Source organism: Melopsittacus undulatus, chromosome Z (assembly GCF_012275295.1).
Source record: "Melopsittacus undulatus isolate bMelUnd1 chromosome Z, bMelUnd1.mat.Z, whole genome shotgun sequence".
Classification (NCBI taxonomy): Eukaryota; Metazoa; Chordata; class Aves; order Psittaciformes; family Psittaculidae; genus Melopsittacus; species Melopsittacus undulatus.
In genome coordinates this window covers 52,237,183-52,381,361 of record NC_047557.1, presented here as the reverse complement: position 1 = coordinate 52,381,361, position 144,179 = coordinate 52,237,183, and the positions used below count along the sequence as shown (strand labels likewise).

The window sequence follows — 144,179 nt, the reverse complement described above, 5'->3', positions numbered from 1 at the left end:
TGCACAAGCAGCAGTAAACTGGTACCTAGAAGCATCATGTTCACCAGAGATTCGTCCCTACGTCTCATGCTTGTTGTTCAGGTGAGAACACAGTGGCTGTGGTTCTCACTTACTCAGTTTGACTCTCAGCATCAGAGCACTCAGCCCCGTGCATGCTTATTCTGTTATGTAATTAAGTTTTTCCCTTCTATTTTAATATGTTGGAATATCACAGGTCTAGTTGTATTTCCTTCTATTTCTTCACAGCAACAGATTGGGTAACAGAAAGCTGCATTAATACTGCAGTGCTTCATAATGCTCTGACCTCACTTTTTGCAGAGCAGAATTGTCTGGGTTATCACGCTAATGTAATATAATGCAGGGACATTAGAAATGCTCCAAAGATAGAAACTGGTGGCCAGTCTAGTGCAGGGACTGCCTACAGCAGTGGCTAGCAACCAAATGTTCTGGGGGAAGCAATAAAATGTGCGTAATATTCCTTTCATTGTAAGACTCTAAGGCACAGGGAACTCCTGTCCGAAACCCAGCTGCAGATCAGTTTATTCTCCAAATAACAAAGTGAAGTACCCCACAGAAGTGTTATCCCAAGCAGTGTGATTATAAATGCAGATTGTCTCTATGTGAGACATCTAATCCCTTTTTGGAAGTCTTACTGACAAGTCTGCTTCTCTGCATGGCAGCCCAAATTTAATTAGGCTTTGTGCAAAGGGAATTCCCTATCAGCCTATGGCTGCCTACCTGTCAATTCCACCACCTGCCCTCCTCTCCCAGGGTGCACAGGAAAATACCCAGGGATGCATGGCTTGTTGTCTCCCTTGCAAGATGAGGCTCCAGGATTTCATCCTGGGGCTGCACTCTTACTACCCATTCCCTATAGGACCTGTGTCTCAAGATGCTATACAGCACCTCTTTCAAACTGCCCATCATGCCTTTCCATAGTTCCAGAACACAGACTGTTCAGAGATCACTTGCCTTCTCCTGCACCAGGGCCAACTTTCCTGGGCATTTCCTTGTCACTTAGGTCTTTCCCTGACTTTATTACTGAAAAAAACAGTTCCTTACTGAGAAAAACAAACATGGAATGGGCCCTTAGCAGGAACTGAGGAGATGCCTGTCACAGAAGTCTCAAGGAGACTTTTCTTCCTTGAAGGAAGTCACCCAGTGGCACAAATGTGGAGCATGGCTGAGCTGGGCTGCTGATGTGGCAAGCTGTGCTGGAAAAGCAAGCTGCCCAGGATCTGGATCATTCTAAAGGCAGGCAACATGAAAGCATAAAGTATTTTTGATGAGCCTTGCTTTTGACATTTCCTTGCAAAGGCGACCCTCCCCTGCACAATCACCCTGCTTCAAAATTAATTTTGAAAATATAATAAAATAATTGTATCAAAATGCAGCATCTCAGTAAAGGCTGCAGTTCTCCATTTCAGCATTATCATTTTGCCCATCATAATGCCATGTAAGTGTGCCAAATACATCATACCAAAAGCTCCAGCTTGGCAGAAATAAAACTCTTCGATAATTTTCATCAAAACTGGCATTTTCCTTTGGAATGTTTCAATCTAATCAAAAGGGCATTTTCTGTCAGACAGCTGTTCAGTCAGAACATTTTCAACCAGCTCTAATCAGACCTTTAGCTAGTAGTTTCCAAATACACCCAAGAGACTTTGGCACTTGAAGTCCAGTGCAAAGTTGAGTTTCTTGCTTCTAGAACACTTGATGATTGTTTGTGTTGTCACATTTCTTCCTCTTAACGTTCAGTAAGACCAATAGGTGACAACAGAGAAGCAGAAAGCAATCCAGAGTTTGAGGGAAAGGGTCTAAATATTACCAAGGACCAAAGACGGGGTGGAGCTCCACATGAAGCAGAACTGGCTGCTGTAACAAATAGAATTGTGCCCAAAGGGGCACAAAGGCAGAAAATGAAACTCTAGAGAGAGCAGTGAGTTGAAGAGGGGTTGTAGGTACTGGTAGTCAGACAGCCCAGGGAAGTCCCACCACACTGAGATGTTTTGCTGGCCAGGGAACTTCACAAAAATGTGTTAGAATGAGAAAACCACCCCCAGCTGCCAAGACTTTGCCAATAGCTTGTGATATCAAGCAATCTAATTCTTTACTGATATCTTCAGTGCCATGGACCCATAGCAAGGAACCTGAGATTATGCAGCTCGGGCAGTTTAAAGCATTTCTTCTCATCTTGCTCTGTTCCTGTACTCTTGCTATCTTATTTCTTTTTCCTTTTCCCCATCTTGAAGATTGTGACTTACAAAACTGAGAACTAAATGCATTCAAAACCACATAGGTAATTACCTATGAGACCTTTGACAGCTTTAATCAACATATTGAATTTAAATATATACTGCCATTCCCCTGTGGATTAGTAACACTTTTAAAACTGCCTTGAAATCAATATTTTGCATCAGTGACTAAAGAAAATTAGCAGTGGGCTGGGGCTGAAATTGAAACCTGAAGCTCTCCTCATCGTGTCTGCACAGCTCCATCCCTCTAGGAGATTGTGCCATGTGCTATGTTGTGATCAGGACACAAAATTGAGTTGAGGAGCTTTTGGGGCTAGAAGCTCTTCAGTTCAGGCTTTTACCAAGATTAGGAACAGACCTTACACTTCAATAATTGCTGTGAAGTGTAAGTACTAAACTTTCATGCAAGCTCTTTCCCACATCAGAGCTGCTCAGAGGGTTTGCACACTCTCCTGGATTTCACCTCTCCAAAATGAAGTTTTGCCACTTAAGGTGAATTATTTGTGGTGGCTGCTAAGGTGACCTGAAACTAACACCAGAAATAAGCTTCTCCAATGTGACCTTTCTGTAGGACACTGGTCACAGAGTCCAGGCTCCCAAAGCCTCTTAATTCTCAGTCAGTTAAATGCTGTGCATATCCCTGGCATGCCTGCACCCTCTATGATCTACTGCAAGCCATGTGTAGCTGGCAGGTTAGTGCACACTGCTCTTCAGGAAGTTGCATTGCTTTCAGTGAAAAGAGAATCCACCACTTAGCTTCCAGCAATTACTCTATCTGCTGAACATTTCCACCCTGTTTTTAATTTGCAGCTCCTGAATTTAGGATTATATTTTTCTTACTATTCTCTGTGTAGTACCTTATCTTCCTGTTGTTTTGTTATTTGCAAATCACTTCTTATAAGACTAAAATTTACATATTCCTGAGCACCTTCCCATGCAAAAGCTGATTCCAGTCCAGTAAATTTTAAGCTTCCAACTGTTCTTAGCTCTCCTGCATGGTCCCTTGTCACTGTGTTAGCAACAACAGGATGAAAACCACTGCTTTTAGAATGATCAATCTCCCATTCTCTTCTTCTCAAGGTGCTTGAAGCCTATTTTTTCAAGGCAGCATTTTCAGACTTTGTACCACTTACATATCTGTTTTCTGAGCTCTCCACCTTTGCCGTTTTATGCTACCTCTCTTTGTCTCTCCAGCATCCTCTCCACATCAGTGGCATCAGCCTGAACAGAACTTGGGCATGGTGTCAACACAGCTATAGCCATCAGTCCACAACTTCTGGTCCCTGCTTCTTGTTCACAGGAGCAGATTAATACAGGAGGACTGTATTAACCCTTTCAGCTGTAGCCTCTCACTCAGAATTCACATGAAGTTACCCTGCCAGAGGCACTGCTTTCCAGAACTGTCTCCCCATCACCATAACAGACTGCTTCTGACTAATTTCTACTGTTAGTTAAGTACAAAGGCACACAGAGTAGATAATACACAGTTTAGCAAATCGCATTTCCTTGAGGAACCTTTCTTTAACCATTCATTATTCTATACATTCCTGTTTCAGCTGAAAATTTTATCAGCAATGATTTTCACATTTCCTTCTAGATTATTGATTAAAATATTGAACAGCCGTTGGACTGAAATCCATCCTCAGGGATGCAACTAAAATCATTTGCATTCACAGACTGGTCCAGTTGAACAATTACGTTTTGAGATCTATTTTTTTGGTCCATTTTTAATCCATTTAACCGTATTGATTCTTAAGCTATGCTTATTTTAAGGAAAGGGTACTTTAGAACACAATGGAAAGCTTATTCATTTGAGCAAGTGCATTCATTCTGGTGCTTGCAGCCTAGGGAATTGATGCCAATTTCGGCCCTTACAACACAGAATTTATTTGTATTTTTCTACTATTTCCTACCACAGTTTCTTGCTGTCCAAGCAATAAGAAGTATAAAAACTACTAATGTTATTTCAGAGATGCTGTGCATTACGGTCTTCCTCACCACCCTTTTTGACGTAAGGACGTCTTAGCGGTAGTAGTTGCTAATTACCGCTAGGGGGCAGCGTTTTATACCTGGTGTCCAGAGTTACTGCCTGAAAGTTTCAGGACTATTCCCAAACAACACTTGGTTTTAAAAAGAAGCAGGAAGGAAAATCTGTTACTCCCCAGCTTAATGTGTTAGAGATCATCCAGGCTTCCGTTACTGGCGGAATCATTATGAATGCCAAGTATGAAAGAAAAGCTCCCCCACTTTGACATTATGGAAATGGACGGCTGGTGGACTCACTACAAACAAATCGTTTGTCTTTAGCTGCACCTAAATCTATGTATGCTGTTCATGCAGGCAGAATCTACTTTGCTGTGTTGTGGAAAAGTCCTTTTCAGATACATGGCTACTGAAACTGATCCTTTCAAGTATGCTGAGGACACAGGGATATCTTCCAGTCAAGAGTTTAACTACCCAGTTCTGAAGAAATGTTGTCTGAAGAAGCTTTTAAGACTCCATGTACACAGAGTCTATGTGTGTAGGTTTTGTAGTGCTCATAGCAAGATAAACCCGAACACTGAGCAAGCAGTATAATGGAGGGTCTGTCCTGACTCCCACAGAGAAACCAAACCCACATGGAAGCCCACTAGCCTGCCTAAGCTGAAGAATAAAATAATGCAATCACCCAAACCAATAGTAACAGGGGAATTTCTTTCTTCTCTCCAGGAAAGTCTGCAAGGCACAGAAGCACAGGAGATGTTCCTGTTCATGGCACATTTGTCAGGTGAGTGGATCACTGCTCAGCTACCATGCACAGACCACTTACTGCAGAGACCAATCTGTAAAAACTCAGTGAGAAAGAGGAGTTTATCATGACGTTTCTTGGACACTGCAGAGCAGTCCAATTCAGCTTTAGCAGTGCAGTGCAGCTGAGAAAAGGATAAATCTAATAGCCAGCTAACCAAAAAAGTGAGAAATGAACCCCACATGCCTTGCATGAAGGGTAATAAGGTATCCCAACAGAAAGGAAGATGAAGGCTATCACAGTGCCTGCATATAAATAGCATGTGTATAAATATCTGCTTAGGATACTGGAGAAGACTACATGGAGACTTGCTTGGCAGATGCTGTAAATGCAGTAAATCCCTCCATGTGTCTAGACAGGCTCTTAGGAAGTGCTGGAAAGAGGTGATAGTAATAGATAATCAGTTCTGTTTGTAAAAGGGAAGGGTAAAAAGGAAGATTGTATACAAAATTTATGGTTTTAGACAATACCGTCTTTGGAAGTCCTTCCAGAAGCATGTTCAGGGCCAGCCAGAGATCTGGAAAACCAAGGCCTTAATGTATAGCGGAGTAAACATAGTGAAGGTGCAAAGGGGAATGTTCAGTTTCATCAAGAACCCTCAATGGACTGATTTCTGGAGTGGAAGGGCTTCAGGTAATCCAGTAGGCTTCAGGTAATGGAAGCAGGCTGCATCTAAAACAGTCAAATGGCGACTTAGCAAATAAAAAAGAAAAAAAGAAACCCAGAACAATGAGGTACAGCAAAACACACTGGAAGGATGGCTCTGTAAGGGTGAATTGAGAGAAACTACACCCTCAAAAAAAGGGTACAGTCACCCATGAAAAAGGGAAGGAACAGAGCAATTTGAAGATACAATAATTCTCATTTAAGCAGAGCACAGACAATGGGAAAATAGATTATAATCTTACATACAAACATATATACATAAAGATATAGATACATCCTGGCATATATTGGACATCTTAGAAATAATATGTGGGAACCAATGACATAGTTTTAAATGAAATTACTAGCAAACTTGCTGTAGCAAAAACTTGGTGGAAGAGTGATAATTAATAGAGCACTGAAATATCACATCAGGTGACTTCTTGGCCCTGAGCAATGTGCCAGACCTGGTTCAAAAGAGAAAAGGTGACCTGATTAAACAGCAAGGTAAAATATGCTACCAGGAGGAGGAAAACAAGTTCCAAGTGGTAACAGATTATGACAATAATTATCTTTCTGGTTTGTCACAGTTATAAACAGGCAGGTCAAAAAAACATGGAGAGACAACTTGCCAAGGGTATATCTTTCTTCCCCCTTCACCAGGAGCACGATGCTCTTCACACGCTTTGTAAAAGGTGTGGGTGGTCGCAGAGGTCAAGGTGAAAAGATAAAACCATAGCAGAAAACTAAATACATTCCTCACATCTGTGTTCACTTGAAAGGATCTAAGGCTCACAGTTCACTTCCTCTTGGGATATGCAGGAGGATCTGTGTCTGAATAAACCTACAGAGCAACTTTATAAACCAAAGAGTAGAAAAGTCACCATGAACAATGATATTAATCAAAAATTTCAAAAGGAACCCAAGTATAAAATTTCCATGTCAGTTACTCTGGTGTGAGAGCTATCACTTAGAACAACCCCATTGCAGGAACAGTGAGTGGCCAACAGCATTATCAGTTTTGAAAGAACTATGGAGAGGGGTGTTATGGGCAGTGAGGGTCAGTAATTCTGATACCCACACTGAGAAACACAAGATAGAACTTACAGGTGAAACAAATACAATCAGTAAGAGTTACAAACTCATAGAATGGTTTGGGTTGGAAGGAATCTTCAACATCAACCATCCCCTACCCCCCCACCCATGGGAAAAGACACCTTCCACTAGACCAGGCTGCTCAAACCCCCTTCCAACCCAGCCATGAACAATGCCAGGGATAGGGCAGCCATGGCTTCTCTGGGCAACCTGTGCCAGTGTCTCACCACCCACACAGGAAAAAAACCTTCTTCCTAGTATCTCATCTAAGTGTCCCTACATAGTGAGTTGACAAGTTACACCCATTCTGGAAGAGATGGTGGAGTCCTCAGGTTTTGCAGAAGGAAGTCATGTTTCACCAGTCTATGAAGGTCATTTTTAAGGAGCCATGGAACATGTTTGTGAGGAAGATCGTTGTTAGGTACTATGTGAATTTCTGAAAAGCCTTTTGAAAAGATGATTCCCTAAGGATTTTTGAGAAGCTAAGCTCCAATGGGCTAAAAGAGAAAGGCATTCCATAGGTAAAGAACAGGTTAAAATAAAGGAAGTAGTGAGTGAATGAAAAGTCAGATTTTGCAACGAAGACAGGCTTCTAAGGGTTCTATACAGAAGTGTATGTTGCATAGCTTGTTAAGGAATGATTGGTAGAAATGGTAGTTGCCTAATGAGAAAACCTATTTTGGCAAGGAAACAAAGTTGGGGTAGTAGAAAACCCTCAAGATGCAATATAACATAAGAAAAGGTTCTAAATAAAACTCTGTCCTATTTTATACAAAGCAATCCCAGTGTGGAAACAGCAGTGTGAACACTGCATACAAATTGTGAATTCCACATTCTCACTAAAACCTACATTTTTGTATTACTGTGGGTTGATGTGAAAAACCATCAGTTTAGTGAACAGAAAAAATTCAAATAGTAAGTAATATTAAAAATTAATAGCTGGGAAGACAACAGAACAGACTGTATTAATATGTTAATCTATACATGCCTAGGATATCCACATCTGGAATACCAGGTCCAATCCATTTGTCACAGAAAAATTTTGTGCAGACAGAGGAGCTCCATGGGGATGTCTGGTGTGTGGAGAGACTGCAGCAGTCTTCAGAGTGATTAAATGTAAGTGGGACACTTCTTCCTGAGAAGAGGTGGATGGGGAGAAATATGCTAGAGTTCATGCAATCAATGAAGTGTGATATCCAAACCCCAGGGAACCTGATTTGTGGTGCTGCAACAGTGGGAATGGGCCATATGACATGGAAATGCATCTGGGATTTCTTAGCTGCTGGAAATCACTTTGAATTTGAAGTCTGTATTTCTTGTTGCTGCAGAAGTTTAAGTTGTTTGGCTCTATGTGGAGAACAGGGATGAGGGTGAAGAAAGATGAGTTAAAGAGGTTTCTGAGGGACCTGTCTCCAGCTGCTGAGGATACACTGTTCTGTGAAGGCCAACACGCACCATTGTAGGGACACACTTATTCTTCAGAAAACACACTTCTGAGACTGACACAGTCTTCAGCAATTTTCTTATAGATTTCTATTTCTTCTAACTGAGAACCAGGACAGGCACATAAAAGCCTTGAACAGGGTGTGCTGAACTGGCAGATATCACACTCAGTATCTTCTGTGTACCAGCATCTGGAAATGGCTCCTCCCTGTGCCAGATGGTGTACAAACATGGAAGAGAAAGGCAGTCTTCTATTGTTCTACAGCAACTTTTTATTCTTGTGGCTATTCAGCAGGCCAGCTGGAGGCCAAGGTGCTAAGCATGAGGTTGATATTAAGGAAGGGAACAGTGGGTAGTGAAGGAAACCATTTTCCATCTGAAAATCACAGGGGGTTTAGTTTAACAAATATTTAACAATAAGGGATGCTAATGCAGACCACTTTTTTTTGTTTTCCTTTAAATTTATTCTTCTACACCTTTTCTATTCTTTGTGAATAGTCCAGGACAACCAACTGATCATCAAGTCCAACCATTACCCCAGGAGTGCCAAGGCCACCACCAGATCATGTCACTGAGGGCCTCATCTACATGGTTTTTGAACACTTCCAGGGACAGTGATTCCACCACTCCCCCAGGCAGTCCTGTTCCAATGCCTGAGTGCCCTTTCAGTGAAGAAATTTTTCCTAATATCCCCTGGCATAGCTTGAATCTGTTATCTCTTGTCCTACCTCTTGTTACCTGGGACAAGAGACCAGCCACCAAAAAACACTTCAGCATATTACCTCTGGATGTTCCATCTTAGCTCTTCTCAGTTTCTAATTTCTTTAACCAGACCTCTTCATCTCTGCAATCCTTTTCCATCACAAAAACACCACACTGAGTATATGAATCAATTCAGCTTTTGAAGGTTGAAGCAGCATTTCTCTCTGTGATTTAATGCGTGTGTGAAAAATACACAACATGAAATAGGAAGGCTCTTCTTTCTCATAATGTGAGCAAAAAACATTAGTGCAAAGGTCAGGACAGAAAGAAGCTGCAAGAGAGTAGGGTATTCTTTAAAATTCTGAAGTTCTGGAATAGAACCCCTAAACATGAAATCCACCAACTTGCTCAAAACAGCTTTGTTCTAGTACAGGTTGGGGCTAGTGATGTTTGTGTGGCTGGTTTCATTGCAGGGCATGGAAAAGAGGCCTTTCTGAGCCTTGTATAAACCTGGAAGGCTGTCATTGCTAGGTTGGAGCTGATCTGAATTTATAACAGATGATAATTTTTAGTAAGTTGACCATGATCACTGAAAGACTTGGTCTGGCTTGAAATAGTTGAGCCTTGTACTTTGCTCACTCTACAAAATGAAGGGAGGCAGTACACAAACTGTGCCAGGGAAGGTTTAATCTGCAAGACAATCTCAGCAAACTGGAGATGCTGTTCAGCGTAGAGAAGTCCAAGGTACTGCATGGGAGTACTGCACAAAGAGAGGATGGGCAAATCCTCCCTCAAGATCAGCTCTGCAGAAGAGATCTGTAGCTAAAGGCAGGTTGTGCTGCAAAGATGGACACCCTAGTAAACATTAATTCACTTTAAAAATGAGTCTTCAAGACTGGAGGTCTTAGAAGATTGGACTGCTTAGGTTGGCACTTGGTAAGGTACACACGACTACAGCTACCCTTGCTCTGGGATATCTGGTGACCTTGCTGGGTGGGCCTACAGTATGATAATAGTCTCTGAGGGCCCAGACTTACTGATAAGATAAATTCTTAGAGTACGATCATAATTCCTAAGGCTCAGGATGAAAATGGACGGAAAACTCATTTGGAGCCTTGGGCTTCTGTTTTCTGAGTGTTTACATACTGAAGGTGGTATAATGACTAAGGACTAGGCTGGAATTAATACTGTTTCGCTTCTCCCCATCCATAAACAGACTGAAATAAAGAAGGTATCAGAGGAAACCCAAAGAGATAAGAACTATTTTCCTTGGACTCTAGTTGTTTTCATCAGGCCATGTAAAACTAGCTATGCAGTGTGGGTGTTTTTCTCTGAACTTTGCTCCTCTTCTGAGCTGTGACCCCTGCAAAAACAGGAGCTCACTTTCCCTCTCTTGAAAGCCAAAATTGTAATTCATCTCTTGGGATCACAATGCCCAACATCTTCAGTGTCCCCACACTCCTATGTTTATAGGCAGCACCCCATCCAGCCTGTGATCTGTGCTGTAGGTTGAGAAAGAGTTTGGGAGGCAGAGGTTTCCAAGAAAGGTGAAGCAAAATTATGGGATCAAGTATGTGATGCTCTGCAGAAGAGAAAAAAGAGGGAAGGCATAGGACAGAGTAAGTTTTCTCACTGTGCTTTTCTTCACTGTTGAACATCTGGGATTGGCCATGTCCCTTGTAAACAAGATACGCAAAGTTAGAGCTCAAATTTCTGAGAAACCTGTTCTCATAAATGACTTTCAGGCATTTTATTTAGTAGATACCACAAAATTCAGGGATTCTGGATCTTCAGTTTTCCGGACAGACTGAGGGAGTAAACTGTTATCTAGTAACAAATACACTAGATAAATACGAATGTTACCACCTTCTGTGATAACTTACATTGCACTTGCCATGTTTCTGGAATCAAGGAAGAATCTAATTTCACCCATGCAAGGACAGGTTGATTCTGTGCAAGCTGGAACTAGCAACTAAAATAGCTTCCTAATATTTTTAACTGGGGATACAGGTATGGATGAGAGTCTCCAAGCATTCTGATGGAAGCTGCAGCACAGTATGATCCATTTTTGTTTTCCTAACAACCCACAGATTGGCTATCTCAGATCACAGACTGGCTTGAGAAAACTCCTGAGTATGGGTAGAGTTTCAGATCATTGCTGGCTATAGACAAATTCCATCAGAGAGCGAAGAGAAGGCATCTCAGCTTGACAGGCAATGCAGCAAAGTGTCATACACAACAGATCAATTGTGGTTCAATTTCAGCTTTGATGGAGAGCAGGACTCAAATTTCACATAATTGAACTCCTGTAGAGGTCTAGATGACTTAGCTGCTCTTCAATGACACTCTGAGAGCAGCCAGAGCAAAAAAAAGTTGTGTGCCCTGAAGATTCATGTCTTTAGCATGTTATTGCTCAAATTCCCAAGAGGAAAATGAAGCACAGACTATGATATCAGTAGTACTTCATAATTCCTTTCTGGGCTGAAATATGGGTTTTTTTGGCTGTTGTCCCAAATGCCTGCTTCAAGGTGACACCTCCACTGCTTGCTGAGAGAGCTGCAGATGCCTCTTTGGTCTTGGGACCCCGAAGGCAGAAGAAAACAGTTGGATTTTTGCATTTGTTTTCTCAGAGGAGTAATGAGTTAGAGGAAAATGAGATTTTTCCACTTGCTTTACTCATTTCAGAGCAGTGAATAAAGAGAGGTGAGCATTTAATTTGTCTCAGAAAATTTATTAAACTAGCAGAAGCATTAATGAAGACAATTTTTTCATAACTCCAGCTCATTCTCCAGAGATTTTACAGAGTTTACTGTAAGCAGCACTGCTGTTGTTTCCCACTTCGTCCCATTCACTGTTTTGACTCTTCCACTGGTTCTTAACCTCTGGCTGGACAGCAGTCATAAGTTAATAAAACAGCCCACAGGCCAAAGAAAATGCCTGGTGAACTCAAATAATGGTTCCTTTTATAGTGGGTCTCCTACCCAAGTTTCAGCTTCCACAAAATTTGTGGAAATTTAATCCTCTGAGATACTGGTGAATGCCTTCAATGACTATTATAGGACAGAGGGACTGATGGCAAGCAGACAGCGTATTTATATATCCTGATTCCTGGTGAAAATCAGACCAGGTTTTTTCATTGAGAAGGAAGTTCTTTCCTGAAAGATCAATTTTCTGATATTTACAGATTTTGACAAATTAAAGTATTTAAGAAAAAGGAAATGAGCAAAACTAAATTTTAGTGCCCTCAAAGGGCTCACATCCACATTCTAACCAAAACCCTGAGTATGGATGGTGAATGCAAAAATTTCTAAGGGTTTCTATTTTTATTCTCACCCACATTACATTACGGTTGGAACAAATCAATTTTCTGACCCACTCTACAAATAACCTCTCTTGTCTGCTGTCATCTTCTTTTGCATTCCAAGGTACAAAACTAGCGAGAAGTCTGAAGAGTTCCCAGCAGCAAGAATGGATTACTTCTTAGTACTTGAATATTGCAGTGGTGAGCTGAATAGAAAGAGCTCTCCTCCAGGTGACATTTGTCATTGTCAGCTCCTTACAGGCACAGAGCATTGAAAAGAGGACAGCCAGCTGGCTCCTGATGGGAATAGGCTCCCTGATGCTCCTGGGGTCCACTCAAGATGTCAGTTCTTCATGGGTGATGGCTCCCTTACCACATATTCACTTGTAATTTAGGAAAGCTGATAATGGATGGGCAGAACGATATGCTAGAAAACCTCTCGCAATTACAGACAACAGAGCTCCTTTCCAGAGGAAATGGTTTTCTCTAGCACCACCTGAGCTCCTTAGATGACTCCAAGGCATTAATAACCTGCAAACCCCAGAGCACACCTTTTACTTTGCAAATGGATCTATACCCCACACTCTTGCAATATCCATGCTCCTAAAACAAGGCAGGGAAGTCTGCCTGCCCAAGGCACTGAGTTATTGCTCTTTGCTTTTCTCCCTGAGAAAGTTGTAGACCTGTACCTATCTGGGTACGTTGCTTTTAATAATATTTCACCTGGGGACTGAAATCTAACCCTGAAAAGAGCATGTACACTGCCATTTCTGATAGCAAATGTCAAACCACTCCGTGTTTCATTTGTAATACCCTCTAGGGTGGAAGTGGGTTTTTAACAGAGATGGCAAATGCATTTCACACCTTAATTTCAGGACTGTCATTCAGACAGACAAGCAACAGACAGGAAATGAGAAGAAAGCTTCCCTTTCATATTCCCAATGGGCACACTGTTCTGCATAGCATGCTTCTGTGCTTGCTAAAAGAGCAGTGCCAGGTAGTTTATGCTGCAGGCTTGAACTGGTACTGTGCAACAGCTCAGGCTTTTGCTCTGGTGTAAGGAAATCAGTGATCTCATGGTGTAATACTGATGAACATCACAAATTCAGACTGAAGGGCTATGACAGCAGACGAGGCATGAGGAAGACGGTAACAGGGCTTATACTCTTTAACAGAGAGGCAGCTGGACAGTATATCTCTTCCGTTATGTGATCCCCACCTGATGTTTTAAGAAGTTTTTCTGGGACCTTGATGAGTCAAAGGAGTACCAGTCTCCATTAACTTTGGCACCTTACTAGTATGCCCAAGAAGTAACGAGTAAAAACAGTTGCTCACCAAACAAATTCTTCATGTGCCAAGGTTTAAAATGTGTTACAACACCTCTCAGTTTCCTCTCATCCCCACTGCAAACTGCTGAATCAACAGTCAGTGGTTCCTGGCATAGGACGTGAAGAAGATGTAATAGTAAAACTCCAATAGTAAGACAGCAGCACCTGCAGAGGGTAGCTGCATCTGCAGATGTACACTGGAATGGTGGAAGCCTTTTCTCATTTTCCCTGAGTTTCTACCAGCATGTTCAGTCTCCAGTTTGGAAGTGCAGTGTGGTGTACCAGAGAAAGCTTCCCCATGACTGCAGAGCATCAGATGCAGAAGGCCATCAGGACCAAAATGTCTGTGGATATTGGTTTTGTTCCAAACACATCTGAATTCCATGTAACACTCATTGCCATGTTCCTGGCCAGAGCCAGATCTCTGTCACACTTGGCTGTCCAAAGAGTTCTTAGGGCACCAGATATAAAGCATGGCTTCCTCTAGCTGCTGAAATGGCAACACAACTCCTGTGCAGCTCCTTGTGCCAGTCCTCTAAAGCACATCCGGCAACAAGTGAGCTCATATAACTTGAAAATCAGGATGAAATACCTCATCAATTTGAAATCCATTCTTCTAAGGTGCTTGTCTGGATTTTTTTTTAACTTTGTTTTTTTAAATGATTGACCTCAGACAAACCAGTGGATAAATTATATTTTTTCCTATGTCAACTGTTTGTTATCAGAGGAAATGTCCTCACAGTCAGGACTTGCTGTTTTTTGTGTTTTATCTGTGCAGAAAATTCCATTAAGTGAAATTTAATGCCAAAGCTCTAAGATCTGCATTCCTGGGGAATGACTGTTTGGGGGGCATTGTCTTTGAATCGGGAGCAAACACAAGCTGATAAAACACTTGTTGGATTATTTAGTCATGCCATCTTTTGCTGGATAGCTAACACACACATACAAATCACTACAGGCAAAAATATTTCCTAAGTGGAACATTGATGATTCCTGAAAGATACAGCAATGGTCTTAGGCAAGTAAGCAACCCTACTAGTGATTAAGCTGTTCCTGACATACACAGCAGCCTGAACAAGATCTCCCTCTGCCCCCTCAGAGTGACAAATCTTGTTTGTATCTATCCGGCCACGTTGTGCAGCAACGCACACAGGGAAAGAAAACATCACCCTATTTCATCTTCTTAAAAACATAACAGTTCTTCATTGCTTTGCAGCATGTAATTTAATAGCAGCTAGAGGAAGCATAAGTGTCTTCTCATCTGTAGAAAGAGGGGCAGAGCAAGCAGGGCCAGGGGTCTGACAACTTGTCAAGGCTTGTAAGAAGACTGCCATGTTATTATGGAGGTACTGCATTGCTTGTCCCCCTCAGCTGTGATAGTCTGTGGTACTTCTCCAACTGGAGACACATCTATGACACACCAGTGACCAGAGATGAAGGACTTGTCTCTTTCCCCACTTCCCTCTTCTGTATCCTGTTATTTTCATGATATAAGAGATAGTATTAAGTATAAGATGTAGTACTAAGTATCAAAATTCCCACTAAACTGGTAGTGAGTCCCTGTCAAGACCCTCTTACAGCACTGCTGCTCTTAACAGATATGAAGGCTTTGTTGAAACTCCTTTAACTTAAGGTTGATGTGCTTATGAAAATCATTATCTAAATCTGCTAGGTTGCAGAGTACATTATGTACATGGAACAGAAGCTGAAGGATGAATAATACCCAAATAACAAGAAGTGCTGGGTTTATTCAGACCCATGTATGAGGCCACTGTGGTTTTTGGAGAAAGATGATAAGTGGATGCAAGGTGCAATGCTGTCTAATAATTGTCAAAACACTAAAGCAGCACAGCGGATGATCCCAGACCTAATTGTATTCAGGTTGCCTGAGGGATACATGGTCTAGATACAATTTTGAGACCATGAGCAAGCTGTTGGTTAAATTGAACTAGCCATTAATCAATTAACTAAACTCTGTGCACAGCAGCAACAGGAAGACTTCTTCCAGACTGGGGATAAACCGCGTTGTTTCTCAATTCAAGTCAAGCTAAGCACAGTTTTCTCCCATAGTCTCCCTCAATCAGGTACATGTGATCACAGTCAGCCAGAGCAAACTGCCCTTTGGTTTCTTTTACAAAGAATTCATACTTTCACAGACTGCCTTCTCAGAGCTGACAATGCTAAAACTGATTTATGTGGGACAGAAAACTACAGGTTACAGCAACATGTTAGTCTGCAATGTCACTAATGGACTACTCTTTCCTGATGGCCCCAGGTTTCATTGAACAACAGCTCAAGTGTTATCACTGGCTAAGGACATCTTTGCATGGTGGAGTGACTGCTTAGCTCTGCAGAAACAACTGAGGAGTATGCTTCTGACTCTCCTTTTCTTCAGACCAGATGCAGAGACTTTTCAAAGTAATGCATAGGGAATTTTTAGGGCCTAGAAAAGAGGATGAGCCTACACCCATCTAAGCCTGACACAAGCAAGCTGCAGAGGACTAGAGCAGAGTAGGAAGAGCTCACCTCTCTCAGGATCCCCAGTATAAATGCTTCTCCAACTCCTAAAGAGTGTGCTCCCACCTCTGTCTTCTCCTGCCTCTGAGTACAGCCCTGCACAGAGCAGCCACAACCACATGGTAGTGATCAGATCATCTGCTGGAGTGCTCTCCCTTTGTTTTTTTGTTGCTGTTCTCAAAGTCTTGCACCTGTGACTCTGTCAGTGCTGTTCCGATGGGCTCCCATGGGAAGTGACTGCCAGAAGCTCTGCCTGCTTTCCACCTCTTTCCTGCCATTGGTTGCTTTGGGCTGTACTTGAGAGCCTATTATATCCATGCATATAGGTTAACATCCAGCATCCTGGGTTCATCAGCAGTGGTTATTTTTCTCCCTAGTAGCTGGTGCAGTGCTGTGTTTTTGACTTTAGTCTGAGAACAGTGCTGATAACACCGATGGTTTTAGTTGTTGCTCAGTAATGTTTACTCCGATCAAGGACTTTTCAGTTTCATGCTCTGCCAGTGAGGAGGGGTACAGGAAGCTGGGTGGAAGCAGAGACAGGACATCTGGCCCAAACTAGCCAAAGGGGTATTCCATACCACAGCACATCATGCCCAGTACATAAACTGGGGGCAGTTACCCAGAAGGCCCAGATCACTACTTGGGTCGAGCTGGGTATTTGTCAGTGGGTGGTGAGCAATTGTACTGTGCGTCACTGGTGTTTATTGTCAAAGCCTACAGCACCCAAGATTCCCAGGCAGTCCTCCATCCAAGTGCTAACCAAGAAGCAAAAGGTGTGTTAGTGTGTACAGCGTGTGCAGCATCTCATAAGCAGGGAGAAACAGGAGGGAGTCTGTGGGCCTAATGAAAAACTTCGATTGTTATGGGAAGTATTGTGGAGGATCTTCTGCAACCATGGAGATGAAATAAAAAAAAGACACTTGTCTCCTTTGCAATGGACATGTGTCCATTGCTTTTCTCCCCACTTGCTACCAGAGTTCTTTTCCTTTCTCTTTTCTCTTTCTCTCATTTAATTCTTATATTTCCCCAAAAGTATCTCCATAGAATCATAGAATGGGATCATAGAATAATTAGGATTGGAAAAGACCTTATGATAATCTAGTTTTAACCCCCCTGTTCCGCTAGTTCCACCATTACAGTCAATGCATGCCGACAGCTATAGACTCTGCTGATAAATGATTGTGCATCTGTCTCAATATGCTTTGTGCAGCATGTTCCATTTTGTATAAATGACAAAGCCAGAGAAATAATAGTCCTTGGGTAAGGCTTTATCCAGAATCCCCTGCACCCATCGATTAGGATAGCAATGGGTTCAGCTTCAGCTCCTGGATTCCTCTGCACTGCCTGCAGGGGAGCAGGTGTAGTCTGGGAGACAGCTCAGGACTACACTGAGGCCCCCTCTGGGGCTTCCACTTTGCAAAGAGTCACTGATGGAAACCTCAGTGTGCAGATCAGGTAGATTTGTGTGCCTGAACGTCTTCAGGAAGTTGTAGTGTGTAACAGTCCTAACTGAGTGTACTCGGCTGATGGAGTACCGGGCTGATGGCCACAACGCTGAGCAGCACCCTCATGCCCATGATGTAGCAGTAACTTGTGTGGGCTGCTACTGTAAATTCACTAACACAAATCAGCTGTAATTGCTTTTCAACCATGACCAGTTACATTTGCTTGAAAAGTCACTGATCAACCTGACAAAGAACATTAACAGGGATATGTCCACAAAACTCTGCTTTTCCCCCTGCTGTGTAGGGACATCAGTTGCCCCCCTGTAAGGAACATCCACAATGGGATGTTTTTGGAAATGTGAGTTTCCAGCTGGAAAAAGTGAGAGCTGCTGGGCAACAGCTATTTCGCCTGATTGAAAGAATGCAACTGTTTTGTTGAGCTCTGTTTCCATTGTTACTATGATTATGAATTCAGTTGTTCACATTTTGTCATAGACAATTTCCATGGATTAGGCATAGTGTTTCCACACTTCCATTAAAACCATGCTCTAGCTACAGGACACTCCGTTCGTCTGCTGACTTGTTGGCTTGCTAATGCTACATGGTTAACGTGTTTGAAAGGACATGATAATGGAAAAATTAAGCAGCTCATTCTGAAGCGGGTAGGAACCATCCAATGCTTTGTAGGTCTCCGGTAAACATAGCAAACAGATGTCAACAGCTCTGTGGTAATAAGACAAAAGGGCTTATGTGTGGTAAGAAGTGCTCAGGGTCAGCTTCTGACACCCTCTGACTCTCCTGACTGTCTTACCTGTGCATATGTGGCTCTAGAGAAGACACTGGCAGTGTCTGCACCAGTGATTCATACTGCCAGTGAGATACTGGCAGTATCTCCTCCACTGGGGAGGGAGTGGAATGACCTGGGCCCTACTGCTGCTAAAGTGCTAATGCTCCAGAAAACCCAGGAGCCAGCATTGCCTAAAGGATTAGTACAGTAATTAACAGGCTCCCTAAACACCAGGTTCCAGAAGTTCAGCTTTAATGACCTCACCTCAAAGGTTGAAGTATCCTGGCTAGAGTAGAGCCAGGAAGGGTTATTTGAACTTTATGCAGTTCAGCTACAGGGTAGAACGATTTCAAAAATAGTTTTCCCCATTGGGGCATTACAGCACAGGATATGTCTCTGTGTGTTCCCGTGAATCTGCACTTTGTTACTGAGATCAAGCTGGATTTCCAAGGATCCAGAAAAGCACCCGGTTAGCTCCAGGAGTCCAGTTATACAGGCACTGCCACTGGGACACACAGCTGGACATCTGAAAGTCGCTGGTTTCAATGCGATGTGCAACTGTGGCTTTCCCAGCCCACACAGGTCTTGCCTCTTTCCTCCGCAACACACCTCCCCTGGCATCAGGGTAGGTCAGGGACCCATTGCAGGGGGGAACTTTTATCCCTCTCCCTGCAAAATGCCCAAGCAGCAGAGTGGCAAGGAGGCCATCTCAGGGTTACTGCAGGGTGACCACAGCTCTCCTTGATAAGGTGGTGGATGCCAGCTGAAGCATGGCCTTTGGCCAAGACTTCCTGAAGCCTGCTGTTGAACCTTCTTTGGTAGCTCCCTATGGCAGGCAGCAGGTGGGCTGTCACTGTCCTGGGCTCTCCTGCCTGTTCCAAGGCGCACAACAACCCACAGTAGCATTGCCAGCTAGCCCTTCTCAGGCAGAAAACTACACAATCACAGGTTAGACACCTTGGTTTTGGGTCTTAGACTAAAGGTGTTGCCCCTGTGCTGAGCAGGACAGATAGCACAGCTAATGCTCTGGCAAGGCATGGGGTTGGCTCCCAGCCTGAGGGAGTCCTACAAGCCTTTTCAGGAGTGGTCCCTCTCCCACTGCTGCTCCCCTACTCTTTCTTTGGTGGTTGTTTATCCCAGATCGTACTAGACAGGCAAGTCCTATTCTCTGTTTTTCCCTTCCTGGTTTTATTTCTGTACCCTCCCTGGCTGGGTTGCATAGAATCATAGAATAGTTAGGGTTGGAAAGGACCTTAAGATCATCTAGTTCCAACCCCCCCTGCCATGGGCAGGGACACCTCACACTAAACCATATCACCCAAGGCTTCATCCAAACTGGCCTTGAACACTGCCAGGGATGGAGCATTCACAACCTCCCTGGGCAACCCATTCCAGTACCTCACCACCCTAACAGTAAAGAATATCTTCCTTATATCAAGTCTAAACCTCCCCTGTTTAGGTTTCAACCCATTACCCCTTGTCCTATCACTAAAGTCCCTAATGAAGAGTCCCTCCCCAGCATCCCTGTAGGCCCCCTTCAGATACTGGAAGGCTGCTATGAGGTCTCCACGCAGCCTTCTCTTCTCCAGGCTGAACAGCCCCAACTTTCTCAGCCTGTCTTCATACAGGAGGTGCTCCAGTCCCTGATCATCCTTGTGGCCTCCTCTGGACTTGTTCCAACAGTTCCATGTCCTTTTTATGTTGAGGACACCAGAACTGCACACAATGCTCCAAGGAAGGTCTCACAAGAGCAGAGTAGAGGGGCAGGATCACCTCCTTTGCCCTGCTGGTCACGCTCCTCTTGATGTAGCCCAGGATACGGTTGGCTTTCTGGGCTGTGAGCGCACACTGAAGCCGGCTCATGTTCATTTTCTCATTGACCAACACCCCCAAGTCCTTCTTTGCAGGGCTGCTCTGAATCTCTTCTCTGCCCAATCTGTAGCTGTGCCTGGGATTGCTCTGACCCAGGTGTAGGACCTTGCACTTGGCATGGTTAAACTTCATGAGGTTGGCATCAGCCCACCACACAAGTGTGTCAAGGTCCCTCTGAATGGCATTCCTTCCCTCCAGGGTATCAACAGAACCACATAGCTTGGTGTCATCGGCAAACTTGTTGAGGGCACACTCAATCCCACTGTCCATGTCACTGACAAAGATGTTGAACAAGACTGGTCCCAACACCGATCCCTGAGGGACACCACTCGTTACTGGTCTCCAGCTGGACATTGAGCCATTGACCACAACTCTTTGCATGCGGCCATCCAGCCAGTTCTTTATCCACCGAGTGGTCCACCTATCAAATTGACGTCTCTCCAATCTAGAGACAAGGATGTCATGTGGGACAGTGTCGAATGCTTTGCACAGGACCAGGTAGATGACATCAGCTGCTCCACCCCTGTCCATCAGTTCTGTAGCCCCATCATAGAAGGCCACCAAATAGGTCAGGCAGGATTTCCCCCTTAGTGAAGCCATGCTGGCTGTCACCAAGCACCTTGTTGTTTTTCATGTGCATGCCTTCCAGGAGAATCTGCTCCCAGATTTTTCCAGGCACAGAGGTGAGACTGACTGGTCTGTAATTCCCTGGGTCATCCATTTTCCCCTTCTTGAAAATGGGGGTTATATTTCCCTTTTTCCAGTTGTTGGGAACTTTACCTGACTGCCATGGTTTTTCAAATATGATGGACAAATAATTGCGTCAAGCAATGTGCACAGCAGCACTCAGACCTGGGGCAACAGCAGAGCTGAGCCCAGATCAGCTTTCTGGGCTTTTCCTCCTCACCCAACTCCTCAGCCTTCTCCTCCATGTTATTTCCTGTCTCTGGTCCCCTGCCTTACCCCAGCTCGCTTCTCCAGGAGGCTCTGCCCCTGTGTTCCACACTGGGGCAGGCTGAAGAATCCTCTAGGGAGAGGTAAGAAGCCTGCCAGCTTCTCCAGGTGCTGCCCTTCTGTCCCGCTGCTGGGCGCTGCCAGAAGGACAGCTGGTACCCTCAGCCGTACAAAACAGAACAAGATACTTAGCACAGCGTCTGTCATCTTGTGCTTGAGGGTGAACGTGAGGAGGGCGGAGGGGAGGGAATACCTCTCTTCACTGTGTGCTGCTTAGAGAGAAACATGGTTTGTTATGATGCCAGAGCATCAACCATGTTATTTCTTAATTTGCCTTGTGTGCCTCTTGCATGGCTTACATCATAGCATTTCAGCTCAGACCCATATGTTATCAGCTGCTAAAAGGATTACTCTGAAAAATATCTGACACTGTATGTAACTCTTCTAGCTGCTGAAATAGTTTAAACAGGTAACGTTGTGCTTCTGTTAGCACTCCCTTATACACCCATAAGAATGCTAGTCACGTAAATACCCCTGAAACCAAAGATAATTTTGGGACAGATTCATACTGTCCTAAAGGAATAAAAAAAAATAGGTTTGTTGACAAGTAAGAACAAAATTTTCCTTTCTTATTCTAGTTCAAATATGTCTTCCTCACCTACCTGTTCATGCACTCCATCTGATACTCTGGGCTGCACAAAATAGCCAATGTGATGCTCTGTGTGCAAACACGGGTACAACCCTTCAGTGTGCAAGGTATTCATGAGTAATACCAAAGCAGGCAGATAGAAACTGTCTGGATTTTTGTGACCCATTCAGCCACCATTCCCACTGAGCCTGATGTTGTGGGGAACAAAATGTCTGCATCTTTCCTGTTTCTTTGCCTTTCTGGTTTGTCAACATCACAAGAAACCTTTTGGTCTTTGTTCATGGATTTGTGTCTTCTATGCGGGCTCAACACCTGCCTTTTCACTTCCTTACTGTACATTCTCCATCCCAGAGCCCCATTTGGGTGGTGCCACCATGTTTTCCTGCTATATGTGTATCCCAGGCATCAGCTCTGGGCACTATTCTGATTCATCCAAAGGGTGAGCTTGAATTTAGCCCTCTGAGGTCCTGCATACAATATGTCAGCCTGGCAGCCAGGTGACAGCGCTGTCACCTATAAACCCATGTCCCTGTTCTGGAGCGGGAGAGAAGTGTAGCTAGGCACTGTGAGTCTGCCTTGGATAGACCGGGATCTGTTCAAGTCTGGAAGGGAATTTTCCCATCCCCTTCAAATGTCTTATCCTGAAGTCCCTCACATGGGAAACAAGTGTGGGCAGATGCGGAACAGCACAATCAAGGGGCTATAGCCACTTAATTGCCCTAAGGGCCAACTGAAACTATACCCTGATTTTCCTTTTATTTTGTCCACAACTTCTGGTAACTTTTCCTATTGCATTCATTTAGCTTTCAATGCTCTTAAAATGAAATTGGCTTTGGCTGCCCCCTACCAGGGCTTTTTTAATGCACAAATTTCAGTGAATAGGATAGATGAACATTAAAGCAAGACCAGAAATCTGATCAAATTTCTGGCTTACTCTTGTTGCTTACAGCAACACAGCCTACACATCTGGAAAATAATTTTCTGAGGGGCTGCACTTCAATGCACAAATTGACTCAAAAGTGAATTAATTAACCTTCTTGATTTTACCTTGCTTAGGCTATTTCCAACTTCCACAAGTGTCTTTTATTTCTTTTCCAATTGCATAGAAACCAGAATGTAACTCAGGACTATAAAAAAGAAGCCAGATGATGCATTTCAACGCAATTAAGCCTTTTATGTTTTCTTTTTTTAAGAGCAGTTTCAAGTGACAAACTGTAAGTATTGCAGGTATGTTTATAAGAGGTGTTTTTAGTCAAAAAGTTGTAACAGGGAACAAGGGACTTTCAGCATAATTTGGTGCAAACTAAGGGAGGGAGGCAATAGAATGAAAATGCTGTAGGGTAGTGTCCCCCAGGTTGTGACCTTCTGTGGGTCAGATTGCTAATGGAGATGCAGTTTTTAGTAACTATAGCTACAACAGCTAGTATCAGACATAAATGCTGCTGGGAACCTTTTTGTGAGAAGGGACTGTACATGGCAAGACAGGAAACGTACACTTTACTGTGAAAACAACAGGGACAGCCACTGTGTAAGGTAGGCCACTTAAGAATATATCTGCCTTGGTCCATCTTCACCTTTCATAGTGCCTGTCCCTAAAAAACACAGGTCCTGCTCAGGTGGAGCACTCTTTTCCTTGTGGCTAGCTTAGAGGGCTTCTCTGGTAGCATATAGCAGAATTGCTGCAGTGAGATGACAGTCCACAAGAGCCTTGCTGAGCCTCTGGGCTGAGGCATGGCACATCCTATGGACTGTGGCAACTGAAGAAGCAGCAGAACTGGCAGTGCCAAAGTGCAGCCTGGTAATTAGCAGCAATTCTTGCAGGAAGTCCACAGCACACCTCAGAGACACCGACCTGACCAATCGCCACTGTCCTGTGGGGCAGCAGGAAAATGCTGCCTGCTCTGCTGCTAACCCTTCTGCAGAAACTGAATTCCCAGCCCTCTGCAAGTGAAAAGCTGTGTCAGCTGGGTGAAGCGTGACAAGACCGGAACAATGTCATTATAGGATGGTACCATGGCTGCAACCACCCAGGAGTTAAACTGTAATCTCGGAAAAAAAGAATTAGATGGGCAAAAGACCAAAAGGCAAAACCTTGTTTCTATTTGGGTGTAAGAAACAAGAGTTTTGTTTTCTAGCAGTTTGTATTTTTCTTCTCTGGGAGCAGGGTGGAATTAGACACACAGTAACTAGGACAAACATCAGACTGAGGATTAGGCTCAGTACTTTTGTGCTGTTTTGGAACACGGGTGTATTTCTACTGAGAAGTGTGGAAATGTCAATGCAGCAAGGATACAAGAATGCTCTAATGAGTGTAATTCAGTCATCATACAGGCCTGCTAACTGGCATAGAGCCAGGGATTTGTTGGTGGATGACCATATAAACATGCCCCAGCCAATCAGTTAAGTCACTGTTCCTCCATTCTTAAATGAGGAAAGGCTTCAGTTTCTGGAAGCATACTACTGGTAACTGCAGAAATCCATTGCCATTTTGTTTCTGCCAGGGAGTGTCTCAGCTTGCCAAGAGGCAAGCAGACCTCTCCCAGCCATCCAGCAGACTCCCTTCTGACTGAAAGCACTTTTTTGTTCACATTTATTTTCCTCCAGTCTGTTTGTACAGGGGTAACTTCCAGTGGGTTCTTTCTAGCCACTGTGCAGTCATTTGCAATGGAGATGTAAGTACTGTCTGCTTCTTCAACAACCTGTGACCTTCTGGAGTAGGATAATTCAGCAGTCCCAGTGGTTTGTATCCTGGTCTTGGGGTTCTTTCTTTGCTCTTGAAGACCAGGCAGGTGTTCTTGTTAACTTACTAGACAAGAAGGTTGACTGCTGTGCACAGTGTCTCATCAATCAGCTTTCTGCGAACTAACCAAAGATCTTGTCCTGTCTCTGGCCATTGCACTCCAGAAGCAGCATATAGGTGTGAGGGGAATGGGGACCACACATAAGCTCAAAACAGAGCTGCAGCTGACAGCTATTCAACCCAAAGGCCTGCGGTGCTGTCCCTAAGAGGGGTGGGCATTCCTAAGTGTTACAGCTGTGCTGAATTCTTACTCCCTTTCATTATCCAGAAATATATGCCACTAATTTCTAGTTATGCCTTCTGAACTGTCCCATCTTTCCTTCTCTAAAGGTCAACATCTTGCCCTGTTCCACATGAAGATGTTCAAGCAGGTTTACAAGGCAGTTCATAGGAAATGGGAGCAGCAGAGAGATGGTTTTTGCTTTGAAGCTGGTCATGACCCAACTTGCATGCACTCTAAAAGTAATCTTCTGAGCACCAGCCATCATGGAACAAGACCAAATATTATTACTGAGCACTGCAGACAGCTTTGTTGTATTTCAACTGCCGGCAGGGGCCTTGAGACATTTTTGTCTCACTTTCTGTTAACAGGGTACAAGGCTCAAGTATGTTTTTGTTTCAGAGCCCATCCAAGAGCTAGGGCATTGTATGGGATTGGTATTTCATACTCTAAACATGCCATTTGCAGCTGAAATGCTCTGCAAATTAATTGAGAGAGAACCCAAAAGTATGTTGGTGGTAAGAAACTTCATTTATAACAAGGTTATGTACTGTAGAGCACTGTGACATTATCACTACCACTTACACTAATAGCATTAACAATCTTATTTTTAATCCCAGTTGTTGCATTAGCAATGCTGATTGTTATTAGCAAAGCAAATATTCATGACATTTCCAAACAGTTGCAGCTTTGTGAATGAAGGCAGGAGCATTTGTCATCTTTTGAGAAGCTGCAGAATGCTCATCTGCACAATGAAACTATGGTGGTACTGAAGCTAATCAGGTCATGCAGATGAGAGCTAAAATTGCTGTAGAAGGTTTTGTCCTCCAGGGCAAGTCATTACTTTTCAAAGACCAAGAAAACCATCAAAGTTTCTCCTGGGGAGGTGAGGGGTGAAGACTCCATGCATTAAACCCAGTTATCTTCATTTCTATATAAAAGACATGTAACATTTTTCTGTGGGGATGCATAAAAGCATTAATGATATTTTTAAATTTAAATTAATTTACAAATTTAAATTAATTTACAAGTCAATGATTTGTAAGTAGTATTCTCTTTCCCCAGCTACTTTAGAGCTTTTGCTCTTCCCCATGTCTCTGCTACAGAATCTAACCTCGCAGATTTCTACTTCCACTTTTGTATTTTCTTCTTTTTGTAATTGCATTTTAATGGAAAAGTGGAAAAGGCTGTTCCAAGTGGAAGGATTCGGCATGCTTGATGTGGGTCATTTTGTACTTGGACTGCATGAGTCAGCTATCTTGAGGAGAGTGATGGGGGATTAGTTTTTAGTCTGAATACAAGAGCAGGAGATAGGACCACCATGTTTAGCTATAGAGAGAGCTCGGCAATTCCTAGAAATATCAGTTGTTGAAAACCTTCCTATTGTTCACACAGGTATAGCCAAGCTAGTTTATCAGTGTTGATTACCCCAGCAGAAATCTTGCAAAGTCTTGTGGACTCTCAAAGACAGGTCAGACCTTTAGAGTTACTAATTGAATCCGCTGTGAGAGTGTACATTTGGATGATTGCAGTTATGTAATTCAGGCAAAATAAGCATCTTGTGTGGGCAGTGGGTAACATCCAATAAGTTCTTACCACATAGGTACAATCCCTATTTATAGGTGGATGGGACAGCTGGTTACAGAACTACAGTCACTGGATGCTAGTGTCACTGCTTGCATGTACGAGGATGGTTGTGACATTTTTGTCTCAACCTCAGCCACCAAGCAATTGCAACACTAGAAGCACGCATCATCTTCTGAAAAGCCTGCAGTGCCTTTGCCACCAGGAGCAAGCTGAGGCACCATGTTTGTAGTGGATGAGAACATCTGCTGTTGAAGTGCTGTTTGTGCCCCCAGGCTTTGGAGGACTCTTACCCAGCCTACAGGCTGAAAGTTTCCATTGCACTTCATCATCTTAGTTCCCACCCACCACCCCTCCAAGAAATCAGGGAAAACATTTGCTTTTTGGTGCAAGAGATTGTTTGGCTTATAGGTCACGGGATGCCTCTGCTCTGAAGTAATTTTCACTACCATAGCTGTCATAGCAGTGTATTGACACAGTGTTTGGTTTCAGGCCAACATACAGAAAGTCAAGCTGTGTATTTGTTTTCGCCTTGTTCAGGCTGGAATAAACACTGTTGAGGTCTTGGTCTCCTCACTGGCTTCAGGAAGAAAGTCCTGGATAAGCGTCTTCAAGCCAAAAGGCTTCCCTGCCAGTCTGGGAGCACTTAACACCCCTGAAAGCAAGTTGTAGCCAAGAATGCTGACCTTTGAAACCTCCACACATGCCTAGGGCACAGCACACTGCAGTGCACTCAGATGGCTGCCTTTTTAGAGCAATGCTCTGAATACTTTTGGAGCTCCCAAGTCAGCCAGCTCTGTGGCTTCTTAACTGCAGGGGATTTTGAACCACTGCTCTGCAGTTCAGCAATATCATATTCCACAGGCAGAATGGCACATTTCCAATCACCTTAGTTTATAGTATCCCCTTTGTTCTGCTCTCCCTCAAAAGATCTTTTCATTTTCTTAAATCTGAAAGACATGGTGCATGCATGCTGGAAGGTGTTGGGAAACTGACAAACTCAGCCCATTTAGATCTTCAACCAAAAATCTTCTTAATAAACATCTTGGAGCTATGTGCTGATATTGGGTGATGTGACTCTGCTCAAAAAAGGAGCAGATGCACTGTTCTTCTGCAGCTGAGAACCTACTGCAGTCACCTACAGACAAAGCTGAGAGGTGTTTTGCTGCTGAGCCAGTAGAGCTCTTCATGCAAATGAAATTGCAAGGCAGCAAGTGAAGTTTACTAAAAACACCATGATTGCCACATCTGAAGTCCTAGAATGGACTAATTAACTAATTATGTTAGGCTCAGGAACATTCAGGTAGGCTCTGGACTATATCAGGCATCCAAAACAAGGAAAGTGAAGACAATGCTTTCATCTGGACTTACAGTAACCTGGACTTCTAATCTGTTACCTGGACTTCAGTATTCACTATTTCCTATTTGGATTTGGTAAAGCTGTTTGTAGCAGGACATGTAAGTTCTGTTTGAAGTTGGTACTGGGAAATGAAAATAATAGGGGTAAAGTAGAAGAGTTCCTTTCATTGATAAAACCCAGACTGTGTGATTTAGTAATATGACAGCTGAGCTGCTGATTATAAAACAGACACAAGGTAGCTGTGGTCTGCCAGTTATATGGAGTTTTATTATTTTAAGTTTTATTTTATAATCATTAGCCATCAGATAAATATTGCATGGTTTAGCTGAATATGGTAAGATGGTGTGTGCAGATGCTGAGACATCAGAATCACAGGGTTTTGAAAGTTATTATGAAAATGGTTCATGTATCACTAGGGTGATATTATTTTGTTTTCTGGAACTTTTACTAGGGAATGGTTTTAAAACTGCATATTGAATTGCAAGTTCCTGCATTTATACTGTGGCATTCATGTAAGTGGCCTTTATTTCCTATAGCTTTGTATTACTGTTTTCACAGCCCTCTTAATTCACATTGCTTTATCCAGGAATGATGCTGTAAGTGCAGGTATCTGAGTCTCCTCATATATATTTAGCAGATTACTGTCTGTTTCTGTGGAGTTCTGACTCACCTCACCCTCAGCTTTGGGGCCTTTAGGGTGCAAAGGTGGAGCAAAGAGGTGGGAACCTGCCAAGAGTCAGAATTTGGGATTAAGAATCTTTTTGGAGATTCTGTCTCTCTGTGACATATAAGGAGCCCAGGACCTGCATCACTTGGGTCACTTCAATGACACTCTTATAGCTAAATATTTCATGGCTAGGGTTGTTTCCACGAAATGAGAGACATACCACCACGCTTGACCCTTGAGTCCCTCAGTCCTTGCCAGTCCCTTCTCAGCTGTGGCACCATGAAGGCTCCTTTGCAAGCTGTGGTCCAGCCTTCCAATTGGGAAAGCAAGAAGCATTTGCTTTCCATCTCTTCACAGACGCACAGGTCAAATACTACCCTCATTTTTTGACTCTCTGTGGTGCAAAAGGTGTTTCTTCCTGGATACAGGCAATTTTGCAGCTGCTGAATGATCTTGTTGAATCATTTTACCTTTCCTGTCGCTGAGTATGCACTGAACATCAGGAAATCATTACAATGAATTGGGAGACTCTGTGTGTCTGTACACGTAGCAAACACATCACCCAATCGTCTGCTGTAATGTGCAGGGTAAGTTAAAATACCTCCCACACAATATCTGGCTTCTGAAGTTTGGTTCCAAATTGGCCGTCACCAGAGTAATGACTGTACTCCCTACCAACTGATGAACATGTAACCTTGCAAATACTCCCCTGCCACTTTCTCTGTTGCTGTCATCAGAAGAGCTGGCCTTATTTCATATGGTTTCTATGCAGTGGTGCCAGGGTTCCTCTCTTCTGAGTTCACAGAGCGGAGCATTCAGTGCAGGGAAATCTCTTGCTGTCCCCAAGGAGAAGAAACAAAATGGAAACCTGAGCAGCTGCCATTTATGTTGGAAGTCCAGCTTCCAACCAAAGTTGGTGTTAGGTTACCTCCTGAACCTAGAGCCTCAGAGAATGAAATCTAGCTTTCAAGGGGAATTCATTCTGTTCATGCTGATATTTTTTTCTCAAGCTCAGGCAATCTGCGCAACATCTAGGAAGTGCAGAGTTCTAAATACCTGCTGGTGAAAAGAGCCATACTGTCCTCAACTCCATTAACATGGCAGCTTTCCTAGATGTGCATGGGCCTGATCATGTTCCACCTCTTCTTCACTGTGAGATGTGGAACTTTCCCTAAGTCCTTGTCTTGATGGGTGAAAATGTGGGCATCAAGAACATACCAGTGATTTGTGACATTTGTACTGCTGCACTTGGTCAGGACAATAAATTTGCAATCAGTAGGGCTTTTCCAATGAGGGCTACTTTGCAATAATTCCATACCATCAGGTCATAGCATCAGGTAGAAGGAGTGCTCTGGGTTCAGAAATCTCCAAGGCTCTGTGTTTGCTTTCTGAGTGATGAGATTTAGCCCTGAAGGGCTCTCAGTGCACTTATTAAGAGTCTGTTACTACTAAAGAAGAGTTATCCAGCTCATAACCTGAGCAGGGTCCATATTGCTTTACTTGGGCTGCACAGGTTAATCACCAGTGACTAGCTGCAACTTGCAGCATTTGGTACTGTTTTCTCCCCATCAGCTGTAGCTGAGACAGAGAGAACTAACTTGGGGAATGCGTCATCCAAATAATGCACTCATAACAGTGGAGTTGGCATGCTAAGAGCATACCCAGCTGTGGACTGCAGAAATGAGAAGGGTTGCTTGTTTTTCCTGCAGTGTTCCCTGAGACCATCTGTTTCTATACCTTGTGGAGAAGTGCAGAGGCAGGAGCTGGGCAGAGAGACAATAGGATAAAGACAGCATGGAGTGACAAACAATGTTCTTGCATGCACAGCCATTTCGGACACTGAAGGATGTGTTCCCTAAAGCGCTCTGGTTTGTGTCAAATGTGATGTGAGGTCCTTAGCTCTGTTGGCTCTGAGTGGTTCTTCTGGTGCTTAATTGCTGTGGAAGCCTTCTACCTTCCTCTCCCACCCAAGAAAGGCCAGTGGGGTTGTCTGAGAAGGAGCCTGGCTTCTCAGAGCAACCCTGAGATCTGACTGGCCCACCAGGTCTTCACTCTGTGTTGAAATGGTGGAGGAGAAGGTGACAGAAAACCCACGCTTATCCCTCTGTCCTTTTTTTCCTCCCTTCCTCCTTCTCTCTCTCCATCCCTCCATTCCTGCCTCCCTCCATTTTTTATCCTTCCATCCCTCCATAGCTCCATTCTCCATCCTTCCTTGGTTTGTCATCTCATTCATTACCTGTATGTAGGTGGGAAGCATCTGACCTACATATCATGTTTCCACCAGATCCAGGAACAAATGGGTGTGAAACACATTCAGGACACTTTTGCTGCATTCCTCTCTCATTTGCTCACTTCTGGCTTTCCTCTTCTTTTCCACATTAGTATATTGTATATATTACAATGTAAGGACAGCAAGATCAGATATTTGCCATGCCCTCTCTGCAAGAGTGACAAATAGATGGAAAAGTTTAAGAGCAGGGCAAGTATACACAATATTTCCATGTTATACAACCTCCACATCTGATGTGGTTTCCATGGATTGAAGAATTCTCATTGGGTTCTGTTTAAGAAGTGGCCCCTGCTTGAATCTATGGAAACTTTTACAATTCACAAGCTCTTTCAGCAAGTAGGTCTCCAAGCTCACTACACCTCACATGAAGAGCCATATGTTTCTGAATATGGTGCTCAGTGATTTTGACAGAGAACTCAGTTTCTTATGTTGGAAGACATAATGAACAGCCAGTCCTTTCCTACCCTCTACAAGGCAATTATGCGTCCAAAGACCTTTGTGATATCACCCCTCAGCTGTCCTTTCTTCCAAACAAACAAGACCCAACTTAGTGACCCATGTTGTTCTCCAAGCCCTCTCCAATTATACTTTTTTTAGTTTGAGACAAGAAGACCAGAACCACTCATTGTATTTAAGATCTGCACAAATCATGAATTTATACAGTGACATGGTGATGTCATCTAGTAATTCCTAGTATCTGATTTGCTTTATTGACTGTAAATGAGCAGTGAGGTGACATTTTTGTAGTACAGGCTCTCACAGCCTCAAGACTGTGTCATTTCTGTGTCCCCCCTTTCCCCTCCACTTTGAGTAGTAATAGTCAGGGTAAAGGTAATAATTCTAATTTAAGAAACTAAGAATGTTGTACCTGCCAGGGACCTTCACAGGGATGAGAAAACTCAGGGAACAGTGGCCCACAAAGACAGAACAAGATCTTTACAACAACACTGGGATCCAGGAGGATGGTGGCTAGTGACCTGACTCAGCCTGATGAGCAGCTGGGCCAGTAGAACACATAAACAATTTAATCCAGCACCTCTTTTACTGAAAATGAATAACAAAAACTTAATAAATCAACAATTACTTATTGCTGTATTTGGGATAATAAATTCTTTAGTTTATCAGTAGCTTGTGGCTTCCATAGCATGTTCTTTGAACAGTTTGCCTTTCAGTTACATCCCCTTTCTCTCCTGAACAATAAATTAGCATTCATTTTTCTTTTAAAGGAAAAGAGGGGAAAAAGAGGATATATTACAATTTTTTTTTTCAAAGCAAAAAGAAAAATGCAACATATTTTTGACATATATCTTAAAATAATATGAGGATAACTTTCTCCGCGTGTTAGATGCCTATGCATAAATAATAAAGTACGTTATGTTATTTACAGTGTTACACAATAAACTAAGAGAGTCTCATTTAACACACAGTTCATAAAGACAGTAAGTGATGAAAACATCCAAGTATGTACAAGATGTATTTACAATAGGATAGAGAATTACAAATGATGATAATTGGCCATGTTCTTTGTCTGCCCTTCTCTGCAGCATGTCATAGGTGCTTTTTTTGTTTCTTACTAGAAGTAAGTCCCAGCTGATGTTAAGTAGCCACACTGCAGGGCCAGGAAGTACTCAACAGGCTGAGAAGTGTGTCCTCTGAGGGGACACAAATTTACTATCCTGGATGCTCAGGAACTTCTTGCAATGTGTGTGAGAAGCAGGGAGATGCAGTGTTGTTGTTTTGGAGGATTAGAAAGAGAAAGAGCTTTCCTGTTTCCCTGATAAAGGCAGTGATTGATCTCTTAAATCTGCGGGGCCTTGGGGATGGCTCAAGTGAGAAGGGAATAGCTGGGCCAAGAGGAGAGAGCGGTTTTTTCTTGGTTACATAAGAACCTCTGAGGAGCTGTGATGATTTACACCAGCTGAATAGGCAGGCTGTACCAGGTAGTGCACAACATATTCCAGCTATACACCCTGAAAGAAACCTTTTATTCTGGAATAAGTCTTGCATATAAACACATAAGCAAGAAAAACTCACAGCTCAAGTTAAATGGAAAGAAATCAGGACAATCTGAACAACTCTACCCTCACTGGAATATTTTCCCCCCTCTTCAATGTCTCCTTCAAAATATCTCCTTGCCATGACTTTCAGACAGAAGTTGGCAAGGGTTACATAGGGGTAATGGCTCAGGGGTGTTGGGACTGCCTAGCTCAGAGGTCTGGATAGTGAAGCAAATACCCCCAAAAGGGGAGCTGGCCCTTCCTGTAGGCACTTGCTGGCTCTGTTCCATGCTGCTGCATCTTCCAGCCCCTTGTCAAGCAGGAGCTGACTGCAGTCTGCCAGCTGAACCTCTGGCCATGTAGACTTGCTAACTCTGGGATATGGACTTGACTGACACAGAGCACCCTCACAGTATGCTAAAAGCAAGTCCAGAGGTGAGGGGCTGCACCCTGCTTCTACTTCTGTGAGTGCCAGGCCAGGGCAACTCCCATAATTCACTGTTGCATGAATTGTGCTGTAAGGCTGGGCTCTCCCCAAAGACCTAAGGGCTTAGGCAGCCATATCCCCAATTGTATTTTCTTGTTCTTAGGTCCATGTGAAGTCCCCAGCCTAATTTCATGCTTATCTGATATCTGATAACACACTACTATATGTACTTGGGGAGAAGGAGCAAGGACTGCATGCCATTTTGACTTTGAGGCACTGCAACACACAAGAGGTGTAACATTATTCTCTAGACCTACAATGAATAAATTTCACATGTACAACTCCCAAGCATGCAATTGCTCCTTCATTTTATACTGGCCCTCCATAATTATATGGTGTTGGTAGTCAAATAATTTACTCCATTTCAAGACATGTTCACTTTCCATCCTGATTAATCTGTCTGGGCTATCAGACACTTTAATGAGAGCTGGCCTTATGGGTTATCTATACTGGAGGAGATTGCAAAAGACCTGTGTTATAATCTCTGTTCTGCCACTAAAATGGGTGATTTTTGGGGCAAATCTCTTGTTCCTCCACTATCTTTTTTTCTGTCTTGTCTGTCCTGAAAGAGTGTTGCAGTGTCAGAGACCTTACTTAAAGGAAAGATTTTCAAGTGCGTCTCTGGAAACTCAACAGTGCAAATCCTTTGAAAACTTGTCTGCATCAGGAAAGCCCACCTGGCCCTCTGTACTGCTAAATCGCTGGGGAGGTGGATGTTCTGCTGTATGGGATTGAAGATAGCCATGACTAAAGGGATGAAAATGACTGTGTGGTATCTAGAATTCATGGAGACCTTTTATCTGCAAAGGCAAAATGTGTTTAAGTACATGCCAGATAGGGAAAAAAAAAGACAAAGGGGATTTAAATCCAGACCGTATGTATTTGATAAACTTCGCCATCTACCATAGACTTCTTAAATAAGTGGTTGTGGTATTTCAGCCACCATGTAGCCCAAGGCTATGCTAGTTTCCCAGCCTTTTGCTTTTATCACCAGCATTCTAGTGTACAACTTTGTCATTATGTTCTTCCTATACCAAGGGTTTTTTGTTCTCTTTCTGCTGAATCAGGTGGTCAGACACACTCACCCATTACTGATGTAATGTGGTTTATTCAGACAGTGACCAACTCACTGATTTTCATCATCCAGATAAACAGCTCCATTTACTAGACTTTGCTTCTAGGTCTCAAATCAGTAGGTCACTTTGTTGAGCAAACCTCTTAAGCACATGCTTAACTTTATGCATGCACTGGATACATCAATGGGAGTCTAACACATGCTGAAGGTAACTTTTACTGGGATTAGCATAAGCATATGCTTGAACAGTTTACTGAGTTGGGACTTAAATTCCTTGGGTTTACATCTCACAAAATTTTCTTGATTTATTTCTCTTCATTTAACTGGGACCAGGATGTGGCCCAAAGGATGAGTGTAGTTTGACTGAAATTATTTTTCTCTTGACATGGCTCTTATTTAGAGTCCAACAATACCTGTAAAACATATGTTCTCATTTTCAGAATCCCTGGAGTCTAGGAAAAGCATTTGTTTTCCACATCAGTCCTGAGTCTATGCTGTGCCAACTGAATACACAACAAAATTCAAAAGAAGAGAGGAGGCAGAGTGACACTGACTAAACTGATAGGAATTCACTGCAAAAGAGGCCATTTACTTCTGAATGAATGCAACCACTCCAGCACTGACAGCATCTTTGTTCATTACTAGTCAAAGCCTTCAAGACCACCACTGGCTATGTAAACACTTATATCAAATAGCCACGCACACTACGGCTGTAACCTACATAGTGTGTTTGCCTTCATAAACAGGCTTTCCATCAGCCTTGCCTCTCTCACCCCAAATAATGGAGCCAATAAAGGCAAGTAGAAATTAAGTTCATGCTTCTGCTATGTCCTTCCTACTTGCCTGTAACCCTTACTATTCAGCAAATAATTTCTTCCCTGAAAGTAATTTCTCTGTCCAAAAGTAACCCTTACTCCAGCAGAAACTCTAACAAGGTATTGCTAGAAGCTTGTCAGGGCTCAATTTGAGAAGAAAGGAGAGATTATTAAGGGAAAACAAAAAGATAAATCTCCTATTAGAAATCAACATTAAAAAAAGAGGTGAAAACTGATTGCACTTTTATTAGTGGCATTTGTTTTCCAGCTAAATGTCTTCCTTGCTTGGTTACAGATAACTGCTATTATATTTGCCCCATTAACTTAAACTAATATTTTTTCTTTTTTTTTCTTGTTTTTTCTTTTTTTAAATAGAGTATTGGGTTCAAAGCCTCAGCTAACCTAAGCCCATTTTCTAAGGGATAACTAGAACAATTAATATCTGTAAAATAATGAAATGGCAGCTCCTAGTGATTACAAGCTGACCTCTGATTAATAATATATTTGGTTTAAAATCACAGCATTACTTTCGTTCTATAAGTAACATTATTTAATGCAGGTTGGCGCTTTTTTTTTTTGTTATCCTGCTGTAATTAATAGTAGCATGCTGTTGGATCTACTATTATTCCAGTGCTCAAAGAAGCAAACCTTTTGGCTGGCAGAGAGCAGACAAAACTCATCTCATATACGGAAAGCAAATAAAACTTCTTATAGAAGAAAATATTTTTTTTGTTATTTTTCTCAGCTTTTTTTTTCCTGTTTTTTTTTCTTCTTTTTTTTTTTTCCTTTTTTTCTCCCGTGTGTATGTGTATTTTTCTGGTGGGGTGGGTAAGGTGGTAGTGCCATCACAGGGCTTTTTGATCTGGGGATTCTACAGCAAGCGACCAGAGGGACTTCTGCGACTCTTGCAAATCATACACCAGTTATTATAATGCAGTGCACAAAAAAGCCAGGACAACTGAGGGCTAGAAGGTTTTGCAAAATACTATGGGACAGCCATCATTGTAACTGTACAAAACTTGCTCTTAACGTAACATAACATAAAGGCACCATTGATATCTTCCCCATTTTTGAAATACTGTAAAAAATTGCTACATATGGCACATAACACATTTGTACATAGGTATATTTAATTTATAAAAGTTTTTTTCCCTCTCCTGTTTTCTATCAGCGGAATTGCTAAAATAAAATAAATTGTTTAATTTAAAGGTGGAATACTTCATTATATAAAATAAAGTTTTACATGTGAATCTATGTGGTTTATGTTTTATACAGCAATAGGGTCTTGGTTAGCTATCACACTGGACAACCTTGTTTGCAACTCTTCTGGTGTGGAGAAGCGGTTCGCTGGGTTAGTCCTGCTTTCAGCCATCCGGTAGGCAGCAGTTGGCTCCAGACTGGTTGCCACGGCATTCGGTATGCTCAGAAACGGTGTATCCTCGCCTATTCTTTCATCTTCGGTTTCAGTCTCGGAGCTGCTGCTGTCAGAGCTTGTGTCGGAGTCTGCTTCCACCCTGCTGGAAATGTGGCCATTTGGCTTTGTTCTTTTGATCCTTCGGCTGTTGGCGAGTTTCTTTGGAGGCTCCTGTGCTGGTTCATACTCCTGTGTGGTCTCGTATTCCTCGTCTTCCACTATCTGCAGAGGACTTGGTGGCAGGCTGTTGCTCTCATGAGCAGCATTGTGGTGGAAGGAATTAAACTGCTGAAGGTGTTGGTCATACTTCTCATGTAGCTGCAGTGGGGTCACCAGGAGCAACGGTCGCTCCTCTTCTATGAAGGGACTCACTGCCACTGAAGGGATGGACACGGTCAAGCTGGAAGCCAGTGGTGACATTTTGGAGGGGCGTGACTTGGGAGAAGTTGGAGTGTGGAATTCGATGGGTGACATGCGAGCTGGTGTGGTCATAGCTGAGACATACCTGAAGAAAAGAGATGGGGAAAGGTTGCGAGCATGGGAGTGGTGGTGGCATGTGAACACACCTGCTCACATGGTCTGGGAAGGAAAAGGCAGGGTTCCTTTAAGATCCCTAGCATCCTCACACAGGGGTACCAGGGAAACAGTCCTGTTGCTATTAATCCTATAAAACTGATGACTACTGGGACTGTAGGCAAAGACCTTTGAGAGCAGGAGGAGCACAGCAAAGCTCCTGCTCCTGCTCCTGCTCCTGCTCTTCTGTTCTGTTTGCCTCAGAAGAGCCAAGGAGATGCTATAAATTATTTGCCAGAATAATTTCCTGGAGTGAATCCAGGAATAGGATTCAGATACTGGGGGGCTGCCAGAAACAAAATGCACTTGCAAGTATTTTCTCAAAAGGAGAATGGCTGAAGTACTTCTGGCAGGATTTGACCAGAACCTAGGGTGCACACAAACAGAAAGGAGGAGAGAAAGGGAGAGAACTGAGCGACAGCCCTCCTGCGGGTTCACCCTCTCCTGGCAACAAGACTGTCTCAGGCTAAGGAGGGGAGGAAAGTCTAGGCAAAATCTACAGACAGATTCTGCTGATTTTAATTACTAAGGGTAGCTGGAGTAGGATCTGCAGCACTGTCCCAGCAGCTTTGTGCTGCTCTACTCCTTAGATGCTAGTTACGCTGGCTGGTAGGTCTATCTGCAAAGAAACGTGGAGGGCTATTTGTCCTCATGTGGCAATAACTGCTGACAGAGAGGACAGTTTAGCCTATATTTCATGACTGCTCTGCAAAATTTGCTCCTCTTCCTTCATTGTTTCTGTGGGAGGGGTAGTGTTCAAAGCTGGGTTCTGAAAACAAAGCTTAGGTGCCAGTACAGAGCTTGTACTCTGGAGGACGAGGACAAAAAATGTAAGACTCTCATCTGGTTTGAATCAGCAGAGCTCCATGAAATGCTATGAGGCTGTGTGGATTCACGCCAGATGAGGATCTGCCTTAAATCTCTCAATCAAAAGCACACTGCCCAGCATGACATTTTGTATAGTTTAGCTTTGCTTTTATTATTATCCTAAGTTCACCTGCCTGAATTTCATCTGTGTCCAAATTTAAAGTCTTTATAAGCTCTATCTCCTACACAGGCCCACTGAGACAAGTAATATGGCTTTGATTGATAGCTATTTAGCTTTTCATCAGTGATTTATTAATCTGAGCCTGAAATTACAAAAATGAATCTAAATCCAACTTTCTTATCCAATCTATTACTTAGTTGCACATATTACAGTTGATGAAAACTGAGTTATTGGATGAAAGAGCAACAGGGATGAATCCTGAACTACAGTGTAGTAGACTAAATTGGGTTCAGTTAAGGCACACTGATTTACATCAACTGAGGAACAGGAGAAACTGGAGTTATGCATGGGAATTAATCAAGTTGGTTGCTAGTGAGAACAGAGAGCAATTAATATGTCTGTGCATTGGAGGAATTATGTCATTCTGTATCCTCCTTCCATGAGTGAGCTTATCATCCCTTTCACTTTTTTAGGCACTGTCTGAAAAACTGAGGCCTCCCTGCTTCCCCAGCTGGTGCAGTGTGGGATGTACATCTTCTTGTCACACAGGATTTTAGCTGTACTCATTCAGTTAATGAACTAAGTTAGTTAAATGTGTCCAGCATACTGCATAGTTCCACCAGTGTCAAGTTGATTATACTGAGGTATGGGTGATCCTTGCTCAGAAACTAGGACCCTACATTCACATATTTCTGGTGTATTCCCCCACACCATAATGGAGCAGTGTAACAAGCTGTTGTCTGCAGGCTGAGGCACAGAAGGCAAACACATGCAGCTGTAGGCCATCCAGAAAGGAAGGTTAAAAGGTGATAGATTTATCCACCTTCACGGCCAACAAGAGGTAAACCATGCTGGCTCAGCAAAAGGGGATCGGAGTGTATCCCTGGCTAGCCAACAGGCATTATCTAGTTGAATGCTGCCAACTACATCATATAGTTCAGCCTTTCATGCAGAGGATGGTGGGTTTTGATCTTCTCTCCTGTAAATAGCTAAGGACTTTCTAAAATGTAGGTGCTTGGGTTCTCTGCTTGTCTAAGCAGGTGTCAGTGCATAGGATCCAACAACTGGACAGGGTAATGCAAAGGAACACCTTGTAATGTCTCTTCTATTTTATTTTAAAATTATGAAGTCTCTGGAGGACTGGGGGGTGAAGGGAGCACACCTTTGGTATACCAATTCACAGCACAACAACATTTGATGGCTTCAGGACACAACTTGTCTGCTCGTACATTTGTTTATGTTTCAGAATGATTTTTAGTTGCAAATAACTCTAATTTTCCCCTTTATATACACACGCATACATGCAATCCATCTCAGAAATAACCTGCTGTGTATTTCCTGCTTGCTAGAAATAGATGAGGCCTAATTTAATGCCCATGAAATTATCTTCTGCCTTCCAAATTCATGGTCATTTTAGGCACATTTCAGGCTAGGAAATCAATGACTAGTGAATTATCACAGAAATGTTGCTCTTCTTCACTTGTAGCATAATCTTCAAGAAACATTGTCATTGATGAAATGCCTTCTTTCTTCCCATCAAAATGGAAAAGCATATGCTTCTTTTCCTATCCTGAAGTCTAAACAGCTCATATCAGAATGACGCTTTGGCTGTCCTAGGCAATGCGGAAAGACAGAACGAGTGATCTTCACTTCTCATACAGAGACACCCAAACATAATAAGCTGTAATACTCACTGCATATACATGATAATATACACACTGTGGCATGTGGCCGTGAATCCTGTACAGTTCCCAGATGGGACACAGTGCGGTATTTACTGTTATAGGTCCTGATCTGGCAAAGCACTTAAGCACATGCTGAGAGCTCTACCCATGTGAGTAATCTTGCTCACTTCAGTGGGGTTACTTGCATGATTTAAAGTCAATCTTGTTCAAGTGTTCTACTGGATTGGGGCCACGTCTGTTTGTATCATGTGAGCCACATATCTTGAAATTAAATTCCATGATAAATAACAAAAAAGTCTGTTATAAGGAGAGAGCTAACTTACTGTCCTTAGTGGTCCTGCAGGCCTTATTCAGAGAGCCCTCAGCCAGTGACTTATCCAGCTTCAAAGCAGTTGTCTGTAGCAGCAGAGGGAGCATCACAGAAATGGCTTTTGCTGTACTTGTACATTATTTCTTCTGGAAACACAATTTGTCTCCTACACAACTTGGTCTCCCTGGGGATTACCTGGATTCATTTTTGACACCATGAACATCCCATGAGACCAAATCCTTTGTGATTTCACAATGCTCAGAGAACTGGTTTAATAAACCTTTATTTTCCTTTGCTTCTGTCTCTGATTGCTGGGAAAAAAAGCTATTTTTGAATGTCTTGTTTCTTCCCAGTTTCTTCTTTTACTACTCTGGGACCATCTTGTACTCTTGAGATAAAATCCTAGCCCAGAGCTGAGAAGACTTTTTCAGTAAAACTCTTCTTGAGACTGATGCACTTCAAGGCAGACCATAGGTCCTGATGAAACAGCCTTTTCAGATCGAAAATTACTTTGTTGGAAAATTCCTGGCCTGTTTTATTTCTAACTACCCTGATTTAATAACAACCTAGGCTCTCCTGGCTTGCACTTTGCTTTGTGTGCTTTTATTTACTAAAGTGTCAAGGGGAATTTTTGAAGGAGATAACAGGTATAGCAGCTGGAATCCTCCAGAAAGCAGGTGGTGGCAGAATTCTCATATTACTTAGGTGTCCTTAATGCTCTTCTTCTATGGATCAATACATTGCTTTCTCCCCACTTTTTGTGTCACAAGATCTCACAGTTTTCTGACTTGCTTCTTCAAAGAAACTGTTTATTAAGCAAAGCTCTGTTTCTACTTTATAATGGAAATTTCTGCCAAATGACTTCAGTGGAGCTTTTCCAAATGTGAACTGCTGGCTGTTAAGAGTAAACCCAGCAAAAACAAGAAGGGAAGAAATGTTTTTGGTAGACTTAAATGACTACCAAGATCTCCACCTTCATGAATGAGAAGGTACGTGCCCTACATGAACATCTTCACTGCTGGGTTTCCTCCTGTGCTCCCAAGCTTTGTAACCATCTGGGAACACTGACCTTGCCAGCTGAAAGCAATGAAGTGGTGTGTCATACCTTTCACTGTGAGGAGAATCTCGGTAGGAGTCAGGGGTCTCTCTTGCATGCCGGAGGAAGCTGTTTCCTTCCCGTGGCCCGCCAATGCCACTGAGGCGGCCCCGGGGTCCTGATGGGCTGGCATGCCTACTGTTTTCCATGGATGAGCTGACGAGCACAGAGTGGCTTTCAGAGAGGATGCTTTCGGTGTGGCCATTGCTCCAGCTGGAGAGCAGCAACCAGGAAAGAACAAGAAAGGAGGGGAGCGTGAGAGGTACTTTGGTGGCAAATTTGGATAAACAAAAATTTAAGCAGGGGAAGGAAAGGGCTCTGTTGGGATGTGCAGCATGACCTTTGGGTTGGTAACCGGGACTGCAGAGTTTTATGAATTGTACAAATCCATATGCATAAACATGACTTTGAACATGCGGATAAAAGAAGAGGGAAAGAGGGCTTTCCAGTCACCAGGTCTGTCATTGATTTGGCAAATTCACTAAATTGCCTAAATTCTTTAGTGAATTCTAAATTCACTAAATTGCTAAAATTCACTGTATCTGTATTGGAATGCCATTTTGTCAATAAAATTGTCTGTAAATTCATGGAGATGTACTTAGTTAGGTGACATGACATTAAATATTGTTAGTCTTATATTGAAAATACTGTAAAGGGAGCATGGATTTTTCTGTGTGGTTGTTTTGTTTTGTTCTGTTTTGGTTTGGTTTGTTACTTTTTTCCCCCCCAACATCTTTTCTGTTTTGCAATAGAAACAGATCAGTTACTACAGTTGCTGTTTGCCTTCCCCCTTCAGTACCTGTGGCTGGATGTCTGGGTGACTGTCACGGAGTGATGTGTTGTTGAGGTGTAGTGGCTCGTAGAAAATGAGGTCTCTGTTTCTCGTTCGATGACCTGCTCGCTGGAGATTACATTTTTTGAAACGTACTGCTGAAAAAAACCCAAACAAACCTCAGGTTTACAAACTGTAATTCACAGCACATTTGCAGACATAATTTCCAATCCCTCCCCCAGAAATCACAGTTTTTCACATGTGCCAAAGCAGAAACTTTGTCACTTATATACAGGCAGAAACCACACTGACACATTTGAGCACATTCATGCACACCTCTGCATACATGCCTCATCTAAACCCAGAGTAGAAGGAAATAAATGAGGAAATCAGCAACGGTCTGCATCCCAATCTGGCTATAAACAACATATGTGTTTAGCAAAGGAATTAGAAGTCCTCGTGGATAAAGACCTTTACAACCAGACACAACAAACATACTTTTCCCTGATGGAGAAGACAGCAGTAGTTAGCATTAGCAATTGTTCATTTCAGGATAAGAATCTTTGCAGGAAATTACTATTTCCAATGTCCATGGATGCAGCATGACAGACCCATTCTCATCAGCGGATGATCTGCAGAAAGGGCCAAAGCCTCCTAAAATGGAGCTGGATATGTGCAGTGCCCAGCCAGTACTATCACTGGTAGGACTTTATTTTCATCAGTGGGGAATCCTCATTTTCCCATTGTTAATAATCTGACTATAGATTTAGGTCTTTTGAAGGGAAATATTGGAAGCCCAGCTCTTCTGAAAAGGTATTTTGGTCTTAACCAAAGTCAGTCGGAGTGCTGCCACTGACTCAGCAGAGCCAGGGCTCATCCCTGCAATATCATGAATGTGTACAGTGATGAAGTGAAGCACAAGAGTAGGGTGGCAGGAAGCCTTCATTCCCTCTAGGCACCAGCATTCCCTGGGAAAAGAAGGAGAGGAGGCAGCAGCTACAAGTGGCATGAACCCTGGCCTCTAAGGCCAAGGGTCTTGGCTAACACTTTAGTTGAAGGATAACCCTCTGCTATGCTCTGATAAATGGCTGAAGAATGCTGGTGGAGTAACTGCCCCAGCCCCATCTCCCCAGCCACTGCTACTGTCCAGGTGAAGTCTTCATTCAGACTTTTACCCCTGAAATCATAATGTCACATTCCTGATGGAAGGGGGCTCTTCCTACCCACCAACCATCAGGCCAAGGAGGAGCAAGACACGTGTGTTTGAAGAAATAGATGTCTGCAGCACTTAGCCCTGCTGTAGAGAGGTTAATGTTTTTTTCTGAGGTGTTTTACTTGCTTTTGGTGTCCTAGATCTACATGCACAGCTGCAGCACTGCAGCATGCCCCAGGAAACCAGCCACCTGCAAAAATGTGTCTCATTTTACTGAACACTTTTTTCAAAGTCCCCAGTTGCTTCTGGATGGAGAAAGCCAAGAGAATTCAGCCACCAGCCTGCAGCAGGTAGGCATTTAAAGGCTGCTAGGTGAGCTTTGCTGTGTCCCTGGCAGCCTGGGCTGGAAGGCGGGCAGTAAAACCTACATTCACTAGCTGGACGTTATCCGGTGGAGGGTTGGGGCGGTGCGGCCCGTTGGCCATGTTTGTCACATTGTTCCTTTCGGAGCGCAGGCTCTGCCGAAGGCGGTCGTGCAACTTTTTCCTCTGCTTCCTGTACATGAAACACGGAAATGAATTTAATAGGCAAAGGGAAAGCAGCTGCACCTTTCAGCATGTTGATGATGATGATAATAATATAACATCACTGTTTTTGCCAGTACTTTCCCCACCGCTGCAAGACCTCCACATCAGGTTTGAGACTGCAGGCCTAATTGCAGCTGGAGCTGTGGGGACCTGTAGAGGGGAAGGATGTGTGGGAACCCTTCCAGGAGTCGGCAGGCCACAGAGGGACGGGAAAAAGTGCGAGGAAGAGGGAAGCCATTTCTAAGCCACACTCAATGTCAGGAAGAGCTCTTTTCTGCACTCAGATGGGAGGGAGGCGGGATTTCAACCTATCCACCATGGCACCCTCACTGCAGCCACCGCCAGGTTTCTAACAGCCCACTGGGTTATGCTTCTCCATTCATCACAGGCAGCTGAGGTGGCCTTGCCTCAGAGCTTGCTTCCAGCCACCGGAAAATGTGGTGCATGCCACCATGTTTGTGATGTGGGAGCTATATGTTGTTTTGTGGGATTTGTCCCCTATCTTATCACTGCACTCCAAATACATACATCTGTTAAAGAAGTGAAGGATGCAGAGGAAGCCTCCCCAGAAAACCGAAGTGAGTGAGTGTGTGAGGTGTGCCTGAGCCTGCAGCCATCCTGGCATCTTTGGAAGGTTCTGTTATAGCAACATCAGATTAACTCTGGGACCTAATGATTACCAGATGGATGTCAGGACGCTAATGCATACAATAAAACTAGTCATCAATAACATGTACTAATGGCATAGTCCCTGGCTGACTTGGATGCTTCTACTGTGCCCCGTCCTCAGCTGCTCCTTCCCAAGTTGCTAATCCTTCCAGCTCTCCTCAAGAGAACTTTTCAGGACATCATTACAAGCTGTCAGTAACAAAACTTGCAGCACAGTAAAACCTGGCACTGTGAAGGACATGCAGAGCACACTAAATATAAAACCAAAATAAATAACTGGAGAAAGAGCTACTCAATTTCAGACTTAATTAATCAGTATTCCCCAACTTTGTCTGATTATACTGGAGACCTTCCACTATCCTGCCACAGAATCCAGGCAAATGAAGGGAGGATGCAGGCTCCAGCACACTGCAGAGTGCATATGACCTTGGCTGTGGGAAGAGCTAAAACACACACAATTCCCTAAGCCATATGAAGTGCAGATATTTTTGGCAGGGTTTTACAATGTAAGATACAACCATTTTCAATCCCATTTTGAACTCAAGGGGACAATTCCAAGCTTTAAAAAAAGGAGGGATGAGGGAAAACAATAAATATGTTGAAGTTTATAGCTAGGGAAGCTGAAAGACAAAGAAAACATGACTTGATGCAGTGTTTTTTACATATTTTCTCTGTATGTGTGTGCTTGGTTAGTGGGAGACATTTAATTTATGTCACTCCACATGAATGGTTTAAGCAGACATACCTGCCTTGGACTCAGCAGGACCCAGTCCCTGGTCCATGGAGGCTTTATGTTTGGAGGATAAGCAGGTATAATCTTACGGCACACAGGTGGTTAAAGCAGATGCAGAGTGCAGTGCCAGGAGGTATCTGAGCAGATACCCAAAGACCTGCCTGCTCTGAGAAGCAACACAGACAAGGTTTTAACTCGATTTCACATCACCCCTTCATGAGCCGTTGGGAGTTGAAGACAGACAGAGTTCCCTGATGTGGTAGAGGAAGTGAGTTCTAGAGGGAATCTGAGCTCATCATCTATGGATCTGAGATCTTGGCATGTATTGCCCAGGAAACTATACCTAGGAAACCACATTACTTCCCACTTTCACTGATCAATGTATTTGCATTTTGCTCGCCTCCATGTATGCTGGTTCTCCTTTAGTGAAAGGACATTAACAAAAAAAAGAAACTTCAGGAAGCTATGAAGAAAGAATAATGGGAAAACTAATGTTCACTTCACTTATTTTGAGAAGCCTTCCCCTTAATGTAGATGACTTGCAAATAAAGAGCTTCTGAATTGAGACTCGGTCACAAGATGTTGCCTTAGCATTTGACCAGCAGTATCTCTTACAAGAAGACTAACAATATCTAAGCCATTACACTTTATTTAGTGTGTTGTCCTAACACCATTCCAGGATTTCCCTGTTCTGTGTGTTTTCCCCTATTTGGCAGAAAAAGCATATGGGGAACATCTCACAGAGAGCAGTCTGGCATCACTGCTGCATTTGAAAGGCCATGAACTGGCAGCTCACTTTCACTCTCATCAACTGTATTGAAAAACATTTCACTTTTGGCTGGCAGTGATCACTGATGTCTGGGACAAACCATGACACAGTTTCCAGACCCCTGATAGATCTGGCTTTTTATATAGAAAATATATAGCTCTTTATTTATAGATCTTTATATAGAAAACCATACTTCAGAAATCTGACTAAATGTTTGTTGAAGTTTATGGGGATGTTTTAGCTGATTTTGGTGATCTTTGGACCAGGGAAGATATTCTTTAGCTGCTTTGACTTGTCAGTTGTCATTTCTGAAAGCAGTAATTGATATAATTCTATTGTTCTATTAATGCTGTTTCAGTTGTTCCCTGCACAGGGTTGTGGGTCAGAGCAGCGACTGTGTGTGGCTGGGCTCACCAAACAGGGCAAATGACTCCATTCCTCCCCCGCTTTTAGCACATCCATTATTGGTAGGGCTTACAAAGAAAATCAAAAACCCAACTGCCAATCAGGCCCTGCAACAGTAAATCAGGTTTGTACAAATGTGGAAGATTTATGATAAGGGTTTTTTTGTGTTTTGGTGGGGAGATTTATACGAGCAGCCAGAAGTTTTGGCAGCACAAATCCTGCTGATGTTCAGTATAATTTATGGTCCAGAGTGCCTCATGCATGTTTGAGAGTCACCCTCAGTAATTTACAGAGACTCACAGAATGCATTAAAATGCCTACTTTTGCATCGGGAGCACTTTTGAGTTCAGTTCTTTGGCCTTTGGTGTTTAGTAACTTTTAGCACCGTTAATCTTGCCTCAAGTACAAACAAACTAGGCTGATACATAAAATTTACTGCTGGAGACCAACATGATTCCAGTGTTGTTAGGGTTTGTTCCTTTCCATTTGGGGAAACCAGCTGGAATGGGTGACAGACAAAGAAGTGCAAGTCAGTGAAATTGCTTGAGTCACATTTGAAGGCTGAGAAACCTTTCAGATACCTGTCTTATATTTGCACTGATGTTGGACATGTAGACTGGCTTGGACCAGAGTACCCTGGCTACAGGTTTGTCTTCAGATCAGCTCTGGAGAAACCCAGATAGAACTTTATGCTCAGAAGAGCCAAAGCTACAGTCAGCTGGGAAGGCCCTGATCAACAATCACCCATATAAAAAAGAAGAGAAAAGTTTACTTGGTTTTGCAGTAGGCCACCACACACATGATGCCAACTACTAGAAGAGCAATGCAAATGCCAGTTATGGTCAGCACCCGTTTCTGGTACAGTTCCTCAGCTTCTAGAAAGGGACAAAAACAGAGAAGGTCACAGAATGGAAGATGGCTAAGCAGGAGCACACAGTTAACAGCTGGCATGCTACAAACCACTTCACAGAGTCACACAGCCACCACACTTCAGGCAAACTCATTATTAATGGCAAGGAGAACAGGACCACACCATAAACTCTTAACACAATATGGGAATAAGTGATCATAAAATTACAGTCAAAAGTAAACTCTTTTTCATGTCAACAAGAATAATATCTATGAAACAATTTCATAATTAACAAACACTCAGCATTTGCTGGAAATAAAAATGCAATGCACTAAGGTAATAACATGAATTTGCAAATGCTTCAGAAGTTTAACTCTGCAAAGACAGCTGGAATGAAGGACTATTTAATGTCTTTAAGAGAAATCTTTTCTCTTATTAATTTTTTTTGAATTGTTTTCATATCCAATGTCCCTCTGCCCCATGTCAATTTATATCTCAGTTGTCTTTACAGGAGATTTCAAAATATCCTTTACATTTTAGACATGAGCTTGGCTTGTAATTGTATCATCAATGGAAATGAAGACAGGTTCTGAGGTCTGGACATAAAATTCAGACTCCTTGAGCAATGATTCTCAAAAAACACATCAGTATCAACAACCTGCAGTTCCTTGTATCAGAGAAATGCCAGGTTTCTACTTGCATCTCTTTGTGTCCAACAAAGGAACTGCTCTATCTAGAGTGGCAGCTTGCTCAGTGATGACAACTTGTTACCAGTCTAATTCAGCAGATATATTTCACTATTATAAAGATGTTAGTAGCACTGGTAATGTTTGGGTTGGAGCTACCCATGCATTCCAGCCTTGCTCATGCTTGGCAGAGAGCATTGCTGCGTGCTGTGCTAGGGAAACGTTACATAAGGAGCACTGAGACAGAGGTGCATTCTGTGTTGATGTTTTACAGATGCTTTTAGGACAAAAATAGGTGTCTAGATTTTATCAAGGCTTATTTTTGATTAAGCAGACAGTCTAGAAAGTTTGCCCTGGAGAATCCAGACTGGAGGATGGCCTTAGGTCAGACTGCAATATTGACCAAGTCAGAATACCAGGAGGTGATTAAAAATAAATGAATGAATAAAAGCTGCATGGCTCTGCACTACCTTTGGGATAAATGCCAGGATTATTCCCAGTGGAAGGGACTTACATGAACATAGAAGGTCTGTGGGGCAATTCATTAGGAAGTACAGAGATGCACAATACTCCCTCACATGTGCCATGAGTCTCTGGCCAAGCTCAGGCACTTAAATGTTTTTCTGTCACAGATGTTACACCAGTGCAGGAGAAAATGCTCCTTACTGAAGAGGGAGCAGTCATTCCTCCCGTGTGTTTTGGAGGCTTACCTAGTTTGCTTTTGAAGTTGCTGTGGACAAATGGCAAATATTCCATGCAACAAGTCACAAAGCAAAAGAAATCTTAATTTCTCTGATACAATGAACCTGATAATGGAATGAGTTTGTTCTACAAGCCAAACCCACTGTAAACCGAAACACCAACAAACAGATCATGAGCACTGTCAGACAAAATTAATAGCACTGATTATTAAAAAGGCTGGGGGGGTGGGAGGGGGGATGGGGAGAAGGGAAGAAGTGAGTTTGGTAAAACTAGTATGCTGCAAAAATGTATTAAAGAAAACAAAAATGTAACTCCGAGAACAGAGAGTCAACAAAGGAAGTAAAGAAAGGGCTGAAATGCCAACCAAACCAGGACAAAAAGAGGAAAGTGAAATATAGGGAAAGACAAGGTTAAAGGGTTGAGAAGTCGACTGTAGGCCTGGCACAGCATGCTTGATACTGGAAAAAACAGAGTGAAGAAATGCTTAGGGACAAAAGAAAAAAGGCTGAAGCACAGTGTGAAGGGATTTCTCATACAGCATAACTCCTCACCTAGGCTAGTTAGTGGCAATTGATCCCCTTCCCATTTTGCCCCTTCTGAAAGCGCTTATTAGTTAGCCATGGAGATGGTGTATTATGAGGATGTCAAAGGAAACAGGAGAATTGTGCTAAGCAACATAGGGGCAAATTTGAAATGCTTTGAATTATTATATATTTTATTTTATTTTTGTCATGCTGTCAGATGTTAGCTTGTGAAAGCAAAATGAATAAGGACATATCAACCCATTTTTCTTGGAGGGGAAGGGAGAGGACGAGGAAGATTAGCTAACAGTGGAAATCTTGGTTGACTGCACTGATTCTGTGAGGTTTACTCTAAACAGAGGCTGTGCAAATGAGCCAGGCTGCTGGCTGGTGATGGCTTTACTAAGGCTGCCGGGGGGCTCAGGCTTGTGCTTGTGTGTTGGATGCTCCTGGGCTCTCACACACTGCAGGGAGGGGAGGTGCAGGGAGAGAGCAGGGAGTATAAGTCTTCAGTGGCATGGAGGGGTAAACCCCTGGGTCTGCTTTCATTGCCTTAACTCCTAGCAACCTTTGAAAGGATCCCCATAGGATCTTTTGACATCATCTTGACATGTTGTGCATGAATGGAGTCACCATCATGGACTTCCTCAAGCTGTGTGTTGAATGGCTGCCTGGGAAGGGTATGTCTTCCCCAGCAAAGCAGCAAGTTCCCATGTAAACCTGGCCATGCTCCTCTTAGTTGACAAGGTCTCCCTTCCTGGGACAGCAGTATCCAAGGGTGAAGTATCTCTCTAGGATGAGACTTGGCCACCCTGTTTAGGGTCAGGAGAGTTTTGTGAAGCAGGGACTGAGCTCTCAAAGGGCACTTGAGGTTATACAGGTCTCGCCCTAAAACTGCCTGACCGGTGTTAACATTTACAGAGCCAGTTAATGATGCTCAGCCAAACAACATGTGCTGTGTTTGCAGTGCTCATTAAACTGCCTTGAAAACAAGTAATAGCAGCTTTGGGGAAAAGTCCATAGAGACATGTATGTGCAGTGAGAATTCAGAAAAGGTTTTAGCCTGTTAAGAGTTAAAAATCACTTGAATGCATTTTTTTCCCCATGCAGAATGCTAGAGAAGCAAACTGACATGAGATTTAAGTCAAGATATTAAATCGCTCTATGTGCAGCCTTTTGAACACGCACATTATGGAATTAATTTCACATTCCCTTAATTCATACATAATTGATGATATATATGTTCTTAAATTTGCTCTGGTTTAAAGTTTTTTTCTTGTAGGTCTCTAGGGATTTTTAAAAGAATTTCATTCTGAGAGGTGGCTCCACTGATGTAATTTCATGTACAAAACAGAACCGGCAAGTCATTTCTTTGAACAATTTTAATTTAATTCCTCAAGTATTAATGTATCCATATATCTTCTACTGCAGTTTAGCACTTATGGGTGAGAAATAATGAGCTTGTGATTACAACAATAACAACAACAATAATAATGATAATAATAATAATAGTCTGAGTTGTGAGAGATTTCTTAAATTTGGACTGTTAATGGATTTTCCACAGTTCACAGCTTAAGCTAATGACATTCTGTGTGGACATTTTTAACAAGAACATGAAACAAAACTGTCTGAAAAGCACCGCTTGCTGGTTCATTTCATTTGTCAACAATTTTAGGAGATTCCAAACTAAAACTGACTCAAAAGATGCTTTATGTGTACATCTGATTACTGAATGTTAGTCAGATAAGTACTGTCTATTCATGAGGAGAATTTATAAGATCTATTTCTATTATAATTAAGATGAGGTGTAAAAATAGTACCTGCTGCCAGTGTTCTTGGGTGCAATATGAGTTTGGTATTAGAAATATTGATTGTATTTGCTGACTTGAGAGTCTGAAGTATAGCTGTAAACCTCTACTTACATTCCTAAATAACATTCAGATCACTTCTACTTTCAGACCTAGAAATGAATGTATATGTGCATATCATTAACACATATGTAAATGCATCTAATTTACATACCTAGCTGTGGGTTTAGACATAGAATTTTGCTTGGAAACCAGAGCTCAAAACTAAATTTGCAGATTTTTAAGTGGCTATAACAGCTTATCCATTTTTATAGACTAGTTAGTCATTTTACTTCATGTTTACAGTGTTTCCAAAATCCAGTAACCCTAGAAGAACTTAGCAAAAGCAAATGTCAAAACTAGCCAAAATTACACAGCAGAAAAATGAATGTGCACTATGTTATGGTTACTTTTGTAATTCCTAGAACTCCTTAAGTTTGGAGTATCTTATCACTATAACTGCTGACCTCCGCTAACATTTTGACAAGGGTTGTTGTTATAGCTGTATGATCCCTTCTCAAGCATAAAGAAATTGGTTAGAAATTGAAAAGGGGAGGTGAAGAAAAAAAAATGAAAAGGGATTTATCTCTCAGGCTCTAAAATCTGCAGGCTAAAAGGAATGATTGGTCCATACCCATAAATTCAATCCCAAGGTGCTCTGCCAATGCAGAAAGTTGACAAAAAAAAGAAAGAAAAAGGAAAAAGTTTCAGAAAAGAGCAACATACTGTACTCAAAAAATAAATCACATATAAGAATTACAGCTATTCTGTGTCTGTGCATGAAACAGGTCAAAGGGGCATGTGGGTACATTAGTAGTGCTGAAATGTGCCTCTGCAAGCTACATGATCAGACCTTCTGCAAGGGTCACACACCAAAATACGTACAGGGGATCTGAACATTCACAATGCAGGGAAGCAGCAAGAACCATTAACCCTTAAAGATCTTACTGAGGTAAGTGGGCTATGACCTGAGGACGCCATGTGAAATGGCTGTTTTTTTTCAGAGCCCAGGGTTGCTCTACAAGGGGAAGCATCTCCCTGCAAACGGCTCTTGCATTGGGCTCCTTTCCCCCGTATTCCTGTCCCCTCTATGCGGTTCCCTGTTCCTATAGGTTGCAACCTGGAGGTGTCTGGGACTGTTTGCTCAGAAGTGTGAGTTCTGCAAACTGAGTGTAGCAGGGCTCTCATTTTTGGAAAAGGAGCCAAGTCCTGTGCCCTTGCCTCTGGGCTGTGCTGCTCTGGGCTGGCCAGCTGGGGTTAAGGGGCTGATGCGGTTTACATGAATCCCATGCCTAAATCATCATCCCTAGCAGAGAGGGCTGAGAAGGAACACAGGTTTCCACCTGGCAGGTACCCTAGGAGACCCTTCTGATGGAGCCAACACCATAACTGTGGTGGCTTTCACTTTCTTTGTACTTGTGTGCTGTGAATTTTAAATCCAGTATTAATTTTGTGACCAAATTCAGTAGTTTGTACACAGAGGGAATGCCAATTCTTTTTTTGCCAATCAGTAACATTTTAAGGGTTAAGTAAGCTGGAATCTATCCAGGTCTCTTCCTAAAGAGTCAGTATCAGATGCCTACATGAACACTGCTAACGATACACATTAGTTGCATAGAAAGCTTGGTTAAGTCTTCAGTAAAATGAATGACATGCCCATGCATCTATATTGCTGTATTTATGCTTGCTAACAGGTAAAATTCCTAGTCTGGGTGTGATTTAATTTTAGGGGAAGTCACTCATATCATGCAGTTTCTATTTCAAGTAATTCAATGGGAAGCTGGTACTTAAAATTGGAATATATTCTGGCTAAAAGCCCTAACAAGAAAACATGCTGAAGAAACATGCATTGCTTATTCAAACCTAAGTGTCACGTAGCTCTCATTTTTCTTTGGTATTCCTAGCTACATTCCCTAGATCTGTTTAAAAGAAAGCAGAATATCCTGATGCTTCTCATTTTATAAACAGGTTATTATTTTTGATCTTTTAATATTTAAACCAATATTGTTGCATATTTTTTTTACTAGCAATGTGGTTTCTATTGAATATTTGTCCAGGTGCTCTAAGAAGAAATGCAAATAATTATTTTTAACAACTCAATTCTCATTCTGGATGTGATTTTTGTGGGCATGGTATTGGAAGAAAAATTGCTTGGGAAGCATTTTGGGATTTTTTTTTCCCAGAAAGTAACAGCTGCAGCTCATGGTAGCATGTTGGGGTCCAGGACCCACAGAAGAGTATGATGCCTGAAAATGCTGGAACAGGTCCTCCAGGACTGCATGCTCTGCTCAGGAAGTGATGTGCCACAGCTGCTAGGCACCCAAGATTTTGGTGTGGTTACTCTATAGGGCTGGGTGGGTGGCCTGAGGACATGGTGCTGTCCAGCGATGGGTGAGCAGACCTGCAGGCTTGTCTGGAGACCTTGCACCTGACAAGGCAAGGGCCCATTTGGATCAACTGCAGCAGCACAGAGGTCCAGGGAGACCAATTTCACCTCTAATGTATCAAGGTGCCATGTTTCTTGCAAGTCATTGTTTAATTTACTCACTAAATGTGTTTTGTGGGTAACAACAAATCCTAAAAAAGTTCCTTTTTTTTCCTGTAAATTTAATTAAAACTAAGTCCTCCAAACTATCACAGAGCAAAACTGAATGTCTCAAAATTCTGCTTGAGTAGCTGGGATGCTGTGTCTCTTCCTGAGGCTTAGTATCCATTTTGCGTCCTAAGTCTTGGATCATTTCAGTGGTACTTAGGCTGCAAAATCAATTTTGAGCTGTTAAAGGATGTTAAGTCCTATAGCTCCTGTAAAAATGTTTTTGTATAACTGATTTGAGTCTCAGAAGCATAAAAAACATCCTTTCTTAATTAGAGTATTCTACCATAGCATTTTTAGCATTTAGTGAGCATTAATTGAGCTGTTTATAGTGAAATACTGCCATCTTTAACCTTGAGCAGAAGATGGACAATGATATCTTTCAACTCTATCATTTAGGAGTCTTGGTCTTAACATATAAAGACTACAATTAAGGGTGTTGAAAGTCTTTAGAAAATGAAAATTTCAGATAAGATTCATTAATTCAATTCATGCCCCAGATAGCTCCCAGCATGCCCTGTGAGTTGTTCTATGTTCACAATATGTATATAACTGTTAACTAGTGAGGTATGCAAGTCAGTTGGCCCTTTGGGTGTGATCCTTGGCTGATCTGGGGCATTTAGGAGGACAAAGACTTTACCTATAATTATGCTCTAGAGAAGCGTCATCAACTTTCTATCAATCCAAGGCTCCACCAATGTTTCTTATCTCAAAGACCATTCTGCAGTACTGCCATAAGAGTTCTCAATGCATAGCTACATAAAAATTAGCGAATACATGAACATTCAATTATAGCTAGTATATCTGCAGGGAATAGTTGTATTTTTGCAACACTTTTGGGGACCACCTTCTGGTGTATTATGAACCAGTGGTGGACAGTGAGCCTCAAAGTCAAAACCGCTGCAGCAAAGACAGGGTATAGGAGAAAATACTTTAAAGTAACACCTTTTGAAAGCAAGCAAAATGAGATAGCGCTGTATGCACACTTTTGGTTCCTATTGGCACTTAGGCTCTTTAACATCCCAATTTTCTCTGAACTTTGCAAAAACTGCATCTGCAGAGCTAAGTTAATTACCCGCACCACTTGGAGCAAAATATGAGCTTGGCTTTAAGCCCCAAATTCAGTATTTGTCTGAAGATAACTCTCATTCTGAGTCCCCTTCTTAACTGTATGCTCTGGTTGGTGTTGGCTACTGTAATAAAAAGTCATATAAATGGTTCCTTAATGATTATTTTTTATTTATATCTATCCTCACTGGACCCTTTACAAAAGTGTCACTTTAGATTTGTTGCAGTTTAAGACATCTATTATACTGCAGACACAGGCTAGGCAGAAGTGCCAGAGTCTCACAGCCATTGTTGGGGCTCTCAGAGTAGCCTAGGGCAGGTAGTGGTGTGCTCTCCTTGCGTTTCAAGGAGAACAGTACTGGACTAACTTAAGGACTTGCAGATGAGCATAACTTGCAGTGAGGCAAAGGCATTTGTGTCTTTTCCATGGATGCAACTTCACAAAATACCTACTGCCCAAAAATTTCGTTAAAAATCCCAACCAGAGTTAGGAAAGTGAAAAACTAATAAGGGAAACCCCACCTAAACATCTTTTTCTGTTTTCATGGGTAGGAAAATGAATTTATAGTCAACATAGAATTCTTCCACAGTTTTCAGGGCAAACTCAACAATAAACAATGGATTTTGTGTTTTTACATGACCTCCTTTTAAATGATGCTTCTAAGAATAGCTTAACTGTACTTTTTACTGCAATACCCAGAAAAGGCCATTTAAATCTAATGTATGGTAAACTTAAACACTGTAATAGTGTAAAATTTTTCAAATCCATAGTTACCAGAGGCATTTTAAAAATAACTCACACCAATAAAGCTTTTAAAACAGGGCATAAAATACACACTTGAATGCTGGAAGGTCTGGTCTCTAGTCAGCACCCTTGAGATTTACATGGGTAGCTTCCATGATGGGCAGTATGAATTATGTATGGACATTTTTCATCCATCAGTATAAGAGAAAACCTATGCATATCTTCAGGCTCCAAAATGTCCAGCACATGCTAAACTGCTTTTTGTCCTATATACTAATGGAAATTAAATTAAGCTAGCCTATAGTCTCTGAAATGTGTGATGGCAAGTAATCAATCAAAAAACCAGTTCCTATAATATTGTTTTTAGATCATAGTACATTCAGATGCCAGAGACAATTAATTATGAATAGTACACATGCATTAAAATGTAAGATCTAAGCAATTTTCTTGTATGTTACCTCTGACTTTGCTATAGCCAATAAGACAAAATAAATATTCGGTGTACTTTCTGCTTTCTCCCTGACAAGTAATAATAATTAACCCATCCCTCTGTGCTTATGAGACATGTGACTGCAGTGCTGATTCTACCAGAAGTCTAACATAGTGTCCTCTGTGTTGGATGTGAGTCTGTGTTTATGTGTGTCTGCCTAGTAAATTTCCTTAGCCAATTAACCTGGCTCTGAAATACTTGATCTCTTGTACCTGTTAGCCACAAATAAGTATGTCAGACCCCATCATTTATGCCATCTCTCCCCCTTTTCTTTTTCTTTCTGTGTCTTTTTGCCCTGAAAATTGGACAATGATGAGGATGAATATTTAGATCCTGTTTGGCATGTGCTCATTAGAAGCAATCTAAGCGCATCAATTACCTGTAACTTGTAGGTCTGAATGCAAATCTCATATGCAAGCAGATGATTAGCTACCTTTCCCTTTGCTGGGGGAGTTCTACCCTCTACAAAGATGCATAAGCTTTTTTGTGGTAAATAGAACATGAGACTTTCAAAGCATCTTTTTTGCATTTTACTGCTTGATGTCAGTGGGGAGTCCGTATCACACCATTCAGTGTTACTTTTACAATGTTCCTAAGTCTCTAATTTCCCCATAACCTCAATGTCAAACAATCCAGGAGAATATTGCAATTGCTTTTTGTTATCAATTTCATGCAACAGGCAGAGACAATAAATATTAGGCCTTAGGCAACAAATCTAGTTATTGATTAAAAATAAATAATTGGAGGAAAGATGCAGCGACAAGAAAGCAGCACCGACTGAGCATGCTTCTACTGCGGCACAGACAGAAAGGTAGTGGACGTACTGTAGAAGCTGGCCATTACGTAGTTTTGGCAGCGATCACCAGTAAATTCATTTGGGCACCTGAGAGGAAAAACAAACAAAAAAAATGGTACAGAAAAAAACAGAGAAAAGAGAAGAGGTGAATATATGCTAAGAAAGAAGCTCCGTCAGAGTGAACTGATATGACTTGGTGAGTTCACTTTCAGAAACTGAATCTCGGTTTAGCATGTCAAAATGGCTCAAGATGCTGAGAGCAACTCATTTGCTCTGTGGAAATGAAAAGAAATCCGCCCCCCCCGAAAAGCCAGCCAAACCAAACCAATCCAGATCAAAGTGTGTTTCAAGATGTTTCGAGGCAGAAATTCACCATTCCAAATTCCCAAATTGCTTTTAGGATGCACTTTCCACAAGGCAGCGAGGACACATCACTCATCTCCGTGAGTTTGCTCTTTTAGGGTTGCACTTTACAGCAGTCTCCCAAACAAGAAAGCTGCTGGTGTGTGCAATGCAAATGCATCTGTGAACGGATGGAGAGATCAAAAATCACACAAATGAGAAACATTTTGGAGGTCAATAATGCCATGGTGTACAGATTTCACTTTAGAGAATCGGGTCATAAATTAGTGCGTAAAGAGGCCGGTTCCAGCTGAACTGTGAAAACACCAAGTACTATTGATTTTGTTGCTGTAGTTGGGGAAGAAAGCAAAGTTCAGATTATTTTAACATACTTTCTTGGTTTTGGATTTTCATGGGCAGAGTTTCAGTACATCTTGCTCCAGTGAATCCAGGTTGGCACCTAAAGGGCAAAAACGTGATAAGCAAAAGTACACCAAAACCACTGCACTAACAGACTCACATCTGCTGGCCTATGGAGATGGGAGCGCACTAAGTGACCTCCTGGTTAGGTGTTAGAAAAAAATTATCAGAAAAGGGGCAAGAAAGTGTAAACTTTCCAGAACACAACACTTTGCAAAATTTACAGTAAAATCCACCAGAGGAAAAAAAAATAATCAAAATCTAAAAATTCTTTTTGCTTGTCTGTTTTGAAAAAATAGAGAAGAAAAAGAAGAATCAAGACTAGCAAAAATGTATATCAGCTCATGGCTTATTCCACCTGATGAAGGCACCAGAGTAAGTTTTTTCTAAATTTGCAAAGCAGTGTAAAACAGCGATTTACACCATTGCTTTCACCAGTCACATAGAATCTATGAAAATACCATGATGTTCCTACTTCTGTAATAACAGGTTGCATCTTCCAGTAATTTCCTTTGAAGTGGAATAGTTAAAGCAGCAATCACAGAAAACAAAAAATAATCAGAAAATGAGAAGATAAACTCAGATTCCAAGGCAGGAAGTACATGGCTGACATGAAAAAACAGTCATTCTGGTCAATAAGGAAGATCAGAAGGCAGAGGTGGTCTCTAAATCTGAAGCCCCATTGCTGTCCACCCTTGCAGTTCATAAGCAATTCTGCAGCAAACTTTGGTGCAGCTTCCCCTTTGGTCACAGTGAAGGAATTTCTTTTCTGTGCTTTGCCTGTCTTTTCTGCTTGTGGGTGGCAATTCTTCCTGCACCTTTATTCTCCATTTTGGTGCAGAGCTCAGGCTCCCAAAAGATCACTATAGCAATGCAGGCTCCTGTAGTTCAAATGTAAGTGTGAATTACTGTCCACCACACTGAACACCTATAGATTTCAATCTTCTTTCCTTCTCCTTCTTCTATCCTCTCTTTTTCCTCAATACATCTCACTTGCATTGTGTGTCTTACTCACACTCTCCATGAGTCTGTCATGGTGCAAGAATCATCTCCTCTTTTTCTCCTGATGCCAATCTGGTGCTAGTTTCCTTTTCAAATTGCTTCATTGTTTACTTGCCAGGGGCCAAAGATCCTTCTTACTTGCAAATGCATGCTGCTCAGAATAATCTTCCACCTCTCCTGTCCATCCAAGTTTCATGTGCACTGAAAGCTGTCCTGATTTTTCAAATTCCACCATTGTTTCTAGTCCTAAGGTGAGGGATGCTGCCCTTGTACAAATGGGATTTCCAGAAAATCACTTTGACAGAGGACTAGTGTCAGACATAAACACTAGTATCTTGTTCAAGTAAAACATGCAGGAATTATTTTTGTAAAAACGAGGTCTATTTTGAGGTTCTGCAGATGATTCTTTGGAGCTGATCTGCTGTAATATATTTGTTTACAAAGGAAGGGAGTTTATGTTCTTCAGAGACAAGGTCACATCTTTTGGTAAGTACCCTAGAGAGATCCTAGTCTCCACAGATATATTCAGTTGAGAAAAACGCAACAGATAACTCTGTCATGAAAGGTGATATTGCTAGACATGATAAAAGACCTTTCACCTCTCTAAGAGAAGGCAAAATGCCTTTGATAAGAAGACATTTTGTCTTGTGGTACTAAATAAGAGTAAAAATGTTCTACCCCTGTGATTCCAGTTTTATTTTGCACTATGGTAATGTTGTTTAATACCCATCCCTGGCAAGACAGCATTTACAGCTGTGTTGGCTTTCACTTCACTGGGACCTCTACATCTTGTTTGTCAGGCTGAACCCTACACAATCCCAATGAACATGCTGTTGATTAAAAGCCTCAGGCTTTGCTCCTGTCACAGGCCAGTGGTGGTTGCTTGCTCTGTCTGTGCTTGTTTTCAGATGTTGGTTGCAGCTGTGGAGGTGATGAAAACAACTTGAACACTGGTGTAGACAACGATGAAATCTCTTCCAGACTGAGCAGGGTCAGCCCTGTGGAGATGGTGCTGAAAACAGTTCAGGTGCATTTATTCTTGCTCTGAAACCATTGTCAGCAAATGGACTACAGCACCTGCCACTGAGAACGGTTCAGGATGAGCCAGCCAAGACAACAGCCGAGATTATGCCTGTCTGCTTATGATTATGTGTGAATGCTGAAGACATGTTCTTGCTCAGATACACAGTGCAACACTGTTTCCAGTGCTGTTTGGTGGATTGTTTACTGTAGACTGTGCTTTTACAAACAGCTTGCAACAGTATGGTTTTCAAAAACCTCAGCTTACTCAGAGTTTCCAGATGTTATTTCTTGAGTCTGTCCTTCCTAGTTCATTACCCATGCATCATTTTCTTTTATGACGCTATCAAAATTTGGAGTGAAGTAACTCGGGCAGCGATAGACATTTGTGCTGTGAAAGCCTTATCATTTCCTTTCTGCCTAAAAAGGATTCCTTGGACTATTTATTTATTGCATTGACTGGATGAAACCACAATACTAAAACACATATACTAATATAATTGCTTTTCCCTCTACACACAGTAGTTGCAAAGAGCAGTATTTGCACTGAATGCATGTCATCATACTGGGTTTTGGCAGGAGAGGAATGGTTGAATGGATGAGGACCTCACATTTCCATTTGCTCCACTGCTTATAAGCATATACATTATGGGAGAATGTTTTTCTCCATGGGAAGCACAGTGTACTCCCATATTTAGCAACCCATTTCATAGCCTAAGTAAGTCAGAACTATTATTTCCATCCAGCTTGTTGAATGAATCTCTGGAACTTTTGCTAGTATTATGGAAACAAATGTCCTCTTTTTGCTGCTTTTAAGAATGTTCCATCAATTTCTATTCCACCAAGGCCTTTACGTGATGATGGATATAGAAAATGGCTATATTGTTAAAAAGTCTGTGATTCACTCCTTTGCTATTAAGAAAAGCAGCATCATCTTTCTGTTAGAGAGAAGCATTATTTCCATGCAGTGAAATTCGGATGTAAAATCATTTCTTCAGTAACACTGAAAGGGCTAGAAAGATGATCTCTGTGAGTAAGAAATCAATTAGTCAGACCAGCAAGGCTTTCCTGGTAGGATACTTCAAAAAAAAAAAAAAACCACTCTAAAAGCATTATGGATATTATATTCATATAAGTTTTTCTTCGAGTAAGAAGCAAACACTAGGAATTCTGATCTTAATTTTGTATTTATTGAAGAAGCTATCTGTTGTTTTTTTTTTTTCTTCAGGGAACTTGGGGACATGTTTTCAACTGAATAGAAATTACTTAGGAACCTCAGTCTCATAGGAAGCCAGTAACGTCCAAGCTTCAAAAGTCTATGGTGTTTCCAAAATGCGACTCACGTTCCTATGAAACTTCTGACAGCTTTATACAACAGTTTATTTAAGAAGTCTCGTAGATTCCTTTTTCACCTTTTGCATTTTGAGATTGTTTTGTTCAGTCTGAGGCCATAATTAGAACACATGGAGAGAACATACATGCTATCATAGGTGTTGCTGTACATGCATTACTAAGTCTTCACATGTTTCTTGAGTGTTTCAAATGGTTGCCTCTTGAAGGCAGGGAATTTTCCTGAAGTTTACACCAGCATCCATGAGAGCAAAATCTGATGCAGTCTGGATCATAGTACCATGCATTTTACAAAACATTTTTTTTTGTATTTTTTAATACATAGCTAGATTTTAATAGAAGATAGATTTAGGAGCTCCCTTTCTTTAATAGAAAGGGCGTTTACAAAACCTTAGGTATCACTTGGAAAATTCCATGGTTATTGTGAATCTGAGTCATGTTTTTTTGGTTAGGGATAAAACCAATTTAGAATGATATGGCTCATGCTTTAGAAATTTTGTTTTTGCTCTCAACAGATGGACCATATGGAAAAATGTGAACTTGCTACTGAGGCAGAAATATGAAGAGCAAGTACCATATTTCAAGCATTCTGTTTCCACAGGCATGTTCTGGAGGAAGATTTATTTTCTCAGAACAATGAAGGCAATGTGTACTGGTTAGATACTTATTTTAATTAACACTGGAATACTAGAATTAAAAGTAGACATCTGTATTTTTAATGAAATAAGAAGAGAACCGTATTTTGTCTCTTCAGATTCCCAGTACACCCACTTTCAAGTACTCTCACTTACGTTGCTCTATTATGTCCTGTTTTGCTACACAACATAAAGTTTCAATTCTGGCAAGTATTAGAGGGCATAGCAAAAGGCCCTGTAAAATACCAGTGGCCCTGACTGTCCTCAGGATAAGAATCCTTTTCCACTGACTTACTGCAGATGAGATTCACCCTCATGCTTTTTCCAAATAGGTCTTGGGCCACCCAGCGAGAGGCACATCTGCCAAATTTAGAAAATGCCTTTTCTTTCAGCTCCAGCCTCAGAATTAAAGGTTATTTCTTGTCTACAAGAGGGAAAAAAGATCCCCACTTCAAGTGTCTCTGAGACATTTAATTAAAAAGTTACCCAATCTATAGCATTGAAGAACAAACACGATCAGATTTCTGAATTTAATAAACAAAAAGTCCCTGTACCTCTGAATCTGTCAAGACATTGTAAATTATTAGCAAGTCTGCTAGATGCTTAGCTCTGCTGCCCTGGAGTTTTCTCAGCAGTGTTTGGATAGGAAGTCAAAACAGGTAGGTAAGGCTCTTGTACATGCCTGGAGAGTCATAGCGAACTGCTCATCTTGTACTGCTGGCTTATAATGATTGTGGAAATTTAACACAAATCTTTCTTTCTTTTTCTCTCTCAAAAAAGAAACCACGCCACCAGAGCCAGCAACTTTTCCATATTCACTTTAGCTAAAAATGATTCTAAAATCAATGAAATATTCATCACTTTCAGCAACAGAGCAATCTGTGAAAAACCAAAGCAAAACAAAGCTCATGAAGTGCAGCTAACATCCTTCTACAAAACCAAGAACACTCACAAGTAAAGCAGAACATTGTGGAGCTTGGGTTTTGTTTATTTGCTTGTTTGTTTTATTAAACATCATAGAGCTTTACCTAGCTCAGTCACCAGACTCATCTTTACAATTAGTGTTTTTTTGACTTTTAATTCCAGAAGAGTTACAGCAGGTGACAGTCTTTAATGACCATTGTCCCTTCTCTGTCTGAAACACAGCAATATCCTCACAAAAGTGCCCCCTTTCCACTCAGTCCTGCTAGATATCACATTAATTTCCCATGGTTTAAATGCTAACTTTCCTCTCAAGTCAGAGGGAAGCAGTAAGTCACTATGACTAGTTCAGCTCAAGAGGTAAGCGCTACCAGGCAGGATATGGATTACAGTGCTGTAGCTCTTCATGGATGTTCTCCAACATAGTGGGCTATTGCAATAGCCCAATACAGCACAGGCCAGGACTTAAGAATGGTGCACAAACACACCCTTTAAAATAAACTCATATAACTTCCTGAATCAAGATCCTCACACAAAATATTTAACCTCTGTCAATTACCATTATATTTGTTGTTTTTTTATGTAATTAAACACAACAGCAGAAAGTCCAGTCATGAATCTGGTCTCTTGAGAAAGTGTTTAGTCACCACAGCGCAAAATATAAATGACCAGTTTGTCCTGTATAAAGGGTATTTATCCAAAATATCCACACACCTTTTTTGCTACTTGCAGTGTAGTTAGTTTGCAGTATCTATTTCATTATTTTTAACATGAGGCTCAAGTTGTGCTGCTTCACACCACGTTAACATCAATGGTGCTTGCTGTGGCAGTATCATGCAGGAAGTTTTCCCAGTTAGCATCTCTTATACTTCATATATAGAACACAGAGGTTGGTCTTGCTAGGTTACTTTCACATCTACATCCTTAAAGATGAAGAAATATCTAACGCCACAAGTACAGGAAAAGAGATTTTTCAGGTGCTCTTTTAAAGAAAAAGCATTTCTGGAACCTGGTGGCTCCATCAAAGTGAGCAAATAGGTTTTCTTACCTGCACAGGTATCTTGGGGGGTTTGGGAGGTCTTTAACCATGTAGCACTCTCCCCCATTTACGCAGAAGGCTTTCTGCTTTACGTCACATTTTGTGAGATGACTTGTCCCCGTTGTAGATGTAGAAGTAGCTGGAAAAGACAAGAGTGAAAATATAGAACAGAATAGCTTAGTTTTACTTCCTGACTGGAAAATGTACTTCTGTGTGAGGAAAGAATAAAGTCAAGGAGGATCTGGCAAGTCCTCTGAACTTGCTGTCTGCTGCAGCTACAAACACTACCTAACTCTGTATTTTATTGATTGACACAGGGAGCGGTGTTTAAATACATACCTCAGAGATAGGCTACCCCACACCCAGCCTGGGAAAAAGGGAGGATTTCACTAGCACTGTCCATCAAGTGACCTTAAATTTCTTGAACATACATTTATTTAATTGAAAATGTGGAATTTATGTGCTGTTAGTTATGTTAATTACATTCAAGTGATTTTGGGGTGTGAGGGTCATTACAGGCTGCTGATATAGCGCCAAATAAATTGTGGCATTGGATGAGGTTTCTTCCTGGCATCATCTTGAAGTAGGTGTTTTTCACTGGAGCTTAACCTGAGACCCTGTGCTGATCCAGTCTCTCAGGACTGAACCCCTTGGTCCAGCCATTGCTTTCTTCCCAGGGGAGAGGGTGATCAGCTGAATGCTGAATACCTCTTCCCTTGCTCATAAGAGAGAGCTGTGGCTGTTCTGCTTTAACTCTTAGGGAGGCAGAGGGCAAGGGGGCTGAAGGCATCATCCTTTCTTGTGTGTGTACAATTGCTACCCTTGTGTCCACAGGAGTGTTTCATCAGTAGGCCAACCTAGCATCTCCTGGAATGGGCTTGAATTACTAGCAGTTTGGGCTATCAATGCTGCTAGACACCATTAGGTGTCTAAATTGCTATTAAATAGAAGTACCACTGTTAAGAAGTACCCCTGTTAAGAAATTTCTTAGCTTACTCCCTGCTGTGTTTAGGGAATACCTGAAGAAGGCAGGAGCATAGTTTGGTTAGCAAACCTAGGAGGCTGTCACGGTAGGATGAAAAATCTCAGCATTAGGATTTGCCCAAGCAGTCTGTCAAGGAAATACTCTGAGCAAAGTACAGTACTCTGAGCAAAGAGCAGTACAGTAGGAGAAACAGTCCTCAAAAAGTGCCCCCTATTGTCATTGCTGGTAACTGCTAGGGTATGGTGAATCTATCTGAGGTTGCCCTAAACTAGCTAACTGCCACAGTGATTTATGGGGAGGCAGTATTATGTCCTCAGCTCCTCAAAGCTACTCTGTGCTTGCAAACTTACCTCCATGGGTTGAGTTAAAACCAACTCAGTCATATATCTGCTAGGCTGCAGCTGTAGCCTCAAATGAGTATCTCTGGCTGTCCCCTAGTTTGGGTAAGTTTTGCTCTGAATCAGGGTAGAAATGCTTGAGGCCTATACACCAGTCGGTACCCAGCTCAGGAACCATGCCACTGATGGGCTATGTGATATCTGGTAAGTCATTCACATTATTAGCTTTATTTGATGTTACTTGACTAAAACTGAATTGTTCAGTTGTAAGGTGCTCTCCACCAATCACAGAAAGCAGCTCAACTTATCCCTGCTATGGGTGGTCTGGTCCTCTACATTGACTGCAAAGCAAGCTTAAACTCTTGAGAATAAGACCCTAGTTTTTAAACAGCTAAAGCTAACTGAAGTGGCTACCTGTAATCTGTAACAAGTGGGGAAAGATTCCTGAAAGGTTTCTGTTCAGCCATCTCCAGACATACAGAAGTAAGAAATTTTCTTACAGTGCTGAACAAATCCCAGTATTTTTCTTTCTGAAAGACAGCTTCTATCCTGAGGTGGAACAATGCTCATATCTACTGAACAATTCCAATGGAGCTGGCTAGAAAGCTGCAAGCACCTATATAAAATTTGTCTGATAGTCAAAGCTTTTTCTAACATGAAGGCACCCAAGGGGCGTTGTTTGTAGTAGGCAGTGTGTGATGTTCTACCATTTGCTGCACACATTGAATCCAAAGAAAACAGAGGTTTTGTTTTCATCAGATTGGCTACCAAGAAATACCACTTACACATTTCAAGTTCTTTTTTCTGAGAATTAGGATGAAGCAGTCCCTGACATATTTGGTTTTCATGTGTTTTCCATCATCTTCCAGGTAAAACTTCAGTTTTAGCCCTCAGCACTTGGGAGAATGGGCCACCTTGGCTGGCACCATTTTCAGAGTGGATTTAGCTATATTGTATCCCTTCCTTCCTTTGCCATTAACTACCAGCACAGCAGCTTCTTTCTCTTTCTTCCAATGATGCCTTGCTTGCATGGGGTGCCCTTCTCTGATGGGCCAGGAAAAGCCCTCCCATGACCTCTGAAATTCAAGCTCCCTCCTGCTACTCACTGTTGCACCCACCCACGGTGTCACATCTATCCAGATCCTGATCTTGACTGGGACCTCTAAGTGCCAATGAAAATGCAAACACGGAGTACTAATTCCTCGTAATAACACATTCCTTTCTCCTGGCCCCTCAAAGCATGATTTATAACCTCTCAGACCAGGATAAATTTATGCCTTGTCTAGAGGCAGGAAAAGGGGTCATGTTTTAAGAGTAGTCTGACACTCTTTCGGCTAGCACTGGTTCAAACAGGACTTTGCACGCAGTGTTGACAAAAGACTGGCCAACAGACTGCCATCAGCTCAGCGGTGAAGGGTCATCTGTGCTTGATGTCAATGGATTGACAACCACCCTTGACATGAATCATAAGAAGGGGAGTTTTGCCTTGTGGAAGGGTCTTTCATTCTTCCTGGCTTTAAAGGAGACTGGGTTACTAGTCCAAAGGAGATGCCTTAAGGTGACAGGCTATAGCATAGGAAGACCTAAGCTGTAATAAATGTGGGTGAGTGAATCACATCTACACAGTAATGTGCATTTTTAAGTCCTCATGAATCTCAAGAGGCAACTCACTATTAAGCTTACCCCTGCTGATAGCCTATCCACCATTGTGTATTTTACTTTACTAAAAGACTTCAACCTGCAAGTGAGACAGGCACTCTGAGGATTTCCTTGAGCTCAGAAAGCTAATGCATTAATGTGGAATAAAAAAAAAAATAATATTGTCTGTGATGTTTCTGACAAAAAAAAATATTTTACTACTCTGCTGGCTAATGAAATGTTTTAAATTGAATTATGAAAGTAGATAGTAATAGGTGGGCTTGTAGCTATCTAAAATTGTTTTCATCATCTTGCTTACTGCTTTTTCTTTAAGCAGCAGCTCAATCAAAAGCAGATCACAGTGGAGTTTCACAGTAACAGCTATTTCCCAGCTGGTGCAAGCGAGCTTTGGAAAGCAGCAATTGGTCTGAACTGATTACTAGAGATGGGAATAATCTGCAGCTCTCAGAGTAATCTCATGATACAAGGGCTTTACATGTATTTGTGAGGAGTGCCTCTACCCACATTTTTGGCATCGCGTTGTCAAAACTGTTGTATAAATCTTGCATGAGCATTTTCTCTGCATTACTGATTCACTGGCACTAGAGTCCCAGTCTGCCTGAGTTTGGAAACTCCGTGCGGTAAGGGGAGGAAAAAAGTCTCCAGTGAGTTAATTTTGATCTTAATTTTGCTTTGCACAGGACACATACTTTTTATGGCATATGGCCAGTATTCTGTGTATGCACTGTAAGTCTATTTTGCAAATTAAATACAAGAAACACTAACTATGGTCTTGAGTTTCACTTAAACCCACATAACGGAAGAAATGTGGTGTTTGCGAGCAGGTGTTCATCAGAGCTCATTTCATACAGCCCATAACTAGCCCTAAAACACTGCCTTTACATACATATCTAGCAGACACGGGGTTGGAGGATGTATAATAGAAATGACTGGCATCGGTGAAGTAAAGCACAGCTGTAGACCATGTAACTGTGCGGTGTTCTTTATTCACCTAGTCATAACTTATACCTCCTTTCTTTTATGTAATTTTTCTTTTTTTTTAGCTGTACAAGTACGAGGTAGAAAAGCTGTTTTTTTCTCCTAAGTTCTACATTAAACCCCTGGCTTAGTGAAAGGACCAAATTACATGCTGTAATGAAATTGGAACATATCATGCATGAGACAACACCTGAAAACACTTGCATGCTCTACCCCCCCCCTTTTTTTTTTCCTTCCCTGAATGTAGAAAACACCACACTCAGAAAAACAACTGCAGCCAGTACGAGCACAGTCTCCACTAATGTGTATATTCACATGGCACTGAAAAACAAGATCTGCCTCCCTCTATGGAAACCGTTTAAAGCCATTACAGTAAGAAAACTAGAAGCTATTCTGCCTTTCAGAAACTACTCTCTAAAACATGAATTACTGCTGTAAAACTACCTTAGGAACATTTTGTGTTAAGTAGACAAAACTTCATGTAATTCTGAGCTTACCTGGGGGAATCTCTGACCCTTTTTGTCCTGAAACAGAAAATGCATTGTCTTTCTCTCTCTTGCTTTCCAAACCCCCCTCTGAAGTTCAGCAGCTGCAGCAGGACTCCCAGGCCCTGCACTGGTGAGGCAGTTCACTGAGAGGAGCCCTAAGTGTCCTCTGAGTGCAGACTGAGAGAAAAGGGCTTTGCAACCTAAACAGAATAGTTTCCATGCCTCTTTGAATTAAGTTTCTGCAAAGCTGGTGTAAAATCAGAGGACACACTCAAAGTCGTGCAAGGGGACTAGTGCGATATCTATGACTAAATGGAGACAAAGTCAAGTTGCAGCTGCAGCACAAAGGAAGTTCCTTCTTACTTAAAGGCCACTTGTGGGATGTAAATACGCCAGCTAATTGACTGCAGGAAAAGACCCTTCCAGTCTCCTTTTGTGAATAAATAGAGTAAATTAATGGGGAAGAACAGAACAAGCACTTTTGCTTATCAATGTTTTCTGAGATTAAGGCTTAAGCAAAGACTACCTGCAGCTCATGCCAAATGAAGAGGAAAGGACCTGCATGAAATGAAGGAGGGACAGAGAGAGAGAGGAAGCAGAGAGAGCAGACACAAGTGAGCTTTGGTGTGACAAAATGTGTGCCACCATAAGTAAGTCAGCTCTACTAACTCACATTCCCTCCCTTAAAGCTCAGTCATTTCTTTAGAAGCACAATCCTGTTCCCTCTTGAGTTGCTGATGGTCAGTTTAAAGATGTCCAGCCCTGATCTGCAGAGGAGATTGATTCCCCATGTACCTCTGGCTGTAGCACTTAATCCTTCTATGTCTCAGTTAAACCATCTATGTTTTCTTCCTACTGAGTACTGAGCCTCTTTAGCATACTTCAACTTCCTTGATGAGCCTGATTGATTGATTTGCAAAGTATTTGTGATTGCAGAAAACCTTGGCATTTCTCTACTGCACTGAAGAATTAAAGCTGCTGGCTCTATGCGTGCAGCAAAAGCTATATGGGTAACTTCAAGGAGAAGAGAAAGCAAAACCTGAGAGTAACCAAAACCTACCCCCTTTCTGAACAGACAAGAATTTCCATATTACCAGGTGTGTAGAAGGATATGTTTCATGCCCTTCCCATTTAATTGTTTCAGAGCTGAAACTGCATCCACGCAGCTTTGAACATACTAGGTTTTAAAACACTACAAACACCGATGTGTGAACATCAGAGAAAAAAAGAAATAAATCCAAATCTGTATAGAAAGAATTTATGATCTATTTCATGGGGCTGCTTACAATTTTTTACCCTGGTGATGTAATACCTGAAACTGCTGTGCAATCTAGTTACAAAAGTTTTTAAGCTCTTCACAAAGAACATTCAATGTAGCAGATTCCTGGGACTTTCACAGAGGATCGTTTAAGGAGCTTGCTGTTTTGCTAGCAGCTGGAATTAAGTGCATGCAAGTTAGTAGATTTACTCTCTGGCCCTAAGACAGTGCTTTCTTGCTTTGGCATTATCTCTATGAAGATCAGAGGCAGCAAGAAGGAAACAGGAAATCACTGGGCCTGCAAGATAGAAACTTCAGGAAAGATCGAGAGCACATAAACTCTTGCTGAACCAAGCAGCAAGAGTTCCCCCTACGACACAGACTGAGCGGCAGCTTCCCCTCACTAATCCAACCTTAGCAAAGCAAAGCAAAGCAAAGCCAAAGGAAAAAAAAAGGAAAGAAAAAAAAGAAAGAAAAAGAAAAACAGAAGACAGACGCTTCAGCTCGCTGCACCACCCGATCGCTTCCTCCCTGATAGGCCAACAGACTGACCCAGTTGGCAGGCGCGTGACTGCAAGACCTGCACAGCATCTGGCTCACCACAGAGGGTCAAGAGGTGACACATGCTAAAGATGGCCTGATGGGGAACAATTTTTATTTGCTTCATTTAACTTTAAGACAGGAGGAAATATTGGCAGAGACACACACAGCTCACTGGTTCTTAGTGAGGAAATGCAATTACTGCTTGACAACACTAGAGTTGTCAGAAAAAAAGGGGTAACATGGGTTGTGGAAGAGTGCAAGGGTTCATGAAGTGACCTGGTTGAAACTGGGTTTTGAGACAAGACACACTTTCCGATTGCCATGAAAGATGTCAGCTTTCACTCCAGGGTGATGTGATAAGTGTCTGCAAAAGGTCTGCAAGAGCCTTTGGAAAACATTCACTACCTGGTGAGGGGAGATGTGAATGGCAAGACACAAGGCAGTGACAGGCCAGAAGGTCCCAAGAGGAAAAATGTGTGTGTGGTGGGGAAGGGCAGAGAAAAAAGAAAAGAAAGGAAGTGCAAAGGAAATAGAGGTAGACTGAACCAGTGCGGGAAAAATACGTCTAAGCCCAGGAATGTTAAACTGACAGCCAGATAGGCAAGGGCCTTTAATACTAGGGGACTCTCAAACAACCTTGAAATGTCAGGAATGGGTGTGAGGGTCTGAAAACTTATAGGTCTTAGATTAAAGCAGACAGCAGATAAGGAGATGAATGCAACTGCCATGATACTGTGAACTTTATCCAGTGTGGAGTCCTTTGCTGCACTGGAGAATATCCCACTATGCAGAAAAGCCTGAGTGGCCAAATAAACTGTAGAAAAGGATTCCTGGCTCGCTTTGCTTAAGAGGCTTCACCCTGCTCTTTTGCATGCTCACACTGCAGCAAGGTAAGGTCAATAACTCATTGGGCTGGAAATTCCTAACAGGGACAGAGTCCATGCATAACAACTAGTAACACATTTGGCAAGATGTGTGCCATCACAAGGGACCTTACTCTCATGTACCTCACAGCTCCTCCACAGAGCTCTGAATGGTCTCTTCAGGCTGCTGGGAAGAACCATCAGTGCAGATACAGAGCACACCCTCAAAATTGTAAGGGAGACTTATAAGAGAAGTACCTGGTACCATCAAGTTTCACTTGATGGGTATGTAGTGATACTGACATAACTATTTCCTTATCACATTGAGTACTGAAATACCTCCATTCCATCATAATGTGGTAAAAATAAGCTCTTTTTCTTCTTTCCTCTGAAGGATTTTTCTTATTAATATCAAGTTTCCAATTATACACCTGCAGATAAGTGCAAAATCTCTGGTTCTTTAGTGCTATCTTCTCACAGAGATGTAGGGATAATAAAGACTATTCAGCAGCTTATCTAAGGAAACATGAAAGCTTTCTATTACAAATGATATTTCATATACAGTCAGGAACCCTACTTCAGGAAAGCATTTCGGGAAGAACACACTTAAAACCGAGCATATGAGCCTGCAGAAATTCAAGACAGCTCTCTAGACCTGCTTAATTTATAGTCATATTCACTTCCTTGTTTTCCCTTGCTGTCTTAAAAAAGTTTTTCTGAAGTCAAATAAATTCCAACACAGTGCCTTAAGTGTTTAGCCTTGTTGAAAACAAAGCTTTCCTACTGAAATACCTGATGTTTAATAAGTTTGCAAGAGGAAGCTATGTATGCAACTTTTCCTTGAAAAATTCAGTATGTCCAGTCCAGGACTCCTAGGCATGAATTAATCCATTCTTATTGCATGCTCTGCAGTGAAAAACATGCATTAGTTTACTAATTCCACAATGGAACAAGCTTCAGTGGTTTTGAGGTACACAGTCAAACTCCATAAGGGCATGTCCCCTTCCTCTGTCCTTATTCCCAAAGCACAGAAGGCTGCTTGCTGTTTTCCCAGAGGCCTTCTACTTCATGGGGGTGGCCATGAGAAAAAGCCACTGGAAACTTGAGGCATGAAAAGATTGTGCTGGCCCTGAGACATTTACAGCTCAATCTCTTTAACCAGCCTGAGGTCCCTGGGTGGTGAGGAAGAGAAGAATACTGGAGATTGGTTCTTCCTGTGTAATGGTAGTTCTTGCGACATCCCTTGAAACACAGGCTAGTATGGAAATACACATCCATTTCTGAGTTAAAGATATGGCAAAGGCAACTTCTCTCAGAAAAAAAAAGATTGCTCACAGCTTTCCAAGTATCTCCTTTATTTATATCTATTATAAGAAGCATCACAAGAGAGGACCCCCAGTAACACTGGCAGGTGTGGGAGATAAGTAAAGAACAAGAATGCTTATTGAAGACAAGCTTCCTTCCTAATGCACTGAAGCTCAAATTTAAGTGTCAGTTTATTTGGATAATTGTATTCCAGCAGGGATTACCAAGACCTTGTATTTTTAGGGTTTTTTTAATAGGCGCTTTACAAGTCAAACTAAGTTTTCAGATACCATGTGTAGAAATGAAGGAAGGCTTACTCTCTCCCTGTTAAAATTTAATCCTTACATTTGAAATGACTGTTCCCCCTGGAAAAAAGGTATGAGAAACTGTTAGATGTAGGTGCTGGGCTCTTCTGGAGGATCCAGTCTTTTAGCCTGCTTTTGCACTGCTCGCTGAGACCAAGGAGAAAAAAAAAACATTCTCTGGGAGGGTGCACAGGCAAATGTCTGCTATACCCATCTTTTGTCACCTATGGCACCCATCTTTTCTGAAAGACACAGAGTTAGTCTTTGTTCTGTCACTTTATTTTATTTACCTGGTAACCTTATTTTATTCAGCTGTTATTTCTTCAGTGAAGTTATATTTTAATGTGCTGATATGGTTATATTTTAATGTGCTGATATGGTAACTGTCATTTAATCAGTACCTGTTCTCAAGAAACATCAGAGAGGACTACATATTAAGCATCTCACTGTGCCAGACAGTTTTTAAATATTTATGAGAAGTTTGCATTTTTTTCGACTTTAAAAGTAGTACATTAAAATAAGCATAAGGTTATTGTTCTAACCTCTAAAACAAGTCTGGTAAAAAAAATACAACCATGTAGAAAAATAAAGTGTGTTCATGCTGAGAGAAAATGGCACATTTCCTCCAGCAGTTAATTTCTACAGTCTGGCTATAAATCTGTCAAAAATACGATTTCTAATGAAATGCTAACAGATTCCAAGCAATTGCTGTGTTAATGGAGTCACTGTTGTACTCATATATTTGTGCAGACACAGACCTGAAAGAAGGGTGGTTCCATAGGAATGAGAAAGGGGTTCAACAGCCTGAGCGGGGTTTGTTTACTTGCAAGACGCAGTCTTAGAGTGAAGGAGAGCGTCCAGTCCAGATAAACATCGCACTTTCTGTAGAAAACCAAGATTTTTGTCCAGCTGAGGGAGGAGATGTGTCAACAGTGCATGTACAGTCACATGGGAGAAAACTTGTGACAGAAAAAAGAGCTCTGTTTACACATGGCAGCTGCCTTTCTAATATAAACCACTTTTGCTAAAGCAGTGCTATACTTGATCCTTGCTCTTTAGCTTAGAAGGGGCTCTTTGCTGGTATTTACTATTTTTGTTGCTGTAAACAGAGCTGGGATGCTGTTGTATACCAAGATCAAGGAGAGTATCAGCCAGAGATGCTGTTCACAGAGAGTAGAAAGGGCAAGCAACAGAGATATGCAGAGGTGGGAACACAAGAAAATGTCAAGAAACTTTTCATGGTGACAGCCAAGTTTTTTTTGTAAGTTATTCCACGAAAGAGAATATTCCAAGTAAAATGACAAGTAGCTTACAGAGACCCTCTTCAATCAGGGGGCAACATTTGAAGTGACTGAAGAACTGTTTCATGGAAAGCAGCACCCAGTTGCTGCCCGGAGGTGGGAACCTACACCTATTTGATGAGTGGAAGAGTGATTAAGGTGTAAGGGTGCTGGTGTGCAATGAGATGTAAGGCACTAGATGGATGTGGAAGGGGAGCACCAGCAACACTGGAAAAGCCTGATGGGGTGGTGATCCGAGGTGTGTGGGTAAAAGCAGAAAGCTAAGCTCTAGTAGCCTAAAGTCCTCAGGTACAAACAGCCAAGCTGGGCACTTTTTTAAGGTGCCTGTGCCAAGCCTACACCTTTTTAACACCTTCATTTAAAAACACTACATGGGGTGAAAGGATCACATCTCTCCTATAGTCTGGGCCTAATCTTTCAATTTATTGCAGAAAACTGTTAGCGGATGTGGTACCCTACCAATGACCTTCCAACACTCAATTTGCTTCAAATACCTTTGAGTCCCTTTGTATCAAAATGAAAGCACATGCTCATTAGTAAACCTCTTAGAGGGTTTGTTTTTCCATCTTCTTTCAGTCTAAAAACTGAATCATTACGGTTTCTCGGCTGCTGCTGAGAAATACGGTTTTATGGTGCCATGGGGTATATGTTCAGGTGGAATAATGTGCTAATGAGAGCTTTCAGCATGAAAAGTGCCTTCTGCAGGTTACTGAGGAAACTGCCATCCACCACCCCACAGGAGAAACCCCAGGGATTGCTCTTGTTGTATTGCTTATCTGATACAGCATTATTTCCTGTGTTTCAGCCAGTAATTTAACAAAGTCAAAAAAAAAAACCCAACAACCCAAATGCTGGAAGAAAATTGTACACCTGAGCCCAACAAAGGCTGGGTGGTTTTCACCAAAAAAACAGAATGTGGCTTCACGTTATTGGGCACATGTATCAATCTTTTCTACGCTTGTTAGGAGCAGAGAGAAATTTCTGAAGGTCTCCAGAACACAAGAGCAATTGGGAAAAAAAACAGTGAAAGGGGAAGCTACCAAGTGCTCAGGAGCAAAGTAGGCAAACACTTAACGATGGCAATGGTGACATTCTCCTGAATGTATAGAAGATGTAGGCTTCACATTTATGTATGTAAAGAAATTGTAGTATGAGCTAAACTGAGATGATTAATAGCCTGAGACATTTAGAAATCCTGTACCAAGCCTTCAAAATTCAAAAATTAGTTTAGAATGAGGATGTAAATAAATCATTCAGTGGTTTTATTGTTTTGTTGGTTTTCAATCTGTTGGGGCAACGATACTGCCCGGCACAAGCAATCCAGGAGGTTTCTTGATTGTGTGGAAGACAACTTCCTTCTGCAAGCAATAAAAGAGCCGACGAGGAGAAGTGCCCTGCTTGACCTCGTGCTCACCAGCAGGGAAGGGCTCGTTGGAAATGTGACTCTCTAGGGAAGTCTTGGATGCAGTGATCACGAGATGGTCGAATTTGAGGTCCTCAAGACAGTGAGAAGAGCTGTAGTAAGCTCACTGCCCTGGACTTAAAGAGAGCAGACTTTGGGCTCTTCAGGAACCTGCTCAGTAAGGTTCCATGGGATATAGCCCTAGAGGGCAGGGGTGCCCAAGACTCTTGGTTAATATTCAAGGATCACCTGCTACAAGCTCAGGACTGTTGCATCCCAACTAGAAGGAAGTGTAGCAGGAGAGACAGGAGACCTCCTTGGATGGATAAGGAGCTGCTGAGAAAAATTCACAGGAAAAAAGAGGCTTATAAAAGGTGGAAGCAAGGACAGGTGGCCTGGGATGAATACAGGGATGTTGTCAGGGTAGTTAGGGACCAAGTTAGGAAAGCTAAGGCCCAATTGGAGCTAAACTTGGCAAGGGATGTTAAAGATAATAGGAAGGGATTTTATAGGTATGTAGCGGCTAAAAAACAGACTAAGGACAATGTAGGCCCCCTCCAGAAACTTTCAGGAGAACTGGCTACACAGGACTTGGAGAAGGCTGAGGTTCTGAATGGCTTCTTTGCCTCGGTCTTCACTGGCAAAGGCTCTGACCGCAGCACCCGAGTCATGGAAGGCGGATGCAGGGACTGTGAAAACCTAGACCTTGGGCCCACTGTAGGAGAGGATCTGGTCCGAGACCATCTTAAGAACCTGAATGTACACAAGTCCATGGGACCTGATGAAATCCATCTGCGGGTCCTGAAGGAGCTGGTGAATGAAGTTGCAAAGCCACTGGACATCATATTTGAAAAATCATGGCAGACAGGTGAAGTTCCTGACGACTGGAAAAAGGGAAATATAACCCCCATTTTCAAGAAGGGGAAAATGGATGACCCGGGAAATTACAGACCAGTCAGTCTCACCTCTGTGCCTGGCAAAATCTGGGAGCAGATTCTCCTGGAAGGCATGCTAGGGCACATGAAAAACAACAAGGTGCTTGGTGACAGCCAGCATGGCTTTACTAGGGGAAATCCTGCCTGACCTATTTGGTGGCCTTCTATGATGGGGCTACAGAAGTGATGGACAGGGGTGGAGCAGTTGACGTCATCTACCTGGACTTGTGCAAAGCATTCGACACTGTCCCACATGACATCCTTGTCTCTAAATTGGAGTGTCAACAATTTGATAGGTGGACCACTCGGTGGATAAAGAACTGGCTGGATGGTCGTACTCAAAGAGTTGTGGTCAATGGCTCAATGTCCGGTTGGAGACCAGTAACGGGTGGTGTCCCTCTGGGATCAGTTTTGGGACCAGTCTTGTTCAACATCTTTGTCGGTGACATGGACAGTGGGATTGAGTGTGCCCTCAGCAAGTTTGCCAATGACACCAAGGTGTGTGGTTCTGTTGATACCCTGGAGGGAAGGAGTGCCATCCAGAGGGACCTTGACATGCTTGTGAGGTGGGCTGATGTCAACCTCATGAAGTTTAACCATGCCAAGTGCAAGGTCCTACACCTGGGTGGGAGCAATCCCCGGCACAGCTACAGGTTGGGCAGAGAAGAGATTCAGAGCAGCCCTGCAAAGAAGGACTTGAGGGTGTTGGTCAATGAGAAAATGAACATGAGCCAGCTTCAGTGTGTGCTTTCAGCCCAGAAAGCCAACCATATCCTGGGCTGCATCAAACCAGACATGGTCAAAGGAGGTGATCCTGCCCCTCTACTCTGCTCTTGTGAGACCTCCCTTGGAGCATTGTGTGCAGTTCTGGTGTCGTCAACATAAAAAGGACATGGAACTGTTGGAACAAGTCCAGAGGAGGGCCACGAGGATGATCAGGGGACTGGAGCACCTCCTGTATGAAGACAGGCTGAGAAAGTTGGGGCTGTTCAGCCTGGAGAAGAGAAGGCTGTGTGGAGACCTCATAGCAGCCTTCCAGTATCTGAAGGGGGCCTACAGGGATACTGGAGAGGGACTATTCATTAGGGACGGTAGTGATAGGACAAGAGGTAACGGGTTGAAACTTAAACAGCAGAGGTTTAGACTGGATATAAGGAAGAAATTCTTTCCTGTTAGGGTGGTGAGGTACTGGAATGGGTTGCCCAGGGAGGTAGTGAATGCTCCATCCCTGGCAGTGTTCAAAGGCCAGTTTGGATGAAGCCTTGGGTGATATGGTTTAGTGTGAGGTGTCCCTGCCCATGGCAGGGGGGTTGGAAACAGATGATCTTGAGGTCCTTTCCAATCGTAACTATTCTATGATTCTATGATTTTGTATCGTGACCCAAAAAGTCAGGCTTTCCCTTTTTCCTCTCAAGTGAAAGCTAAAACGTATGTTGAAGAAAGAAGCCAAACACTGCAGGGATTCTGTTTACTTTATGTGCTTGTAGCACTGAAACAGCATTTTACCATAGCCTGAGAAACAATGAAATTCACCACCAGACTGCCTCTAAATACTGCTTTCAAAGGATCTTTGGCTGCTGTATCCAGAGTGAACAGCAAGGAGCAAATTATCAGCCTGGGAGGTGACCAGGGTTTTAGTAATGACCAGTTTTTTTGACTCTTACGAATACTGAGACAAGGTCGAACCTTTTCACAGAACAAAAGTAGCCACTGACTGATTTTCTCCAGGGCTGAGGAGTGGTGGTGGATGCCAGCCTGGTGTGCATGGTGCTGCCAGCACCAATGCTGTTGGCATGAGGCTGTTTGGTGAGACTGGTGCCTCTGTGCTTTCTGCTGTCAGCTCACCCCTGCAGCCTCCCTTACTAGTTTGCACCTCAAGGAACACAGGTAGGTTGCTGGCCAAAGACCCCAGAGAATACAGAGTAAGAACAGCAATTCTAGCTTAAGCCCATCCTACTTTTCACAGGATGCGTTTCCTTACTGGTAAATACTTCAAGGTCAATGAAGACAAGACAAAATTTGAGTATCTCAGGATGATTTTTTCTTTCTTTCTTCAGGGTATTCTCTTACAGTTAAGCAAAGCTGACTTCATGTCTTTTTCAACTTTCCTGTTGAGTTAGAGACCTATGTCAGCTGTCTGTCTTATTTAACTGTAGTCAGCAAGACACAAAACCTGACAGATAATGCTGTGGTAGACACTGTTGTCTTCCTCCATTTACCCAACATGGACTGTTTCATTCCATCAAAGCCACATATTTTGTTACCAGCAACACCAATATCATGACACCAACGGAATACTTGTGTTGGCATGGCAGTGATGAGCTAAATTAGAGTGCTTGGGCAATCTTTAACACATGCAGTACTGTTGAGTCTGCACTCTGATGCGTATCCTGTGTTTGTCTGCCACACTGGTGCAGTACATCCTACTTGTGTCATGGACACCCATTGCAGGAGCAGAAAATGACCTGTGTCTAGAGAGCAATGATACCAGTTTTCCAGAAAGTCTACCAAAAATCCTTTCCTTTTCACTCATTTTGTGCTCAATATTTGGGATAGCCACAAAGTGGTTCATCTAAAATGAAAGATTCTCACGTTTTACTACAGCATACTGCTGGCTTTCTTCAGACCAGCTTGAGAACTCTTGAGCTGGCCTGCTTTTCAGACCCGCTGGGCTCATCGTGCCTTGAAGCTGCCTTGAGTTAGAGAGTCCAAAAATGGCAGCAACTGAAAAATCCGCACTCTTTAGAATCTGAGTTTAAATGCAACAGTATGAACTCCTGAGGGAATTACCCCAGGTCTGTCTTCTTGTAACTGAGATCAGTGTTTAGCCCTAAGTCAATAGCAGACACATTTTATAAACGAGTGAAAACAGGATGCCATTCATTACCTCCCATCTCTCACACATATTCTGTGTGATCTGGTGGAATGCTTCCCACTGGAAAAATAAATGGAAGAGGTTATCAGTTTGAGATAAAATAGAATAAAGCAAGTTTCAGGGATTTCATCTTTGACCTTAGAGCCTGAAATTTGCCAACTAAATTCTGTTTCCAGAGGCTGAAAAAGAATTATGGCTGCCTAAAATGATCCTTCTCCTGAATCTGTGCAGAGCTGAAGTCCAAGCCTGGTTCTCACTGTTGCAGTGGTGGACTTACAGAGCATGTTTACCCCTTTCTGTTTTTCACCTTTCCCTCAACAGTTTATTTTAGGGGATTCCAGACCAGCAATCCAGAATGTCTGTCTGCGTCTTTGTTTCTCTATTTCACTGATTAAAGCTATCTCAATTTCTTCTCCCTACCCCATGTACATGCTCGTACAGGACGGTGCTTGCAAGATGTAAGAACAGCAGGGATGTTTGGGGACTCCAGAAAAACCAAACCTTGGGAAATGCTGCCCTGCTCTCCTGAGGACTAGTCAGGGATGTGGCAGCAGGTGACATTCTGGACTGGCAAAGATGCAACTTTCCCACAACCAGCTTGAACAGGGCTGTCCTCTTTCCTTCCCTCCAGGTGTGAGTTTGTCTGAAGGGCAGGAGAAGTGTGTAATTAGAATAAGAGAGGCTGAGGGGTTCTTGTGTGGGAGCAGGCTTGACACAGTAACCAGACCCATCAGTAACTGCATCCCCTGCAGGCTCTGGTGTGCCTGGCTCCTCTCCTAGATTGACTGGTCTCTGGAGACAGGTCTGGTTATAACTTGATATAGAACATGCCCTTGGTGTTAAATAAAGGGTCACAAAGAAAAGCCTCAGCTCAGCTACTTAGTCTGACAAAAAAAAAAAAGGCATTTTAATGCATTTTTGAAGTGGTCCATTTTTCTGGAACTTCAGCAGCCTGTTTATGATTAGCTTATTGGTTTTGATTTGAAACTGGAGATTCAGCTTTTCCATGGGTTTCTCTTCCCTAGCCCTTCCCTAGGCCTTTCTGGATTCTCAGTAGAGAGTGACAGGAACATTATGAGAGGAAATTACCAATCAATACAACACAAGTGAGGCAATTATCTTAGCTAATTCCAGCCAATAAGGTAAGGAAGCTGAAGAAAGATCCCCCTTTCTTGGCCTGTTTAATAATAAAGTTAATTAACCTTTGGGCTGTGACTTTATGCAAAACTTAGCCCAGACAGCCACTTACAGCACTTCCTAGATGCAACAGGCACGTATACCATTCCCAAGGTGTAAAAGACATGTCCAATGGGAGATGGTGAGCCTGGGTATCAATCTCATTGGCTCTCACATGCCTTGAGAACGCCTGCCTGGAGTCCTGCTGTATTCACTGCCAAGCTGCGGTCAGCAGAGCTGTGTCAGCATTCTCTGACTGTGCAGTAATGCCAGCCCTGCTCATCAAGGACAGAAACTTTCCAGACATGCCAATCCTTCTTGTCTTTTCTGCAAAAACCCACCCAGTTCAGTGCTGCATTTTGTGCTCTGCTCCAATAATGCTCCAGCTACTTGATGAGCTGATTTAATGGCCTGAACAAGCGATGTGTTGGCTAAGCCTGTGCTTTCACACACTGCAACCTAGTAATACTCCTTCAGTCCCTGTCCCCTTTTATAATACATGTGATATAATTCTTTAAGATCACATTTTTTGTTTTGCAAAATTCTGTCTAACATAAAAGTAATACATAGAGTGAACAAGCATGGATGCAGATCATGATTGCCAGTTATGATCATTGTATAGTGACCTCAGAAAAGCTGAGATTTAAAAGACTCAAATCAAAAGAATCAAGTGAATTTTTGAAGTTGGTGGTATGCTTTCTGGCAATGGTCTGTTGCAGGAGGAAGAAAGTCAAAGGTGAATTAAATGCTTCAAGAGATTATTTCCTCATATGATTATATAAAACATATTCATGTTACAAAGAAGGAATAACTAGGAGATAGATCTCTGGCCATTTACAGCATGTCCATAATTCTCGTTTTTTACTTCTTAAGGAGCATGTTCAGCCATTAATCTTACAACCAATATCTAAAACAGATTGCAGTGCTCTAAGTACTCCTGCTCTGAAGGGTCAGCAAACCCTGAAAAGGAAAAGGCTATGAGAAAGTCTAAAGTGCGTATGGATCCCAGGGCTTACAGCTCTTCAGATCATTTGTGTATGACTGTTGCTTTTGTCCCTTGGATTGCTTAAACTGTTTGGTCTCCTGCCTACTAAATATAATGCCTGCACAACCTTTATTAAAATGAAAGATCGCACTTCCAGGTGGACATTCAACCATGTGGAATTACATTCACTGTTCATGAGTCTGGATCAGCCCCATCATTCCTACTACAGTAAAAGAGAAAAAAAAAATTGTTTGGTAAGATTTCATGGCTGATGTGAATCTTCCAGAATCCAGCACTGCCCTTGACTCTGGCTGCATGTGAATATTTCTTCCATTAAACCATGATCTCATGCAGTACATTTTTTGTAGGTGTTGAATATGAACAGGTTTCACTGAACCCAAAGAGAGTGGCAGGTGCTTATTACTTCTGTTTAATTAATCTGCTGGGTTTTTTTCACACATCCATGCACAGCAGAGATCTCCCATGGTAGCAGGAGTAGATGCCAGTTTTCAGTGAAAGACTGGTGATTTATGAGATTGATGGCACACTGCCAAAGGCTTGCAGGCCCTTGATGTCAAGCACTCAGCTTCAGTATCTGAGGTGATCGATGAATTTGGATAACTGAATATTTGAATACCCAACTGCTCTGATCAGCCATTTATGAAAATCAGGTTTCATTAAAAGTTGCAGTCAGAAGCATCCTAACAGCCATTCTGTTTTCTTTCTCTTATTCTTCTGATTTCCATGCAGCTTCCTGTCACTGCAGTGTCACTGAAGCACATGGAGGTAAAAAGCAAGGGGCACTTTATAGCTACAGCACATCCAGACTCTCTGAATCACTGGAAAGGGGAGGCTTTTCCAAGGTCCTTGTGAGGACCCATAGGCTTATGCTGTGGTTGCTGTCAGGGTTTCTTCTTCCGACATGTTAACAGGCTCACGAAAATCCCTCCTTAATAACCTCCTTAATCCCTCCTTAATAATGCACCTATTTCAGATTAGGTCAAATCTGGTCTTCATCTCTTCTACTGCAGAAAATACTTGGCTGTGTGCTGTCTTTGAAGGCACTGGAATCTGAAAGGAAAGCGGAAATTTTCCTGCCATATGCAACAGATGCAGTACTGCTAAAGCCAGATGAAAAAGTGGCCGGGAAGATACAACCTCATTCCTCTTGGGAAGCAGCAGAAGCAGATGAAACTGTATCTTTCTTCCACCTGCCTTCTTATTTTTATGTGCCTCTGTGGAGGCACCCTCAAAATGATGAACAAATGTGGATGAGGCTGTGGTGGAAGGGAAATTCAAATAGAGTAAAACCCTATTCCTTCACACACTGAGAACATCCACTGCTGGTCCAAGGCTCTGCTGGGAAATCAGATTTATGACATAGTTCTGGAGCCTTCTTCCTCCTCCTTCTCCTCCTCCTCCTCTTACTAATCTGTTTCTTCAGCCTTGCCAGGCCTCTTGACCTGACTGACAAAGACCTCAGAAGACGACTCCCTTCCCTGGCCACGGTCACCTTTACATGAACTGCTAAGGCTTCTCACCAGGAGCAAAAGGAAAAGGGCAAATGGTTCCTGAACGCACTACAAGCAAGGGTGCTGCCACAGAAACACCTATGCAACATGCATCTGATACTGCTTTTTGGGAGACAGGTCAATAGGCAGAGCAGCAACAGGCAGCTCAGGCAGAGAGTGCCATAGAGACGGAAGGACTAGGGGCAGTCTGGTGTTGTCTGCCCCTAAATCACGTTCTAGGTATGGTTCCCTCAGCTACACAGAGTGCTGAAACCAGCTGGCTTCCTCATTAGTGTGCTGGGAGTTAAGGTTGAATAAACACATGCTTTTTCACCTCCAAAATAGGAAAATAAATATTCAGGATGCTTATAATGAGCTTCTAAGAGAACAAAACATCTTATTTCAGGGGTTTCAGTCTGCCCCAGATGGGATGTGCAAAACATCTGAAAGAGAGAGCTGGTCAGCATCTGCTGTGTGGGACCCCAGTGCCCAATACTGCTGGCATCTCTTGAGCACCCCAACCTTACCATGTAGAAATACAGGTAAGGATGACCGTAGTGTAAAACATTGTTGGCTCAAATGTCTTTAGTTCCTGAGATCACAACGAACCCACTTCAGCTGCAAGTAACCATTAGCTCATGGACAGCTGGACATCACTCTCATATTGCCAAGCAAGAGGAAGATGTCAGCATGAGCAGTGTCACATCTATTAACAGGGAACCCAATCACGGCCCAAGTTTGTATGGGGCAAACAGCTGGTCTCTGGTGTCGGTACTGAAACACTGAAACAAAGTAGTGTCTGTCGGAGATCTTATTCACTTATTGCTTTATTTTTCCAATCCTCTGAACAGCAAAAACCTGCGAAGTTGAAAACCTGGGGTGAGGGTCAGGGTGGATGAAGAAAGCAGAGGCTTTGCTCGCCTTCGGTGTTGAACTCTGTTGCCGATATGGTGTGTCATGCACTGGCACCAGCATGGTTTGAATGTCCTAGTTCCTCTGGCTGTCAGAGGCAGAAACTATCTGCTACAGCATATGGAAGTGTCTGCTCAATCTCTGGCTTTCTTTACAAGACTACAGGTATATTATTAAAGGAAAAAAACCCTGAAAGGGCCAATGAATTTCAAGGCTATGGAGAAGGCAGCCCATAAATCACAAATGTACATAAGGATTGACCTGGTGCTGTGTGTCTTATCCCAACAAAAACTAAAATGTTACTGATTTAATTGTGAGGTTTATTCTATTTTATATCTGTATTGAGAAAAGCAAAAAATGCAATTGATTTTGCTTTGCAGCTATGGTTTGTAAGTGAAAAGATGTGACACCTCCTGTTTCACAAATTGCCTATGCTTCTGTCTCACTGTATTTCACTGACCTTAGCATGGTTAATTCAGAAAACTGGACCTGATCAGTTAGAAGTCTTTCTGTGTCATGTTTAATTTGTCTTTCATAGTCTCTTTGCCTTACTTTTTGAGATAAAAAAATCTGTGTTAACAAAAGTTTTCTTCTCTGATCCAACAGATCTTTTGTAAAACCACAATCAAGAAGAGCGTGCTACTAAAATAAATGTCTTGTCACAGCATCCAAAATGGACAGTTTGATATGGGCTATAGATAGTCTCAGTCCAGGAGCATATAAAGGGAATGATGTAACAATCTAATACTGTTCTATTCAAACCTAGATGCCTGAAGTTAGACAGAAACTAGTCAAGAATGCCTCATTTTTCTTTCATCAACACTTACTAGAATGAAGAGAAACAGTGAGCATTTTAATTCAAATCCACCTGTAAAGAGTCAGGTTTAAAGCTCTAACATGCAGCATGGGGCTTTTTGTTAGTTTTTTTTTTAAGAGGGAGAGAGAGAAAAAAAGATTGAAAGCCTAGTTACATCTGTTCCTAGCCTGGATCCACACAGAACCTGTTGATGGGAGAAAACACATTCACTTTTATCAGTATGAGGCCAGGATGTAATATTTTAGAGAGAACTGTTTCCTGTGAGAAGAACTGCATGGTGAGAGGAGAGAGGAGAACTTGAAAGCAAATTCCAGTCTGCTCTCTGGAAGTCAAGGAATGCTGTTCATCAGCAGTGACACATCTTCCACAACCTGGAGCAAGTTATCAGCTCAGCCCATGCACCAGCCAGAGCCGTGCTGCTTGTTGCCTGCTGTGTTGTTTCTGCCCCTTTACTTTGGTTATGCAGTTGTGAAGCAAAGGGAAGACAAGTCTGTGAGGTTCAAGTATCACTTGGCAGCAAAAGATGGACCCAAGAGAAAGACCTGTATGGAGGAGGAGTGCTGTATATCCTGTTGTTTCTCACTCCTGCAACAACCCTCTCTTGTTCAGTCAGTTGCCCTACAAGTTTCAAAAGTCCTTCTGCTCAGTGGGGGTTAACAAACCTGGTACCAAGTAGAGCTAAAAGGTCCTCCTGCCCATTTGTTATGGGACTGAAGGTGAAAGAGGTCTGCGCTACTGTGGTGTATTCCTGTCTGTCTGGAAGTAGCTGGCTGGCTGCCATTGGAAAGCTGCTATTTGTGCCTCATGATGCTGTCGAGTGGCCTGAAGGACCCCAGCAAGCTTGGTTTAAGATAACCAGATAGATTAGCCAGAGACTTCATCCGCTCCTTAGCTAAAGTGTTTCCTTCTGCTGAGTACTCTCAACTGCATTGTTTCCTGGACTGAACCCAGGCAATCTCCCTCTTCACCAACACATCACCTTGGGCATCCTATTGTGATGCAGGGTTTGAAGTTGGCCAGATACTGACACTTGTACCATTACCACGTAAGTAGTTCCAAGAATCAAAATCAGGATTTCTGATGGTTTCCACTGAGCAGTTCCAGTGCTTTCCTGACAAACCCATGTACAGAAAACTAATCCAGCATCATTCTGGTTTCAGCCTAATAATTTCCTGTGGCAACAAGCTCCACAGTTTAACTACACATAATATAAAGCAAGATTGCCTTTGATCAGCTTTTTAGTCCACCAAACAGTGGGACTGAGCACATCCGTTCTTTGGTACAATGGACAAACAGTGCAGAATCTCCTGTCTGTACTCTCAAGCCCATTTTTAAAATCACCCTGCCTCCCCATTATGTCAATCTTTCAGCCCCAATCTCCTCATATAGGAGAGTTTTCCCAAGCTTTCTGCTATTTCTTTAACTCTTTGCTGTATCCCTTTTTACTCTGCTATTCCATCTGTGAAATGAAGCAGCAGGCAGCATGCCAGACAAAAGTACATCACAATTTTGTACGAAGGCACCACAACGCTTTCCACTATAGGTTTTCCAATTCCAATGTGTATGTTTCCTAACATCTGCTTGGATCTTTAAGCACAGTAGTGTACGCAGAAGCACTATTAATTTGGATTCTAAAACTAAAAAGCACTGAACTACAGCAGTGGAATCAGCTGTTTCTGTTTCAGAAATATCTGTAAGACCCACCTCTATGGTGCTTATAACCCAAAGTTGCCAGACAAATAAAAGATAAGAAGTGACATGCCCAAGTATAGACAGAGGGTCAGTAGCACAGGCAGGGAAAATTCTTGGTTGTCCTTGGCAAAGGCAAAGGCTAGAACTGTGGGTGAGCAACGTGGTTCTGGCTTTCCCTCTGGGAAATGGACAGTTGGGATAATTACATCTATGTTCAATGTCAGCTCAATCAATCTAACCAAGTGGGAAGAAAACAATCACAAAAGACTGTTAGGAATAACTCTGTTTCCTATAGCCTGTTTTCCTGCATTCAGGGGCCTACCCTTCTCAGTGTCCTGTAAGAGGCTGTCTTCTTGTGTCATGTGTTATTTGCAAGTTCTATTTAATATGAATCATGAGAAATAACTCTGTTCCATGAGCTCTGCTCCAACAGATCTGCACATATATGGCCACCCAAGAGACAACAAAACTTTGATTGACCTATGTGTAGCCAAAGTTTGACTTTCAACAAGGAAATAAACAATGCCTTTGATCCAAAGCTTTCAAGGAGCAAAACAGGAGAAAACTAAGGATAAAAGTCAGACAGTTATCCTTGAAAGCCATAATACACTGCACAGTATATTTTTCAGGTTAAAGAGGAAGGAGGAGATGTGGACCTCTTGATTCCTGTTCCTCATTCTACCAGATTCAGGGGTCCTTTGAGTTTTGCAGCTGGTCTGAGTTATAAATAGGTATATCTCTGGCTTTTTATTTTTTGTCGCTGTCATTTTCTTACTGGCATATCTGCTCCAAGAATGACCACTAGACCTGAAACTATTAGAGATGCTTTACTGAACTTTCATACCAAAGCGACAATTTTCCAGTAACCAGACTAATGTTGTTGAGGCTATATAATGCTAAGTGAAGAAGAGACACTACTTCCTCCCTCCCGATTTCCGGTGTTAATTTTCTTATCTATTTCCATCTGTATGCTTCATTTCAGAATAGAAAAATTTCCAGTACTGATATCACCCTCTCTCTGGGTTTCAGAATAGATTGCTTTGATTTTGGTGAGCAGAGAAGCTGAACAAAACAAAAGAAAGTTAGTTCAGCTTTGACATTCAGAGGAAACCAAGCTTTGCAGCAGTAAAGAATAACCTAATAAAATGGAGGCAGACTTTTCCAAGGGCTTAAGAGCAGGCCACTTCCACCACTAGGACCTGATTTTCAGATGCAGTCCTTCTAACACCATGGCTTTCTATGGGTACATCAACACCTGTCAGAGGTGATGTTGAATGATTCCCACAGTGAAGTTTTCAAAACTGATTAGTGCCTTTCTTGTGAGTTCCTTTGAGCAAGTTCTCTGCTAACAGGCTTAACTGAGAGCCAAGGTTGCACCATGGGTGCTGAGCACACCCCAGAAACTGACCCTTGATGCATGAAGGGAAGACTTGAGGTTTCCTGGGTCTGCCACATTGCTGCTTGTAATGCTGAAGAAAAGGCTGTGCCACAGGAAACAAACATGCTGGTTTGGGTTGGACAAGAACAGTATCAGTAGGAAAGAGGGAGCCAGCCTCCTCATCGTCTATCTCCGTATTTTCTCCAAATTCCTCTTTCCACCTCTCCCTGTCCTCCCCATCTAGTTGCTGCATCCCTGCACATTCAAAACGTGAGAACCCCTCCCTTTCTCTGCACAAGGAGAAAATACTTTGAGCAAATACTCAAAGATGTGGTTAGGTCTCACTGAACTCAATAGATTGCATCAACATATAAGGCTAGGTATTAAGTTTCCTGCTTTTGACTGGGGAAAACCTAACTTCTGTTTTTTTGCTCATAGAACCTGAAATGAGAAAACTTTTTCTGCTTTCCCAAAAATTTGGCATTGTTTCTATTTTAATTCTGAATCTGTGTTTAACTAAAGAAAATTGGCTTTACCAGACTGTGTATTGCTCAGGGCACAGTCAGCCAGTATCCCCTCTCTGATGGTGGCTAGTACCAGATGCTTCAAAGGAAGGTGCAAGATACTCTGCTAATGCTCAGTTATGGAATAAGTAGGCCCCAGGGAAAATTTATTCCTAAGCCCTGTTAGCTAAAGCTTGGCTTCTGTCCTGGTGCCCAAGGATTTATATTCCTTACAAAATCTCTTGTTGATTTTCAAGTATTAACCGTTATGACTCTGGCTAACGTTGCTCTTCGTATTATGCCTAATCCTGTTTTGAACAGGCCTGTGGTCTTTGGCTTCAGTTATATCCTTTGGCAGTGTGTTCCATCAGCTAATAGTGTATTGTGTGAAAAAGTATTTCCTTCTATTAGTTTTCACTTTTTTGTCTTAATGAAAATGATTTTGCTATTTTAGCCCTCCCTCCCCTTTGCCTGTTTTCCTCACAAATAGATATCCAGCCCAGAGCTGGAGCAGAAGGGATAGACATGCACTACTGATGTAAGTTGTGCCAGTGATTTGAAGGCAGGCAATGAGTTGGAAGGCATCACCTCGCCATTCCCAAACAGTTTGCACTGTGGTATGCCAGGCCTCCAAAAGCAGAGCTTATGTAAATAGCTTTTAGAGCCATATATGTATCTAGAACAAAAATTTGAGACTCTACTGTAACAAGTTCTAATTTCAGATATTTTAGTTCAGCCACTTTATTTATTTATTTACTTACATATTCACTGCTTTGTTTCAGACCAGTGAAAATGCGGAACTGGAAATGGAAAATGCAAGGGTAAAATTTGCTAATAGTTGCCAGCCAGCATTCCTCCTTATTCCCTAGAGATGCTTTCCCAGAAAGGAGACAGATGGCAGTGCCGGCAACATACTTCCTTGGAGATTTTCCAGTGAGGAAAACTTCCTTAAACTAAAAGTGGAGCTTTCTGAGAAACCAAGTGGAAAAGTTCTGCATAAGTGAGATAGGACTTGTCTTGCACGGTTTTTCACATCTCTTAGTACATTGTAACTGAAAACTACTTTCCAACATTGCTTGTCACCAGGAAGGTTCTCTGCTGAAGGAGCAAAACGACCAGGTTACCAGTGGCAGCCACTTGCATGGTCTCAGTCTGTATGGGTTCAGCTGGACTGTGTTGAGCTATAAAAATCCATGACCCAGAGATATAAGTTTGCATTTACTCCAAGAATGCATCTTTTATGGCTGACTCTGAAGGAATAGATTACACCTCATGCTTTCTGTAACATTAACTCTATCTTTTGGCTTAAAAAAAAACCCAGTAGTGCATTACACTTAAAATCTGTTCTGATCACTGTTCTAATTAGATGTGTGCCACAGACTGTACTTCATAAGGGTTATCTTCTTTATCCTCTAGAAAAAAAACAGATTTCAGTCCCACAGCCACATTAATCACTAACAAAGCAAGCTTTTTAATCAAAATACAGGTCTTGCAACTAATTCAATTTCAGTGTCATTGTGGGCATACCAGGTCACTCCATCATTGTCACCTACTGAACTGGAGGAAGTGAAACAGCTTCATTTTCAGTAAGTACTTACTTAAAGCAGAGTAAAAGTGGCATAGCAGTTTCACTCATGGATAGCCATTGGTCAGGGGATTCAGGGAAGCCAGCTGAATGGAATGTGTGGATGATTGCTGGTCAAGGCTCATGAATGTGATCTCAGGAGGTCCTGAAGATCACCCAAGCCAAGGTAAAGGTAAGGACAGTGCTGATTTCAACATTGTCACAGTACCTCAAAGAACAAGATGTTCAGAAAATGACTACAAAAACAACTCAATGAGAGATTACATGTAAACAGCAAACATGTGATAACGGTGAGCTTGCCATGTTGCACTTTTCCTTTGCAGTTGCTCTGCATACTCTGGCACTACCTTGTGTCAAAGAACCACTTCCACACAGCCCTTTTGTCATAATTGGTCTCGCAATAAAGTAATTGCTTGAGGTGTCTGGAGTTAGGGTGCCATGACAACAAATGCATGTATGTGTAACCTCACTGCAAGAGTGGGTGAAAAAGTGGCAGACACTCATCCAATAGTGGGTGTTACTAAGCAGTAGAGTGAAAAACAACACAAACACAAGTAAAAAGAAAGGCAGTGAAGAAGACACATCTTGAACAGGTCCATATCCATGGTTAAAAGCCGACATAGATTGTAGTGAAAGGAAGAATACTTTCTGTACAGTTCTCCTTTCTCAAATGATGTGCATGAGAAATAATGACAGGTCTCCTTACAAGTCCTGTAAAACTGTCTCATGTGGGATCCTGTACAGCCATAATACCTTCTGGAAACTTTATTTGACTTTGGCACTGGTACACAAGAGGACCTCAGTAATGGCTCCTTGCTTGACATACCTCACTCTAGCTTTACTTATTCAAGAAATCTTACCTCACTCTGACCCTGCTGTTGCAAATATTTTAGAGCAAGAACAGAGCCTACACATGCGATGGGTTCTGCATATTCAGAGCTGCTTACAGGAGCAGAAGCCTGTCATTTGCTACCTGTGCTGTGGGAGACACCTCCCTACCCTTTGAGCTGTGTGCTGCCTCAGTTATCTGTGTATGTGCACCTTGAGAACTCAAAGGCCAGAGAACAGGTTCACATGAGAATCCAAGTCCTCATACATTTCAGTGGGAGTCACAGTGCTTAAATAAGGATTAAGATTTTAAATATATTTGTAATAGTCCCCTGAAGAGACAAGAAGATAGCCAATTTCCAGATGTGCAAACTGCACTGACAGATAATCACTCCAAATGCTTCTGCACCAAGAGACATAGATCCTAGTAAGTGAATCTTGTGCTGATTACTGCAGAATCCAAAGAAAGATAGGCACAGCATGCATTTCTATTCCCTGAAATGCTATTTTCCTAGGTGGAGTGCTTCAGAGAAGTTAGAAACACAAGGATCCACTGCCTCAATTTTCCTAACCTTTCCCATATTCCAGCAACTACTTGAAAGTTACATAAAATGCCATTGTAATACAGAGAGAAGAAAGTTCTTTCCTGATGGATTTTTTCTTGGTGGCTGTTGATTTGCTACTTCCATTCTGAGTGGACCAACTTGCACACAAGGAAATATTTTGAGTCTTGGACATATTTGTGAGTCATGGTGCAAAGGCAGAGAGCTGAAGGAACTGCATTTAGCAACTAGAAAATCCTGCAAGCCCTTTACTGCTCTGAGTTGTCTCCTGGCTTTTTCCAGTGTCCATGATACTGCTCTGCCTCCCTTTCCTTGTTTTCTGGGGTGCTTGAAGGGGAGTAGAAAATAATATAGAGATAATTTGCAGTCAGAAGTGGAGCCTGCTTTCCACACAGGCATGGACAGCTCTTACCTATCCCAGAATACCTGGCATGCCATTAGTGATATATGGGTGATTTTTGAAGGTGGAACATGGCAGGGCATGTCCTCTGATCTCCAACCCTGTTCAGGAATTATCCAGGGCCTTATTGTTTTGCCTCAGAGACAGATCATGGTGGCTGTCATGAGCTGGGCAAGGACTGCAAAGCACATTCCATAGAACACATCCATTCTAGACATCTGCAGTACCTGGGAGGAAGCCATATAAAGCCATGTGGCCTCAAAGTATGACACCTAGCCTGCATACTTTTGTGATGCTGCCTTTCTCTCTGAGTTGCAAACTGTTAAACTGTGCAGGACAGCTCCAAAATCTTTCTGGAAAGAAGGAAAAAAGGAAAGAAGGAAAGAAGGAAAAAAGGAAAGAAGGAAAGAAGGCAGGAAGAAGGGAGGAAGAGAGGGAGGGAGGGAAGGAGGGAAGGAGGAAAGAAAGAAAGAAAGGAGGAAAGAAAAAGAAAGAAAGAAAGAAAGAAAGAAAGAAAGAAAGAAAGAAAGAAAGAAAGAAAGAAAGAAAGAAAGAAAGAAAGAAAGAAAGAAAGAAAGAAAGAAAGAAAGAAAGAAAGAAAGAAAGAAAAAGAAAGAAAGAAAGAAAGGGAAAGAAAGGAAGGAAGGAAGGAAGGAAGGAAGGAAGGAAGGAAGGAAGGAAGGAAGGAAGGAAGGAAGGAAGGAAGGAAGGAAGAAAGAGAAAAAAGAAAGAAAGAAAGAAGAAGAAGAAAGAAAGAAAGAAAGAAAGAAAGAAAGAGAGAAAGAAAGAAAGAGAAAAATGAAAGAAGGAAGGAAGGAAGGAAGATAAGGAAAGAAAAAGAAATACAGAAGAAGACGTTCTGCCTCTCCTTTTCCACTCACAGAAGTACCTCTGGAATGGGGTATAGGCATGGCATGTATGGGAGTAAGTCTCCAAATGACAATAGAATGAATAATGGCAGCAAAATCTGCAGAGGACATTAAGGTTTACATGATTGCAACCAGATATAGATGAACAAATTCCTATCTACTGACTGCAGCTTCCTGATGAGTCATGCTGGTAAGCATGCCAACTTAGCCAAAGGGGGGAATCTTCACCTCACTATCCATTCCTCTGGAATGCCTCTTCTGAATGCTGCTTTAGTCTTGTCTGAGCCCCAGGTTTCTGGGGACAATGGACAGCAAAGAGCTGGAGTTTTGTACAACAAAATACTGGATAAGCAGTTCCTGACCCCCTCATATTCACAATCAGATTTTACTTATTTGAGCTCTGAACACTCAAGTTTTTAGCTGCCACACACATATAGCAAAAAAAAAAAAAAAAAAAAAAGAGCTTCCATCTACTGCTGCATCAAAAAATATAAGATACCCCAAAACTTCCATGGGAAAAATGCAACAAAGAAGACTGCTCTTGGTATTCATTTTTTTTTTTTTTTGCCATAAAGACCTACATTTGGAAAAGCTTGGAAAAAAATTGCCATTTCCTGAGTGCATGCACAGTGTTATGAGCACCCCAGGGACACAAATGGATGTAGAATAATCTTGTCTGTATCATACTTAGTATATCATGATGAAGCACAGCAATGATCTGGAGAGAAAAGTAGTGCCAGCTGATTTGGGCAGGAAGAAATAGTGTGGTGCAGCAGTGCTGTAGGTGCAGCCAAGCCACTTGGATTGAAAATGAGCTGAGGCTTCACTCCAAACTGGGAATACTTAGCAATCGTCTCAGCAAATGTCCCTACCAATTATTAAGCTGGCACATGCAAAGTGCCCCAGCTACCCTGCCAGGTCCTCATACTGCCCAACATTTTCTGCATGTTGAGCACTGAAAGAAAGGGGATGTCTGCCTTTTGGATTAACAGATGAAATGCTGCTGTGTAATTAAAAGATGTGGTGCTTTGATATAGATTGATGCCTGCTTGCACTTACATGCTTGCAAAGGTAAAAAAGGATGAATCACCCTGATTTCAACACTGCCTGGACTACTAACAAATTAAGAAGTCTGAAGCTGAAAGCAGCCACATTTTGCCAGTGATCACTAGACAGGATGCCAAAAAAAGGAGGAATGTTGAGATGTTAGTAAAACTGTAAATCAACCTCTATTAATATGCAGCAAGATTGCTGCATTTTTTCATTTGCCTGACTTAGAGAAGATCTATTTTCATGTAACTACAAAACCCAAGCCAGAAATTTGGAGAAATTTATTCAGTTTATTCATTCCTCTAAGGCTACTATGCTTCACTCTTTACACAGACCGGTGCATTGGCTTTCAATTACAACAACAGAAAAACATAAATCTAGGGTTTCTGCTGGAGTTGTTTCTGTATATCATCTTCCCCCTGTAGCCCATCCAGTAAACACCAGAGACGTGCCAAAATGGTAATACTGAGTTTTTATTTTTGATAACCTTCCTTTTTTTCTCCATTCAGTCACCCTTGACTTTCTGAAGCTAGTAGTCCCTAGAAAGAGTGACAGGTACATCACAGGTCGACCAGTTTCACCTGACTGCAGTAGGAGAGCAGATTAATTCCAGGCTTAATGAGGAAAGCTAAACACAGGCTTAGCTATGAGAGACCACAGGCTCTTCTTTGGGTTGAAATAGAAAAGCCTGCTTTTTACAGTGGCCATACCTGCAGCTCATGTATTTTGGAATGGTGGGGAAAAGAATCAGTTGTGGTGTTAAAGTGGGGTTTTGACACTTCTGGAGTTTCTGAAACACTACTTCTTTAAGTGCCTGTACAATTGTTCTGTACCAAGGCAAACATTGAAGGGCTTTGCCGTCACGATGCATAACTGAGGGGTGTGTGGAGGTGGAGAGGAAAACCACAGAAAATGAGGCCTTTCTGGGAAAACATTTTTTTTTTTTTTTCTATCAGAAAGCAAAATGTAAAAGCATTACAATAAATCTTATTGCGCTGCTACTTGATGAGGTGTCTCTGATGGGACAGAGAACAAAGACAATCACAAACTCTACTCTGTGAGTTCTAAACTGCTCTTATAGGTAACAGCTTTTTACTATAGAAAACATGTACTTAAAGTGTAATGTGGGAATCTGAGACCATCACATATTCTTCTCCCTGAATGCTGCAGCTTTACCAGAATCTAACCATCATCTCAGAGCACTTTTCTAATCCCTGTCTTTCTTACATACAGGAAGGGCAAAACCCAGAAATATCAAGAATAACCATAAATACGCACAAGATTTCAAAAGGGCAAGGTCCAGGGACACAGGACACTCTGCTTTGTGTCAGGAGACATTGGAACACCGCAGCAGCTTGGTGAAAAGGGATGCTGCTCTCACCCATTAACTACCAGCAGGATACTTCATTCCCTGCTCCTGCCTGTGGAAGACCCATTTTCACCCAATGAGCATACAGCCTAGAATATCTTTGGAAATTTTTGATTCCCAGATCACAACAGCTTTCTGCTTCTAGACTGGCTGTTCCCAAAGCCAGTTCCTGTCCACACAGTGCTGCTGTTCCATGGTCACTACAGGGTTTGCAGAGCTGCTCTTCTAAGGCACCAGTACATTACAGATTGAGAGGCGCTGTGTGACCATAGGAGTTCAGTTTTGCAGGGCAGTAGTGAAAAGCTTACAGTGTCTCAGGTTTGTGAGAAACAGTAAAAACCCTTTCACACTGCTGGATCTACAAAGAGAGCAGCTTCAAGTACTGAGGCTCCAAGATCATAGAATCATAGAATAGTTAGGGTTGGAAAGGACCTTAGGATCATCAAGTTCCAACCCCCCTGCCATGGGCAGGGACACCTCACACTAAACCATATCACCCAAGGCTTCATCCAGTTTTTATTATCAATCAGTATTTTTTTTGTCACCCTGGTCTTTAACACTGCCAGGGATGGAGCATTCACTACCTCCCTGGGCAACCCATTCCAGTACCTCACCACCCTAACAGGAAAGAATTTCTTCCTTATATCCAATCTAAACCTCTGCTGTTTAAGTTTCAACCCATTACCCCTTGTCCTATCACTACAGTCCCTAATGAATAGTCCCTCACCGGCATCCCTGTAGGCCCCCAAGCAGCCTTCTCTTCTCCAGGCTGAACAGCCCCAACTTTCTCAGCCTGTCTTCATACAGGAGGTACTCCAGTCCCCTGATCTTCCTCATGGCCCTCCTCTGGACTTGTTCCAACAGTTCCATGTATTTTTTATGTTGAGGACACCAGAACTGCACACAATGCTCCAAGGGAGGTCTCACAAGAGCAGAGTAGAGGGGTAGGATCACCTCATTAGACCTGCTGGTCACACTCCTTTTGATGCAGCCCAGTATACGGTTGGCTTTCTGGGCTGTAGGTGCACACTGAAGCTGGCTCATGTTCATTTTCTCATTGACCAACACCCCCAAGTCCTTCTTTGCAGGGCTGCTCTGAATCCCTTCTCTGCCCAACCTGTAGCTGTGCCTGGGATTGCTCCGACCCAGGTGTAGGACCTTACACTTGGCATGGTTAAACTTCATGAGCTGACGTGGCAGGAGGATGCAGAATACACAGGCTGCCCATGGTGGATACCATGATCTGGGCATGCCCCAAACAAAGCCGTATGAGGTCTCTGGGAGCAATTGCAGAAACTAGCAAATGGTGCGTTCTCCTTTTCATGCATCCTTACATGCCACACTAGTTTTGTCATTTTGAATGCAACTTATGCAACAGTCACAATACAACTAATGAATAAAACTCATCCCCATTCAGATAAAATGCAAATCCAAGCTGTTAATCACAGCCCAACAGGAGTCATACATTTTACCCTTGTATAGTAGGTAAAAAGACAAACAAAGAAAATTAGACAACCAGTGCCAAAAACCACAAACACACCCCCATGCACTCACACAGAGATACATGCACGCACACTCACTCTTGGATGCAAAAGGCTAAACAACAGAATCTCATCCACTGCCGGAAATATTGTATGCTCGTTAAAATACTGGCCAGACTGCTTTATGATTACTATCCCAGGATTTTAAATGATGGCTGAGTCTGAGATGAGGCTTCCAGAGCAAAAACTGCAGATGAATAGAGGAGGGAAGTGGAGATGAAGAGAGTGAAAGGGATTTAGACATATAGGAGAGACGTTTTTTCTAGACCAGCCAGAATTATTTTGACAAGTAGCCACTGTTTCTAAGCCAACATTTGTTCTTTCTGTCTATTGGGGCATTATCTTAGATGACCAAGAAATTATGGAAATGAATGGGAGAAGCGTAACAGCATAAGCTATTTAACGTTACTCACAGCCTCTCATAGCAAATCAAAGGGGAAAATAGCAATGTGGCCTGTGCTACATCCTCTCAATGCGATTGGAAGGATCACTGATCATGCCAGCTCTTATCCTTGACTGTTGGTTTTTTTATTATTGTTAATTTTTAATTGGCTCTCCATTTGCAGTTAAGACTGCAGCAAGTGAATCAGCTAGTCTGTACCTTTCAGATAAATGTAACCAGATCATTCATAACATGAAAGAAAAAAGAAGGAAATGAACTACAGTAAAAAAGTCATGCTCAGGGTAATGAGGTCTTCAGTCACAATCCCAGATAGTTATTCTTTCAGGAGATAAGTGACACCCTGCAAACTCCTCTCAATGTAGTATACAATGCTGACTCACTCAAGGAGGCAGATCACCATTATTTTCCCTTAATTGTTAATGAGGCAGCTGTGCCAAAAGTGAAGTAAGAGCTTCACTCTTCTCAGGAATCCTGCAACTAGTGGGTATACATTTTCTCTTAAAAATGACCCTTTTACTGTCTCCCCTCACCTCTTTTTGGGAGAACAAGGTTACCATGATGAGCATAATATCTATCTTTCCCTAGCAGGAACTCACTAAATCAAACCAATCTGCTGCTGCCATCTCTGTCCTCCTATTGTTTCCCTGTTGTCTCCCATCTATGGCATTTGTGATCCACAGAGGCAGGGATATTTTGGACACCTTGGTCACAACAACAACAGGTTTGCATCCTGGAATGCATGGATGCAAACTGGATGTCACTGCAAACAAATGGCTGTGTGAAGAGGCTCAATGAAGTTGACAAACCATTAGGGAGCTGGCAAGAGTCCTCTGGGTCAGTAAATCGCTGCCCAGGGCAGACCCTGAGGATCACTGCCAGAGACCAAGCCTGTAATGCACTGTACCATGTGTAGGTCCTACCAACTCAGATAAGTTTCAAAACTGGTAGGCAGGAAAATAGAAAACAAAGGGAGACATGAATTAATGCTCACATTTAGGTCTGCGAAGGAGTAGCTTGTACGTGACCATATGAAAAGCAGGACACTGTTGTACTAGTTTGCTGCCAACATACTCTGTCTCCCCAGATGTTAGCAAGGCTGGCTTACCTTTCTGATTAGCACACCAACAGTGTAAGTGAAGCTTTGTGTTGAGTATGTGTGTTTTATACAGTGTTCCTGCAGCCATATGACTCCATAGATAGTCACCTGTGTGTGTGACCAAGAGTGCATCCATTAGGTACCCACAAGCTGTTTTCAGCACAGGCAAATCTGCTCTGCTAAAACTTACCTAATATCGGTCTCAGAAGAACAGAAAATAATTTTTTATTGAAACTTTCCAAACAATGTTCTATCTACAGCATGAGGCAGGGAAAATTTCCATTGGAATGGTCTGTTAAAGTTGTAAATCATAGAATCATAGAATAGTTAGGGTTGGAAAGGACCTTAAGCTCATCTAGTTCCAACCCCCCTGCCATGGGCAGGGACACCTCACACTAAAGCGTGTCACCCAAGGCTTCATCCAACCTGGTCTTGAACACTGCCAGGGATGGAGCATTCACCACCTCCCTGGGCAACCCATTCCAGTACCTCATCACCCTAACAGTAAAGAATTTCTTCCTTATATCCAATCTAAACCTCCCCTGTTTAAATTTTAACCCACTACCCCTTGTCCTGTCACTACAGTCCCTAAATGACTGACAACATGGGCTTATAACAGAAAATGCCACAAAACCTGAGCTAGGAGGCATTAGCTACTACAGTTTCAATATTAAATGTTTAAAAAGAAAGTAATTTATTTGTTAGGCAGGATTTCTAGGCAGTTGTTTTCTGTTTATGTTCAGCACTGGATGGCCTCCTTTACACTTAACACAGTGTAAGAGGGTGGCAATGATGTCATTCACTTCTGCAGAGGAAATAGAAAGCTCTGAGCTTAGATCTTGGCAGGAAAAAACAGTTTTGCACTTAATCTCTAAACAAGTGTTTAAATAAAGTTTGTTTTTCTTGAATGCTAGTCAGGGTCTGACAGGAGCTTGGTGAGCTTTCCCCAGGCACCCACATTCCAGACAAAGCAGAGCAGAGGGACTGAAAGCACCAGGGTGCAGTCAGCTCCTTGAGCAACCAAACCTCTCTCTGACATCCTGACCTCCTCCCCAGCACTTGTGCCTTTCCTAGAACATCTCTGCAGCAGTGGCCCCTCAATTTCTGCATGATGTTCATTTACGGGTTTCTTAAAGGACCCCAAACTGCTCTGCATGTGGGTCCTCCTGATCAACCCTCTAATTTGACCCACAATTCCACTGGCAGCACCCCAAAACACTCACTCTTTTGGAAAATTTGGGCTAGAAACCCTAGTTTGTAACAGTTAAAGATGGTGGCAGAGCTGGAGGTCACCACTGTAGTATGAGGCTTATCAAAGCAAAAGGACAAGCCAGGGTAGTCTGTGTGACTGGCCACAAGATGTCTGAGAAATGAAACTAAAACACTGCCTCACAGCCATGTGGCTGTGTTACTTCACACCTGAGACAATGACAGCACTAAGCTTATGCAAAAAATGCTTTATGTAAAAGATGTCCCTGAAGGCAATCTGGGAACCGCAACATGCAGAAGTAATTTGCGTGCCTGTAGCACAGCTAAAGGCAAATACAAAGCAGCAGGAAACCCTGATTTCTTGTTTAGGGTTGTCTGTTTTTTTTTTTCTGGTAAGTGACATAACTAACAAAGATCCTTAATGTGATTAATCATGAACTTAGAGAATGACAGAGTTGAAAGAAGAGCACATCTCACTATGGATGCAATTCAGCTTTATGTTCTAACACTGATAGTTTATGTGATGAAAGCTCATTTTCCAACTTGCGAAGGAGTGCACAGAGACAATGGCACAGAAGGGGGGACCCAAATCATACCCTGCCTGCCCCCTCCCGGGACCATCATGGGAGCCATCAGCCACACACTGGGAGATGAAACCCACCACTGTGATGCATTTGGAAAGGCTTTCTAGAGCAGCTTTCAAACAGATCAGTATTGGCATTTAGGACTCCTTATGGGATGCAAGGAAAGTGCATTTTGGTATTGTACACAACTCATAAGATGTTTAGGAAGGAACCAAAGGCACAAAAAGGAAAGTATCGAGGTGATTCTGGGGGAAAGAAACATGGGAAAACAGTGGGATTGGGCCAGTCATGTAAACAGGCTGCTCATCAGTGTCCTTGTGTGGCCATGCATTGCACCTGATCAGTGCAGTCTGCCCAGTTTTCTCATTAAACTCCATTTCTAAATCTTTTCTGGGTGAGGGGTGTGCATATGTTTACATATCCTGTGTGTATGTGTCTGTGAGCACCCCTGCTGGGAATGTGTGCCCAGCCTCACTGCTACCTGGAGCTTTGGCATCATCTTGGTGGGGCTACCAGATTTGTCCAGCTCCTAGCAAATGCAATATATTATTTTCAGGAATATGAAACATGGTCAGCACAGAGCAGAACAGCACTAAGTACAAAAAATATGCTTCTTTGTATCATAGACAACAGAATAACATTCATTCTACTTCCAGTCCCACACGAACCATTCTCTCTCGGTACAGATAAATGCAATGTACCTTTCCTTGGGCTGGGGTGATTAACGCAAAAGATGAACATGCCCATTCTTGTTAGTTCCTATGAAAAGTTTTCCATTCAAAAACTGACACAGTACCTGCTTGAGAAAGGGAAACTTTTAAACAATTTGGGGAATTAAGAAGATGTCCTCACATACATAGAAAAACATTTTTAAACCAGGTTGGTTTGGTGGAAAACATGTTACCACTACTTTAGAAATAATATGTTCTGATTATCTGGTCTACTGTAACGCTGGTTGTGCAGATGTTTTTAGTAACATCAAGTCCCTCAGTCTACACAAGATGCTATATTTTTTCTTTCTTTGGCTGCAAAACGCTTTCTTGGAAGACACCAGGGACACAAAGCACATGTTGTGTTTCAGACTGGGGTGTTACAGCTTGGGGATGCCGACTACAACCTGAAGACCATAAACTTTGAGTGAAATAAAAAGTAGCAGAATTTTCCTTTGGAGGTGGTCAGCTGATAAACAGCCTGTAATGGTTACACATACCTCAGGTTGGGTTGAAGAAAAGAGCCTTTGGAGCACAGAAAGATAACAGTCATTTCTAGGGGACCAAAATTAAACAGCATCAAATAGGTCACTCAGCACAGCGTCTTGTCACAGAATAGCCCCAGTTACCTATAACTCAAGTCACCACTGGCAATTTCCTTAAAGTCTGACTTCTAACCTGTCTTTGCTTCCCAGTGTTTCTCTAGAGCCCCAAGATGTGGCTGTTTGGGTTGGTGGAAGAAGGACGCCTTGGTGACAGATTGCCCAGCACACAGCTGGACTGTGGCCCATAGCTTCCATCATTAGAGTGTGCAAAGGCTATTCACTACTGCTGCAGGCTAGCCTCAGGAGACACAGGACAAGGAGGGATTGATTGAGGTGGCAAATCCACGGGAAGCTAAAAAACACTAGAGCATTAGAACTACAGCATCCTTTGGCTTCCTGCTCCTCCCTGCCACACTCACTGGGGACCTGCTCCAGAACAGATGCTCTGACCCAGAGGGATTGTATTCTACTTTCCTGCCAAAGTTCACACTTTCTTCCTCCCCCTCTGTCCCCCCCTTTTCCTTCCTTTCCTTCTTCTTCCACCATCCCAGTAGTGCTTGCCCTTTTTCATATGAGATGTCCCAAAGTTCAGCAGTCATCATATCAGCAACACTGAGCCCTTCCAGTTAGCTTTTTTTCTCTTTTCCAGTTTGTTGGCGTCTTCCAAAGTGGGTTTACTCTGTCATGCCACCTTCTAAATGGAAACTGAGGCTTCCTGGTATGTCAAAGGTATCAGAAAGTCATGTGTCGTTGTATGTACCATATTCAGCCATGTATCCCCAGTCTCCAGAAGTTTTGCCCCAGCTTGTGACTGTAGCTTGGGTGAAATCCTCACCAAGCACATGGTGACAATCAAGCAAACCAGCTTTTTGTTGTCTCTGTCGTAAATGCACACATGTGGGCAGCCCTGTGGGATTGCTGAGACTCTTTCATCCCCATGTGGGAGAGGGCCTGGGGCTCTCTCAAACAGTCCTCACAGTCCTACAGCTGAGGAAGGGGAGGTGATGCCCATCTGGGTGCTTTTCCCTAGCAGACAAACACAGACATCTGGCAGATCTCCATGAGCTGCTTTTCCGTCTAGGGAAGGGTTACTGTCCTTTTCCTTTCCTCCAATTTTGTCATTTGGTCTTTGCTAATATAGGCCAGGTGTAGACAGGGTCCCTCCTTCAATAGGTTTTGTGGTATTTTGGATTCTTTTCCCTTCCTGGCTGCCTGTAAACATTCCGTGACTGTTGGAAAGGGTCTCCTCCACCTCTGGTTTTTGTCTCACAAGATGTTCTGCTTTGACATTGTCACCATGAGCACACCCGACCACCACAGTCAGCAGCGTGAATTATTCTCTCTCTGCCTTCTTGTGGAGATGGACACCTATGCTCCCCATGGTGCTCAGCAAAGGACAAAATATTGAACATGCTTTTTTTCTACACTGATCTGATTTCAGTGAAACTTGCCTTTGCCTGAACATGAGGTATCCAGCTTCTTACAAAAACCATTAGTAACTAAACTGTGTCTGTGGTTCCTCACCTTTCCTGGCTCTGTATGTTATTTCTTTGTTCTCTATGGTTTGCCCTGTTATTGAGATTATCTGTCTTACAAAAACAGAGTACTCTAGACATTGTTCCACAGGGGCTTTCAGATTGGGTCACTAATGACAAAACCTCAGACATACTTTCTAGTTTGTTTTTTCCACTGTATTATGGCCATTGCTTAGATCTGTATGAAGAAGATTTTGGGCAGTTTCTTTCTCATCTGAAGATACATGCTTGTCTTTCAGGGCTGTTAGTCTGTTCTTTGAACAGCTCTGGAATAGTACTCAGTTGACTGTTTGCAGCCATATCTTCCATTCAAAGGGAAGCTTTGATGATATCCTTAGCATCTTAAAACAGGAGAATTTTTTTTAACCTATTGATAGACATGAAACCTTTTTTGATGATCCATTTTAAGCATGCCCTTCAAAATATAATGGTGACTTGTAATGCTTTTGCTGATGGCAGGAGATTTCTATGTCAGACCAATAAAGATTTAATTGTATTTTTTTCAATAACATAGGTAAGCAGGCAGCAGAACCCTCTTCATAACTCATACACACTAGTACATCATAACTTTTGAATGATGTAAGGTCTGTATTGGGAGGCAGTATCTTTTGGTAGACTAACAGATTGAGCTGGAAAAATGTAGGTGGGCATTTGAGCCCAATGATGTCTCTGCAGGCCTCTACAGCTTCAACAAATACGTCTAATCCCACAATGTTCTCACACTCCATAAGCACCACTTTCTGCTGGTGTTCTAGGGGTTTAAATTGACAGAGATCAATGTGCCTTCCTACATCTGTGGTGAATTTGGCTTGATGTATATATGTACTGAATGTATTAACGAATATCTCTTAGTAAGGTTGCCTGAGCTAACTAGCACAGTGTTGACTTAGCTGTGGTCCCAACCCCACAGCTGCTGGGTTAGTAGTTACAGGTATTCTGCTTGAACACAGTATGAAGTGCCTAAGCTTACTAAACTTGTGGAATTTGCTCTTGCCTCCAACATTGTCTGGACCACTTGTCACCTGCCACAATTCATCCATGCTGCAACTGAACCAAGAATACTTCTGAAGGCCTTACTGTTGCATCCCATGTATCATTGCTTATAAGCCAAGCAATTCATAAGGCAGTGCTCAACAATCTGGGTACACTCAAAGGTCTGTGAATTACTGGCCTGTCTCATACACACTTTTATTTCCCTCCAGCCCACAGACAACTTGATTATCCTCTTTATTCAGAGACATTTATTCAGAGTCAGGATCAGCTTACTGCCTGCAACATGGATGCTAATTAATAGCTTCCAAGATATGTATAGGTATGAAAGATCTCAGTTCAGTAATGCTAACAGCTCTGCTTCATTCTTTGAGCTCTTTGCATGCAGTCTCTTTTCTTTCCTTCCACTACTGCCAAGGGTCACAGCGGTTGGTAGAAATAGGACACCCTGGGAAACTGTGCCCTATTTTTATTTTCTGGCCTCCTGTGTTCTGGAATGGGATGAAATGCAACTACAGTATCTTCAGGCACTGCCCTGGGTGCATTCTGTGCATGTCTCTCAGCCTAGAAATCCGTCCTGGGAAGTCAGGACTGCAAGAAGCCTCATCCATGCAAATGGCTTTTCCAGTTCCTCTGGCATAACAAGCTTTAAAATCTAGCTGAGGCTCACAGGGCTGGATCACATCCAGGCTTAGCAATGTGATTGCACATCACTGGCATATCTCCCTGTCTGGCTTTGTCAGTGGGGATCTGCTGGGTCACCCCAGCTTCTCTGGTATGGTTCCTCACTTCCCTGTGTAGTGCCTGTTACACTGTCCCCTCATGTTTTATGCAGCTTGTGTAAGATTGGAAATACAGACAGGCACAACATTTAGGAAAATACCTAATTGCCCTTAGTCAGCATGTTTTAGCTGTGAAGTAACTCAAGATGTATTCTCCAGTTCTCACAGTCTGACCTCTTGTCATTTCCTGATGCTTTTCCTAAACACTTGCATGCAGAAACAGCTCTCAGCCCCTCTGGGATCCCTGAAGAAGGCTCCACATATCTGCCTGCTGGGTGCTTATAAAGGAAGTGTCAGAGAAAGACCTTGGATGACAAAGTAAGCAAATAAGAACACCACCAATTTCAGCATCCCTCCAGCCTGGGCTGCCTCTTCGCTGTTCAGCAGTAACCACACTCCCCTTCTAATATGATTTTTTCCTGGGCAGCTGTTCTAAAAGCCCCAAGCAAACGATCTGTCTATGAGGGGCAGTTTTACCCAGTCCCCCTGTCAAAAGCAACTGTCCATACCGTGCATACTCTATTTGTAACGTTTTACCTCTGAGAAAGTTGCTAATTACTGATGTCCACTGATACGAGGATTTCCCTTTCCCTTGGTTAACACTTACGTTGGCAGGTAGAGGAGAGCATACCTGCACCTCAGATGCAAACTGCATACCCTTCTTTGCATGTGTGGAGCTAAGCCTCGAGGCAGAAGAGGGCAGAGCTCTCACGGAAACATTGCCACTGTGCATGGGGACAAAGTACAGCCAGGGACACTACAGGGAATAGGCAGGGCTGGCCTTGCTGAGAGTCACAAGTGGCCAGGGAACAGCCTGGTTCTTGGCTTCAATTACTGAGCAGCAGAACCACACTTCAGAGACCACTTATCACTGCAATGAATCTTGCTTCTCACTGAGCACATGTGGAAGCTGAGACATCTGACAGTGAGGGCTCCTGTAGGCAGGGGTTTGGCAGCCCAAGGAGGAAGCAGTTTATACAAAGATAGGCACTATTGCCAATAATGTGATAGAAGCAATACTCTGTGACTAAAGCTGCTTTTTACATGTGTTTTCTTGGGGCCCAGGATAGGTAGCAGGAAGAACAGGGATTTGGATGAAGGAATGTCTTTTTAAGCAAAGAACAGAAAACAAAACTTAAATCCACAGCCTCAAAGTTTCTGTACAGCCCTTCCTCCCCACCATCTCCCAAGGCTCTGCACCAGGATGCTGGCAGAGTAAGCCTTCCCTTTAGGGTGAAGAGCAGGTCCTGCCATGCTCCCATTTTTACCCCTGCATTTCTTGCAGAACAGGTGAGATGTCAGTGACTTCTCACATTGTATCCTCACCCCATTGCTGCACCCAGCAGTGAGTCAGCACCAGATGCTTGCAGGCTTGGGAGTCTCAGCTTCATCAACCATAAATCCCTACAGCTCCACTAGCTACAACAGCTCCTCAGAGCAACACCAGCTGGAAACCTGCCCTGTAAATCTCTGGGGATGAGCTGCCAAAGCAGCTCTGCCTCAAGCTGGTCCTGCACAAGGGTCTCATTCTTTCTGGCTCCTGAGTCCATTTCCACTCCTCCTGAAGCATAAAGGGGTTTGGTGGAAGTGGGAGCCAGGGCCTTTATTTAGGCTGAGCATGAAAGATTTGCTTTATCCCTGGTCTAAATGAGTGTAAATGAGTGTAAATGAGTGTAAATGAGAGTCAGGAGATTGTGTGCCTGTGTGTATAGGAGGCGGTAGGGCTGCATACTGTTTCTGTCCTCCTGGGAAGAAAACAGGATTTTGTAAAACCTGCACACACCTAGTTTGGAAACAGACTGAATATCCATTATGTATACACTAGCAGAAGCCTATTTTTGGCTGCTAAGCAGTGACAGAGTTTCTGTCAGTGCAGTGTTCAAACCTCATCCCAAGCTTGTCATCCCAAGCTTCCCTCTCTCAAGTCTTCACCATTTCTCCCTCAAAAGTTCCCCTTCTTATGAGAACTGGGAGACATTCATGAAGTTGGTAATGAGATTCCATCTCCTCACATGGACAATGAATCATCCAAAGAGACTTTCCCTCTTTTCTCCATCACTTCTCACAACAAGCAAATCCCCTGGCATGTCTTATTATCACATAGCAGCATCACCAATGTTGTATAATCCTGGTGGTACTGATAAAAGTAATACCTAATTTATTTATTTACTTACCTATTTATGTTTAAGCCAGAGAAGAAACTTGTTTGCATTGCTGGCCTGTATATTGAGAGGAACAGGATTTGAAGCATAACCTGAAAAGAACATCCGTCTATGCTAGGTGCCATATGATACTTAGCAATATAAAAACCTGAAACATCAACACTATCTTGTCACTATAATGACTTTGCAAGTGCATGTACCTCATGGTGTCCTAAAAAGGAGATCATGGAACACGAGGAGTTAACAAGAGTGACACAGCCCTCATGTGCACTGCTAGAGCCAGGGATGACAGAAGCACATAATCTGCTAAGTGGAAGCGCTGTGCTAAAGGCCTCAGCAGCAACCACTGCTCAAAGTGTTGACATACAGGCACTGGCACAATTTTTTATTCTGCTTTGTTTTATGTCATGTAATATCCAAAGGCATACTTAAAATGTTTTGGGGCTCCAGAAATTAATGAAAGGATCTGCAAACCAGTGCAAAAGTGGATAGTGTTGCACTTCCATACAAAATCAGGGAAACTCAAGCATTCCAAACAATTGCAGAAAATAGGACTGTACACGGCTACTGCTAGGAAACGTTTGGCTACACAGAGCTATTATTTTAACAACCTTTTAAACAGTCTCTAAATCAGAACTTTTTTTTTTCATTCCAAACTGTCTTTAATATTAAAGTGAATTCCCTTATTTCCGTGAGTTAAGAATTCCATTATTCCTCCACATATCAGGATGGACTCAGCAGGACTACTTCTAACATGACTCCATTGGAACAAGGGTATCTTGCTACTGATCTATACAGAGTTACTACAAATTAGCACTGTATCCGCAAAAGTGCAGCTCAGAAGACTGGCAGTAGAGAGCAGTCAGGGGCAGTAACTTCCTTACCTCCTCCAGCTCTGTCCTCCAAATATACAAGAATGCACTCCCCCTATAACTTGGAAGTAGGCAGACACCAGCAAGGCAAAAGTTGTTTTTGAAGAACTGAAAACATGCAACAGTTGGGAGTCTCCCCAGACTTTCATCTCTGAATTCCAATGAATATTTAATCACTACATCATGTTCTTCTCAAGCTAATTTACAATCTTTCTTTTTTTGTCTCTGTGGTAATACTCTCAGTATTTGTGGACAGGGTAACAGTTTTCCAAGGCTAATTCACATGCTGAGACACCTGAAAAATTATAATTGCTAATAGTTTCTTATTTGTGGCCTGCAAGAAACATGCAAGAGTTCTAGCAGGGGCTTGGAGCCAGAAGATCTTCAGGTCCTTTCCAACTCTCACCACTCTGGGATTCCGTGATGGAGCAGTCTTTTGGGTAGCACAAGCAGCAGTACCTTGCACTCAAAAAGTGAACAACAATATCTAATGGCTGAAGGGGATGGAAAACAAAGGTGTTAAAACAGTCTCTGTAGCCCATGGACAGAGGAAGGTTAAACCACAATGCTCAAAGCATTCAAAAAAGATTGCTGCACTTCATCACCTCTTGAGAAGCCATCTTCTGCACTTCTGCTGCATGGTGAGCTACTAGAAACTGATGTGCTCTTTGGGAGATGTCTTAACAAACTACAGCCTGAAGATACTACTTACTAAAAGGAAGCTGAACATGGTGGTGGTGTGCTTGGTGTTGTAGGCTGTATGGATATAGAGATTTTTCTCTCATTTTATTTGGCAGATCTCATAATAGGAGTTGTGTGTACCCAGAGGGCACCACCTGCCACCTTTCCCACCCCAGTGATTCAGATAGTTGTCACTGGAAATGTGCATGTGGCATTCCTCACATTTGGGTAGGTACTTCTGTCATGGATAAGTTTTCATCTTAAAACCAAAGACAACCCCAAAAGCACTCATTTAGAAGCAGAAGGATTGTACACTGGGAAGAGGACATCAGACAGCTGGTGGTATGTTATAAAGGCTATTTCATTCATGACTAAGCTGTTTTTGACTTGCTGAGTATTTTAGTATCCATGCATCATTTCTACCTTTACACTGTGCGGTAAATCTCTATTTTCAAAAGAAGGGAAGCACAAGAAAATCTGGTTTGTCTGTATGGTATTGCAGTTTGTTTGTTGCTTATTTAATGATTGTTTTGCTACATGCATTCCCTCCTTAATTTCTAGGAAAGAAGCATGTGCCAGATGTGGTGAAGAATACTAACCCCTTCCTAAAACAGGCGCTTTGCAGAAAAGGTTCTAAGGCTTTCCACAACAGATCTGCTGGGTAGCAGGGATCAGAAACAGCCTCTGGCAGAGCAGCCTAAAGCCTTGCAGCACACTGCTCAGGGTACACTTTCCACCCCTAAGTGGACAGAGGCAGAATAGGATGATATTGCACCTCTGCTTTAGTGCTCAGCTCTGTCACTGCTATATTTCTTTACAGTTACAGAGCCATGCTCCATGGCATCTCCCATGCTCCTGCTCCACTGCCCAAGAACAGCCCTTGCTGCCTGCACCCTCAGAAGGGCACACATGTGTAGAAGGAAAAGGAGGGATGGAGAGATATGGTAAAGAGCAAACAAGCCACTGTGAAGGGTTAGTATGCTGGTACCCAGATTTTTTTCCAGGCAGATGTGCCCAGCATAGATGCTCTTAGTAAGAGTAATATTCACTACCAGCACTGATGCCCAGTGGTAGCTGCTTGAAAAACTCATTGAGAGGAAGAAACTACCAGCTCAGCACTGTGTTGAAGCAATGAAACAGGACCTGATTCCTTCTGAATGACTGCAGCTCGGTTAGGTCACTCACATTGTTGTCCTAGCCTTGTAATGGAAGGAAATGCACTGCAGAACAGTCCAAGAGCAGTTCTTGCCAGACTGTTTTTGCTAGATGAAAAGCAGGCTGCTTATTTCTAAAATGATCTCCTTTGCTGCATGGTTTTTGGTCCAGGATATTTCCCAAGTATTCACATCACCTGCTGAGACCACACACATATCCTTGCTTGTGAGTCCTGTTTTCATACACTGCCAGGAAACATTACACAGAGTTGTCTGCATAAAACCACAAACCTTGAGATGAAGTGCAAAGGAAGATGAAAGATATATATCTATATTGCTTTGCTTGAATGAGACGACCAGGAATGAATCTTAAAAACTAAAGAAACAAAACTCAAACAATGAAGAACAAGGAAACTGGGATCCCACCTGTTCCAGTGTAGAGTTAGGCAGATATGCTAGGGAGGCATGAGCAGGAGTAGGGGGTACCAGATCTCTGCTGCTGCCACAGTTACAAGGCAAGCTGCTCTCTCCTTTCTGTTGCTCTTCTCTTTTCCGTAGTAAGAGCTGTTAAGAACTCTGTAGGTGTATGCCTTCCTCTCAAATCTCGCTGCTGCTTTACACATCTCTTGCTCTGCATCTGCAGATATCCTTGTTCCACCTGAGCTTCAGTTTTGGCTTGAAAGCCCTGTGTGAGGAAGGAGGATCAGCCTCCTTCATCAGGAAAAGCAAGACACCAAGTCACAGGCCCAAGGGAGAGTGAGATGCAACTGTGCACATCCAATGGGCTGTCAATGTCATCTATTCATCTGGAAAATCCCATAGGGTGTGGATTAAGCCCAGGTTGGATGGAGTCTTGGCCAACATGGTCTAGCATGAGGTGTCCCTGCCCATGGCAGGCAGCTGGAACTGGATGATCTTAAGGTCCTATCCAATCCTACTTATTCTATGATTCTGTTTTTCCATTGTTCTATGATTAGCATAAGCTAGAGCTGGAGTATACTTTGCAGCAAGAAGTCTTCCAGGAAGCACTGGCTTGTTGCAACCAGAGCATTCTGCAGAAATATCTGCATTCCAGCAAGCTTTCAGAGGGAATATGGCTTGTGGTAGCAGCCTTTAGAACAAGGGAGGGATGTTGTGCTTAGAGTGTAAAAATCAAGCCCCTTGTCCCCTAAAGTGGGAACAAAACTGTGCCATGTCTACTGTGAGGCATTATGTTCACTATTGAGCTGCTGGTACTCAGTGAAGGGAGGGACTGGAAAGGGACTGGATTTCTTTCTGATGCCAAACTGGAACACCTCAGCCAGAGTACTAAGCAACCTAACAGCACATCTGCATCTTCTCATGGGTTATATTCACAGGGACTGCCTGTACCCTCAGATGACAGAGGTGTGAAGACTGCATCTCCCAGAGTGTGAGTCTGTGGGAGCTGCTGGAACACAGCAAGCCCATTTCTAACCCAGGACCAGTGGGCCTGGCCACTAACAACTTCCTTTCTAAATCCTCCTTCAGGCTTTGTTGATCACCACATAAGGCCAGGAGACACACTTGTGAACCCAGGGCAGGCCATCCTGTGCAGTGATGCTGCACTGAGGACAAGAGCAAACCTGGTTTGTTTTTTTTCACATGTAAGCCCAACACAACTCTTCCCCAGCAAGTGCAGGGGAATCTCTGCAGATGCATCACAAGACTCCTCAGAGGACAAGCTAAAGGTAACTGTGTGGAGCTGCTCTGCAAAAGCACTTTAATTGCTTTTGACACTGCAGACTAACTTCATTAAGCCTCAGGCAGATGACTCACAGTAGCAGGCTGTGCTGGCAAAGGAAACACAACGGGACACAGGGAGGAAAGCAGTGTTTCCACAGTAATTAGAAAATTTCTCCGTTGTGAGTGGAACTGCCTCACTTCTTGCCTTCAGCTGAACTTTAAAGTAGATGATCAGAGATGTCCTCAAAGACCTTTGCAGTACCCAGGATATCTGGCTTGTGTTAAAAAGAATAAAGTAATGGTTTTCCTTGAAGGGCCTAAGTGCCTTCAAAGCTAGACATCCTCCTTACTTTGTTCTAGCAAATAGAAAACTACTTCATCAGGCCAAGTACTCCACCATCTACCTCCATTGCCTTCATCCAATTAGATCTGGTTAACCTAGCAGAGCAACACCAGTACATATAGGCAAAGAGAATGTCCTTGCTGCATGATTGAATCTGGATGGCAAAACCTGAAACACTGACAACCCATCTGGCAGCAAAAAGGGTACCAGACATTTTCCACCATCATTTTGCTATGCTCAGGTCCAAGCTCCCTTGCTGTGGACACTGTTAGCCACAGTAACCAGTGCAGGTGTGGGTTTTGCTCTTGAGAATCTGGCATCACACACATTTGCATGTCTAGAAATGCACCTCTGACAGACTCTTTGCAGCCATATCCCACAAGTGCTCAGGCCTTGCTAAAACTATGCTGGCAAGAGGACTTGGAAGCTATCCCATGTGATGACTTGGCTATGAATTTGGGGATACCCAGCCCCTGGGCATCTGCAGTTATTACTGTCACCTGAAAACTTACAAAGCTGTGAGATCACACTAGGAGAGTTGCTTTACCAACCACATGCACATGGGCAATGTGAGCTGATAGAAAAGACCCCTCCAGCTTCTCCACCCCACTGCAGCCAGTGTGGGTCCCTGACTGTGTAGACTGACTATAAGAGTCAGTCCCCTCAGTGTGCAGAGGAGGGAAGACATGCCGCCTTCCAAAAAGTGTTAGCTAATCACAGGAGCTGCAGGGTTTTGTGCTATTTTCTTTTTTCTTTTTTCTTTTTTTTTTTTTTTTCAGCTAATCTTCTTGGACTCTATTATGCTTTCATACAAGCATAGAAAAAAAAAGTACTGTGAAGACAGGAGGAAAAAAATCAATGAGCACAGCTGAATTAGGAAAGCTTTTTCCCTGACATAATGAATTGTCTTAATGATATTGCAACACTGAATACTTATGAGAATGTCTTCTTTTGTTTCTTGTCCCCTCAATGTGAAATAAGTAGCTATGTCCTGAAAATTATCACTCTGAAAAGTTATCAAATATTTGCTTGAATGACAGAATTTTCATGACAGAACATTGTCCTGAGAACAGTTATTATGCAGTATGTTTGCAGATAACTTTGCCAACAAACTGAAAAAGCTTTCTAATTTGGTACTAATCATTAATTGCCAATATCAATGCTTATAAAAAAATCTTGAGCAGGATGGTCATGGCACTTTATGCTTCCCTACATCTTTAAGCACTTTGTTGAAATAACTGTAAAAACAAAGCAGTCTATAGTGGCTGTTGCTGTGCAGATCTAGCGCTAACTGCAGAAGGGAGCAGCTTTTTCAGAGCCAGAGTTTTTATTAGAGTTTTTTACTTTTTGCTGCAGAGATTATGTAGGAGCAGCTGCAGCTCTCCACACTTGAGATGTCTGTGCAAATTTATTTGGTTTCTCAAGGGATGAAACATGCTTTTCTTCCTTTTTTGGGGGGTGGGGAGGTGGAGTGGGGATGGATTTTCAGCTATGTGTTTCTGTGTCCAGACTACTCCTGATGAATCCTATGTCAGAACTGCTCCTGAACAACCCCTACATGTCTAATTGTGATAAATAATAACTACTATGATAAAATTGGAAAGGAAAGGAAGATGTCAAATTTTGCTGAGTCAGTCATTCAAAGCTATCTGTTATCCAGGGCCTGATCCCATTATAAAGTTTGGTTCTTGAGGCTGGTGCAAGTGGGAATTACTAGAGTAAATATGGCAAGGGATTTCCAGGTAACAAAATAGACATCTTTGCACTTCTTTGAAAAGTTTTTTACACTTCCTTTTCTTGTGACTTTGAGTTAGTTCTCACTTAGTTTATTCTCATAATCAATACATTTATGGAATGAGGGTACTGTGGTTACAGCTTTCTAAAAACTACACAAAAACCTCATTGCTTTTCTGCAGAATCCCACCAAGAGCAATGTTCACCAAGGCTCCCTCATTTTAATTGCAAATCTTAAATGTGGCAAGTTTATAGAATGGGTGTGAGATTGCACATTTAAATTGAGCTGGGTTAAAGCTGCTATAAACCTGGTACTATTATCCTCCTGATGCATTCACTGAGTTTGTGTTGGCATTGTGGGGGAGGGTGAAAGACTCCTTTCTGTGGGGCTCCCAGGCTCCACCATCAAATCCATGAGGACTGTAGTGGTCTCTTGTTCCTCTGTGTCAGAGACGCCTTGCTGACTCTATCCCTTCCACAGTATGCACGGCTTGTTTTCTGGCACCGTTCTGCTTTCTACCAGCTAACTCTGTAACCACTGCTGAAGAAGCGGTACGGGTGGAGGAAGCACTTAACACAATTAAGGTTTTGTGCTGTGCCGGAAGGGGACTCGAGCTTTATCCCTGGCTCTACCACATGCTTCCAGTGCAGTGTAAGCAAGTGAGGACATTCTCAGACATGGCCACTAATCTCGTTTCACTCATTTTTCTGACAGCTGGAGCCTGATATTTCCAAAACATTGTGCCTTCTGACATGCTGCCACCAGTGACTGAATGGGGAAGAGAGGAGACTTAATGCTTGCACACCAAATGCATGAGGGAGAGACTTTAGAAGATAGTAGGACGTTTAAAAATGGTAGCACCTAGTCCAGCTTCTGTGGGGAGTAGCAGGAGCATGTACAGAGTTACAGAAGATGACACACATAGGAGCCAATACAGTGGGATGGTGTCACCTCTTATGGCTGCCACCTCACTCTTGCAGGTACCAAGGGAGATTCCCAGCTGAGATCCTCTGCCTCAGCCATCATACAATTTGGCCACAGCCATCAGCTAACTTGGCCACAGGACTCATTTTTCAAATCACATGTAAACAAGTGAGTGACACAAATTGGTTTATGTGACTCATGCTCTCTGAAAAGGCACTCTGTAAACAGTATTTTATGGTTAAAAAAGATTCTAATCTGTCAATTACAGCACACTACACAATGGGGCACAAGTGTTTCACATTTCTGTCATTTGTCACACATTGCGATGGCCTGTGTCATGCTCTGGCAAAACTGTAAAGGTTGAGAAGTTTGGTTATGGTCTTGAGAGTGTGAATGCATAGCAGGCAACCTCTTCATGAAAAGGGATTTTGAAAAACGGGAGAAAGATGCTGCTCAGTGTGAACAAACGAGAATGAATCAACTATGTACACACAGGTGGGGATGAATGACTCTAGGAAAGGACATCTGAGCTGCTACAAATTACAAATGGTGTGAAAGAACAAAGCCATGGAAAAGTCACATCCCGTGCTGTGCTGCCTCCCCTGCAAGACTTGAGACTGCTCTTTGATGAAGGAAGATGTGGACAAACCAGCAAGAGTCCAGCAACAATCACTCTAAACATGAACATGAACATACAAACTCGTGAACATAAAGGAGTAAATAAGTTCAAGAACAGAAATGTTTAAACAGGGCAACAGAAATTATGTGCATTTTAAATTTCAGATCATTACCCTGGCTTAGCAGTGTAAGAATGTCAAGCTACTGCCACAACAGATCATTGTGTGCCAGACTCTGATTTTGCTGGGATATGGAGTTTCCCTACCAAAGTCAGACACATACTGCTTTGGATTCACCCTTTCACAGTTTAAATTCAAATGCCTCTCACTGAATGGCAGAGGCTTGTTCTTCAGCAGGCCATCCCTTTTCATTTTCAGGGAAGGTTGTTCAGACAGACAACCTGCTCCATGCTTCTTCTGGTAGAAGAATATTAATTAAACGAGCCTTGAGTCAATTGCTGTCTTTAACCTTTAAGCCTTTATGTTAAGAGCCCTAACACTTGACAATAGATCAAAAGGGGTTTCATGTTAGAGTGTGCTTATAACGGAAGTGTGGCTCAGTTTTTTGCAGAAATTACCAGTCTGCTCATAAAACCATTTGGTTGGCTCAGATCTCCTTTACAGACTCAGCAGAGGGAGGGTTGTTATATTTTGTGAGCATGACCTTCTGTGAAACACAGGACATGAAGCTCCTGAGATGACAGAGGAATTAGTGAGGAGAGAAAAAAATCCTAACGCTGTGTTTGGCAAAACATTCCATGCTTGGACTATGGTGCGTGTGTGCGTGTATGTACATATGAGCACATAAAATTTTGTGTGGGCATGAGGGAAAAGCAATATTCACAATTCATCAGCTCAGTGTCATTTGGAGGATGTCGGATGTTTATTGATGGGGGTATAATGGTCATTTCCTGTGGGAAAAAAAGTAATAATGGAATAATTCCAGAAAGTCTCAAAAATTACCCTACATGCTTCTGAAACATTCTTAAGACATTTGTAACATGATCCAGATCTTACATCAATAACATGTATGAGTTTGTTTACATTTTATTCAGCCAAACTGGAGTCTTTGGTAGAACAAGGACAGTTTTTTAAATAAAAATTGGTCCAGAAATCTGTCCTGAGATCTTGCCATAAAGCAAAATACATTAAAATATGTCTTATAACTAAAAAAATACCCCAGAAAAGTTCTATTAAAATCAAGATTCCTGAAGATGCCAAGATTTGAAGCCTGTGTTCTCAATAAAAGGTTATACAGTCTGTCCTGCCAATCCTAAGTGTTCAAAAATCAAGAAATTGGCAAGAAAATGATAATCTCTCTTAGACTGACACATTAGGTTTTGGCCTCTGGATCTGTGAACTTTATCTGCCTAGATCTTCCAGCTTATTTTTGCAATCATCACAATTAGAAATTAGTGGGGAAAAAATGCAGAAGAAAGAAACACGTATTTTCAAGTAGTATCAGGTCTGAATAGGTTGATACTTTGTCAAGAAAGCTTTGAGTAATAAGGCCCTTGTTATAATAGCCTAAGTCTTGGCCCTTGCAGAAGAGCTGGTGTCTATCTGTATGGATTTTACAAGCCATCCTTCACTGCTTACCTTTCAAGTGCCACATTGGTGGAATATATCATTTGGCTACAAATGGCTTCTAAGACAAATGTTCTTACTGTCTATGTTTCTGAGGTGCTTTTTATCACAAAGCAGGTACCTCCAAAGAGCAGCTATCTTAATTAACATTTGCGGATCTCTAGTCAATAGTCATTAGGGTTTTTTTGACAACAGCTGACCAAATCAGGACCCTGATTCAGCTGACAGCTCACACCCACTACACTGCTTGAATACACAAAAGCAGGAGCTTTTATTGTCAACCTGGGTAAATAATGGCAGAACAGAGGCTGTGGGGAAAACATGCTAATGCAGCAAGACCCATGGCCCTTATTATCTCCCTTTTGCAGGCAGGAATGTAATGGAAAGTAATGCTAGATTTCATTTTTGACTCGCTTGCTGTTAGGGAGAGGTTTAACAGGAAGCAGTGTACCAAGGTGGCACCTGCAGAATTTGTTTTTTAGGGGCAATGAGACCTTTCTTTAATGCACAGTTAGATTTTCAGGTGGATTTAAATACTTAAGCTAGGTGGTTTACACCTAAGAAGATTTGCTAAAAGGGTCTAACTTCCCTTCCTGGAGTAAAATGTATCCATTCTTCCTTCCCTGACTCCATTTTGTACAGTTTTTAGGGGGAAAAACAACACATTTGTTGTGTTTTGGCTTTGATTCCTTCTATAGGGTCATTTCTACAAGTTCACTTGCTACCAGCATGTCTCAGCAACTTGTCACAGAAGCAGCATCCATCAGCAATAGGCAAGCATATATCTTCCATGGCTTTTAATGTCAGCCTTGGTGCCTTTGCTTCAGTGCCTGTCACTCTGTGTGTGTGTGTGTCAGAGGGCTGGGTGTGAATTTGTCCCAGGGAAGGGATTTCACACCTGAGTATAAAGAGGCTAATAGCAAATACTCCTTTGCAGGCATTGCTGCAGGTCTGGAGTATGTGCAGTGTGCGAACTTGCATAATCAAAGAAGGAGATAGCCATAATCCTGACCATTTCCTCATTTCCAGTGGGTAATACAAAGCAGAGTAAAGTCTGTGCCATGAGTGATTTTGCTGCTGTCCATTCATGTAGAATTTGCCTTGATGTGCTCCTTATTCATGGCAGGGGTGGGCAGGTTTTGAGCTTGGTGATGCGTCAGGTTGTGGGGAGGGAGGTGGGAGGAAGGACACAGTGGTCTTGTCATAAAGCAGTTCTCACATTACACAGCATTAACTAAGGGCTGCCACACAAGACGGGCCAGCAGCTGTGTCTTTTTTTTTTTACAGGGGCCATGCATACAATTAGAGACTGAGCTGGCAAGCGCTGCAGACTGAGCAAGGCTGCTGTGACCATGGCACAGCCTTCTTCTCCCTCTTCGCACCTACACATAAGGGCTGGTCACAAACTTGGCCCTTAGCTGGGCTGTTATAAAGGGCATCCAGCCTGCTTGGGAAGTGGTTTCTTGTTGGCCAGGCATCTCGCACTGCTTCTTTCTCCCCTGCACCTCTGAATATCTCATCTGGCCTTTGGTTCAAGGCAAAGCAAAGCCATTTCAGAGCTGCTACGTGACAACTACTGCTCCTTACACATTCCCTTGAGAGTTTGTACTGAATTTCTTAATTTCCAGCACCACAAGACCTGTTTTACACATCAGTTATTGTTTAGTGGTCTTCTGCCAGGTGTAGATGGGCAAGCAGTACCTGGACAGCACAAAAGCCTGCATCTATAATAACTTCTGTAACAAATTTAAGTCAGAGGAGTTTATTTCAGATCATAGTATTTGGCAGCATTTGAGTAAGGTATGTTTGTCCCATTATTATGTTCTTCCAAGGCTGGTTGGCTGTCAAATTACAGCCTCCCAAGGTGCTATTCAAAGGTATTGTGAAAGTCTGCATTCACCAATCACAAGACTGGGAAGATCATCCTACACCGGGATGTAGCTGCAATGTAACCCTCTTGTTTCCTGATCATCCCTGCTGGTTGTGAGCTATAGAAGAAGCTGTTAAATGTATTCTTTCTCATCCAGCAGGCAGTGATGGGATCTGAATGTTATCTTTCTCCCAGTCGGCCAGGCAGAGCAGGTTGACTTGGCATGCACTGGAAAAGCCTAGGAAACATGCTGCAATTAATTGGCCACATCCACAATACCAAAGGTGAACATGAAGAGATGCTGCCATGCCAGCCCTGAGAAAACAAAACATGTTGCCCATGGCAGTGTGTTCTTCAAAATAGCACTGTTGTGTTTGTGAAGTGGGCTAATTAGTTCTGCCTCCCATTTAGGTCAAGTTCCATCCCTGTGGGAGCACATACAACATTTGCAGTACCTAAGCAGCTTGGTCAGTATACAGCTTGGAAGAGTCCTGCCCTGAGCAAACACTGCACAACACAATACCCTTTTGTGACAGTCCAGGCCCTGATGGGATTTCAGCACTGTTCCCTGTTGCTGCATACTCATGAGCTTGCAAAAGCTCTGTTTTTGAGCATCAGTGAGACCCTGCACTGCAGGAGTGATAAAGCAGGGGTTATGTGGACAAATGCGGAGAAATGCATTTTATGAGAAGCAATTATGGAGCTGAGCAGATCTGTGTGAGAGGAACTGAGTAAAACATTACTAGGAAAGGTCTGCTATAACTGTTGTCCCTAAAATTGGCAACACAATGGGAAGGGGAGTGGGAGGCTATACGAGAACCCTCATTTACTAGAGAGCTCTCTATCTATCTCTGGAGATTTATGAAACCTTGTAGCTTGTTCTCTGTTAATGTCTTATGCTCCTGAAAAGCCCTTCCGGTTAGAATAAATGATGGCCTCCCCCACCATGGCAAGAACAGATTGTTATATAGTTCTCCAACAGAAAAGGACACTACCGAATTGCACCACAAAGGATGAAACATCATAGCATTTCTTTTGAAGCAAAACTAGTTTCACTCTATGCCTATGATCTCTATTTTAGTGGAAAAAAAAAGAGAGAGGAATAATAGATGGTCCCCTGGAAATATTGTTCCACCAGCTTTTAACTGGAACTAGGCAATGCAAATACATTAAGAGCATTCAAGATTATTCTATTTAATCTCCCTAACAATATAGTAATTTTAGCCTAGTGAGAAGCAATGGCAACTTCCCCCTTTCCCTATAAAGATCTTGAATCTGTAAGTGAAAGGAGGTCTTAGGCATGTCCCAAGGCAATAGATAAAGAGCCTTTAGCTTCCCTGTCATTCTCTAGAAGTGTCAGATAACCAGGACATGATATAAGGCACTGCGATTAGGAAACAATATACCACTGAAATGTTTCAGGATGCAAGGGACCTCTGAAATAAAAAGTGCCTTGGAAATACAAAGTAGATGATGGTACTTGAGAGACAGACAGTTAATCGCAAACACCAGTGACAGCAACAGGATAATAAACCTTGTTTAATACAGATGGTTTTGGGTTGTCAGATTGCTAAAGAAGGGTGAAAGGACAGGGCCATACTATATAAGGCTACCACCCACAACATCCTGAATCTGTGTTTCCCAATTATCTTCCAGTTATTAAGATTTAATACTTGTAAAAGCCCACACCAGCCCCAGAGATCATCCCAGCAAAGTAAATGAAAACAGGTGCTTGGATGTTCCAGTGTGTTTGGTAAAAGCTTAGCGGTCAGGCCTAAAACTACAGCTTCATTAATCAGGCATAATTCACACATGCACCCTACTGTAGAAGTAGCCATGAAAAAGATCAGTATGCTTCCTCCTTCCTGATTTTGACTCTTACAACAGATCAGCCCACTGCCATACCCACCAATTCATCTGAAATGTTAAAAATAGCCTGCAGCATGTTTCCTTTCTGCCCAATCTGGATGCAAAACAGATGTGTTTCATGGCAGAGCATCATTCTGGCTGCTTGTAGTCTGTAAGCCAAATGGTTCTCTGTTGTTTGGTATCTAAGAGGTGTGCACCATTTTGCTTTATGCCTTACAGACCACAGTGCTCCACAAAATATGCAGCCTTGGCCAGTAACAGCAGATAGTAGGAAGTCACAGATCTGCTGTTTCCCTGCTTTACTAGGAGTCAACTACTCCTCTTTCACTTATGTAAAAGTATGTGGGGTGCAGAATGGATATAAGTTGTGACCTGAGAAGGTGCAAAGGCCAGGAAAACATGTGAGAATTGTACAGAACTAGAACATCTTGACCAAGAGAATTTAAATGTGTTGGCATGGTCAGACTTCAAAGAAGGATTAGGACCTCCTCACAGCTTGTGGTCCTGAACAACAGCCAACCAAGTGTACAGCCCTGCATTTGTACCCTACCACCGGTTTTCACCTAAAGGGCTGCATGTCATTTGCTGTTATAGCATCGCCAGGTTACCATGTGAACTCATCATTCGCCCCTTGCAATGTCTGCTCTGGAAGATGGGCTAACAGCAAAAGTGTGCCACAAATGAGATGCTGTGCAGCATGTGGGGCTGGGCACATGGGAGCACAACACAGAGCTCTGTGCCGTACTCCTTAGGGACAGGTCACAACACTCTCCCTCTTGGGGCACCCTTTATCACTCCAGTTCTGTGCAAATCTCCATCCTGTCTCTGAGTATCTCCATGACAGCCATGGCATTTGTAAGTGGGAGGCTACATTGTTCATACAGAAATACTTAGAAAGTGAACTCTTCAGGCTGAACTCTCGTAGATAAGACAGATAGAAAAGATACTTGTCTGTCCATTTCCACATGCATCCCCTGAGAAGCTGGTACGCTGCGTTCATATGTCTGGTTTCTTGTCTACCCAGTGGACCAGTGGAGAAAAGCCTCACAGAGCAAGGATAAAGCAGAATTTGATCTCACATTTCTAGAGCCATGCCAAAATCCCTTAACCTCTCCATCACCACTGATGCTAGGACAGTGGAGCACAGAACTGCCAGGCAGGAGAAGGCTGCTGCTTTTTGGATATTGTGCATTGTCCAAAAGAAAGAAGTAAGATTCTTCCCTGTTAAAGTGCACAAGGACCATGCTGAAGTTCTTGCCCCTGCAGTACGTATCATGTGTTCTGCTTCCAGTAACTTCCCTAATGTTTCAAGTTAGACACTTTCCAGAAGACTTTTTTCATTTTAAGTGAAATTCAATGAGTTGTCATCGTGTCCTGCCCTCACTGCGAAGCAGCAGAATAATTTGGGCCTGAATAATAGCAGAATAATTTGGCGGCTGACAACATGTTTTGAGTCTTCTGTAAATGGCATCATAGCAGAGCTGAACTCAGACATAAAGAGGATACAGCTCCATGGGGTGTCACAGCAACTGGTCACATGCTGAGTTTGGTACAGAAGATATCATCACATGCAAACCTTCATTTGACCTCATCCCTCAGATAGATACAATTCTGGCAGTGACCCAATCCCATGCATTTGTGCTCTATACCAAGCCATCTACACGTAACAAACCCTGTATTAACATTGCCATTTTCCACTCTCAAGTGACGGCATTAACCTATTCAAGAGCTGATTTCATGCAGGACACTGGAAATAAAGCACATCTAATGTAATCAATCTTGTGTTTCTAGCTGAGGCAGTGCTTAGGTTGCTTTTTGCTAACAAAAGCAGCTATACAGAACCAATATGTATTGTATCCTTGTTGCAGAGAAAAGCAAACTGGCAGGAGAAGAAAGGATTGTTCCTGGCATCATTTCCCCACCTACACAGCAGAAGGCAAAGCTGTTTCAAGCCAAGCAATTATCCTCAATTTATTACAGTAATGACAATAGAGAAGGGCAAAGCTAAAAAGTCTTTCTGAACAGAGCTGACCAGCAAGGTGGGTGGTTCCTGCCAAAGATACTGCACTCAGACCTATGAGTTTCCCATGAGTATTGAGAAAGTGCTTACAGCCCTTTCCCTTCCCTAACTCAAGGGTCTGACTTTTGCCTGGTGAGCTTGAGCTGTCCCCTGAGACACCCGTGAGATGCTTGCACTCTCCCCAAGCAGTGATCACAGGGCTGGCACCTGACGGACTGGCAGACCCTTCACAGCCCCTCTTTCTTCTCACCACAGCACTGCTCTGGCTGGCAGAGTATGGGCTCCTGTTTCCTCTGGCCCAAGAAGGAGAGCTACACTGACTTTTGCCCCAGGGGTAAATAACCTGGCCAGAGACATAGGAGGTAATGGCATGAATGTCATTCCTGCAACTTTGCTCTGTGCAAGTCAAGGCTGTTAAATTTAATGGGTCCCTGTGAATGGCTGAGGAGCTGAGGTCTGGAGCCATGCTATACACTGGGCAGTAAAAAACAGCCATGGGAGCAGACAGTGCTCAAAATTACCAGCTTTTTTTTGCATATTTATGCACAAAAAATGAAACTGGCAAAGATTTGGAAAGAAGTAACCAGTCTCTATTAAAAAACAACCAAACAAAATAAAACAAAAACAGAAAGCAGAAACAAACAAACATAAACAGGCCCTGCAGCTAGTTGAGGTTCAGCCAAAGGGTGAACAAGTAGTCTTCGACATTCAAATCTGTAAACTCTGGGAAATGGGATCCCCAGACTTTGGCTAAATTGTCAGTTGTCAAATGTCAATGAAGTGCAACACTGCTATGTTTTGTTTTTCTGGAGGAAGCTGTTAGCTAACAGCCTATTATATTCAGTGAAGCAATGACAGAAAAAAACAGCCTAACTTGAAATGCCAGGAACTGATTTTGTTTACATTTATTTCATTTTAGCAATAAGTGCTGGAAACAGATGTCTTCTAACAGTGAAGATGTATTGTCTTCCTATGTATATTAAACAATATTTTTTTATCATAAACTGAAAAAAAAATACCTGGCATTGAAGGACTCTGGAATAAATTTTTCCTTGTTTCCTTTGTATCTTTATGCAACCGTATTTACTACCCTTTATTTGAGACTTTCATGTCCTTTCTTTCTGGATTGTCATTAATATGTGCTACCTTCTAAAGAGAGAGCAGTTGCCTCTCGGGCTGTGGGAATTCATCTTCTGTTGCAACAGGTTTTCTCTGTAATACTGGGTAAATCACAGAGGCCTCTGTAAGAAGAGCTGTTGGCACTCAGGGCCATGAATTCACCCAAGCAAGGCAAAACATTTGTAAACTGTCACATACAATGTTATTATTGACTCATGCTCTGTAAAACAGGGCTGGTGAGAGTATTTCCTTAGTTATCTCCCAGGCATGTAAACCATGTGAGCGCAGGCTGCTGTCAAAATGTGTGTTGGGGGGTGTTAGTGGAAGATCACTCAGTTATGGTTCTCTTCGTCTCATGCCATGCAGTGTGTGGTCCTGCAGCACACTTTGCTGATGTCAGCAGCAATATTGCAAACCTCACAGCACCAGTCCCATGGCAGCACAGGCTAACAGAGTGAAAAAATCATCTCTACATCCTTCTCTACTTGCAGGTCTGTATATTCTCACCTGCTACCCTGACACTTTCAAAGGAGAAGGTGAAGTGCCCTCCATAACACAGCTTTGTGTAGTTCAGCTGAGGAATAACTCCCCCAGTCTCAGAACAAGCTCCTCAGGGTCTCAGTACTGTTCAGCATGCAGGCCAAAGCATGCACCGCAGTGACATTTCAATCACAGTTGCCATTTCTCCCTCAGACTGAAGCCCATTAACTGCTAAACTGGCTACTTCCCTGTGCTCAGCTGAAGGAAGCACTTTGTTGGGCGTATAATCCATTTTACCACAAAACTCTGGCTGGTACTCTCTCAGGAGATTAAAGAGTCACACAGGAGAAAAATGACACAATTCAACGGCTGCTCTTAACAGAGCTAGGACATGAAAAATGAAAAGTGTCACTATATTACTTAGACTCCCTTACATCACCACCCCCAAAAAGGAACTATGAAGTGCAGCCACTCTGTGATGGACTCATGCATAATTCAAAACATGAGCTGCCTTCAGGAGCAGATCCCTCGTCCAAGTCTGCTAGAATGCAAAGCAGCACAAGCTGCAAGGAGTCTCAAACAATGAAAAGGGAAGATCATTAACAGTGAGAGAAAATGAAGCACAGGAATGACTGACGTTAAGATCACACATAGAAAGTCACAAATGGACAAAATTAAAAGCTCTGTTAGCAAGTGAACAGCCCCAGAGCTCTCATATTTTACAGGTATCTCTAGACTTGTCACCCTTCTGCTACATAGTCTTCTTATGCTTTACGAACAATCATAGTATCAGCTTCCCACAAGAATAGAACTTAATGCTCTTCAAATTAGCAGAATTGAAAGCAGAATTAATGCTAGATTTCAAATGGTCATTCCAATATTTCAAATGATTATGACAAAGTTTCTTCTGTTTTTACATGCAAGAACAGAGAGGTTGAGCTGCAGCTGGAAAGGTAGACAGCATTTTCAATCCTGAACTCACTTCAAGGTAAAACAAAGGTCATTGTACCTGAACTACCCATTAGCTTTCAGTGAACAGTAGAGTCAGGGCATAGGTAAAGAGCAGTTTCAAGTAATTTTTGTAAACATGAAGAATTCTGCATTCACTTAAAGTCACTAGAGGGTGGGATTTGAATTTGCTGAAGCTTGATGAGATCTCTTGGTGAGATTGGGATATGAATCAGTCACCTTGGGGTAGCAAGTTATTGTGGTGCAGTCAGTGACATTACTAGTTGGGACACTTATTCTTCCCATGAAGTTGGTGGAGGTCAGATAACACCTAAAGTATTCCAGTAGCTGAACTGGATTATTCTTTAGAAAACTGTGATTTCTAGCTTGACTAGTCCATTTTCAGCTTGCTCTCACTTGATGTTTTTCCTTGCCAGATCTGAACACCCAAATTTTGTCTTACCTGTCATTACACAAAAGCCACAATCAAGTTATTTGTGTGATCTTTCTCTACTGACTGACATTTCTAAGTCTTCCTCTGCAGGGGCAGTAATTACATTACTTGAACAATATTTACAGGCTGTGTTTTTTAAAAGTTTTGTCAGTGTTTCTGCTTAATTTTCATTTTGGATTAATTAGTAGGAATATTTTGTCACTATGCTATCACCACTTGTAAAACAGTGTAATGTATGAAAGTTAAGTTAATATCGGAATGAACTGTAAGTTAACATCAGACAGTAGCTCTGATGTACCCATTTGCTAAAATCAGTGTGTGGTAGCATACTGAAAGTATCATTAAGAGCCCTGAGAGGACATTACAGATGACTGGCAAAAGTGAAAGCAAAGCATAACCAGATATTACTCAGCAACTTGGGGAACCTGATAGATATCTGTTAGGGACAAGTCAATTTAGATACGAAATTCTTCTTTGAATGCTCACATATTCACATGCCGTGCTCACTGGATGTAAGTCCCGATCAGGAAGCATCAGAGTATACATTCATGTTTTCTTTGTGTTCAGCTGCCTCCCCTACCAGCTTCAGCCCATCCAAGTGGCTTGAGAGAACTGATTCCTCTGAAGTAAATGTGCTTCCTGAGCTTGTACCTGTTATCTGAATGCATTTACAGAACATGCCTCTTTCATCCTTTCTCCAGATTTGGAGAAAGAGGAATTGCACACACCAAACAAGTGATTAGCAACAATTAGGATAATTACTGGGTTGCTTGAAAAATTGCTTATCTGAGAGATCTCCACGAATCTCTATAGCTTGGAGCTAGCAAGCAACAGAGAAGTTGCCAACCGTGATCTTGAACCTTCCCATAGTAAAAAAAAAAACCAGTGTATTTGTTGGTTTTACTGACCAGATGCAATTTTATAAAGTAAAAGGAGTAAGTTGAGGTATTTTTCCGTTAACTGATTTTGAAGAAAAAACTCTGTGTGCTAATGCATTTATTGGCTTTCCGATCCTGAAACACAGCCTTTCTTTACTCACAAGCAGAATACATACACAGCCGTATGTCCCCAAAATTACACAGCTGAAGGAGTTTGCAAAATGTTACTGATACCATTAATAGCCTGTTAATGCCATCACTAAAACAACGTCATCAAAAAGTAGTGTGGGCTGACTAACCTCCACAAGGCAATGACTGGAGAGTACTGAGGACATCTAACAAAGTGACAAGAGGGAATTCAATGACAGAGAGACACTCTGCAGTGTTTGCTGCACTGGTTTGCTACACACAGTCGCTCCAGCCCTTAGGTAGAGAGGGAGAGGAGCTGTACATGGATCTCAGCATCAGTGAGGAGCCAATATTCAGCATGGCTGCATGGCAAGAGGATTTGCCCTGCAGAATTTCCCTTAGAAATGCAGCATGGCCAAAGAATGGATGATTCTATTCACAGTCTAGTCCCTTAGTCAGGGGAAGACCAGTCAGTCTTACCTCTGTGCCTGGCAAAATCTTGGAGCAGATTCTCCTGAAAGGCATGGCTAAGGCACATGAAAAACAACAAGGTGCTTGGTGACAGCCAGCATGGCTTCACTAAGGGGAAATCCTGCCTGAGCAATCTGGTGGCCTTCTATGATGGGGCTACAGAACTGATGGACAGGGGTGGAGCACTTGAAGTCATCTACCTGGACTTGTGCAAAGCATTCGACACTGTCCCACACAACGTCCTTGTCTCTAGATTGGAGAGACATCAATTTGATAGGTGGACCACTCGGTGGATAAAGAACTGGCTGGATGGTCCACTCAAAGAGTTGTGGTCAACGGTTCAATGTCCGGCTGTAGACCAGTAACGAGTGGTGTCCCTCAGAAATCGGTGCTGGGACCAGTCTTGTTCAACATCTTTGTTGGTGACATGGACAGTGGGATTGAGTGTGCCCTCAGCAAGTTTGCCAATGACACCAAGCTATGTGGTTCAACTGATACACTGGAGGGAAGGAATGCCATTCAGAGGGACCTTGACACACTTGTGAGGTGAGCTGATGCCAACCTCATGAAATTTAACCATGACAAGTGCAAGGTCCTACACCTGCGTCGGATCAATCCCAAGCACAGCTACAGGTTGGGCAGAGAAGAGATTCAGAGCAGCCCTGCAGAGAAGGACTTGGGGGTGTTTGTCGATGAGAAACTGCACATGAGCTGGCTTCAGTGTGCACCTACAGCCCAGAAAGCCAACCGTATCCTGGGCTGCATCAAAAGGAGTGTGACCAGCAGGTCGAAGGAGGTGATCCTGCCCCTCTACTCTGCTCCTGTGAGACTTCACCTGGAGTATTGTGTGCAGTTCTGGTGTCCTCAACATAAAAAATACATGTAACTGTTGGAACAAGTCCAGAGGAGAACCACGAGGATGATCAGGGGACTGGAGCACCTCCTGTATGAAGACAGGCTGAGAAAGTTGGGGCTGTTCAGCTTGGAGAAGAGAAGGCTGCGTGGAGACCTCATAGCAGCCTTCCAGTATGTGAAGGGGGCCTATAAGGATGCTGGTGAGGGACTCTTCATTAGGGACTGTAGTGATAGGACAAGGGGTAACGGGTTAAAACTTAAACAGGGGAAGTTTAGACTGGGTATAAGTAGGAAGTCCTTTACTGTTAGGGTGGTGAGGTACTGGAATGGGTTGCCCAGGGAAGCTGTGAATGCTCCATCCCTGGCAGTGTGCAAGGCCAGGTTGGACAGAGCCTTGGGTGACATGGTTTAGTGGGAAGTGTCCCTGCCAATTGCAGGGGGGTTGAAATTAGAGGATCTTAAGGTCCTTCCAAACCCTAACTATTCTGTGATTCTATGATTCTATGAAAAGCTGCTTTGAGATATTCTGCAAATTCCAGACAGACTGCAGGTACCTGTGATACTGGGGAACAGATTCTTCCTGCTTTCTTTCAGTAGAGAAATGACCGGACCTCTCCTGCTCTCCTATCCTTGCAGATATAACCATTTTCCCCAGTTTCATGTCATGTTCCTGTCTGTTTAATGATGCTCCTTTCTTGCAAGTATGAACTCAAGTCTCTTCAAGCCCCTGTATCAACACAGCAGGAAGCCTTTTTCACTCCTCTTATCCTGGGCTCCTTAATTCTTAAAATCATAACAATGCGCTTACTAGTTTGTTCCCTGACCAATTCAATAGATGCAGAAATGATCGTTCTTCTATTCCTGTACAGTTGTCTCTCTCATCCTGATGTACTTAATTTCCATTGCAAAGGCTGTATTACTTTCACACTGCTAACCATCCCGCTGAGCCCAAGAAAAGCTATCTGGAAAATATAAAAATGTCTTGAAAATCCCAGCTAAGTCGGAATATTAGCCATTGTTACTTTTGTGATAAGATCATGCTCCTTAATTCCCACGCCTTGCAACAGTAAAAGATGCTTGGCTTGGGCATCACAGAAGCTTATCAGGCTAACTCTGTGCAGCAGACCCCTTTAGTACAGAAACTCAAAGAATCCATGACATAAGTGTCTTTAAGCTGCAAGGGCAATGCACAAACACCAAAATCCTTCCCTCCCACAAATCCACATACTCTGGGGCTGTTTATGTTTTTGGAAGGAAGAATCATACATTGGAGGAGCTGAGACAGTCAACTGAATGAAGGACAAACTGGTGCAGTGGTCCTTGGGACAACAATAGGAGAAGTCCATGGAAGCAGGACACAGAGGGAGAAATCTTTGAAAGCATGAGCAGAAATCAAGAGAATAAGAGAGCTTGCACAGTTAAAACCATTGAGTCGACCTCCTGTTCACCCAAGAAGCACTGCTGAGAGCACTTTTCAGAGCAGGACAGAACCAGCTGAGGAATGAGAGAGCTCATTCGTAATAAAATGCACACCACATTGCCAAGGCAGGGCAATTTTTATCTGTTCTCCCCTTAGCTGGCTCTTAAGTTTGTAATTCCACTCCAGTAAAAAGCAGCATGTGACCTTGAGGGTCAAGAAGCAGGACAGTGAGGACCCTTATATGTGTGAGAGATGGGTCTTCTACTCTGACTGGACATTATTACTGATTTACTGCTTAGAATATTGAAGAGACACTGGTGCTGCTTCATGCATCTTAAGTGTTTTTGAGTAGTGACCAAGACATGGAACAGATTTTGCTGTCCTTCATTGGGATTTTGGAATAGTCCATGTGTAAACATCCTATCAAAATTACAGCTCTATTTATCTGAAAACTAAGAAAGTGTGAAGGAGAATGAAATAATTCAAGGACTGAAACCAATTCCCTCCATAGTGAGAATTATGGAGCTCAGCCTGCCTGTTCTGTCAAAAAGGCTTATCCAAAGTTGTGCTGATTATAGTGTATATGCACTTTTATGAGGGAAAAATACATGGAATAAAAGAGCTCTTTAATCTAGGAGAGAATTGTGTAAATGAATGAATGGCCAGGATGCAAACACATATTTTCAAAGTCAAAGTAAGCTAGGATAAGGAAAAAGGCTGACACTATCTTGGTCTCTGTCTTCACACTACAATCAGTGGGGTCTGGAAGATACCTTAATCAGGAAGATACCCCATGTTATGTAGATCATGGACCAATGCATCTCAATGCTCATGCCAGTGAAAATTCAGGCCATGTCATTCAACGGAAAAACTAAATTAATTATCAAGGTTAATTTAATATAGTGAAAAACATAAGCTTTTTTTCTCAAGATCCACCTCCAGCAAACTTACACTGGCTTCCAGCCACCACCTTAGAAGATCCAGGGCACCTTTTGTGAGTTCAGAATCTTTTCTTCTTTGCATAAGAGAAAGGTTTTTGAACAAGCTTGATACTCTTTTTTTTTTTCCTCCTTTGATCTGTCTAATCACATGAATTAATTGACTGCTAAAAATTGTAAAATTCAAATCTCTTTCACAAATTCCATAGAAATACTGAGCTATGTCACAAATCATGTTTCAGATCATAGTTTCAAATACTCCCCCAGTGCCATGTGACTACCACCCCAGTATTGATTTCCTTTCATCTCAAAAACTGAAGCAATATTCATTGCCAAAATAAAAAGCTGTCTGAGTTATGAGAACACACTGCCAGCAAGTTCCAGGTTGAAGCATACATATAAAAAAGAAAAAGTGGGGGAAGGGGTAGTGAAAGCATATCTGAGAAAGCCTAATACACTCTGCAAGAACATATATATTAAAATAAGTCTTTCATAAGAAAACACTGCAGGAGCAAAGGTAATAAATGTTTGCCACAACACCACTGATCTTGTCCAGAGCTTGAAGGACCTTGCCTCTGGTCTTGCTTAGCAGAGTGGCAGCCAAGCCATATCCCACTGGATTTGGCCCTGCCCAGTTTTCACCAGCTAAAATCTTCCCTTTTGTCTCAGTGACTAAGACTCTAGTGGTCATGGGGGAGGTGGATGAGAGACAGGATAATATAGAACAGAGAGTAAATAAGCAGGCATTATGTTGCCTCAAAACACTGCACAGGTATTTCTCCCTTGCTGCTTTTAAGAGCTCTCTAATTGCCTAACAGTGGTCATGCTCAGGCTCCTGAGTTTAATGTGTACCTCCTGCTGAGTCTGGTACTTCACATAACATTATAACATGAAAGATCAAGATGTGATTCACTATGCACTCTCTTTCCACGAAACTGGGATTCCTGCAATATAAATAGTAAAGGTAGCCAGCGTGCCTACTATAAAGCAATCTACAGAAAGGCAGTGCCTGCTCTTCCTGGTGCTATGCCTTGTGAAGCAAGACAGCTGAAGCCCTTAGCAGGAGATACTCTAAAACCGCCTACCCATCTCCAAAGCTGCATGCTATGACTCAGTCGTTCCTTGATTTCATGTGGTCTGAACATGACTTGAAGCAGAAAGTCTGCTGTCTTTGCTTAACTTAGCATCTTGTAACAAAAAAGACATGTTGGGGTCCAAACAGATCTGAATTCCCCAAAGAAAACAATTCTTTCTATCAGAGAAAGCCTTTCCTCCCAACACTGCCCCACCCCAGGTGAAGCAGGCTTTTTCCTTTCAGAAGTCTTTCACTGCCTGCTGTGGCACCTTCTAGGGCTGTCTGTCCCTTTGTGACAGAGAGCCAGAGCAGTCTCTGCCCAGGTACTGTCTGCAGTAGATTAGCATCACATGTGCTCTCCTTGAACCAGCTGCCTCATTGCATTGCTATTGATTCTGAGTTGGATTTCTGCAGCAAATCTATTGCATTTCCATTAGCAAGACTGCAAATGATGAAAACGCTTGCTTATATCTTTCCAGCTCTGCATCACAATTAACCTGCTACTTAGCCTCCAGCAAGACAAATTCTGCCTTCTCATCTGATGCTGAAAAAGTTCTTCAGGGTTTCTCTGCACCCAAAAAGTCAGGTGCTGTAAATCTGAGGTGGACTGCTATGCAAGTTAATTTTCAGTATGTGAATTGAAAATACAACATTTAACTTAAAAGTACTGTAGATACTGAAGGAGGATAATTTCAGTCCCCTGCAGTGGCAATCCAAATCATGGGTTTTGTTATGACATCAATTATTAATCATCTTTGCTTAGAAACTTATGGAGCAGTACAGTTCCAGAAGTCATTTTAAATAAAGAAATAATGGCTGTATACTCCATGTAGCTCTTGCATTTTATATACACACATATGCATATGCATATAAATAAGGAGGGTGAGCATGCAGAAGTTCCATATAGCCTGAATACATGACTTATTCTCCGTGAAGTTTGCAAAGTAAAATGAAGGTTTTAAAAATAAATGAAAGTGCAGATTACTATTTTGCACTGAGAAATTCAGGATGTTATTAGGAGAAAATATGTGGGGAAACATGGCTTTTGCTCCTTCACATTCTGTGCACAAAAGAAAAACCACGCCCATGGAGTAGTTCTGAAAGCCATGAATTTGGGGTGCTTGCCCAAGAGAAAGAAGCACAGGACTGATCAGTCCTCTGCATGTTAAATATGAGAACAGTTTGTATGCAAGCAATGAATGTTAAAAAGGGGGTGGTAGAGATACAGAAAGAAACAAAACATTTGTCTGAACAAACTCTGCTTGTTCGGGGCATTTTAAAGACAGTGTGACTAACCCTGCTGGGGAGATGAAGTCTCAGTTATCACTTTAGAAGGCTTAATGGACCTGAACTCCCTAAAAATTGCTGCATCTTATGCATCTCATCCCCTCAGTTCCAATCTCGCTTTACTCTGGGCGTTCCTGCCACAAGTACATACATCTATGAGACACCATGACCTTTGGGACAGCAGAGAAGGAAGTGTTTCAGGGAAATACAGACTTGCTGGCTCAGTACAGTGGCACTTGCTTTATTGCTGCTTGTTAATGGAGGCCCAGTTGTGTCTCCAGGGCCTACTGAGATCAGCATCTCTTTATTACACTCTTGAGTTAGGCTCAGAACTTGTCTGGTATCTTAACCGTGATTAATTATAACTTCCTTGTGACAAAACATTGTTAATTTACAGGGCATGTCCAAGAAAAGTCATGGCTTTCAAATTGACTCTTCATAGTGTATAGCAGATATTTAACTTCGAAGCTGAATTTCAAGGTTAATCTTCCTGTAGCCTCATTGGAGAAAGAGTTACTCCTGGTAGAGTCACACTGGGAATTGCCTGAGGGAGGTCCCTTCCTTTATGGTGAATAGGAAGCTGAAGGCTGCCTGGCTTCCTAATGTAGGCACTTAAGTCAGGTGTCTGGAGCTAATCAACATAAAAACTGTACCAGAAATGGAGCAACATCTTCTTTAAGGTGCTCTCCTCCTGCATCTTCAAGCTTTGGGGATAAAGCAATCTCCTTCGTGGTGCTGCCCTGCATAATAAGAGTGAGTATACAAAAGGCTGATACAGCCTGTGCTGTATCATCTGCTCTCCCCTCCTGTTAGTACAGTTTCCTGCAGCTCTCCAAAACAACCCTAACCTTAATGCTTTCAGAAGCATGGACTCAAACCTATGGTGTTCTGATGGGGATCTCAACTGCAAAGAATGCATCAGAATTAGACGTGTCAAGAAAAGGAGCAAACATTGTGTGCAGCTGCTGTGAACAAACCCTTTCTAGACATAAATCAAAGCCTTCAGCTGGGCTGCAACAACTACAACTGGAGGGAAAGGCTCCCTACAGCCTGCCACAGAGGTGAAATACAGACCTTCACAAATCACTGAGTGTAGGAGAAAGGACGTCAAATGCAGAGCTGAGAAAGAACAAGAGGAGGTGAAAGAACCAGAGAGAAACTGCAAGGATTATTTACAGTATGATACCAAAACAAGAGACAGGTTAGTTTTCTTTCCATTTTTCTCATAAATAGCACTAAAAAGACACAAGAAATTCAGTCATCACAACTGTGTAACTTTGGAAGTGAGGTAAAACCACTTCCTAGGTAAACACCCACTACCAGTCCTCAGAGGCACTTTTTCAATGTTTTTTCCACTGAGGATGACAAGGCAGCAGCCCTTGCTGATGCTGGCCCTGAACACCTGAAGTGGCTGCAGAAATCAGAAACATGAGAAGGGAGCAGTCCCAGTCAGGGATGGCTGACAGCAGTGCACAATCCTTTCTCTGCTTGTGTTTTCCAAGTGAGGGCCTGCACTGATGAGGTAGAAGGGAGTCCTGCCCGGCACAAGGGGAATGCACAAGTCTGGTGTTGCACTCACCCTCGAGCATCTTACGGCCAGCACAACTCTGTAGGCACAGAGGTAGGAAGATTGAGATGGGCCTGTTGGTCATCCACTGGCCAACAGCATGCCATGAGGCATGCAGCTGGCCCATCAGCACATGGCATGCAGGGTGGTCAGGGAAGCCAAAAGTAGAAAAGACAGAGGAGCAGCATGGATGTGCCACCAGGGAGATGGCATTCTCTGAACCCTGCCAGGCTTTTTGCTCTGCTCCCGGAGAAACCCACTTCAGCAGTCTTTGTGTTGTGGTCTTTCTCCTGCCCTGCCTCTCGTGTGCCCTATGGCACTTCACCAAGTCAGGAGAGTTGTGATCCCAAAGCCAAGGGCTCAGGCACCTCTGCTTCAGGGCAGAGACAAAATGCAGGAATGCAGCACTCCTTTGGCAGAGCTGTCACTCTGCAATGGCAACCCCACACGGACCTTCGTGGGTGATGCTGGGAGAAATCTGTTTAAATGGAAAGAACAGGCAGTGGGAAGACCTTTAAAGGGAGTGGTTGGTGTGCAGATGTAGAGATACAGTTATTACAGAAACACAGTTTTGACAGTATTACAGAGGCACATCTATTACCAGCCTGGATAAAGGAAGGAACTGAATTTAAAACTGATGGTGTAGGAAGAAGTAAAATTTAGCTCCTAAACCGTGTTAGCACTTTTGCAATCTGCATGTCTTCTCAGAGGGAGGGAGATTGTAGGTTAGTGCTTACTGTTATATCCCACTTGTAATGAAATCTTCTCTGATGTAATTATGCTAAGATTGACAAACTCCCTAAATATGGGAATGCTTTAAAACATTAACCTTTCCTTTCTATTTCAGCAAAGGAGAAATGATACTACAATATAAAACCTAAACCAAACAGAAACAAAGAAATTATTTCTTTATCAATAAAGGGCAAATTATAATAAGAGTAGTGAGACCAGTCTTCAATCTAATGCACCAGACACAATTACTAGAATTGTCTCTCTTCTGCTTTCCCTCCCAGGCTCCAGGAGAAAGAAGAATCAATTAGCTCTTTGCAGACTATGACCTTGACGGATACAGCTTTAAGGGGAATATGCTGAGTAAGACAGAAAAGAGAGGAGAAGAAAAGGATTTGGAAACTCATGGAAGGGCTTGGTTCAGAAACAATACATCAGCCACAGAATATGAGTTGTGTCAGTTCTTTTTTATTTCTGCACTGGAAAAAAAAGTCACAAAAGGGGCTTTCTGGGAACAAGTTACCTCACCTTGCCTGAAATGATAAAAAAGGACACTGAGAGGCAAAAGAAGGGACAATTCAATTTGCAGGGCTACTTTCCAAACCATTTCTCTCAGAATCTTATAGCTGTCAAAGACATTCATAAAAAAAAAGTTATCACTGATGCAATCTGTCAACCTCTCCAACAAATCTTGTTCTGCATAACACACAATGATGTGTTTGAAATGCAGCTGTTTCAGAACCCCCAAGACAGTGCTTTTAGAGCTGTCCAAAAAGTTCTTTTCATGCCTCTTTGAATTTTTAGGTATATCTTCTGCAGTATACTTTTCCAGCTGTATTTTCTTATTTTTCTTTGCAGGGAATTGCAGCTTCATAGTCAGAATTATGTGCCATAGTTGGAATAAATACTGTTCACACAACCTTTTCCCTCAGATCAACTTAAACTTGACCTGCTGTCAGTTCTTCCTCTCCTTTCAGTCTGTATCTATTTAGAAATCTATGATGCCTTGAAACACATTTATCCTAAGAAAATTAAGGCAACAGTAAAAAAATAAAAAAAAAAAACCAACCCAAAAGCAACTCAATCCAATCACCTAATTTCTAGACAACAATTTATTTCCCAGATGTGAGCAGATCTGAATGTACACAATGGCCTTTTGTCAGTGACTGCTCCAAAGAATCTCTTTTTCACCCACTCCCCTTCATTTACTTCAGAGATGAAGTTAGCATTTTATTGATAAAGGCTTGCCTTACATGTGGAAATTAAAGAGGATGAGGGTTGTCCTGGCATAACTAGCTTTTGGTTACTTTTCCCTGTCACATGAGAGAGGCCATTTTGACTGGATGGTGGTCCCTGGTTACTTTTTGAAGTAGAAAGTGCTGTCATATCTTTAATGTTATGATATTTACACTACAAAAAGAAGAATAAACAATTCTGCATCAATTATGAAAAAAATAATTAAAAAATCACATAGTATAATTCTATATAACTGCAAAGTTGTTTGTGTCCCAATAATTCAAGTAATGTCTTACCTACTACAACAAAGCCCCCTATCACTGAACTCCACAGCAATATTTCTCCACTAGACTGTTTCCATCAGGCAAATTACTTTTAATCCAAAAGGCTGGCTGTCATCTATGATCTAAGCAAAAGGCAGAAGGGCTTCTATTGGAATACTCAGAATTTTCTTTCAGTGATTCTGGAATTGCTGTTCAGGACTGTCTGTGCTGAAAGGAGCTCCACTGAAATCACTGTAGTTACACTAATTTTCATCTGCAAAGTGGCTGGCCCTAAATGTTACATCTAATCCATTCACCACATATCTATACTGAGTCTAGTACTGGTTGGGCTAAACTTAGTAGCAAACTTCTGGTCATTTCAGGGTTCCGGGGTGATGTCCAGTATGTACAAACTATAAGGTAGCCATCCGGTAGCTTTACAGAGAAGGTATGAGGGAGAATAAATGAGATGGGGGCCTGCATGAAAATTTGCAAGGAACACAATGCTCATCAGGATCACTGCAGCTTTTCAAAAAAAACCTCAGCCTTGTGCTCTTAGCACAAGAGCACTGCCTTCTCTTTTTACTAGAGTTGTACAATTTTACACAGCCCAGGAATTGCCGGCTAGATCTGCTCTGGATTTGATGGGTTAAAATTATGAATGTCAGAGAAACTACACTTCAGCATTGCAGTATTTGGATGCCTTCTGATTGCTGCTGAGAGAATAATAGAGGTACCCTGGATATTTTTTGCTTTAAGGATGAGCAAACACTAATTTGGAAACTGACCTCCTGCACTGGGAAGAATACTTTCCTGAAACGCCCCACAAAAGTCAATGAGGCGATGCCTAAGAAACAGGTTCAATGAGCATCAGCTCCTAGAGGAGGGAAAGATGCAGAGAAATGTGTGCTATGCTTTTAAAGGGAAGGGAGCAATCATAAGGTAGCTGTTAAATTAATAATTCCCAGTCTCTAACTGCTTCAGATACGCTGTCTCTCTTTCCCACTGTTCTCCCTGAGTGTTTAATGAGGATGATAAGGATGTTTGCCAGCAACAGACTTCAGGAAGGAGGTAGCAGAAGTGCTCTGCAGGCAAGGAGAAGAAAATGAACACACATGGAAGATCCAACACGGGATGCAAATCAAAATTATAAGAAAAATATATTGATAGACCATGTGGAATAGTTATCAATAAACCTTTGAAGTAAATCACATACTCTCCTACAAGTAGATGCAGAGAAAAGGGTGGTCCTGGCACTTTACAAAGGTCTCAAGTGAAGCCCTCTTCCATTGCCACGCACACCTCAGAACTAAGTTCAGAGACCCTTGGGTGCTCTCCTGAGAAGGTAACCCTGCTATACCTGTCTTTGCACATTTAAGTTTTGCATGCCAATCACATCCCCTTCAAGTACAGCTGCAGAACTGTTAAGTACCTTTTTTATTCTTTTTTATTTTCTTTTTTGTTTTGTTTTGTTTTTGGAAGAGAAAAACAAAGGAATACATAGCTTCTACTTACAAAGTTTTGGAGCAGTTTGGAGATTGGTTTCTGTTGCTTGCGCCTGAGACGTTGTGGTAGGCTCCAAGGCGGGTGGTGACAGCGAAGGTGTGGCAGAGGACAACAACCCAACATCTAGGATGCGGTTATACAGAGAAGGCTGGAGGAATGGTTTGGAGGGCACAAACGAGCTGTCATTTTGCACTGTCACTTCAGCCTTGCTCTTGGGGCTAGGAACGGGGAAGGGTGAGGCATACACCTCCGAAGGCACCCAGGCAGACAGAGCTGTAGGATCCACAGCGCTCTTTGGGTCTTGTCCTATCCTCCCAGGGTCAAGGTGGGTAGGAGAGTCATACTCAAAAATCTTGTCCACAAAGACCCACTTGAGGCCAGCAATGCAGAGGCAAAGGCTGAGCAGGCAAGCCAGGATAGGGGCGATGCAGATCTTTTCAGAGTTGAGGCAGCCCTTCAGTCGCTCTGCCTCCAGGCACACACAGCAGGTCGTGGCAAGGCCTGCTATTCCCTGGACCCTCCTGTCCTCTCTTTGGGTCCCCGGCATGTTCTCCTCAGCCGGGAGCCCGTTGAGGGATGCATCAGGGCTCAGCTGAGCTGAGGGGCTGGGGAAAGTGTCGGCAGCTACTTCAGACATGTTTAAGCATCAGCTCTCAAACAGCTCACCTCCAAAAGGCCTTAACTATATCACAGTCCATTACTATGAGACACAGACAAAAAGAGATGTAATAGTCACAGTGCTCTGCAGAAATCACAGAGTGGGAGTCAATAAAAGGTCCAAGCTCAGCAACATCATCCAAACTGGGAGAGGAGTAACACGCAGGAAAAAAGAGACACTAACACCCCTGCCCCCAAACACTCTGTCGCTCTCTCTGCCTCTCTGAAGCAAGACTAGCTTTGCAATTACTGAGCTCCTGTTTGCCGGCCACTTCTATAATTCCTTAAATACCCCTCAAGCAATTCCAGCTCTTCTGCAGGAAGGAAGAAACATCCCCCCAGAAGCAAGCACAACAAAACAAAACAAGGTGAAGGAGGGTCAAGAGAGAAAGAAAGCCACAAACACCAAACAAATTGAGCAAATTAAGTGAACCAGTAGCCCAGAGCGAAAGGCAAGACTCTCACCTTGAGCATCTGAGGCTGGTATCTGCTTAGACGAGGAAAACAATTGTCATGCGGTAGAAGGAGCAAAAGCAAAATCTGTAACAACGGCGGCAGCGGCAGAAGTGACAGTAGCAGCAGCATCCTGTCGTGTTACAGCAGAGGCTGAAAGAGGCTGAATCATTACAGAGCAGCAGGTGCTCGCTGTCTGAGCATCACTGCAAACAATATCATTACACAGAGGTTTGAAAGGAAGAGCGATGCCAAGACGATGGTAACTCCCTTTCTCTCCCCTCCCTCTTTGTCCTTCTTGAGCGCTCATTCACTTTCCTCCTTCCCCCCCGCCCCACTCCCCCAGCCCCCTCGCAGCCTGTTTCCCTGATGTAGACTCGCTCCTTCCTCCCCTACCCCACCCCCCGCCCTCTGCAGGGCTGGTCTGAGGGAAATCAGTACACCCGGCAACGCAGGACTGTCAGTGACTTCCTATTTTATCCAATTAGGAGGAATAAAGGCCATCAAATCAAAGGGAGGGAGCGGGCAGGAGTTGCGCGCCCGCCGCTGCCTCTCTCTCCCCCGCCGAGGTGGCGGCCATCGGTGACACGCACGGTCCTGCGGCCGGAGCCAGTCTCCGGGATGGACTGGGCTCTCTCAGCCGGATACCCGATCTCTCCCAGGGGGAAGACAGCTTTCCAACAGCAGCTTCTCCCTGCCTGACACCTAGAGACAGCTTCTCCTTCCAAGCCCCTAAGTTTCGTTCACTAGGAATGATGCTGGGATGCATCTTAGGTCAAGCAGAGGAGGGAAACCCCCCAAACCCAAAGCATTCCTGCCTCTGAAAAATTTGTATCTAACTTATTACAAAGAGGTCTGCATATTTTTTTATAGTCCATTTTTGGAATCCCCTTTTCCAAACCCATAAAAATCAAAGTCTTCACACTAAAGCCAGCTCCTGAACATACTTTGCAAGAGCTCGCACGCTGCCAGCATATGTTCTCACTCCCCAGTAGATGGGGGGGGGGGGGGGGGGGGGGGAAGGGAAAGGAGGGAGACGGAGGGGGAGGGGAGAGAATCAAATAATTTTATTATTAACAAGATTTCTGCTTTGTTCTTAAATTTGTCTGTTATTCCTGACCTCTACTAATAACTAGCACTAATTTCTACCAGTGAAGTGTAATACTGGGGTAAATCAACAGTCCAGTTAACATAATAAAAGTAAGATTAGTATCAGCTCTATTCCTGCTCTCTTTTGTCTTCTACAGAAAAGTACACCGGTGTAACAACACAGACATATGTGTAAAAGGAGAGGGGATTTAAAGCCAATTTCCAGTCCCTTGGACTATGTGGGAACATTTGCATTAAGGAATTGGCAGCATAAATCCCCTTTCTCCTTAGTATAAAGGGCTGGAGGATGCATAAGGAAACAAATAAACAAGTGCTACAAATTGCCCTGAACGTATTTTTGCTGCTACCTTAGTCAGGTATCCAAAAGGTAATTTCCTTAGTATTTACATATTTTTGGTAGTGACAGAAAAGACATCTGTCTACCCATCTCCTCTCTCTGTCTCCAACTACCCCCACTCCTCTTCCTCCCTCCCTCACTTTCACAAGAACATTAGTAACATTTGCTAAAGAAAGGTTTCTCAAAATCTCAGTGAATCCCATGGAGTTTTCAGAGACTGTCATGTCAAGGACTAATTGTTGGATGTCTGATCACAAAGCTTCCTGTGAGGCTGTATTAGCCAACTGAAGTAATCATGATGCTACTACATTCAAGTGCCTGGAGAATTCACCTTAAAGCAGAGCCAGTGATAACCCTCTCTGGAAGAATGTAAGGAGATAAATCATCATACAAGCTAGTCTACACTACCACTGAGATGTCTGGTCCTCAGGTTAATGATGTGAGCAGTAACCTTAGAAAGAACAAACAGCTTGCATTGCCTATTTACATACATGGCTCCTCTTACTACAAAGCATATGTGCTCCTTAGATGGTAATATTCTGCATGAATGCAGCCTCTTTCAAGTATCTCAAAACCTATTTCAAACAGCAATAACACAGCCACTGTAGAAAGGGTAACATCACAGCAGTATAGCCACAACAGCTGTGGTGGTCTGTAGGTACAAGTAAGCAAGGTTTCTAGGGAAAGAATGTATCTTTTACTAGATTAACTGATAAATCTGTGAAAATCGGGCGTGCTTTCACACACACAAGTTGCTCCTCAGGCGTGAAGCTGAAGAATCACTCTTCAAAGCAGAGTGCAAGCTGAGAACCAGCTGGGAATACTCTCTTCATTGCACACATGAGATATCGCATGTGTTTGGCACAAATTTTTTTAAAAGCCTTGCCTTCTTTATCCATGTCTGATTTTCCAACCTTCCTATTTCCAGTAAGGCATTTTTTCCCTACTGATGCTGCTCTGCACTTCTGTTTGATCCACTGCCCTGTCCACATCTTCCCTGCACTGGCATTATAGGCAAACTACCTATATTCAATCCTCTGTGATCTCCACTACAACTCCACCTTTAAGTACACTACTTCAAGTTATGTTTCTCCTTTGCTCACATCTTTCTGGTGCTGAGGTGAGCAGACATGCACGTGGAGATCCTGCACCTTTGTTATGAGGTTTGCCATGAAGTTGAAATAATCCTGCACATGGCTACAGAGCTGGACAGAGAGGCAGACTGTTAGGGTTCAGACCATAGCCATCTCTATGCCTCTTGTCCTTGGACCCCAGAAGAACACATTTCCAGCAGGGTCCCTGCATGTTGGAACACTGACACCCTGCCTCCTCACCCTGCAGCCTCGCAGGGACGAAGGAAGGGGTCTTTCCTGCCCACCCCAGCCTTCCTGGCTAAACGGAGCTCCTGCTACCTCCCTTGCTCTTTAAGGCTCCCCTCCTCAGCCCGCGCCGGTTCCTCCTGGCTGGCAACCACCCTCAACCTCCGCAGCCGCCCCGTGGCTGGCTCCCGGCCAGGCTGCAGTACCCTCCGCCGCGTCAGGTCCCTTCCCCCGCCGCGCAGGCTGCGGGCTCCAGCACCGCGCAGGATAGAGGTCTGCTCACACCTCCTCCTCGCCTCCCTCACCAGGGCACCCTGCAGAGGAGCCTCGCCCCCAGCCACGCTGCAGCCGTCCTGCCTTCGGAGCGGCCTGGAGGTTTCGGGTGCTCCCCGACCAACACGGGAGAATGGCAGCGCTGAATCATCCATCGGCCAGGGTGCCTCCCTGGCCCCGCTCCGAAGGTGGCCAGCACACAGGCTGCCCGCAATGCTGCAGCCCGGTACTGCACGTGGCTGGCTCCTGAGGGACCTTTTGGACAAAAATACAAGCCCACGATCTTTACCGCATCTAGGCTGGTAAGGAAACACGCTGCTTTTCGTGCCAGCTCTCGTAGCTGTGGTAGAGGCTGATGATCTCTCACACGACTATAAGCTGAAGGTGCAGCTTGCCGATTTTTCTGCTACACCCCATCCCTACACCCCATCCCCGAGGGAATGCAGAAATACTTTCCTGCACCTTTTCGAACCTTTTACATTTCTGTGCTTACCTGCTGGCACTGGCATACTGTGCTTTAACATGGGGTCTTGCCCGGGTTGGGGGAAAAGAGTGACTCAGGAAAGAGCTAAGAGCTGGTTAACAGAAAGGGGGACTGTGTCAGAAAAGGAGACAGATGGTGACCTTGGAGGCCACAAAGTTTTACTAGGGTAGACCACTGCTAGGCAATCTAGAAGGATAAGGAAGGAAATTACTTGCCTGTTTGTAATTTGGTTAGGTCCTTTTGCAAAGATTTATTTCTGCTTATTATGTGGCTTGGGTCCCTTCAGCTTAGAGGCAGTAGTGTGATTCTACACTAATGAAGCTAATCTGTAACTGAGATTTGGACTCTTGCCATATGTGACAGGTTGAAACTCAGAGTCTTACAAAACTGTAATTCTATTTTGTGAAGTGTTTTTGCAAAGAATCAAGTGTTATTTTGCTAAATTCCACTCCCAAAACACTCAAGGAGGGACACAAAGCCACAGTCAGCATTAACCTCGAGCCTGTGATGAGGATGAGCAAGCTGGCAACATCCTGCAAATCAGAGCAGCAAGCACCTTTTAACTCAGATGAACCTTCAGTCATGCCATAATAAGACCCAAACTTGCTGGAGGTTTTGGAAATTAGGTTTGGTGAGTCATTCTCATGAAAGCCACTGGATTTCCAATATACATCTGCTTTAAATAAAGTCCCAGTAGCCCACATAAAGATTCTGTAAGAATTATATACTTTCTTACAACTACTGGGACATTAGGAAAGTAAAGTATGTCTTCACAAGTGATTATTCACAGCTCTGCTGGATCACAGCTTAAGAAAGGATGCTTAGAAGACCACACATCAGTGCAGGGCAAGTGATCTTTTCACAAATTACTGCTTTCATTTAAGACCATGCCAGTTCTTCAGAAAGAAGCAAGCAGCAATATGTGGTATCAGCTGCTCCATCATGTGTTTGATGGCACTCCCTTATTCCTATACATCGAGAAATTAAAAGCATTGTAACCAAGAAGCTAAAAAGAAAAGTGCATGTTCATTAGCAAAAGATTGATGAAGAAGATAAAAGGACCTCTTCTTATTGATTGCAGGCACTTTCTTCAAATTAAATAAGTGCACTATTTAAAGACTGGGGGGGGGGGGGGGGGGGGGGGTGGTGGTAGTGACCCAAAGCAAGTGAGCAGGCCCAATAAGCAGCATCACTGCCAGGAGTCATGTTATGGGAAGAGTGGGCTGTCCACATGGTGCAAGCAATTCATTTATTCCTCCTTTCAGTGCTTCACCAGCCTTCCCTTCTTAATCCATCTCCCTTGGATTGATGCCAGCACTTTCTCCCTTTGAGTCCTTCCCAAAGCTGTCACTAAAAACCTCATCTTTCAACTCACAGAAGAAAACTTAATTTTGCTTCTATACTGGTCCTGCCAGTGGAACCGCAAATGTTAAAATGGGATAGGCTGTCACTCCTACACGCACTTTTCACTAGTTGGAAAGCAAACAGACTACATGCGTTAGTGCTATTTGTGTGTCTCTGCCCATTCCCACCACCTTCTTCACCTTCATTTTTGTAAGCCCCCTGGCCATTTGCAGCCATGTATGTCTGAGGAGGAGTAACATCAAGCCTGTAAGAGAATGACTCATAAAAATATGGACCCTTAAGCACACATGCAGCCTTAGACATGAGGCTAAATATGTCAATGGCAGCAAAAACATTAATTCATTTAATGTTTTTAATTCATTTAATATAAGAGGGCTGCTGTGGGAAGAGCCCCTACCCTCAATAGCACAGGAAACAGGGACATGAAGAGGCTGTATCCAAACCATCTCCATAGCCTAAAGCTGAAACAACTACACTGGAATTACTGCAATGCCCACGTAGATGTGTCAGAAGCAGGTCCTCACACTAGTACATTTCTTGGAAATGTCTGGAACACAGAATACAAACTTCAGTGCTTGTGAAAACGTTTAGGAGAGCTCATGTTGCTACTGTGGCAGCATTTGCTGTATTGACATTAGATATGCACATTTACACCAGGCATTTACGCTAGGAACAAGCTTTCTGTAAGCCCAACAGCTATGGCTTGCAGAAGCAGTGTTTCGAAAAAAGACACAACTATAATGGCTATTTCAAAAGTTGTTTATATGTTAAATAGCTACAGACAGGAGTTGGAACTGAAAACTGCCATAAAATGGGCTGTTATTTCAAGGGAACCAAGAGGTTTCCTGAGTCTTTTCATCTTCAAGTGAAATGTGAGACACTGAGTTTCTTTCATCTTAATCAAAAGCAGAGCTAGTGGCACTACACGAGACACAGCAATCCAATATCAAACCACGAATTTCAGGGGTTTTCATCAGTGACACTGACTTATTCCCCCTGCCTCTGCTATGTCACAAAACTGGGGTGAGCCCTGCCACTGTTCATGCTAATGATAATTAGCGCTGCCATGTGGTAAAGGAGCATTTAAGAGATGCAAAGATATGTAATGTACTCATCTAGGCTATTCTGCCTGAGAGCAGAAGAAGCAGAAAAAAGACCATGTGCAGTTTTCAGTTTCTTATTTTTTTAATGGCTGACTATCTATCTGTCTATCTATCTATCTATCTATCTATCTATCTATCTATCTCTATATCTATTTTTCTATCTATTTCAGATTTGTCACCACTTTACCCTGTTATTGGAGTCTCCAGCAGATGTGCTTGGGGCAGTTGCAATTATTTATTTGCAGAGTGCAGCAGTGAGCTGGGGCAGCATTGTAGTCACAGGGCTTAGGCTTGCTCATTAACTCCCACCCACCCTGGTGCACAAATGCAGCTGCACACCTGCATTTGAGCCACTTTATTCAGATGTAATAAATCCTTGTGGGTGTTCATGGGACAGTGGTACTACTGCTGCTTTGCACAGGTGCAGCTATGCAGGATTCTGTGCTTGCCAACCATTGTATCTGCAGTGCTGCTGCTGCCAGGGAGTGACTGGACACTGATAATTTGAGTAAAGATCCTGAAAGCCCTGAATCAAGGAATTATTCCTCCCCCATTGACCCCTGGTTAATAAAGTACTTAAACGTGCATGGAGTTAAACAAGTGGTGAAATGCCTTCCTGATCAGAGATGGGCTACATCATATATCTAAGTGCCTTTTTGA

The 144,179-nt window shown here is 42.7% G+C and overlaps 1 protein-coding gene across 3 annotated transcripts; it reads right to left on the bottom strand.

The window, feature by feature from the left end:
• Positions 1-35,418: 35,418 nt before the first annotated feature.
• On the bottom strand, positions 35,419-137,662 carry LOC101878592 (pro-neuregulin-1, membrane-bound isoform). 3 transcript variants are annotated; one of them, XM_034072759.1, is made up of 9 exons: positions 136,428-137,662; positions 63,267-63,396; positions 56,557-56,615; positions 51,471-51,494; positions 47,003-47,105; positions 43,496-43,622; positions 41,942-42,072; positions 41,152-41,355; positions 35,419-36,995 (listed from the first exon to the last, which is right to left on the bottom strand). In XM_034072759.1, the coding sequence occupies exons 1-9, from the start codon at positions 137,053-137,055 to the stop codon at positions 36,344-36,346; spliced, it is 2,058 nt and encodes a 685-aa protein (XP_033928650.1). In that variant the 5' UTR covers positions 137,056-137,662; the 3' UTR covers positions 35,419-36,343. The 3 variants fall into 3 exon arrangements, with proteins under 3 accessions (XP_033928650.1, XP_030910092.1, XP_033928651.1); XM_031054232.2 differs by lacking the exon at positions 56,557-56,615 and adding an exon at positions 57,263-57,330 and having other exon boundaries at positions 136,428-137,055; XM_034072760.1 differs by lacking the exon at positions 51,471-51,494.
• Positions 137,663-144,179: the final 6,517 nt, after the last annotated feature.

Bases quoted from the DNA above. Each gene is read 5' to 3' on its own strand.
- LOC101878592 (XM_031054232.2), bottom strand. From the start codon at position 137,055: ATGTCTGAAGTAGCTGCCGACACTTTCCCCAGCCCCTCAGCTCAGCTG. The intron at 57,331-63,266 runs GTAAGAAAACCT...TTTGCCCTTTAG, and splicing joins CCCCCAAGATACCTGTGCAG to GTGCCAACCTGGATTCACTG. The intron at 43,623-47,002 runs GTAAACTTTTCT...TTTCATGTACAG, and splicing joins GTGGCCTACTGCAAAACCAA to GAAGCAGAGGAAAAAGTTGC.